General features: G+C 45.9%; 1 protein-coding gene and 26 non-coding genes across 28 annotated transcripts; 8 read left to right on the top strand and 19 right to left on the bottom strand.

The window, feature by feature from the left end:
• Window positions 1–17,076: 17,076 nt before the first annotated feature.
• Window positions 17,077–17,148, bottom strand: TRNAQ-CUG (transfer RNA glutamine (anticodon CUG)). Its single transcript has one exon. It is a non-coding gene; the product is annotated as a tRNA-Gln (tRNA).
• Window positions 17,149–18,935: 1,787 nt separating this feature from the next.
• On the bottom strand, window positions 18,936–19,025 carry TRNAY-GUA (transfer RNA tyrosine (anticodon GUA)). The gene is given in 2 exon segments: window positions 18,936–18,971; window positions 18,989–19,025. It is a non-coding gene; the product is annotated as a tRNA-Tyr (tRNA).
• A 6,335-nt stretch (window positions 19,026–25,360) lies between these two features.
• Window positions 25,361–25,434, bottom strand: TRNAN-GUU (transfer RNA asparagine (anticodon GUU)). Its single transcript has one exon. It is a non-coding gene; the product is annotated as a tRNA-Asn (tRNA).
• Window positions 25,435–26,265: 831 nt separating this feature from the next.
• On the top strand, window positions 26,266–26,337 carry TRNAG-UCC (transfer RNA glycine (anticodon UCC)). The gene has a single exon. It is a non-coding gene; the product is annotated as a tRNA-Gly (tRNA).
• A 2,183-nt stretch (window positions 26,338–28,520) lies between these two features.
• TRNAL-UAA (transfer RNA leucine (anticodon UAA)) lies at window positions 28,521–28,603 on the bottom strand. The gene has a single exon. It is a non-coding gene; the product is annotated as a tRNA-Leu (tRNA).
• Window positions 28,604–32,982: 4,379 nt separating this feature from the next.
• On the bottom strand, window positions 32,983–33,054 carry TRNAQ-CUG (transfer RNA glutamine (anticodon CUG)). Its single transcript has one exon. It is a non-coding gene; the product is annotated as a tRNA-Gln (tRNA).
• Window positions 33,055–33,663: 609 nt separating this feature from the next.
• TRNAG-UCC (transfer RNA glycine (anticodon UCC)) lies at window positions 33,664–33,735 on the top strand. The gene has a single exon. It is a non-coding gene; the product is annotated as a tRNA-Gly (tRNA).
• Window positions 33,736–34,083: 348 nt separating this feature from the next.
• TRNAY-GUA (transfer RNA tyrosine (anticodon GUA)) lies at window positions 34,084–34,173 on the bottom strand. The gene is given in 2 exon segments: window positions 34,084–34,119; window positions 34,137–34,173. It is a non-coding gene; the product is annotated as a tRNA-Tyr (tRNA).
• Window positions 34,174–35,005: 832 nt separating this feature from the next.
• Window positions 35,006–35,077, bottom strand: TRNAQ-CUG (transfer RNA glutamine (anticodon CUG)). The gene has a single exon. It is a non-coding gene; the product is annotated as a tRNA-Gln (tRNA).
• A 452-nt stretch (window positions 35,078–35,529) lies between these two features.
• TRNAG-UCC (transfer RNA glycine (anticodon UCC)) lies at window positions 35,530–35,601 on the top strand. Its single transcript has one exon. It is a non-coding gene; the product is annotated as a tRNA-Gly (tRNA).
• A 355-nt stretch (window positions 35,602–35,956) lies between these two features.
• On the bottom strand, window positions 35,957–36,046 carry TRNAY-GUA (transfer RNA tyrosine (anticodon GUA)). Its single transcript is given in 2 exon segments — window positions 35,957–35,992; window positions 36,010–36,046. It is a non-coding gene; the product is annotated as a tRNA-Tyr (tRNA).
• Window positions 36,047–36,653: 607 nt separating this feature from the next.
• On the bottom strand, window positions 36,654–36,727 carry TRNAN-GUU (transfer RNA asparagine (anticodon GUU)). Its single transcript has one exon. It is a non-coding gene; the product is annotated as a tRNA-Asn (tRNA).
• Window positions 36,728–36,977: 250 nt separating this feature from the next.
• Window positions 36,978–37,049, top strand: TRNAM-CAU (transfer RNA methionine (anticodon CAU)). The gene has a single exon. It is a non-coding gene; the product is annotated as a tRNA-Met (tRNA).
• Window positions 37,050–40,390: 3,341 nt separating this feature from the next.
• On the bottom strand, window positions 40,391–40,462 carry TRNAQ-CUG (transfer RNA glutamine (anticodon CUG)). Its single transcript has one exon. It is a non-coding gene; the product is annotated as a tRNA-Gln (tRNA).
• A 454-nt stretch (window positions 40,463–40,916) lies between these two features.
• TRNAG-UCC (transfer RNA glycine (anticodon UCC)) lies at window positions 40,917–40,988 on the top strand. Its single transcript has one exon. It is a non-coding gene; the product is annotated as a tRNA-Gly (tRNA).
• Window positions 40,989–41,339: 351 nt separating this feature from the next.
• Window positions 41,340–41,429, bottom strand: TRNAY-GUA (transfer RNA tyrosine (anticodon GUA)). The gene is given in 2 exon segments: window positions 41,340–41,375; window positions 41,393–41,429. It is a non-coding gene; the product is annotated as a tRNA-Tyr (tRNA).
• An 836-nt stretch (window positions 41,430–42,265) lies between these two features.
• TRNAQ-CUG (transfer RNA glutamine (anticodon CUG)) lies at window positions 42,266–42,337 on the bottom strand. Its single transcript has one exon. It is a non-coding gene; the product is annotated as a tRNA-Gln (tRNA).
• Window positions 42,338–44,006: 1,669 nt separating this feature from the next.
• On the bottom strand, window positions 44,007–44,096 carry TRNAY-GUA (transfer RNA tyrosine (anticodon GUA)). The gene is given in 2 exon segments: window positions 44,007–44,042; window positions 44,060–44,096. It is a non-coding gene; the product is annotated as a tRNA-Tyr (tRNA).
• Window positions 44,097–50,945: 6,849 nt separating this feature from the next.
• Window positions 50,946–51,019, bottom strand: TRNAN-GUU (transfer RNA asparagine (anticodon GUU)). Its single transcript has one exon. It is a non-coding gene; the product is annotated as a tRNA-Asn (tRNA).
• Window positions 51,020–51,269: 250 nt separating this feature from the next.
• Window positions 51,270–51,341, top strand: TRNAM-CAU (transfer RNA methionine (anticodon CAU)). The gene has a single exon. It is a non-coding gene; the product is annotated as a tRNA-Met (tRNA).
• Window positions 51,342–54,657: 3,316 nt separating this feature from the next.
• On the bottom strand, window positions 54,658–54,729 carry TRNAQ-CUG (transfer RNA glutamine (anticodon CUG)). Its single transcript has one exon. It is a non-coding gene; the product is annotated as a tRNA-Gln (tRNA).
• Window positions 54,730–55,161: 432 nt separating this feature from the next.
• On the top strand, window positions 55,162–55,233 carry TRNAG-UCC (transfer RNA glycine (anticodon UCC)). Its single transcript has one exon. It is a non-coding gene; the product is annotated as a tRNA-Gly (tRNA).
• A 1,927-nt stretch (window positions 55,234–57,160) lies between these two features.
• Window positions 57,161–57,250, bottom strand: TRNAY-GUA (transfer RNA tyrosine (anticodon GUA)). Its single transcript is given in 2 exon segments — window positions 57,161–57,196; window positions 57,214–57,250. It is a non-coding gene; the product is annotated as a tRNA-Tyr (tRNA).
• A 2,368-nt stretch (window positions 57,251–59,618) lies between these two features.
• Window positions 59,619–59,692, bottom strand: TRNAN-GUU (transfer RNA asparagine (anticodon GUU)). Its single transcript has one exon. It is a non-coding gene; the product is annotated as a tRNA-Asn (tRNA).
• A 252-nt stretch (window positions 59,693–59,944) lies between these two features.
• On the top strand, window positions 59,945–60,016 carry TRNAM-CAU (transfer RNA methionine (anticodon CAU)). Its single transcript has one exon. It is a non-coding gene; the product is annotated as a tRNA-Met (tRNA).
• Window positions 60,017–67,193: 7,177 nt separating this feature from the next.
• TRNAY-GUA (transfer RNA tyrosine (anticodon GUA)) lies at window positions 67,194–67,283 on the bottom strand. Its single transcript is given in 2 exon segments — window positions 67,194–67,229; window positions 67,247–67,283. It is a non-coding gene; the product is annotated as a tRNA-Tyr (tRNA).
• A 22,207-nt stretch (window positions 67,284–89,490) lies between these two features.
• Window positions 89,491–141,459, bottom strand: TMEM214 (transmembrane protein 214). Of its 2 annotated transcripts, XR_011031298.1 has the most exons (18): window positions 141,278–141,459; window positions 137,000–137,220; window positions 128,712–128,862; window positions 127,572–127,706; window positions 123,186–123,271; window positions 119,665–119,770; window positions 119,502–119,583; window positions 113,686–113,787; window positions 110,973–111,114; window positions 108,634–108,725; window positions 107,610–107,658; window positions 104,512–104,622; window positions 104,285–104,402; window positions 102,767–102,863; window positions 97,983–98,151; window positions 95,600–95,751; window positions 94,272–94,421; window positions 91,139–91,225 (listed from the first exon to the last, which is right to left on the bottom strand). XR_011031298.1 is itself a non-coding variant. In XM_068279914.1 (17 exons), the coding sequence occupies exons 1-17, from the start codon at window positions 141,405–141,407 to the stop codon at window positions 91,099–91,101; spliced, it is 2,070 nt and encodes a 689-aa protein (XP_068136015.1). In that variant the 5' UTR covers window positions 141,408–141,457; the 3' UTR covers window positions 89,491–91,098. The 2 variants fall into 2 exon arrangements, 1 of the variants encoding a protein (XP_068136015.1); XM_068279914.1 differs by lacking the exon at window positions 94,272–94,421 and having other exon boundaries at window positions 89,491–91,225; window positions 141,278–141,457.
• Window positions 141,460–143,164: the final 1,705 nt, after the last annotated feature.

Below are 143,164 nucleotides of genomic sequence, written 5' to 3'. Positions count from 1 at the left end.
AAGTGCCAGACAGGAATTGTACGAAGCGCAGAACGCAATCGCAAGAGAGGCGATTGCGAATGAGATTGAGCAAAAGGGATAGGTTGTATGTATGTGCGCCAATCCAGTCGCCACTCCGCGACCGCGCACACACAACAGCAGATACGAAATAGGAACGCGATCGCGAGAGGTGCGATCGCGAGACGTGACACAAGGCAGAACAGAATAGAATACGAGGGTAGCAAAGGCACAGCAAATACAATAAGGAGATACGGAAAATAACAACCGCTAGCTAACCGCGAACACCGCACTCATTCGCAACAGTGCACGCGGTTATGCGCGATCTCCACGTGATAAGCACAATAGAGACAAGCACGCCTAACTAACCATAAACAGACAAACATGAAACAGGGGACGCGAGCGCTTGCTTAACGGTTACCTCACCGAGCCTGTAGCAAGCGCAGCGGACAAGACAGACACACGAAAAACAAGAACTAGGCAGGAAGGATCCACCGCTCTTCCGCCAGAGCAAGTGTGATCCAAGCAGGAACACAGATCAGAAAGATCCACAGCCGCTAACGCTAGCGGCTAGTGCGATCTCAGCAAGACAGAACGATTCGCTATCAACCGCCGTTGGTGACAGCGCAATCGCGACCGACAAGACAGAACAGAAGGATCCCCAGCGCTCGCACAAAGTAGCTAGCGCGATCCCAGGAAACAGAACAGAAGGATCCCCAGCGCTAGCACAAAGTAGCTAGCGCGATCCCAGGAAACAGAACAGAAGGATCCCCAGCGCTAGCACAAAGTAGCTAGCGCGATCCCAGGAAACAGAACAGAAGGATCCCCAGCGCTAGCACAAAGTAGCTAGCGCGATCCCAGGAAACAGAACAGAAGAGATAGCTGGCAGCAACCGCTGCACCAGCTATACTCCAAGAACATAGATCAGAACCATTTCCTGTCAACCACCATAGGGACAGGACAATGGCAAACAGGCAAGACAAGACAGAACAGGCAATACAGATAATACAACCTGACTGGGCTAGAAGGGGAGCCTAAAGCAACCCCCAGGAATTAACTATACTAGATAGCAATGGCTGACACTCCAGCAGTGTCCATCAGGAACTGAGCATGGAAGGGAAATGACCAGCCAAGCATTGTGGGAAAGACATAGTACTTATAGTACACGCCTCCAATGAATGTGGCCAGGCAATTTGCATGACAACGTATGCAAATTCCTCTGCAAGCACAAGCTGCAAAACTGACAGAAACTCTTCTTTCCAGAGTCCTGCAGCATGCAAACTTACACAATGGTCAAAGGGCTGCCTGTCTGCACAGGCAGCTGAGCAAATCATCACAGTACCCCCCCCTCCAGGGTCGAATTCCAGACGACCCCCAAAACTGCTATTAGCAACAGACTCAAACTGAAGACTCATGAAGGTCGGGGCAGCCCGACAAGGTCCAATTCCAGAGTCAGTCCACCCGAAACCGACCTCATCGGAAACAGAAGCCACCGAAACATGCCCATCAGTACTACCAGTCTCAGTATAACACCCATCAGGACTGTGAACGCCAGAGAAGAAGCCATCGACACCCTCCAGACAATACCCACCACCTTCCACGGAGCGTCCGAAAATACCAAACCTGCCACAATACCTGTTTGAAGTGTCCCTTACAACACAAAAGCCACCGTTGATCTTATCCAGTGTACCAAGCAAAATTTCTCCCGGAATGTCCCAGAACCTTTTGAAGCTCCACAGAGATCCCAAGAGGGCAGAACAATCACCAGGCTCACATGGAGAATTACCAAGAACCCCCATGGAACCAATGACAATTCCGGATTCAGAATTACTAGGACACCCATCAAGATCAAGACTTTTAGGGACCACTTCTGGGCATGCAAGCAGGCAGGCCATATCAGAGCATGTCTCCACCGAGGAAGCATCTGAGTACGCTGGTAACCGAGACACACTTGGGCTTTCTGGGTCACAGAGCACACTGGGGTACACCAGCACAGGAGAACCCTCAGGACATGTCGGGGAACTGCCAACCTCAGAGTCCAGCACGACAAGACCAAAACCAGTACCGGACAGAGAATCATCATGAGTGGAGGTCACAGGCACTGGACTTCCAAAAGAAGACTCGGATACAAATTCAGAAATTTCTGTGACAATAATATCATCTTTGACTACATATGAGTGAAGCTCCATCAGAGCTGAAAAGGTAGCCAGCAAGGCAGCAATGCCTACGGAAGAGGGTAACCCCTCAGAAGAACTTGGGGGGCAGGAGACATCTCCTACAAGTTCTGCACCCTTTGGGAGGAACTCGGAGACCTCCGGAACATCCAACAAGACCTCAGGAGCATCATTTTTCAAGTTTTCTAAAAAGGATTCTGAACTATCCATGTTACAGGGCAAAACTGGAACTTTATTTTGTGGACAGGGCAGATGTCCCAGGAATGGTTCCACCATAACCTGAGACTGGATCTCATCATCATGAGGGGAATGTACAGGTATATTTACTGGAACACACACTGACTCCCTAACTTCATTCTCACTGTACCCAGAATTCTGTGTGGCAGTCAAACTAGCTTGTAACTCCAAAACTGCAGAAAAACAAGTAAAAATAGCAGCAATACCTAGACGAGCCTCTAGGGGCAGGGCAGGAGATATTGTACAAGGCAATGTTGACTCATCCAGAGTACAGGGTGGAGAGTCAAAACTTCCCTCAGAGCAAGAAAGGGACTCACAAATGTCAGTGTGATTGGACATCATATTGTTATTCATGGTACAGGGCAGGTTCAGAGAAAGCGTCTCTGAATAAGGCAAAGAGGGTTCAGCATCAGATTCGCAAAACCGAAGCGCTGTCTCACTCTTAGATTCGGCTAACAATGTCGAATCCGAGGAATCAGAACGCAAAACCTGCAAATCAAAATTCACTTTAGGTTGTGAAACTGACGCTTCTATAGCGCAAACCTCCGCGATCTGCGGAGCAGACTGCAAGGCATCTAGGACCGAAACGCTGGAGCAACTGTCCCCAGGCAACGGGCCCTTACAGGTGTGAACAGGGTGAGACAGAGACTCATCTGCAGAAGAAATAGTGACATCAACAGGACAAGCTTTATTAGGCATATTAATTTTACTTTTGACGCTGCACAGTCGAGAAACTTTCCCCATAGCAGGGTCACAGACGGAAGATCTCAAAGATCTGTTTCTAAATGACAAAGGATCCCACACATCCTTGAGGAAACCGTCAGACTCATGCCGATCACAATCTGCAGGAACATCCGAGAAACAGGCATCAGATCGCACAGATTCAAACTGCACACTGTCAGGAGCGAATCCTTCAGGATTCGCACAGGAATCAACCACAGCGGCACACTCATTCATTTCAGATTGCACAAAGTCAAGACTCACATGCTTTACCCCAGAAAGGCAGGAACAATCATCCGACAACGATGTCTCTTTATTGGAATCAATTGGTTGGTGTGTGTGCAACTCATCCAAAATCGTTTGCCATACATAGATCACCAGATCCACATCATCCTTGTCACATTCATCGGAATCAATCAGAAGGTACATAGAGTCAAGACAAGCATTCAAGACATCTTCGCTTTTTGCGATGTAAAAATCGCAAAAGGCTTTCCAATCAAAATCGAATTCCTCCAGCAAGGCCCCAATATCCCAGGAAGCAAATGGGGGTTCAAACAGGCCAGTATCCAAATAATCTCCATAGGGGTGGAGTTCAGGAACAAGAACAGATTTTTTAACTGCTTTAATGTAGTGTGCGATCCTACCTATAGCAGGATCCACATAAGCTTTGGATTGGGGCAGAAAACCTGGAAACTGATCAGCAGATGCATTATAAACATCATTATCATACTGCATGGTTTTGCCCATTTCAGACTTGACAGAAATAACCTCTCTATCTGTGGTTGCCATGGGCAACGGATCTTTCCGCTGGGAAGCCTTCCTAGATCTTTTACGTTTAGACTAAAGGCTCATACACACATCAGACTATAGTCTTTTGAAAATGAAAGATCACAGACCAATCTTACCACCCTTCATGTAGTATGAGAGCCATACTCTACACAGTCTTTTCTATGGAGCTGAACTCCACATCAGAAAAAAATCTTTGCAAGATGCTGCACACACAGATGCTGTACAGACACAAAAGATCAGTATCTGCAAAAGATCTGTTCCTGCCAAACATCCATTCCTGCAAATTGCAATGATAGTCTATGAGATCTGCAGATCATCATACACACATGATTTAACTGACATTCATCTGCAGATCAAGCAATCATCCGCAGATCTGAAAATCCATCCTGGTGGATCTGATCTGCAGATGAATGTCAGTTAAATCATGTGTGTATGATGATCTGCAGATCTCATAGACTATCATTGCAATTTGCAGGAATGGATTTTTGGCAGGAACAGATCTTTTGCAGATACTGATCTTTTGTGTCTGTACAGCATCTGTGTGTGCAGCATCTTGCAATGATTTTTTTCTGATGGGGAGTTCAGCTCCATAGAAAAGACTGTGAAGGTATGGCTCTCATACTACATGGAAGGGGGTAAAATTGGTCTGTGATCTTTCATTTTCAAAAGACCATGGTCTGATGTGTGTATGTGGCCTTAGAGGCTTTGGATGGCTGCTTTATGGATGAAAGAGTAGATGGAACAGCTGATTGAGCTGCTGACAACAACTCATTAAGGGGGTATGGTAATTGAGGTAATCTCAGCCAATTGTGAATTAAAAAGGCCAAGAATTCCAGGGGTCTTTGACTCAGGGTGGTATGATCTAACACATCATAACCCCACATTGACATTTCGCCCCCCAACAGAATGTAGACCATTTGCGGGGCCCAGGTAGACACTGGGGTGCATTGGAATTCATGGTTCGCTAACAGTTTCGTACACTCAGACAAAAATTCGTCTGCTGATTCAGGTTCAAGTTTTTTAAATCTCTTAAAGGTACAAGAGCCATATTCGACAAAATCGTACAAATCGGAAATTCCGTCTACACTGGGGTTTTGGGTTGGGCTGGTCATTCTGTCACGATTGTGGAACTTTCCCCGTGATCAACGCACAACGCGTGCGCTGACACGGCGGAGATCCTCCACAAGCGTATAATTTGCAGGAACCCAGCAAAAGGTGCTATGCACCTGTAGAGGGAAATTCCTGTCGGCAGATGGCGCTGGGGAGTGCAGAGGAACCAATCCTCTGTACCTCCACAAGTGCCAGACAGGAATTGTACGAAGCGCAGAACGCAATCGCAAGAGAGGCGATTGCGAATGAGATTGAGCAAAAGGGATAGGTTGTATGTATGTGCGCCAATCCAGTCGCCACTCCGCGACCGCGCACACACAACAGCAGATACGAAATAGGAACGCGATCGCGAGAGGTGCGATCGCGAGACGTGACACAAGGCAGAACAGAATAGAATACGAGGGTAGCAAAGGCACAGCAAATACAATAAGGAGATACGGAAAATAACAACCGCTAGCTAACCGCGAACACCGCACTCATTCGCAACAGTGCACGCGGTTATGCGCGATCTCCACGTGATAAGCACAATAGAGACAAGCACGCCTAACTAACCATAAACAGACAAACATGAAACAGGGGACGCGAGCGCTTGCTTAACGGTTACCTCACCGAGCCTGTAGCAAGCGCAGCGGACAAGACAGACACACGAAAAACAAGAACTAGGCAGGAAGGATCCACCGCTCTTCCGCCAGAGCAAGTGTGATCCAAGCAGGAACACAGATCAGAAAGATCCACAGCCGCTAACGCTAGCGGCTAGTGCGATCTCAGCAAGACAGAACGATTCGCTATCAACCGCCGTTGGTGACAGCGCAATCGCGACCGACAAGACAGAACAGAAGGATCCCCAGCGCTCGCACAAAGTAGCTAGCGCGATCCCAGGAAACAGAACAGAAGGATCCCCAGCGCTAGCACAAAGTAGCTAGCGCGATCCCAGGAAACAGAACAGAAGGATCCCCAGCGCTAGCACAAAGTAGCTAGCGCGATCCCAGGAACCAGAACAGAAGAGATAGCTGGCAGCAACCGCTGCACCAGCTATACTCCAAGAACATAGATCAGAACCATTTCCTGTCAACCACCATAGGGACAGGACAATGGCAAACAGGCAAGACAAGACAGAACAGGCAATACAGATAATACAACCTGACTGGGCTAGAAGGGGAGCCTAAAGCAACCCCCAGGAATTAACTACCGTATATACTCGCATATAAGCCGACCCGCATATAAGCCGACCCCCAACTTTTCCCTGAAAAACCAGGGGAAAATGATTGACCCCCATATAAGCCGAGGGTAGGAAATGCTGGCCGCCTTATTCCCCGAGTGTGTCCCAGTATAGCTAGTAAAGTGTCCAGTATGGGTAGGTAGTGCCCCAGTATAGCTAGTATAGTGCCCAGTATAGCTAGTATAGTGCTCAGTATAGCTAGTATAGTGCTCAGTATAGCTAGTAAAGTGCCCCAGTTTAGCTAGTATACTGCCCAGTACAGCTAGTATAGTGCTCAGTATAGCTAGTAAAGTGCCCCAGTTTAGCTAGTATAGTGCTCAGTATAGTGCTCAGTATAGCTAGTATAGTGCTCAGTATAGCTAGTATAGTGCTCAGTATAGCTAGTATAGTGCCCCAGTTTAGCTAGTATAGTGCTCAGTATAGCTAGTATAGTGCTCAGTATAGCTAGTAAAGTGCCCCAGTATAGCTAGTATAGTGCTCAGTATAGCTAGTAAAGTGCCCCAGTATAGCTAGTATAGTGCTCAGTATAGCTAGTATAGTGCCCCAGTATAGCTAGTATAGTGCTCAGTATAGCTAGTATAGTGCCCCAGTTTAGCTAGTATAGTGCCCCAGTTTAGCTAGTATAGTGGCCCAGTTTAGCTAGTATAGTGCTCAGTATAGCTAGTATAGTGCCCCAGTTTAGCTAGTATAGTGCTCAGTATAGCTAGTATAGTGCTCAGTATAGCTAGTATAGTGCTCAGTATAGCTAGTATAGTGCCCCAGTTTAGCTAGTATAGTGCCCCAGTTTAGCTAGTATAGTGCTCAGTATAGCGCTCAGTATAGCGCCCCAGTTTAGCTAGTATAGCGCTCAGTAAAGCTAGTTACGTGCCCCAGTTTAGCCAGTACAGTCCCCGCTATTACCTGGCTGCATCTTCTATTTTAGTCTCCGTTCTTGTAAACATTCAGAGCAGCGCGCCCGGCGCTGCTACTGTGACGAGCGGCGAGCCAGGAAAGAGCGGTTCCCATAGTAACAGGACGCTCTTTCCTGCCTCGTCACAGTAGCAGCGCCGGGCGCGCTGCTCTGAATGTTTACAAGCACGGAGACTGAAATAGAAGATGCGGACAGGTAATAGCAGCGGCGGCGGCCATGGGGGGAGCGGGGGACCCGCGGACCAGCGGAGGGGGGGACCCGCGGACCACCATGACTCGCATACAAGCCGAACCCCCAACTTTTGGCCCCCTTTTTGGGGGTCAAAAATTCGGCTTGTATGCGAGTATATACGGTATACTAGATAGCAATGGCTGACACTCCAGCAGTGTCCATCAGGAACTGAGCATGGAAGGGAAATGACCAGCCAAGCATTGTGGGAAAGACATAGTACTTATAGTACACGCCTCCAATGAATGTGGCCAGGCAATTTGCATGACAACGTATGCAAATTCCTCTGCAAGCACAAGCTGCAAAACTGACAGAAACTCTTCTTTCCAGAGTCCTGCAGCATGCAAACTTACACAATGGTCAAAGGGCTGCCTGTCTGCACAGGCAGCTGAGCAAATCATCACAATTTCCAAACGATATTGTAATGATTGGTGTCACCTAGAACAGATTTTCTGATTATTGGTGATCTGCAGTATCACCAATAATACAGATGTTATACCTGATTATGTGGTGATCTGCAGAATCACCAATAATGCAAGTATAGCACGGCACAGGACACCCAGGTGTAATATAGTGTTTGGTGCAACAGTAAATATAGATGGAGATACCCACTATCCTAGAGGAGCTGGTAAAGGGGGTATCTCTAATCAACACAGTAATCAGTATTCCAGCAAGCTGGAGACTCAGAGGAGTAATGATAGGTTCACCCGAGGAGCGGGTGATGCACAGTTAGACAATGTAGCGAGATCAGTCGAGGAACGAGTGATTCAGACTGTACTGCAACAGGTGATCCCCTGAGGGGCAGGAGACGCAGACAGCATATAATGATAGCTAGTCACCTGAGGAGCAGGCGATTAAGACTGTACTGCAGCTATCAACCTGAGGAGCAGGTGATTCAGACTACACTGCAGCTATCTACCTGAGGAGCAGGTGATTCAGACTATACTGCAGCTATCAACCTGAGGAGCAGGTGATTCAGACTATACTGCAGCTATCAAACTGAGGAGCAGGTGATTCAGACTATACTGCAGCTATCTACCTGAGGAGCAGGTGATTCAGACTATACTGCAGCTATCAACCTGAGGAGCAGGTGATACTAAACTGAGAGTCCCTCACCAGGACTAAGCTCACTGGTGAGGGCAGAAGAGTCAGACAAGCAGGTTCGGCAACACATGGACAGATACGGTACAAAGGTAGAAGACAGAATCAGTGTGAGGGATAAGCTAAGTCGGCAAGTGGATCAGATAGGCAAAGGCACAGGATCACAAGACAGAAGAGTAGTCAAGGCTAGCAGAGGGTCATAACAAATAATACAATTCAATTAGTACTTTAAGCTATCAACAGAATCTGGCTAAGTGTGGATCCCCAGCTCCTGCTGGTTCTAGTACACTTTCGGATCTGACTATGGGTCTGAGTGCTAACATGTAGCATATGCAACAGCAGACGAGAAACAACTGACAGGCATGTTCTATATATACTGGGAGCGCTCCTAAGCACCACCCCAGTCACTCAGCCAATCAGGATCAGTGCTGGAGTCAGCTGACAACTGATCAGCTGACTCCCCTTCTGCTTGCATAAAGATCCTGTCTGTGCGCGCGCGCGTGTGTAGACCTCAGTCTATGTGCGACTGAAGGAGCAGGCAAAGTTCCACCATGCGACCATGCGGCGAAAGCCGCTGGCTGAGACGCGGAGACAGCCGCCATGCCACTCGCCGCTGCGGCGGCTTCCTCCTCATTCCCCACAAGCTCAGGCATAATTCCATCATGTATCCGCGTGGCGGAAACCGCCGCCTGAGACGCGGAGATAGCCGACATGCCACTCTCTGATGTGGCGACATCTCCGTAATCCCTTACAGATATATTGTCACCATACTTTGTACTAGGGACATAATTAAAATCTTGTGATAACCAGGACAAATAGGCAGATACAATGTGTGGGTTTTATGTACAGTGTTTATATTAAAACTATAGGGGGTTAAATTGGAAAAATAGTGTATTTTTTCATTTTTTCCTTGTTTTTCCCTTTTAAATGCATAGAAAATAAAGTAATTACTGAAAACAAATATCAACCCCAAAAAGCCCAATTTGTGGTGAAAAAAACAAGATATAGATCATTTCATTGTGATTAGTAGTGATTAAGCTATTGGCAAATGAAAGGGATGAGCACTGAAAAGTGAAAATCTCTCTTGTCCGTTAGGGTAAAAACCACCTTGGGGTGAAGTGGTTAACCACTTCACCACTGAGGGGTTTTACCCCTTGAACACCAGAGCAATTTTCACCTTTCAGCGCTCCTTCCATTCATTCGTCTATAACTTTATTATTACTTATCGCAATGAAATGAACTATATCTTGTTTTTTTCGCCACCAATTAGGCTTTCTTTAGGTGGGACATTATGCCAAGAATTATTTTATTCTAAATGTGTTTTAATGGGAAAATAGGAAAAAATGTGGGAAAAAATTATTATTTTTCAGTTTTCGGCTATTTTAGTTTTTAAATATTGCATGCTACTGTGATTAAAACCCATGAAATGTATTTGCCCGTTTGTCCCGGTTATAAAACCATTTAAATTATGTCCCTATCACAATGTTTGGCGACAATATTTTATTTGGAAATAAAGGTGCATTTTTTTCAGTTTTGCATCCATCCCTAATTACAAGCCCGCAGTTTATAAAGTAACAGTGTTATACCCTCTTGACATAAATATTTAAAAAGTTCAGTCCCTAAGGTAACTATTTTTTTTTTTTTATTGTGTTTTTTTTTATTACAAAAAAAAAATAAAATTGGGGAGTGTGGGAGGTAATCAGTGTATTGTGTAAATGTAATGTGTTTGTATATGTAAAATGCTTTAGGGTGTAGTTTTACTATTTGGCCACAAGATGGCCACAGTGTGTTTGTTTACATGCGACCTGTAAGCGTCCGGAAGGACGCTTACAGGAAGCAGTAGGAGGAGGAGGCTGAGAAGATCACAATGATCGTGCTGTTTCTAGTAGAAGCAGCGGATCATTGCGGGGGCTTAGATCAATGAACGGGAATGGATTTTCCCATTCATTGATCTCCGGGCGAGCGGGCGGCAGCGTGCACGAGTGTCGGGAGCGCACGCATGAGCAGCGGGAGCGCGGACAGCGGCGGTAGCGCGGAAGGTACGGATTTCTCCGTCCCTGGTTTTTTAGGGGGGAAAAAAGGGACGGAGAAATTCGTACCGCGGGGGGTTAAGTGGTTAATGCTTGCCTGCGCCCATCTCTGCAGGGAGGAAGGAGGGGACACCTGGCATTTGGTGGGTGGGGGGTGTCTTAAAGGGGCCCACGCGCAGCTCTTTTCTTTTAATATATCCATGCAACATTTCCATTTTTGCACTTTTTCTTCTAACGTACAGTTGACTTTTTATTTTTAGCTAATTATGAAGTGTTTCTGAAAGCAATCTTAGTCAGAATCGAACCGGCGACCTAAGTCTTCTCTTCTCTATGGTAAGAGGCATAGCGGAAAATTGTATACTTACCTATCGGTAATTTTCCTTTCCTGATGAATCCATGGCAGCACATTGGGTAGTGGCTCCGCCCCCCTACCCCACAGGACCAGTCAGTATTTAAGTAGAGATTAGAGGAGGTGCTCGCTGTCTTTGTAACTATGACCCTCACCGAATAGTCGGGTGGGATCCATGTGCTGCCATGGATGCATCAGGAAAGGAAAATTACCGATAGGTAAGTATACAATTTTCCGCTTTCCTTATGCCTCCATGACAGCACATTGGGATCTAACTATTATAAAATAAGGGAGGGAGACTAAATATGCTGCAAAACAAAAGAAAATTTATTCTTGATTTAATACAGAGGAGATTACTGCTCTCCCAAACTCTACAGGTGTAGTCACAGAAACATCAACTTTATAATGAGAAATAAATGTGTCTATTGTAGACCAGTTTGCCGCCTGGCAGATCTTTTCCGCTGATATATTACTGTAGGCTGCCCACGAGGACGAGATTCCCCTGGTTGAGTGCGCCCCTATCGTGTCAGGAGGTTGCAAACCTACAGCCCTGTATGCTGCTTGAATCGATTTGACTAACCATGAGGCGATGGTTCTTGATGAAGCACTTTGACCTTTCCTGTACCCAGATGGCACTATGAAGAGGTGATCCGATTTCCTGAAGGATTCAGTGACTTCTAGGTAGGCTTTCAAGGTTCGTGAGATGCAGAACAGGATCGGAGTCCTGATGGAATGCTGGTAATGACCAGTCTTGGTTAATGTGGTATGATTTAACCACCTTTGGAAGAAAGGAATCTACTGGTCTCAGCTGGACTCTGTCATGGAAAAAGGTTAAGTGCGGTTCTTTGCATCCTAACGCACTGAGTTCTGAAACCCTACGGGCAGAAGTTATTGCCACTAGAAATGTAGTCTTCAGGGTCAGATTCCATAATGAACAAGATTGTAATGGTTCGAAGGGAGCTCCTGATAGGAAGTTTAATACCAAAGGAAGATCCCATTTAGCGTACGTTGGTTTCCTTGGTGGTCTGATCTTTATTAATGCCAACATGAATTGTTTGATTAGAGGATGTAAGGCCCATCGGACATCAGATAGGGCAGAGATGGCCGAGATTTGCACTTTGATGGCATTGTAGCTTAGGCCCTTTTCTATCCCTGTTTGTAGGAAGGCTAATACGTTCTGAGGCAAAGGCTGATTAGGATTAAAGGATGATTCTGCGGCGAAGGATGTGAATTTTTCCCAAATTTTGTAGTATGTCTTGTTAGTAGAGGGCTTCCTTGCTTGAAGCAGAGTATCTATCACGCCTGCTGAGCATCCCAGTTGTTCCAGCTTCCCCCTTTCAATAGCCATGCCGCTAAATTCAATCGGCTCGGGTTCGGGTGTAAGATCGGTCCCTGAGCCAACAAGTCTCTCCTCATTGGAAGCATTATTGGATCCGCTACTGTTAAGGTCAAGAGTAGAGGGTACCATGGTCGTCGAGGCCATTTCGGTATTATGGCTATGATGGATACAGATTCTTGTTGTATTCTCCTGAGCAGGTTGTAAATCATAGGAGTTGGGGGAAATGCATAACCTTTCACAAAGTTCCATGGAGCGGTTATCGCATCCACTGCCTCCGCTTGACTGAATGGATATCTCGCCATGAATCTGTTGCATTTTGCATTGTGGTTTGAAGCCATCAGATCTACATCCGGCTGACCCCAGTGACTGCAGATTAGGTTGAATGTCTCTTGATGCAGGGCCCACTCGTTGTTGTCTAGGGAGTTGCGACTCAGGTAGTCCGCCTGTGTGTTCAGTGTCCCCGGAATATAAACTGCTTTGAGGGATAAGAGATTTTCTTCTGCTATTTGGAAAATCTGATTCGCAATTTCTAGAAGGTGGTGGCTCCTTGTTCCTCCCTGTCTCTGGATATATGCCACTGCAGTCTTGTTGTCGATCCGAAGGAGGCAGTTTTTGTTTGTAATCTGTTTCAAGAAGTGAAGGAGTGCGTGGTAGACTGCTTGAAGTTCTAACGAGTTTGAGGATTGGCCTGTAGAATCCTTTTTCCAGAATCCCTGGGCTACTAGATGTTGACATGTGGCACCCCAACCTCTCTTGCTTGCATCCGTGGTTATGATAACAGGAGGATCCGGTGTTAACTGAACTTGGCGGTAGATCTTCTGTTCTAGAAGCCACCAAGAAAGACTGTCCGTCATTGTCTTGTGAAGAGTAATTCGTTGGTTTAAGCTCACTCTGTCCCATTGATCGAGGAATCCGATCTGAAAGTCCCGAATATGCCAGTGGGCCCAAGGCAGCATAAGAATGGTCGAAGAGAGCGTGCCCAGAAGTCTGAGGCAATGTCGGGCGGAAGCCGAGGATGAGCTTTTCATAATCCTGACTCTCTGTTGAATGATAGGGACTTTCTCCAGCGGAATCGATATTTGATTCAGGTCTGTCTGGAAGCGTGCCCCGAGGAAGACAAGGTCCTGGGTTGGTACCAGCTGACTTTTTTCCGGGTTGACTAGCCAACCGAATTCCTGTAGAGTTTCCAACAAGACCTGTCTGTGGTGTAGGAGTATCTTTCGGCTGGTTCCCAGAAGTAGAATGTCGTCCAAGTAGTGAAAAAACTCTCAGTCCTTGGACTCTGAGTAAAGCGATGATGGAGACTAGGACTTTTGTAAATGTCCGGGGAGCAGTTGAAATTCCAAAGGGGAGGCAAGTGAACTGATAGTGGTCTTCCCCTATAGCAAACCTCAGAAACTTCTGATAGTCTTCTTGTATCGGTATGTGGAGATAAGCGTCCTGCAGATCTGCTGACAGCATCCAATCGTTTCTGAGTATGGACTGGCTTATAGACTGGAGTGATTCAATCTTGAAGGTCTCTAGGTATATGTGTTGATTTAATTTCTTCAAGTCGAGTACAGGCCGAAGTTTTCCCGACTTCTTTTTTACAAGGAAAAGAGGGGAGTAGAACCCCTCGCTCCTTTGCCACAAAGGAACCTGTTTTTGTATTAGCTCTTGCACGTAAGAGAATAAGATGTTCCTCTTGTCTGGTGCCACCGGGATCTTCGTTGGGATAAAACGGAATTCTGGAGTGTGTTTGAATGTCCAGAAATGGCCTGTGGAAATGGTTCTGTTGACCCAGTGAGAGTCGATCTTGTCCTGCCAGACCTGGTGGAAGGCTCTCAGTTCTGGCACCTACAGGCACACCCTGGACTTGGACACCGTCAAAAGGACTTCTTCTGGGTGGTGGGTGTTTCAGAGGCTTTTTGCTTAGTGTTCTTGCGTAAAGCCCCCTGTGTGCTGTGCCAGTCCTTTCTCACATTCTTGCCAGGACGGTAAGCTCTTGCATTCCTGTATCTGCTTTGTTGCTGTGACGTGGGAAAACTTTGTTTGGCGGACCTTCTGTCTTGAGGCAAGAGACCAGATTTTCCTCCTGTGACTCTTGATATTGCCGCGTCCATCTTTTCCCCGAAAAGGGCCTTCCCATCAAACGGTATCTTGCACCAGGCTTGTCTGGAATTGATATCGGCCGACCAAGATCTCAGCCAGAGAGCTCTCTTGGCTGTGACAGAATAAAGCATGGCACGAGCTGTTCCTCTCACAATATCAAAGGAGGCCTCACCAATGAAATCGGCCGAGAGTTTGAGATCCTCTAGTGCTGATATTATTGAGTCTTTATCGGCATCTGTTTTGACAGCAGTTTCGATATTTTCAGTCCAGGATCTTACTGCTTTTCCCACTGCTGCTAATGTAATGGCAGGCTTGCATGCTCCTCCAGCAGAGGTGTAAATCTTCTTCAGATCGAGGTCGGCCTTTCTTAATAAGACGTCCTTAAAAGAAATACAGTCCTCCAGAGGAAGCGTCATGTGTTTAGCAAGTCTGGTTATGGAGGCGTCCACTATGGGGGAGTTTTCCAATGATTTGGTTTCTTCCGCTGGTAAAGGATATAACTTTGATAGTCGATTGGCCAATGGAGGTTTCTTCTCCAGTCTTTGCCATTCGTCTTTGATTACTTCTTCTATTTCAATTAAATACGGAAAGGTATCCTTTGTTTTTTTAAGATGAGTGTAATAGCGTTTCTTCTCCTTTCTTTTGGTAGTACTGTCTTCCATTTCTTCATCCGACTCCCATTCAAGGGCCTCCCTAACGGACCTAATGAAGGGAGGTATGAGGGCAAAATCAAAGCCACCTGCTGTTATGTTTTCTGCCGCTGGATCACTGGCTGATGTATGTGGTTGTGGTTGATCTGAAGATCGGGAAGAAGGGAGATTGGAGATGTATGTTTCCATAGACTCCTGAACTGCTTTCTTTATTAATGCCGAAACGTCCACTGATGATTGTTCTGATTCCTCAGATTTCTGTAGGAAACAAGCTTTACACACTAGTTTTCCAGGCATCACCGGATCTCCGCAGGCCCAGCAATTTTTGTGCTTCGGGTAATAATCTGGTGAATGACGTCTAGGAGGAGGACTTCGCCTTCTCCGCTAGGAATAATAATCATCATAATAATCGTGATAATCCCTTCTGGGTGGCGAACGGCTTCTTGAATGATATCTTGCATATGCAGGTGAATACTGTCGTGGAGGAGTTGATTTCCTTATTGTTTTCCTCGGACTTGATTCCTTTTGTCTTCTCGGGCTGGAATAAAACAGCCAAAAAGGTATTGTAAGATAATGCACTCCCAAATGTGCAGGTAACCTACCTGAAGTGCACCTACCTATCTATGGTTTGCTGGTCTCTGAGAGGCGCATCTGTGTCCGGAGAGGAAGAGGAAGAGAAGTAGCTGAAATATAGAAATGAGCAGTATAAGTAAAAGGCAAGGGACACTGCAAAATCCTAAAGCCTGTCAGCAAGCCCATGCTATTCCACAAAGCAGCAGGATACAGTTTGCAAAGCCCAGAAAGGAAATAACACTTACTCTTCTGCCACAATGGAGGTCTCTGCTCCTAGAGCAGAATGATGTGGGTCCATCCCGTCTGCCACCGCCAGCCAGGAGCTCAGTGTGCTGAGAACGCCGCCGCTGCCGCCATCGCCAGTTTTAAATGTACTTCCTGGAAGGGCGGCAGCCGGAGGGCAGAGGAGGAGTAAGTCGCGTCACCGCTCTGATCGAGCGGTGACGTCAGTGGGCGAGAGCGAGAGGACGCCGCTGCGCCTAACCACGCCCCTCATGCGTTCCAGGAAGAAGCTCGGAACGCATGGCGCACGGAAGACAGCTGAGACTTAGGAAGGGGACACGCGCCGAAGCAGACTCATTTAGAGCCACAAGCAGGCACAGGTAATAGCCGCCAAAACAGTTTGTAAGACATTTAAAGTCCTCAGGCAAGAAGTAGCCATAATTTAGAGCTTTCTAGTGCCTAACAGCATACTATACCATAGCCAAGCCCCCAAGACCAGCAGAACGGGGCATCCACCTTAGTCCTAATTTATAGAACATCACAGGGGATCTTCACACAGGGAGGCAATGTGTGGGGACTGCAAGAAACAGTCAGGTAGGTGCAAAAAGAAAAAAAAAATTTCTGCAGGATTGCAGCCTCTGGTCCTATGAGGTGAGGACAGGAAAAAAGGCAGCGAGCACCTCCTCTAATCTCTACTTAAATACTGACTGGTCCTGTTGGGTAGGGGGGCGGAGCCACTACCCAATGTGCTGCCATGGAGGCATAAGGAAAAATGGTTAAAGTAGCACATTTTTATTCAGAAACGTAAAAGCACATACAGAACAGCTGTATCGGCAACAACCTGCCGTTTTAGGCTCAGTGCCCCTTTTCAAGCTTATGCAGCTAATGTAGAACCACATTTGTGGTGCTGACCGTTTTGGACTATGCCTAGATATACCATAAACATTGGCCTCAATTCACTAAGATCATGCTAGAGATAATAAGGCAAGAGAAAACTTACCTCCACACGTGAGAGAGTTATCTTACCTCTTCATTCCTTAAGTTACCTCTCCCGTAGTTAATTTACCTCCTCTGTAGTTAATTTACCTCCTCTGTAGTTAATTTACCTCCTCTGCAGTTATTTTCACATGCAGCTAATTAACAGCCTGTCTTTAACTCTGGAGTTATTTTAAGGATTGGAGAGTTAATTTAAAGACAGAAGAGTTAACTTTAGGCTTGCCTGAGGTAAAATGTTTCCTGAATACTACATGCCTTATCACCATGGTAACAACTCTAGAAGAGTTATTAAAGACAGGAGATAAGTTTAGTGAATTGAGGCCATAGTCAAAAAAATACCAAGGTCCCACCGAGATTTGAACTCGGATCGCTGGATTCAGAGTCCAGAGTGCTAACCATTACACCATGGAACCACCTGATGCTTTCTACTATCATACCTGTTAGTCTCACAGTGCCCAGTAGGAGTCAGTCAAACCTAGTTTAAAATGATGACTCCTGTAGGTGATTTTTTGTGAGTATTTTTTTTACATCTTGCAATCAATCAGATAAATTGATTCTACTCTCTGGAACTTTGAGGAACCGTAAACAAGGTTTTATATTGGGACAGACTGATTTGAAATAACCATCATCATCACCACATTAATTATCATATGTATGGTGAAGACCCTGAGATCAATTCTTCCCACTTGTCTTTTCTTTTAATATTTTCATGTCACATTTTCATTTTTGCAGTCTTTCTTCTAACATACAGGTGACCTATTTTTTTTTTTGTTTTTAGCTTATTTTAGATTGTTTCCAAAAGCGTCCTTAGAGCTGGAATTGAACCGGACACCTAAGTGTCCTTTGCTGTATCTCAATAGCCATCTGGTGTGGGTGGTATAGTGGTGAGCATAGCTGCCTTCCAAGTAGTTGACCTGGGTTTGAATCCCGGCCAACGCAATAACATTTTCTGCCTTTTTAAGGTCACTTAGAACTGAATCAGTCAGCAAGCAGGTGGAGTGGGGGTGTGGCCAATATACAGCAAGATGCTTCTCCTACACACACAGTGCAACCTGCTAGGCCTCTTCTCAATGTGTGTGATGTGGGGGGAAAAGTATATATGTGATCTCTACACATTTGAATTGAATGTCAATCTCAGAAAGTATTAACCAGTTCACCCCCAAGCGTTTTTACCCTAACGGACCAGAGCAATTTTCACCTGTCAGTGCTCCTCCTTTTTATTCCCTAATAACTTTATTACTACTTATCGCAAGAAAATGATCTATACCTCATTTTTCGCCACCAATTAGGCTTTCTGTGGGTAGTACATTTTGCTAAGAATTTTTTTATTCTAAATGCATTTTATGGGAAAAATACAGAAATAATGGAAAAAAAATCATTATTTCTCAGTTTTTAGCCAATATAGTTTTAAAATTAAACATTCTCCTGTGGATAAAACCAACACTTTTTATTTGCCCAGTTGTTCCGATTATTAAACCGTTTAAATTATGTCCCTATCACAATGTATGGCGACAATATATTATTTTAAAATATAGGTGTTATTTTTCAGTTTTTTTGTTTTTTTTTGTTTTTTGTTTTAGCTATAAATGTATATGTAATAAATGTAATAAAATTAATTTTCCCTCAGTCATCTATTTATTTATTTATTTTAAGCTGATTTTTTTACAAGTGTTTTTTTTTTTTTTTAGGGGATAGGGGGGGTGGAAGTGTAATTTATTTATTTTATTAATATTGTATATTTTACATAGTATGTTTGTGCTTGCGTGTAATATACTTTTTGGCCACAAGATGGCGCTAGTGAACACTTTCCCGTTAAGGAAGTGATCATTTTTTTTTTGTACACTTTATTAAACTTAAACAGTTTCCTGTTTTATGAATGGAGGTGGCCGCTGTTCGCGGTCACGTCCATTAACTTCAGGCATTGCGATTGGGTAGAGGACACGTGCGGAGCAGCGGCGGAAATGCGCGACGTATTAAAACGTCATGTTTCCATTAATAGGCTAAAGCATGACGATTTAATACGTTACATTGTCAGTAAATGGTTAATAAATTATTCACAAAACACTTCTGGTACTTTTCTATTTTACAATGTACTGTATAATGCATCAGTCATTATTGAAAATTCATAAATACCACATTCATGGAAATCCATAAATACTGTGAAAGCAACTTTTCATTAAATTATAAAGATATAAAACTGTCCTTCGAGCCGGAATCGAACCAGCGACCTAAGGATGTCTGATAGATGTTGCACTACAGTCCTCCGCTCTACCAGCTGAGCTATCGAAGGAGTTAGTGCATATTGGCCATCCACTAAGAAGACAATGTGGTGTGCAAGGTGTATATCACATATGCACAGTGCTCTGTAGCTGTACCCTGTCTGAGCGTATTACTCTGTGATAGACACATGTAGCTTGGGGGACAAATACAACCAAGCAAGCCCTTAGAACATGGTGATATACACTCACCTAAAGGATAATTAGGAACACCATACTAATACAGTGTTTGACCCCCTTTCGCCTTCAGAACTGCCTTAATTCTACGTGGCATTGATTCAATAAAGTGCTGAAAGCATCCTTAAGAAATGTTGGCCCATATTGATAGGAAAGCATCTTGCAGTTGATGGAGATTTGTGGGATGCACTTCCAGGGCACGAAGCTCCCGTTCCATCACATCCCAAAGATGCTCTATTGGGTTGAGATCTGGTGACTGTGGGGGCCATTTTAGTACAGTGAACTCATTGTCATGTTCAAGAAACCAATTTAAAATGATTCGAGCTTTGTGACATGGTACATTATCCTGCTGGAAGTCGCCATCAGAGGATGCGTACATGGTGATCATGAAGGGATGGACATGGTCAGAAACAATGCTCAGGTAGCCCGTGGCATTTAAGCGATGTCCAATTGGCACTAAGGGGCCTAAAGTGTGCCAAGAAAACCTCTCCCACACCATTACACCACCAGCCTGCACAGTGGTAACAAGGCATGATGGATCCATGTTCTCATTCTGTTTACGCCAAATTCTGACTCTATCGAGTCTCATCAGACCGGGCAACATTTTTCCAGTCTTCAACTGTCCAATGTTGGTGAGCTCGTGCAAATTGTAGCCTCTTTTTCCTATTTTTAGTGGAGATGAGTACCCTCAAGGTTGTGCGTGGCTTCACAAATGCTTTGCTGCATACCTCGGTTGTAACGAGTAGGTATTTCAGTCAACGTTGCTCTTCTATCAGCTTGAATCAGTCAGCCCATTCTTCTCTGAAGACTAGCATCAACAAGGCATTTTTGGACACAGGACTGCCGCATACTGGATATTTTTCCCTTTTCACACCATTCTTTGTAAACTCTAGAAATGGTTGTGCGTGAAAATCCAAGTAACTGAGCAGATTGTGAAATACTCAGACCGGCCTGTCTGGCACCAACAACCATGCCACCCTCAAAATTTCCTAAATCACCTTTCTTTCCCATTCTGACATTCAGTGTGGAGTTCAGGAGATTGTCTTGACCAGGACCACACCCCTAAATGCATTGAAGCAGCTGCCATGTGATTGGCTGGTTAGATAATTGCATTAATGAGACATTGAACAGGTGTTCCTAATAATCTTTTAGGCGAGTGTATATAGGAAGGACTCATGAAGGAATGCATGTCATGCGTGTGTGTTATCTTTTTGATTTTGAACACTCTCCTTTACTTTTCCCCATTTTTAAGCAGCTGGAATGAAATTGAAATAGTTATAATTAGTGACCTTGTAATTTCCCCAGAAATACCACCAGCATCCTCCAAAACCTAATTAATAGGGCCCAGCAAAGGTTATTGCCACATCAAATCAGCATACCACTCACTAGAAGCCCAAACGCGTCTCTCTTCCACATTAAATGGGCGGAGGGAGCCCTCCCCCTATTTCCGGCAATTTGCCCTATTGAAAATTGGCCGATACAAACTTACACGTATGAACTTGTGCACAGTTGTGCACGTGTACGCGTTACGTCGCTCAAAGGCGGAAGTTCAGGAGCCACTTCTGCAAGAAGCCCACCCACTATCTCAGCTTGCCTGAACCCCTGTGCTGAAGGTGGCCAGAACCTCCAGAAAAGCAAGCAGATGTAAAATACGAAACCCCAGCCTGTCAGTGCTCAAATGAATGCCCTATGAAAGTGCAAACACAAAGAAACAGGTAACTGGGCACATAAAACAGACCAGACTGCAGAGGTGTCAACAGCACTTAAAGCGGTCCTGAACTCGTAAGTCCTCCTCTCTGCTCTAAAAGATACACAACAGCATAATAACTTTTAAACAAGACAAATAACATTTATATTGCGCTTTTCTACTGGCAGACTCACAAAAAAACATTTCTTTGTTACAGCTGACACAAATTTTAAAATACATCTGCACTGTTTCTACTTCCTGATTCATGGAAGCAGACGTATTGTTAACCTCCACTGCTTTCACATGAGCTTATCTGCCATCTCTGTCGTGGCAGTCATGTGACACAGGGGAGAGATCAGATTGCACCTTGAGATTTAGACACAAATGAGGGGGAATTAGACAGGCTAAACTCCCTAAATACATACAGGGTGCATTTCTCTAGGTTTTCCTTCTGTCCTGTGCAAGAGTTCAGGTCCACTTTAATTAAATGCCTAGCGTGGCCACAGGTTTTTTAAAGGTGTACACCGTGTCTACCCCAGAGAGTGTGAGAGCGGGTTCCATGCCTCTTAGGAGCATTTAGTTACCTTAAAGAGACACTGAAGCGAAAAAAAAAATTATGATATTATGATTTGTATGTGTAGTACATGTGTAGTGTAAGAAATAAAACATTAAGATCAGATACATCAGTCTAATTGTTTCCAGTACAGGAAGAGTTAAGAAACTCCAGTTGTTATCTCTATGCAAAAAAGCCATTAAGCTCTACGACTTTCAAAGTCATGGAGAGAGCTGTTATCTGCCTTTTATTATCTCAACTGTAAGGACTCTTATTCACTATGAAATGCGATCGCGATTGCGATCACGATTCCGATCGCGATAGCAATCGCGTTTCAATTTCCACCATGCGATTGCGATTGCGATTGAGCTACTATACTCATTATAGTACAGCTCAATCGCATACAAAACACGGCAGAACGACGATTGCGATTTGATCAAAATTGCATCGCAATCGGATCGCACTAATGGAAATTGCTGCTGCAGTTTCCATTAGTTTAATGTACCTTGCGATTTGCGATCAGAATCAAATCGCAAATCGCAGGCTAGTGGAAAAAGGCCCTAAGTAAACAAATGTCTTTTTCTCTGCCAGAGGAGAGGTCATTAGTTCACAGACTGCTCTGAAAGAATCATTTTGAATGCTGAGTGTTCTGTAATCTGCACATATTAGAGAATGATGCAATGTTAGAAAAAAACTATATACCTGAAAATAAATATATGAGAATATTTTCTTTGCAGCTAATCTTCTAGTAATTATTCATAGTACACAACCAATTCATTATATCATATTTTTTTTTTTCGCTTCAGTGTCTCTTTAAGCACGGACCACAGCAGGGAGCCCACACTGCTGGTGCCCACCAAGGTGGAGGTAACGTTAAAGGGATACACATCAAGGAATCCTGTAGCTGGAGGCAAGGTAAAAAAAATGGCTGTATAGCATGGGGTTGCCCTTTTTAACTTATTGGGTCATCTGATGGGGCAAAGAGGGGACACCGCCCATTAGTATGCCAACATGGAGTCACCAGGGAAATAGTATTTTTCCCCAGTTGCATGTATTAGAAACTTTAGCTCCATATTAGAGAACAGTGTACACCATATACCGTAGTTAGTATACTGACTGAAAAAAAATCAGTTCAGCTGTGCTTTAAAATCACTTCGGGTGTCCTTTAATGCTACTTGAACAGACAAGTTATAACACCAACGGATTTCATGTGTGAATTGCCCATAATGACTTATTTTATAGGCATTTATAAAGATATCCTGAAAAGATCTAACAAAGGTCCCACCAAGATTTGAACTCGGATTACTGGATTCAGAGTCCAGAGTGCTAACCATTACACCATGGAATCACATGGTATAAGCTACATGTGTTGACACATTCAATGTTAGTCTTTGGTAAGGCTGGCATGTTTGAATATTTGCATCGTGTCGCACTGCATTATAGGCATTGCACATGTGCAAATATGTTATAAAAAGGCGGAGCTTTATACTCGTAAATGTGTGACAAATGGCGCACATCCATGCCACCGCAACCACATTAATTGCTACTTTGCGTTGCATTTTATCTGCATTGTGTAGCAAAGCAATGTGCGTTTCCACTGTGAACCTAGCCTTAGGCTGGATTCACAGTGGTCAGTTGCATAAAGTACGCGTTAAAATGACTGTGAACTGCAATGGAGACCTGCCATAGACTTTAATACAAAGCCTGAATGCAGCGAGTAAGAATACACAATCAGTTTCAATGCAGTACTGTGAACAGTTCCATAGAATTGTATGGGCAGTGGGTTGACATGTAGAATTATTCTGCAACGCAACTGAGCACTGAACTTGACTGTAAAACAAAACTCCATGAGACTTCTGGTTCCGGCACCTGGATGTAAGCGGGGAGAGGACAGAGCTCCGCAGTCCGTGACCGCTATACACGGCCAACTCAGCAGCTAAAGTGCCCCCATTGCCGCCAAACAACTACCGGAAACCCCCAGAACCCTCTTTGCAGAGCTCTTATATGGATCGCTACGTGATGAGATTTGGCCGCAAACGCCTGGCTGATGAGGAGGGAGAGGACGGCATGATAGCGCACGCCAACAGCCCGCACCATGAGACTGCCAGCCGCTATTCATCAAGCTGGCAGTGATTTGCAGCAGCAGGACTGGGACACCGAGAAGCCAGGCAACTTGCTGGAAATCTACCTATAAACTTAATGGGGTGGGCAGTCTTAATTAAGTCAGTTGTGTGTGGTCCAGTATTAGTCATGGAGAGAATCCGAAGACATAACAACAAAAGTGTAACGATTGGTGTCAACAAAACAGATTTTCTGATTATTGGTGATCTGCAGTATCACCAATAATACAGATGCTATACCTGATTATGTGGTGTTCTGCAGAATCACCAATAATGCTAGTATAGCCAGACACAGGACACCCAATGTGAGATAGTGTTTGGTGCAATAGTAATGAGAAGGGGAGATCTCCCGAGGAGCAGGTGACTCAGACAGTACTGCAGCCAATGATCACCTGAGGAGCAGGTGATTCAGACTGTACTGCAACCAGTGGACACCTGAGGAGCAGGGACCACTGACTGTGCTGCAAGGATGATCACCTGAGGAGCAGGTGCTTAAGACTATACTGCAGCCAGTGGACACCTGAGGAGCAGGGACCACTGACTGTGCTGCAAAGGATGATCACCTGAGGAGCAGGCGATTAAGACTATACTGCAGCCAGTGGACACCTGAGGAGCAGGGACCACTGACTGTGCTGTAAGGATGATCACCTGAGGAGCAGGCGATTAAGACAGTGCTGCAAAGGCTGATCACCTGAGGAGCAGGTGATTAAGACTATACTGCAGCTAAGCTTCACCTGAGGAGTAGGTGAAGGCTACTACAGATCCATCACCAGTGGCTAGGTCCACTGGTGAGGACGGGAAGGTCAGACAAGCAGAGTAGGCAACATACGGACAGATAAAGTACAAAGACAGAAGGCTGATTCAGTGTTAAGTTCAGGCAGAGTCGGCAACAGGAATCAGATGAGCAGAGGTACAGAATCAGCAAGCAGGAGAGTAGTCAAAGGAAGCAGAAGGTCATAGCAGATAATACAATGCAATTAGTACTTTAAGCTATCAACAGAATCTGGCTAAGTGTGGCTCCCCAGCTCCAGCTGGTTCTAGCACACTTTGGGATCTGACTACGGTCTGAGCGCTAACACGTTAGCATTTGCAACAGCAGACACGGTGCAACTGACAGACTAGTACTATATATACAGAGATGCCCTGCAGCGCCGCCCCCATCACTCAGCCAATCCAAAGTACCGTTGGAGTCAGCTGACTTGGCAGATCAGCTGACTCCCCTTCTATTCGCATAAAGGTCCTGTCGCCTAGCGCGCGCGCGTGTAGCCCTCAATCTATGTGCAATAGAAGGATCAGGCAGAGCAGCAGCATGTTACTTGCCGGCAGAGGCCGCCGGCTGATACGCGGAGATAGCCGCCATGTCGCTTGCCTCTGCGGCGGTATCTCTGCTATCTATTACAGGCCTTTAACTCCTTCCTTTGGAAAGGAAAACAGGCTAAGATTGTTTTACATAAATAATGTTTACTGAGGGAATGTTGTGGATTTGAGTATTCCTGACATTAGATGCTATAATTTATGCTGCATGATTAGACATACCCAGGACTGGATAAATAGTTCCGGTATTTTCTCTAACTTTACTTTGGAAGCATCCTATGCTGATCCCTGGACCCTCCTGTGCCTATAGCACAGTCCTATATCCTCCCTTTCATTACGGCTAAAATATAGTAGATTAACGAGAAATACAGTAATAACTTGGAGGGAAGTCTGAAGTAAATTTAAAATATGTTCCCAAGTAACTAAAGGTATGTTCGATCTGAAGCTGGTGGTACACAGGGTTCTTTTCAGACAACTGTTGAATGCAAAAAGCAAAACCGTCCCTGGGTGGGCTTGAACCACCAACCTTTCGGTTAACAGCCGAACGTGCTAACCGATTGCGCCACAGAGACCATGCATAGCTCAGCTGCTAAATGATTTTATGGGGCTGCATGTGTGTTCTGTGGAGGAAGGAAATGAGGCTGCTCAAAGAAGTGTAGCTGCACTTTGAAACAAACCTATATACATCAATTTTCTACTTGTATTGCTATGATCCTTTAATGACAAAGGCCTGAAAGGAGTAGGCAACTCCAGGGGAAAGCTGACATATTGATTTTCCTGTACGTCTAAGCAGTCTAACTCAAAGTAGCATACATTAAAGCAGCTTCTTTAAGAAAGCAGAGTGGCGCAGCGGAAGTGTGCTGGGCCCATAACCCAGAGGTCGATGGATCGAAACCATCCTCTGCTAGAATTTTTTCTTTGTTTTTAATTTGTGCACCTCCTTATCAAATAGGCAAAACGATTGCCATAACCCTATAAGAGAAAATGTAATTAGGACCCTGCTGTGACATAGATAGTAGAGTAGCTATTTCATCTCCTGGGCTTTTCTTGTAGTTTAAGAGATGGGTTGGGTGAACTGTGAAACTACACTTTCAAAAAAAGAAAAAAGAAAAGAAAGAAAAACAGAGAATGTTCCCCATACTGTAGCAGTGGATTTGGTAAAGCCACAAGTAAGCTTTAGATTAGAAGGAATAGCCACCCAGCTTTTCATACTTCCCACCCTTGCACTGGAAGTTTTCAGATTTCAAATTGCATCATCCATCATGATCATTCTGAAGTCTTTCATTGCAGTCTGTAAGCTGTATCACCATGCGTCCCACTGCTCTCATCTAGCAAACATACAAGCTCTGCTTTCTCTTGGGTATATCGGCACAGTACAAGCAAGGCAAGCATCAGCATGCCAAGCGTTGGTGGTATAGTGGTGAGCATAGCTGCCTTCCAAGCAGTTGACCCGGGTTCGATTCCCGGCCAACGCAGCATTGTTTTCCGCCTTTTAAAAAGAATGCTTTTCTGCATGGATGTTGCAGCAGAAAATAAATCAAAGACTACACATCTAAGGCACAGCGGCGAGGTAAATATTTACCTACCTTGATCCTGCGCAGGCGCACTTCGTTATGGCTAAGGCGAGTATAGCTGATCCTGATCGTATCCACTCTAGTAGAGCGGATCGATCGTGCTTGCTGCGCCTGTACAGTATGCCAGCCTTTGCCGAGAAAGTTTTGGGGGAGCCATCACTGAATCCCTGAGGCTACAGAGGAAAGGGAAGCTTCATTGGGACCCTGTGGCTTCCCCCTCCCAAGGTAAGTATCTCCCAGAGGGAGATTTTTTTTTGTTACAGGTGTACTCTAAAGTGGTAGGAAACACTGAATTTAAAATCATAAAAAAATCAATTCGGCAGTGATTATTACATGTATATAAGTCAGTTCCCCGCCAATAAATATGAATTGCACATCCATGAGTATGTACGTGATGAGCCTGCAGTCCCTTATGGACCTATGCCAAGGAGGAGGAAGTTGTTTCTGCAATTGGGATTTTTCTGCGTTTTACTGTAATTGTGATTTTGGAGCTCAAAATGGACGCTCACCCAGCATAAAATATAAAGAAAAGGAAAGTGTTGACCATGGTGCTGGGCTCCAATCACAGGAAAAGGTACAGTACCTGTACATTTATTGTGCAGGTGCCAAATTATTTTTTTTATTCATCATAGAGTTTAATCACGCTTTCATGTTAAAAAATTACCTCTCCAGTTCAGTCTGCTGCCAGCTATGATAGCTGATGCAATTCTGAGTTGTGGAGGAGCACCAAAGTAGGAGTGGCGATGTGCCAGGACCCCAGCCCGTGTCCCTGGGCCTCTCAGACATTCAAAACACAGATGGGTCAGCACTACTAAGAAGTATAAATATAGCTCTTTTATTCCATTACACAGAGGTTACAGTAACAGACCGCTGTTTCAAGCAGAAATGCCCTTTTTTACTGCTGCCCGAAACAGCAGTCTGTCACTGTAACCTCTGTGTAATGGAATAAAAGAGCTAGAGTTATAGGTCTTGGTGGTGCTGACCCATCTGTGTTTGATGATAATCATAATGTGCTGAATAAAATTTGGCAACATTTTCTGTAATTTTCATAATTACGAATACGATTGTAAGTGGAAAATTATAATTGTAAAAAATATCACGAAATTTCACGTAATTACAACTATATACAATTTTTTTTGTAATTATGATAATTTTCATAATTACTACTATTTTCACGGCAATGTTTTCATAATTATGATAATTTTATGATCGTTAGTGGCCACCTTTAAGGTGGCCACTAACGGTCAAATTTCTAGCGAAAAATCATTTGAGCAATCAGAAATTCTGATCGGAATGGTTGTAAATAATCTCCGTTGATGGGCACAATCAATTACGAACAATTATAAAAATTATTAAGTTTTAGTCTAACCAAAATTTTGATTTTCTTCTTGGTTGTGATAGATAGGAAGCAAAAATGGGTTCGTTGATGGTGTAGTGAAAGTGGATCCAAGATAAACTTTTACTCATTGCATAATTGTGTTCCTTTCATATAGTTTATAGGGCATTCCTCAAGCCAAATACTTTTTTTGTTTTGTTTTAATACTCTAATTCCCTATAAACTAAACAAGCCTCCCCCACAGCTCCTTTTGTGCCTTGGCACTGTAGCAAGGGCTTATGGGAGCTCAATCTGGGCAGGAGGAGGAGGAGGTTACTAGCCATTAATTTCAGAGGCAGAGTAGGGAAGAGGAGAGAGGACTGAATTTACACACAGGCAAGCTGATAGCATCTCCAGCCCTCAGCCTGTGACAATGTGACAAATAGAACATGGCTGCCCTCATTGTATCACAGGAATACATAATCATAAACTTTTGAAGCTGTTTGCAGCTAGATATGCTTCGTAAACTATCTAAACTTTAGATAAGATATATAGACAAGTTACTTGTTATAGTTAGTTTTTTATCTTGGATCCGCTTGAACGATTTCACTTCCATTCAGAATTCCTGATCGTTTGAACGATTTTTTGCTTGAAATTGGATTGTTAGTGGCCACCATTAGAGGTATACGCTGCAATGAGTATACCAATAGTTTTGTGTAGGACAGCAAACAGAAAGCATTGTTTGACCTTATGTGACATCAAGAAAATTTACCAGGAGTGGGGTTCGAACCCACGCGGATATATATCCATTGGATCTTAAGTCCAACGCCTTAACCACTCGGCCATCCTGGTTGTTGTTGAGCAGAACTGCACTGGACTTATATGGTAGCTCTGCCTTTGGATGAGTAGACATTGGACAGTAAGGATCTCCTGTATCCTCGCTGTATCCTCCAGTTAGGGCTTATTCACATCTATCGAAATTGCTTACACCAGCGATTTTCAATTTTTGGGGCATTTCCCTTCCCGGTGCTTACCTGAGTGGTTTGATTTTGTATAAAGAGCTTTTGTAAGCGCTTTTGCAGAGCGATTCCTATTTTTCACTTCCTGACGTCAGTCAGGAGGTGAACTCTTTTACCCGGAAATGAATAAATACAATGTATTTATGAAACCGCTGGGGAAATCGCTATACAAAGAGCTTTTTCAAGAGCTTTGCGATTTCCCTATACCTTCCATTGAGGCAAATCGCCCCAAAAAGGGTACAGGCAGCGCTTTGCTGAGCGGATCGGAAACAAACTGCTCAGATGTGAACACTCTCATATGGAATCATTGCACATTCGCTTTTAGGGCGATTTTGAAAATTGCCGGCACTTAAAAAAAACACAGGTGTGAACAAGCTCTGACCCGACATTTCCAGCCCTCTGTTTACAAGCTGGTGATGGCTCAGATAGCCTGATGCTCCTTTTCATTTGGAGAAAGCATCTAAGATGGATATTTCACTTTCAACACCTGTCTAGTCGCCCCATCCCCAGGCCAAAAAATTGGTCTGCTCCTTAGGCCCGGTTCACATTAGCGTTCCAGGTCCAGCTTCCCCGGACCCGGAACGCTCTGTACAGAGCGGATGGTGAACGGATACATTGTTAATCAATGTATCCATTCACACTTGTGCACCGTCCGGATCCGATCCGGGAACGCAGCTCCGGGACGGTCCGGCTTTTTTTCCAACATGCGCTATTTTTCAGTCCGTCCCGGTGCGGCTGCGGACCCGGGCCGGATCCTGACCCGAACATGCTGGCAATGCTGTGCAATGGGAAACGGATGTCTCCCATCACACTGGCAATAGGACCGGATGCTTCCAGCACCGGTCCTATGCCACTTGGGGGGCCCGGACTACACGCCGGTATCCCCCATGCTTGCGGTGCCTTTCTGGCACTGCAAAGTATCTAGTTCCGGTTACTTTATTGTAGCCGGAACTGATACAATCCGGATCTGCAACTTGTGCCGCCTTGTGGCCACCGCATAGACCCGTACGGTCTCTTTGCGGCCCACGGATCCGGACCCCCGGACACTTGCGGACTCGAAACGCAAGTGTGAATGGGGCCTTACTGTTAACAGATTGAAATTCCTATTCCATATGAAAAGCTCTGGCTTGGTAAAAGAGCTCTCCATTGGGTCAAGGGGGCTTGATTAAAGTTGGCTCATGGGGCACCCTGACTCCACCACCCAAACAGAAAAAAAATAGCATGTGACCCTAAAATTGTTCACCATTTTCAAATCCCTTTTCTGTTGTTTTAGCCTCTGATTTGTGAAGTATGTTTGTTTTTATGTGGAAACGAGCTTTTTCTCAATGTTCAGATTTCTAGCACACTGCATAAGGATTTTGTAAGGATTCCTCCTGTAGCGTGTTCTGTCCATTGCAGGTGGAGCCGCAAATGGACAGTTCTGGCTTATTATGCTTGCATTCGGTTGTGCATTCGCAGTGAGTCACATTGTCATTTGCAATCGCTCTGCAGTTTTGGGCAGCTCAGGATGCTGTCATCATTCCACCAATGGCTTACTACAGCTGAGCTGCAGCCAGATTGCCCTGGATTTCCTGCATGCATGTTGTTGCATTGTACTGCATGCATTTGTTATTCTAGTCTTTCAGCTAGCAAATGGCAACCACGCCAGCTCAGGATTGAACGATTACCATTCAGCTGTGTGAACTCCTATGCAGCATAACCATGGGGGGCAGAGAGTGGTATAGGAGTGACTCGCACGTGGCTGAGAAAAGTGGGGGGAACAAAGCGCGTGGCTGAAATGACCCGCTATGTGGATCGCTGGGCAAACCGCTGAGAGATGGGAGGGGCTCTGAGAGATGGGAGGGGCTGCTGTACATATGCTGGGTTTTCGGTGGAGGCAGCTGTTATAGGCCTGCTGTTTGAGTTGTAGTTCTGGGCCAGCTTTGCAGCTTTAGTCCTGGTGATTGTTTTGATTCACAGCTTGTGGCCACTATCCATTATAATGTAAACTAAAGCACCGCTTACAGGGTAAAAAAAATGAATGAAAAACCCCAAACACCTCTCATTCTTATGCTGGGAATACACGTTTCGTTTTTGCCTTCGTTTAAACCTTCGTTTCGATTGTGCCTTTTGTCCTTTTCGATCCCGAAATAATCGACCGTACGGTTAATATCACCACCCACGTTTTTTTTTTTTTTCCGATTCTGATGGTTTCGTTTTTCCAATGATCGAAGGCTGCAAAGAAACGAAACGTAGTACAGGGACGGACGGCATAAACGAATATATAATCGATCTGAACAGCCATCAAGCATACCAATGGCTCGATTAGATGGATAAAGAGAGATAATATCAAACATGTTCGATCACTAGTCGTTCGTTTTTGGGGTCTATTAATCGAAACTATAATGAGATTATGACTATTTTCACATACGTTTTCAACACTCGATTCGTTTACCGAACGAATCGAAGGCTAAAACGAAGGCAAAAACGAAACATGTATTCCCAGCATTACATCCACCTCTTTTTGCTTAACAAAGGAGCAGAGAGGCCTGGATGCACCTTATTCAACAAGTACAGATGAGGCATGGGAAAGAAATAACAAAATGCATGAACTAAAAGCACATACACTCTTTTCTTTACCGTTTGTTTACCCTTTAAAGCTAATGGCAATAAAAAACAAACAACCATATACTTACCTATGGAGAGGGAAGCCTGTGGGTCCTATAGAGCCTTCTCGCTCCTTTCATGCTCTGTACTGCGCCTATGTGAGCGCATGAGAGAGAAGACTTCCGAAGCCTCCTCTAGTGGCAGAAAGCAGTATTTGACCCATTTGGTTGAATACTGCTCCCGGAAAGCCAGCACTGGAACAGGGACCGAGAGAGGAGCGGGAAGGCCCTATAGGGCCCAGAGCCTCCCTCTCCTTAGGTAAGTATCTTGTTCATTTTTTATTAAGCGGTTCCCATTTACTTCAAAGTGTACCTAACAGTAATGGGATAAAAGCCCCCTGTTGTCCATCTGCTCCCTCGATGTTCTCCTGGTCCCCTCCGTCAGTGTTAGTCACGTAAAGTCTGTGACTCGGTTTAGTCTAGGACTATTGTGCATGCGCAGTCCAGGCCTTGCGCACCCCAGTCGCGTTCTTGTTGTCGGGAGTGTTCTGTTCATGCACAGTTCATTAAGACTATAACTGCACTTGTGCAGAATGCTCCCAGCAACAGGAGTGTTATGGAGGTGCATGGCCTGGAACAGTGCATGCACCGTGGCCCACAGGATTGCGGACTTCACAGCAGCACAACGCAGTGTCTCAGGTTTACTTTATGTAACTGTAAAGCAAACTTATACAGTAAAATCCCTTTATAGTAAACTCCAAGGGACCAGGAAAAGTACTATATAATGTACTATATAAACTCTTCCACAGTGGGGTGTTGCAGTGACGTAATGGCCACATTGTAATGCGGAACTTCACATTGTAAGTGTGGCTGGAGCTGTCTAATGTGGTGCTGCATCCCAACGCACTGTATACAGCGCGTTACCAGAAAATGCATATGCTAACAGTGAAGCATTTTTTTCATTAACTGTATGCTTCACTGTATGCAGCTTTTCCATTCCCTTGAGTTCCTGCTTTTGCAGGAAACACATTGCCCACAGAAAACCTAGCCTTAAAGTGAATATGAAGTGAAAATAAACATATGATATAATGAATTTTATGTGTAGCACAGCTAAGAAATACAACATTAGTGGCACAGATATGAATCTCGTACTGTTTCCAGTACAGCAAGAGTTAAGAAAGTTCAGTTGTTATCTATGCAAAAGAGCTTCTCTGAGCTCTCTGGCCAACTTGGTCAATTTTCTGAAGCACTTATAGATCAGAGAAACAGTGACACACAACTTCAGATAAGCTTTTACTGCAGGAAAGTTCAAAGGGTCATTAGCTCTGCTCTGTTTCCTAGTTTAAAATGCAGTGTACAGGGTGGGCCATTTATATGGATACACCTTATCTATGCATACACCCCATATACCACTCCATATAAATCTGATAACTATTTGTCACTGGTACACTTTAAAGTAGCACAGAAACGTAAAAGCACATACAGAACAGCTGTATCGGCAACAGCCTGCCGTTTTGGGCTCAGTGCCCTTTTTCAAGCTTATGCAGCTAATGTAGAACCACATTTGTGGTGCTGACCGTTTTGGACTATGCCTAGATATACCATAAATATAGTCTAAAAAATACCAAGGTCCCACCGAGATTTGAACTCGGATCGCTGGATTCAGAGTCCAGAGTGCTAACCATTACACCATGGAACCACCTGATACTCTAAAATATCATACCTGTTAGTCTCACAATGCCCAGTAGGAGTCAGTCAAACAGTTTAAAATGATGACTCCTGTAGGTGATATTTTGTGAGTATGATTTTTTTACATCTTGCAATCAATCAGATAAATTATACAATACAATAACATTTCTATAGCGCTTTTCTCCCATAGGACTCAAAGCGCTTAGGCTCTCTCAGATTCAGTAGTTAGTAGGATGAAGTATTCACACAACAAAAGTTATATTTCTGCAAATTCCAGACTGTTTTAATTCTACTCTCTGGAACTTTGAGGAACAGTAAACAAGGTTTTGTTCATATTGGGACAGACTGATTTGAAATACCCATCATCACCACATTAATTATCATATGTATGGTGAAGACCCTGAGATCAATTCTTCCCACTTGTCTTTTCTTTTAATATTTTCATGTCACATTTTCATTTTTGCAGTTTTTCTTCCAACATACAGTTGACCTCTTTTTTTTTTTTTTTTTTTTTTTTTTTTTTTTTATAGCTAATTATAGATTGTTTCCAAAAGCGTCCTTAGAGCTGGAAATGAACCGGACACCCAAGTGTCCTTTGCTGTATCTCAGAAGACATCTGGCGTTGGTGGTATAGTGGTGAGCATAGCTGCCTTCCAAGCAGTTGACCCGGGTTCGATTCCCGGCCAACGCAATAATGTTTTATGCCTTTTTAGGATCCAGTCGCTGTCAACAAGCAGGTGGGGTGTGGTGAGGTCAATTAATGGGGGGGGAGGGTTTGCTTCTCACACACACAGTGCAACCTGCTAGGCCTCTTCCCACTGTGTGTGCTGTGATGTGGGGGAAAAGTATATACGTGATCTCTACTAATTTGAATTGAATTTCAGACTCAGAATTCTCAAAACACGTCTGGTACTTTTCTACTTCACAATGTACTGTATAACGCATCAGTCATTATTGAAAATTCATAAATCCCTCGTTCATGGAAATCCATAACTACTGTGAAAGCAACTTTTCATCAAATTGTAAAGCTATAAAATTGTCCTTCGAGCCGGAATCGAACCAGCGACCTAAGGATGTCTGATAGATGTTCCACTACAGTCCTCCGCTCTACCAGCTGAGCTATCGAAGGAGTTAGTTCAAATTTGGCATCCACTATGTACACAATGCTGTATGCAAGGTGTATGTTACATGCAAAAAGGCATTCGAGATGGAAGGCAAATAAAAATAAAGGACAAAGAAGACACAGAGACTACCATTTTCACAGTGAACATATATCATACTGGCAGTGAAGCATTTTTTCATTAACTGTATGCTTCACTGTATGCAGCTTTTCCATTCCCTTGAGTTCCTGCTTTTGCAGGGAACACATTGCCCATAGAAAACCTAGCCTTAAAGCGAATATGAAGTGAAAATAAACATGATATAATGAATTTTATGTGTAGCACAGCTAAGAAATACAACATTAGTGGCACAGATATGAAACTCGTACTGTTTCCAGTACAGCAAGAGTTAAGAAAGTTCAGTTATCCATGCAAAAGAGCTTCTCTGAGCTCTCTGGCCAACTTGGTCAATTTTCTGAAGCACTTTAAGATCAGAGAAACAGTGACACACAACTTCAGATAAGCTTTTACTGCAGGAAAGTTCAAAGGGTCATTAGCTCTGCTCTGTTTCATAGTTTAAAATGCAGTGTACAGGGTGGGCCATTTATATGGATACACCTTATCTATGCATACACCCCATATACCACTCCATATAAATCTGATAACTATTTGTCACTGGTACACTTTAAAGTAGCACAGAAACGTAAAAGCACATACAGAACAGCTGTATCGGCAACAGCCTGCCGTTTTGGGCTCAGTGCCCTTTTTCAAGCTTATGCAGCTAATGTAGAACCACATTTGTGGTGCTGACCGTTTTGGACTATGCCTAGATATACCATAAATATAGTCTAAAAAATACCAAGGTCCCACCGAGATTTGAACTCGGATCGCTGGATTCAGAGTCCAGAGTGCTAACCATTACACCATGGAACCACCTGATACTCTATAATATCATACCTGTTAGTCTCACAGTGCCCAGTAGGAGTCAGTCAAGCCTAGTTTAAAATGATGACTCCTGTAGGTGATATTTTGTGAGTATGTTGTTTTTTACATCTTGCAATCAATCAGATAAATTAATTCTACTCTCTGGAACTTTGAGGAACAGTAAACAAGGTTTTGTTCATATTGGGACAGACTGATTTGAAATACCCCTCATCACCACATTAATTATCATATGTATGGTAAAGACCCTGAGCTCAATTCTTCCCACTTGTCTTTTCTTTTAATATTTTCATGTCACATTTTCATTTTTGCAGTTTTTCTTCCAACATACAGTTGACCTTTTTTTTTTTTTAGCTAATTATAGATTGTTTCCAAAAGCGTCCTTAGAACTGGAATTGAATCGGACACCTAAGTGTCCTTTGCTGTATCTCAAAAGACATCTGGCGTTGGTGGTATAGTGGTGAGCATAGCTGCCTTCCAAGCAGTTGACCCGGGTTCGATTCCCGGCCAACGCAATAATGTTTTATGCCTTTTTAGGATCCAGTTGCTGTCAACAAGCAGATGGGGTGTGGTGAGGTCAATTAATGGGGGGGGGGGGGGGGGGGTTTGCTTCTCACACACACAGTGCAACCTGCTAGGCCTCTTCCCACTGTGTGTGCTGTGATGTGGGGGAAAAGTATATACGTGATCTCTACAAATTTGAATTGAATTTCAGACTCAGAATTCTCAAAACACGTCTGGTACTTTTCTACTTCACAATGTACTGTATAACGCATCAGTCATTATTGAAAATTCATAAATACCTCGTTCATGGAAATCCATAACTACTGTGAAAGCAACTTTTCATCAAATTGTAAAGCTATAAAATTGTCCTTCGAGCCGGAATTGAACCAGCGACCTAAGGATGTCTGATAGATGTTCCACTACAGTCCTCCGCTCTACCAGCTGAGCTATCGAAGGAGTTAGTCTAAGTTTGGCATCCACTATGTTCACAATGCTCTACGCAAGGTGTATGTTACATGCAAAAAGGCATTCGAGATGGAAGGCAAATCAAAATAAAGGACAAGGAAGACACAGAGACTACCATTTTCACAGTGAACATATATCATACTGGCAGTGTCTTGATCCAAGGTACAGAACATTACCTAAATACATTTGATAAGCTTTAACCTGATATCCAAAAACAAGCAATGAACTTTAAAGAAAATCAGCCAAACTCTGCTAACAGGAACACCAGTTGTAAATCACCTGTAGAGGCAATTCCCAGAGAAAAGTCTGCACCATGCCAGATGACATCCATTCCCACCCCTCACCAGACATCCTCAGAGAAAGCTTATCTCAATTAGAGAGAGACTTTCACCGCTTCAAAGAAGGACTGAATAAAACAGTTGAATCATGTATCATTAACCATTTGAAAGAGGAGCTGAAATACCTCAAAATCTCAATGGAAAAGTTACAATTAGAAAACACTGAGCTCAGACAGGAAATGGCAACTCTAAAAGCAAACAAACAACCTCAACTGGAACTGGGTTCTCTTCGGACAACTGCTGAACACAAAAAGCAAAGCCGTCCCTGGGTGGGCTTGAACCACCAACCTTTCGGTTAACAGCCGAACGCGCTAACCGATTGCGCCACAGAGACCTTATGCAATTCTTCTGCTAAGCAATTTTATAGGGCTGCATGTGTCCTGTGGAGGGAGGAAATGATGCTGTTCGCAGAAGTGTAACTCCACTTTAAAACAAAACTGTATATATTTATGTTCTACTTGTATTGCTATGATCCTTTCATGACAGAGGCTAGGAAGGAGGCAATTCCAGGGGAAAAGCTGGTATGCCCATTTTTCCAAATGTCTAAGCAGTTTTTTCTTACAATGAAGAAAACACTATATGGAAGCAGAGTGGCGCAGCGGAAGCGTGCTGGGCCCATAACCCAGAGGTCGATGGATCGAAACCATCCTCTGCTAATTTTTTTTTTTTTTATTATTAAACCTCCCTTTATTCAAACAAAGAATCAGCGCCAGGAGAATCAAGTAATCAATTGCTGCTGAGGAAAGACAAACTCCAAAAGTCCACACAAATAAAACTATTCACCAAGCGCAGATGATAAGTGAATCCACTGTTTCACAATCAGTTATATTTTACCCAAATGGTCATCCTGCTCTTATATCCAAGTTGTAGACCATCACCCAAAGGATTAGAGGGAGCTTACCAGCTGCTGACAACCCCCGTTATAAGGTTGAATGTCTCGCATTTAGTGGTAAAAAGGGACCAAGAAACACTCAAGATGCAACTTCCAGCAATCGTTATTTCAGTTCATGCATACCATCCGGAAGGCCAAAATCGACATTTACAATAGAACACCGCAGCTGAGCCCGGGCCACAACGGATGGAGCCAGAGGCAGGACAGGGAGGTTTAAGAACCGTGATTTGTGGAAGAAGAACAAAACAAACGACGAAGTCGAGGCTCAGCTGCTGAGTGCACTGCAGTGCTGACTGTCTGACTCTGGTGAAGACAGAGTGGCTGGCGGGCGGCTAGCAGGTGGTGGAGCAGGGTGTGGCCATTCAATGAGGAGGTGCTTCTCCTACACAGTGTGCACCTGCTAGGCCTCTCTCCACTGCGAGTGTTGTGATGGAGGGAAAAGTATATATGTGAGCTGTGTAAATGTGAATTAAATTCAGAAAGTATTACTAAATTACTCACAACAATCTGGTACCTTTGTACTTTACAAGGTACGTTATAATGCATCAGTCACTATTAAAAATACATAACCTAATATTTTTTTGTAATCCATAACCAGTGGCATAGCGAAGAAGCTGTGGGCTCCAGTGCAAGTTCTACAATGGGGCCCCCAAGCACTCTATACATAACAATTGATACGGTGCACCAAAATCACACCAAGGACAACACAGTGTCAGAGGTACAAGAATGTGATTGGGGACAGTTTGTTAATGATTACTACTATTCAAAGCATCTACAGAAGTGAATATTATCAGCACAGGACCAAGAAAGAGCTAATACTGTGGTTAAGGGAGGGCCCCAATGCACCCCCTATTGCTACACCACCACTGTCCTTAACCAGTTAATAAAATCAACTTTTCATTAATTTGTAAAGCCATAAAACTGTCCTTCGAGCCAGAAATGAACCAGCTGTGCAGGCTGTACAGATGCTTCACTTGCCTACAGGCTAGCAACATGTTTTGTTCCTATGCATAACCATGGAGGGCAGAGAGTGGTACAGGAGTGACTCGCATGTGGGTGAGAAAAGTGGAGGGAACAAAGCGCTTGGCTGAAATGATCCACTATGTGAATCGCTGGGCAAACCACTGAGAGATGGGAAGGGCTCTGAGAGATGGGAGGGGCTGCTGTACATATGCTGGGTTTTCGGCAGTTGTTATAGGCCTGCTGTTTGAGTTGTAGTTCTGGGCCAGCTTTGCAGCTTCAGTCCTGACGATTGTTTTGATTCACAGCTTGTGGCCACTATCCACTATAATGTAAACTAAAGCACCGCTTACAGAGTAAAAAAAATTGAATGAAAAACCCCAAACACCTCTCATTCTTACAGCCACCTCTTTTTGCTTAACAAAGGAGCAGAGAGGCCTGGATGCACCTTATTCAACAAGTACAGATGAGGCTTGGGAAAGAAATAACAAAATGCATGAACTAAAAGCACATACACTTTTTTTTTTTACCTTTTTTTTACCCTTTAAAGCTAATGGCAATCAAAAGAAAAAAAAAACCCAAAAAACAAACAACCATATACTTACCTATGGAGAGGGAAGCCTGTGGGTCCTATAGAGCCTTCTCGCTCCTTTCATGCTCTGTACTGCGCCTATGTGAGCGCATGAGAGAGAAGACTTCCGAAGCCTCCTCTAGTGGCAGAAAGCAGTATTTGACCCATTTGGTTGAATACTGCTCCCGGAAAGCCAGCACTGGAACAGGGACCGAGAGAGGAGCGGGAATGCCCTATAGGGCCCAGAGCCTCCCTCTCCTTAGGTAAGTATCTTGTTCATTTTTTATTAAGCGGTTCCCATTTACTTCAAAGTGTACCTAACAGTAATGGGATAAAAGCCCCCTGTTGTCCATCTGCTCCCTCGATGTTCTCCTGGTCCCCTCTGTCAGTGTTAGTCACGTAAAGTCTGTGACTCGGTTCAGTCTAGGACTACTGTGCATGCGCAGTCCAGGCCTTGTGCACCCCGGTCGCGTTCTTGTTGTCGGGAGTGTTCTGTGCATGCACAGTTCATTAAGACTATAACTGCACTTGTGCAGAATGTTCCCAGCAACAGGAGTGTGATGAAGGCGCATGGCCTGGAGCAGTGCATACACCGTGGCCCACAGGATTGCAGACTTCACAGCAGCACAACGCAGTGTCTCAGGTTTACTTTATGTAACTGTAAAGCAAACTTATACAGTAGAATCCCTTTATAGTAAACTCCAAGGGACCAGGAAAAGTACTATATAGTGTACTATATAAACTCTTCTACAGTGGGGTGTTGCAGTGACGTAATGGCCACATTGTAATGCGGAACTTCACATTGTAAGTGTGGCTGGAGCTGTCTAATGTCGTGCTGCATCCCAACACACTGTATACAGCGCGTTACCAGAAAATGCATATGCTAACAGTGAAGCATATTAACTGTATGCTTCACTGTATGCAGCTTTTCCATTCCCTTGAGTTCCTGCTTTTGCAGGGAACACATTGCCCATAGAAAACCTAGCCTTAAAGCGAATATGAAGTGAAAATAAACATATGATATAATGAATTTTATGTGTAGCACAGCTAAGAAATACAACATTAGTGGCACAGATATGAATCTCGTACTGTTTCCAGTACAGCAAGATTTAAGAAAGTTCAGTTGTTATCTATGCAAAAGAGCTTCTCTGAGCTCTCTGGCCAACTTGGTCAATTTTTTGAAGCACTTTAAGATCAGAGAAACAGTGAGACACAGCTTCAGATAAGCTTTTACTGCAGGAAAGTTCAAAGGGTCATTAGCTCTGCTCTGTTTCATAGTTTAAAATGCAGTGTACAGGGTGGGCCATTTATATGGATACACCTTATCTATGCATACACCCCATATACCACTCCATATATATCTGATAACTATTTGTCACTGGTACACTTTAAAGTAGCACATTTTTATTCAGAAACGTAAAAGCACATACAGAACAGCTGTATCGGCAACAGCCTGCCGTTTTGGGCGCAGTGCCCTTTTTCAAGCTTATGCAGCTAATGTAGAACCACATTTGTGGTGCTGACCGTTTTGGACTATGCCTAGATATACCATAAATATAGTCTAAAAAACACCAAGGTCCCACCGAGATATGAACTCGGATCGCTGGATTCAGAGTCCAGAGTGCTAACCATTACACCATGGAACCACCTGATACTCTATAATATCATACCTGTTAGTCTCACAGTGCCCAGTAGGAGTCAGTCAAGCCTAGTTTAAAATGATGACTCCTGTAGGTGATATTTTGTGAGTATGTTGTTTTTTTACATCTTGCAATCAATCAGATAAATTAATTCTACTCTCTGGAACTTTGAGGAACAGTAAACAAGGTTTTGTTCATATTGGGACAGACTGATTTGAAATACCCCTCATCACCACATTAATTATCATATGTATGGTAAAGACCCTGAGATCAATTCTTCCCACTTGTCTTTTCTTTTAATATTTTCATGTCACATTTTCATTTTTGCCGTTTTTCTTCCAACATACAGTTGACCTCTTTTTTTTTTATAGCTAATTATAGATTGTTTCCAAAAGCGTCCTTAGAGCTGGAAATGAACCGGACACCCAAGTGTCCTTTGCTGTATCTCAGAAGACATCTGGCGTTGGTGGTATAGTGGTGAGCATAGCTGCCTTCCAAGCAGTTGACCCGGGTTCGATTCCCGGCCAACGCAATAATGTTTTATGCCTTTTTAGGATCCAGTTGCTGTCAACAAGCAGGTGGGGTGTGGTGAGGTCAATTAATGGGGGGGGGGGGGGGTTTGCTTCTCCCACACACAGTGCAACCTGCTAGGCCTCTTCCCACTGTGTGTGCTGTGATGTGGGGGAAAAGTATATACGTGATCTCTACAAATTTGAATTGAATTTCAGACTCAGAATTCTCAAAACACATCTGGTACTTTTCTACTTCACAATGTACTGTATAACGCATCAGTCATTATTGAAAATTCATAAATCCCTCGTTCATGGAAATCCATAACTACTGTGAAAGCAACTTTTCATCAAATTGTAAAGCTATAAAATTGTCCTTCGAGCCGGAATCGAACCAGCGACCTAAGGATGTCTGATAGATGTTCCACTACAGTCCTCCGCTCTACCAGCTGAGCTATCGAAGGAGTTAGTTCAAATTTGGCATCCACTATGTACACAATGCTGTATGCAAGGTGTATGTTACATGCAAAAAGGCATTCGAGATGGAAGGCAAATAAAAATAAAGGACAAAGAAGACACAGAGACTACCATTTTCACAGTGAACATATATCATACTGGCAGTGAAGCATTTTTTCGTTAACTGTATGCTTCACTGTATGCAGCTTTTCCATTCCCTTGAGTTCCTGCTTTTGCAGGGAACACATTTCCCACAGAAAACCTAGCCTTAAAGCGAATATGAAGTGAAAATAAACATATGATATAATGAATTTTATGTGTAGCACAGCTAAGAAAATACAACATTAGTAGCACAGATATGAATCTCGTACTGTTTCCAGTACAGGAAGAGTTAAGAAACTTCAGTTGCTATCTATGCAAAAGAGCTTCTCTGAGCTCTCTGACCAACTTGGTCCATTTTCTGAAGCACTTATAGATCAGAGAAACAGTGAGACACAGCTTCAGATAAGCTTTTACTGCAGGAAAGTTCAAAGGGTCATTAGCTCTGCTCTGTTTCATAGTTTAAAATGCAGTGTACAGGGTGGGCCATTTATATGGATACACCTTATCTATGCATACACCCCATATACCACTCCATATATATCTGATAACTATTTGTCACTGGTACACTTTAAAGTAGCACATTGTTATTCAGAAACGTAAAAGCACATACAGAACAACTGCCTGCCGTTTTGGGCTCAGTGCCCTTTTTCAAGCTTATGCAGCTAATGTAGAACCGCATTTGTGGTGCTGACCGTTTTGGACTATGCCTAGATATACCATACACATAGTCTAAAAAATACCAAGGTCCCACCGAGATTTGAACTCGGATCGCTGGATTCAGAGTCCAGAGTGCTAACCATTACACCATGGAACCACCTGATACTCTACAACCTAGTTTCTCAACATGCGGTACGCGTACCCCAGGGGGTACTTCTGATGGTTCCAGGGGGTACTCGGGCTTGATATACTTGACCAAGAGTAACAAATTTAGAGTTTTAGAAAATTATAAATCCTATATAAACACCAAAGTAGTATTTTTTCTAATTTAAAGAGACACTGAAGCGAAAAAAAAATTATGATATTATGATTTGTATGTGTAGTACAGCTAAGAAAAAAAACATTAAGATCAGATACATCAGTCTAATTGTTTCCAGTACAGGAAGAGTTAAGAAACTCCAGTTGTTATCTCTATACAAAAAAGCCATTATCTCTACGACTTTCAAAAGTCGTGGAGAGGGCTGTTATCTGACTTTTATTATCTCAACTGTTAGTTAACTATTTACTTTTCCTCTGGCAGAGGAGAGTTCATTAGTTTACAGACTGCTCTGAAATCATCATTTTGAATGCTGAGTGTTGTGTAATCTGCACATATTATAGAATGATGCTATGTTAGAAAAAACACTATATACCTGAAAATAAAAATATGAGAATATTTTCTTTGCAGCTAATCTTCTAGTAATTATTCATAGTACACAACCAATTCATTATATCATATATTTTTTTTCGCTTCAGTGTCTCTTTAAAAGCAACAGTAAATGCTTGGAAATTGTTTAGAACCAATTATCATGTACTACGATTAAATATGTATTTGTTAAGGGGTACTTGTGATAATATTTACTATCCCAGGGGGTACTTGGTGAGTACAGGGTTTTATAAGGGGTACATACCAATAAATGTTGAGAAACACTGCTCTACAATATCATACCTGTTAGTCTCACAGTGCCCAGTAGGAGTCAGTCAAACTTAGTTTAAAATGATGACTCCTGTAGGTGATTTTTTGTGAGTGTTGTTTTTTTACATCTTGCAATCAATCAGATAAATTAATTCTACTCTCTGGAACTTTGAGGAACAGTAAACAAGGTTTTGTTCATATTGGGACAGACAGATTTGAAATACCCATCATCACCACATTAATTATCATATGTATGGTGAAGACCCTGAGCTCAATTCTTCCCACTTGTCTTTTCTTTTAATATTTTCATGTCACATTTTCATTTTTGCAGTTTTTCTTCCAACATACAGTTGACCTTTTTTTTTAGCTAATTATGGATTGTCTCCAAAAACATCCTTAGAACTGGAATTGAATCGGGCACCTAAGTGTCCCTTGCTGTATCTCAAAAGACATCTGGTGTTGGTGGTATAGTGGTGAGCATAGCTGCCTTCCAAGTAGTTGACCTGGGTTCGATTCCCGGCCAACGCAATAATGTTTTATGCCTTTTTAGGGTCCAGTTGCTGTCAACAAGCAGGTGGGGTGTGGTCCATCAATGGGGGGAGGGGGGTTGCTTCTCCCACACACAGTGCAACCTGCTAGGTCTCTTCCCACTGTGTGTGCTGTGATGTGGGGGAAAAGTATATACGTGATCTCTACAAATTTGAATTGAATTTCAGACTCAGAATTCGCAAAACACTTCTGGTACTTTTCTACTTTACAATGTACTGTATAACGCATCAGTCATTATTGAAAATTCATAAATACCTCATTCATGGAAATCAAAAACTACTGTGAAAGCAACTTTTCATCAAATTGTAAAGCTATAAAATTGTCCTTCGAGCCGGAATCGAACCAGCGACCTAAGGATGTCTGATAGATGTTCCACTACAGTCCTCCGCTCTACCAGCTGAGCTATCGAAGGAGTTAGTCCAAAGTTGGAATCCACTATGTACACAATGCTGTACGCAAGGTGTATGTTACATGCAAAAAGGCATTTGAGATGGAAGGCAAATCAAAATAAAGGACAAGGAAGACAGAGACTACCATTTTCACAGTGAACATATATCATGCTGGCAGTGTCTTGATCCAAGGTACAGAACATTACCTAAATACATTTGAAAAGCTTTATCCTGATATCCAAAAACAAGCAATGAACTTTAAAGAGTAACTGTCAGGCTGCAAAAGCTAATTTAAACCTCTATTCTCCTGTGTTAAACAGTTTAGAAGGAAGCCAAAAAGGCAATACTGAAGTTAAAAATCTCTCTTACTTTTGATGTGTGCTGAACAGCAAGGATGTTATTCCCAAGCTCTTAAGAGGCCGAGAGGCCGCATACCATACTGCAAAGCATTCTGGGGCTGCTTCTTCCCACCTTGGGTCCTCCCCTCTGCTGCTAGTGAGAAGTTACAGGCTCATGTTACAACAGCTTGTAAAGCAGTCCAGCTCACAGCACTGAAAAGCAGGGAGGACATGACGACACATTTCCTCGAAAGAAATGGCGGCATACTGATGGGTTAGCCCCGCCCCTGACCCCGATTGGACAGTTCATAATATAAATTAAAAGAGCCTGCCCCCCCCCTGCCATTCTCTTTTTTTTCTGTCCTCGAATGGACAGTTCGTTTTTTTTTTTGTTTTTTTTTGATGTATTTTAATTTTTATTGCGCCTGTTTTTTTGTTTTGTTTATAAAGTTACCTTTTCTGGGCGTAAGAACGGGTCTTCACTCACCCGTTCGGGGGCGGGCATTGCGGCCTCTAAATGGGGCTTAGATATGCGCCACATTTCCCCCTCTGGTAGCTGCCTCTGTGCTGGTGGCGGCGGCGGCGCGGAGTTTGCTAGCCGCCGCTATTGTGGCTGTTCCGGCTTCCAGCTTCCTCTCTGGTCTCTGGTCGCACGGCACAGCGAAGTCTCGCGTGAAGCGAGACTTCATTGGATAAGAGTCAACGCGGAAGTCAACAGAGCGGCAGTCGTGGTCTGGACCTCAGAGCGGGTGCAGCGCTGCTTGGAGCTGCGGTATCGCTCTCATCTGTATCTTATCCTCAGACTGGTGGTCAAGCTTGGAGGAATAGAGGTATTTTTTGGCTCAAAACCAGGTAATATGGAAACTAATTGTTTTTATATATCTTAACTCATGATAGTTTATTGTATATGTTTAGATGGATCAGGATCCCGTTGAGATAGCTTCTGGGTCTCAGGACAGGTAATAGGGAGGTTTCCCTGCATGTCACAAATGGTTTTGGAACACTGTGGTGTTTTACTAATTTTAAATACCAGCACAGGGTATTTTGGTAAAAAATAAGAGTGATGTTTCTCCTTTTTTAAAATCGGACTTTTTTCTTAGTGGAAACATATCTTTTTGTGTCTCCGCAGTCCGAGAAAAGGAGAGAAGAGGCGTGAGGTGTCTAAAAGTCACCAGTCCTCAAGGGGAACAAGATCTCGGTCAAGATCAAGAGAGAGATCCAAGAGGAATACTTCTTACGATGCAAGTTCATCGAGAAGGAAGTCCCCTCAGAGCAAGTCTGAGAAAAGCCACAGGGATGACAGGAAGTCCCCTACTAAGCGATCGTCAAAAAGACGTTCTCCAAGTAGGAAGCGTTCTACAAATCGCTACTACACCAGTGATCATTACAGATCCTACAGGAGCCGCTCTCCACGATACGGTTACAGGTCCGAGAGAGGGAGATCTCCTCACAGGAGACGTTCTCCAGGCTATGACTACCATAGCTACAGGCACAAGAGACGTTCCTATGCATCTTATAGTAGGAGCAGATCTCCTAGACCGTAACCTAGGGAACAAAGATACACCCAACCGGATAAAAACCTATGTTGGTCCTGTGGTCAGCCTCCCTTGCCAGACAAAATGGTCTGTGAAACCTGCTTTAGTGAGCTGGGGAGGGATAAAGACTCTGAAAATCAACAAGTCATGTCCTTCGTCCAGCAGGCCGTGCAAGAGACCTTTGAGAAGATGGCGGTTAACCAGCCTCCTCCTTCAGCCTCTCAGATGCCTGCTGAGGAGGCCTCTTCCTCTCAGAGTCAGACTCCTATGGGCTTTGACTTTGCCCTTGTGCCAGCTTTTGTGTCTGCAATAAAGGCCGCTATAGGCTGGGAGGAAGATTCGGAGACTCCACAGGAGCCAGACAAATATTATCCGCATCTGGATAAGCAGCCCATTAATTTCCCTCTTATGAAAGTTATTAAGGAGATATTCATCAAGGAATGGAGTAAGGTTGAGCAGAAAACATCATTATCTAATAGGTTTGCAAAACTGTATCCATTGGGGAGTGAGGATGCGAAAATTATGGACTCTGCACCTATAGTAGATGCCTCAATCATGAGACTGGCCCGTCACGTCACTCTGCCAATGGATGACGCAGTCTCCTTTAGTAATCCACTTGATAGGAAAATAGATACCGATATCAAGAAAGCTTTTTTACACTCAGGGGCAGCATGTAGGCCGGCCGTGGCCCTCACCTCTCTTGCTAAGGCCATTAAAGTTTGGGTAGATAACATTGAGACAGCCCTCAGTTCAGGGACTGATAGGAATGAGATCATCAAAGCCCTGGATGAACTTAAATTGGCAAGTGATTTTGTGGGAGAGGCGGCGATAGATACAATAAGATCTGCCTCCAGAGCAATGCTATGTAATGTGATGGCAAAGAGAGCTCTTTGGCTTAAACCTTGGTCAGCCGACCAGTCCTCCAGGAACAACTGGTGCAGGATTCCGTTCGACGGCAAACATCTCTTTGGTCCAGAGATGGATAGTGCAATTGCCAAGGTTACAGGAGGAAGATCGGGGCTGTTACCACAAGATAGAAAGCCAAAGCAGTCTCGACAACAGTCAAATACAAGGCAAGCCTCTTCCAGATTTCAGCAGGCTCGTTCCTATAAGCCCGGCAGGAAGTTTAATAAAGACTGGAAGGGTACTCAGGCGTCCTTTCTTAGATCCGGAAAATCCAAAACGACTTCCGGACCTCCGCAAAATGCAAAGCAGTTCTGAAGGTGCGTCCACTCAGACGGCTCAGGTGGGGGCAAGGCTACGCACCTTCTGAACCGTCTGGGTGGAGTCAATCGAAGATTCCTGGGTTCACAGAACTATTCGCAAAGGGCATTCATGGAAATTCAGCAGGCCTATGCTCAAGACAAGATTTGTTCAGACAAACTTACCCCAGGGCAGACAGAAAAGGCAGTTCCTGTTGGAATATGTGAACTCCCTAGCCGAAAGCAATGCCATAATTCCAGTGCCTCATCAAAAAGAATTTACAGGAATTTATTCTCCCTTATTCTTGGTCAAGAAGTCGTCAGGAGGATGGCGACCGGTCTTAGACCTCAAGTTCCTGAACAGCCACATAAAGCTCCGTCATTTCAGGATGGAGTCGTTACAGACGATAATAAAGGTCATCAGACAAAACGATTGGATGACAACACTGGACCTCTCGGACGCTTATCTGCATATCCCAATCAAACAAAGCTTCCAGAAATATCTTAGGTTTTCAGTGGACGGGAAGCATTGGCAATTTCAGAGTCTACCGTTCGGCCTCTCAACCGCTCCCAGAACTTTCACGAAGGTTCTTCTTCCAGTAGTTGCCTCTCTAAGGAGGAGGGGCCTAAGGATCTTCCACTATCTGGATGACATACTGTTAGTCAGTCAAGACCGGGAAGTTCTGTTGAATCATCAGAGACTGTTGCTGTCAGAACTGCAAAGACTAGGATGGCTAATAAACTTTGCAAAAAGTCAGTTAGTGCCATCACAGGACATGGTCTTCCTGGGGGCCAGGTTTATAACAACACAAAACAAAGTTTGTCTTCCCGACCAGAAAGTTATAGCAATACAGCAAAAAGTTGCAGCAGTGATATGCAGCAATCACATATCAGCAAGAACGTGTCTGAGTTTGCTGGGGACTTTGTCCTCAGCAATCCCAATGGTCAGGTGGGCGCACTGGAATTTGCAAACTCTGCAAATATTCTTCCTCAGTCGCTGGAACAAGAGAAACCTGTCACAGAAACTCCGGGTCCCTGTCAAGGTCAAGGTTTCACTACAGTGGTGGATGCAGGAGAAGAACTTAAGATCTTGTCATCAGATTCAGCCTCCGCTACCAGTGGTGATTACGACAGACGCAAGTCAAGCAGGTTGGGGAGCCCATTGTCAGAGCTCTCAGGTACAGCAGAGATGGAGGCTTCCGTGTGCACAAGTCCCCTCCAATATCTTGGAACTCAGAGCAGCCTTTCTGGCGTTAAAGGCTTTCCAACACCTGATAAGGGGGAAGGCGGTATTACTTCAAATAGACAATGTTTCAGCAGTCGCCTACATAAGGAGGCAGGGGGGTACGAGAAGCCAGTCTCTCCTCGAAGAATCCTCTCACATAATGAGATGGGCTCAAAGACACCTGGATCATCTTTCAGCTATTCACCTTCCAGGTCCTCAGAATCAGTTAGCGGACCAGCTAAGCAGACAGTTTGCCAGTCCGCACGAGTGGACATTGAACAACGAGGTATTCAGCATGATCATGCAAAGATGGGGTATTCCCCAGATAGACCTATGTGCTTCAGCAGGGAATTCGAAATTGCCGAGATTCTTCTCCCGATATTTCCATCCGACAGCAGAGGGCACGGACTGTCTGACGACACAATGGGACTTTCAACTGGGATATGCGTTCCCTCCATTTCCACTAATCCTGAGGCTACTACAGAGGCTCTTGCTGGAACCATGCAGGATCATCCTTATTGTGCCATACTGGCCTCGGAGACCTTGGTTCACTCTCTTGTTAGAGTTGAGTCTGGAGCAACCGATCAATCTTCCTCAAATTCCGGATCTTCTCTGCCAGGGTCCTCTGCTATACCCGAATGTCAACAATCTCAATTTAACGGCCTGGAAATTGAGAGGCAAAAGTTCTTAGCATTGGGATGCTCTGACAAAGTCACTTCTACACTACTGAAAGCCAGGAAAGTTTCTACAAATTCAACATATCATAGAATTTGGGGAAAATTTGAGAACTTTGCGAGAATTAATAAATTTGAATTTCTTCAGCCGAAAGTTCAGAATATACTGGCATTCCTTCAAACAGGGGTAGACTTGCAGTTAAGTCTTTCAGCCATAAAAGTTCAGGTATCAGCCCTATCAGCATTAACCAATCATAAATGGGCAGAAAATCCTCTGGTCATCCAGTTTGTGCAGGCGGTGCAAAAATTAAGGCCACCTAGAAAGCCATTCTTCCCGCAGTGGGATCTCTGTGTGGTTCTGGAGGTATTATCAGAGGATCCTTTTCATCCGATAGAAAGTGCTTCTCTTTTGAATCTGACGTTGAAGACTGTCTTTTTGATTGCAATTGCTTCTGCAAAAAGGGTATCTGATCTGCAGGCACTAAGTTGTGCGGAAAATGTCCTGCAATTCTTTCCTGACAGGGTGGTGCTTAGACCAGTACTTCAGCACATTCCAAAGGTCTCATCTGCATTTCATATCAATCAGGAGTTAACTTTGCCAACATTCTTGTCAGAACAGGAGCATCATCCTTTAGACGTAGGCAGGAGTATTAGAGCTTATTTAGACGCTACAGGCTCCTTCAGGTCATCTGACCATTTGTTCGTGAACATTGTGGGCCCTAATAGGGGTAAACCTGTTACATCAAGGACTTTGGCCAACTGGCTAGTGAAAGTAATACAACTCTCTTATAAATTGAAAGGTTTACAGATACCTTCAGAGATCCGTGCTCACTCTACAAGGGGCATGGCAGCCTCCTGGGCATGCTTTGCTAAAGTCTCTATGGACACTATTTGCAAGGCAGCAAGCTGGTCCTCACAGCATACTTTCTTGAAGCATTATCATGTTAATCCAGCAGCACTAACCTCATTGAAATTTGGTGAAGCAGTTTTGTCTACTGTTAAAAAATAAAATGTTTGTTTATGCATTTTCCCTCCCTCTCTGACTGATTTTGTATATCCCATCAGTATGCCGCCATTTCTTTCCAGGAAACAGGAAAATTGAATACTTACCTTCCGGTAATTTTCCTTTCCTGGAACAGAAGATGGCGGCATACGAACCCACCCTCTCGTCCATTCGAGGACTGATTTTCATGAGAATGGCAGGGGGGGGCGGGCTCTTTTAATTTATATTATGAACTGTCCAATCGGGGTCAGGGGCGGGGCTAACCCATCAGTATGCCGCCATCTTCTGTTCCAGGAAAGGAAAATTACCGGAAAGTAAGTATTCAATTTTCCTGTTTGGCTTCATAGGAGACAGACAAACATGGAACCTGCCATGAGCTGTCAGGAGCATCATTCTCTGCAAATACTATATAAAAATTCTGTGAAATCCAAACGTGGACAGTGAAATGCATTTGTAATGTAAGTACAGCCAATCTTTAGCTACTGATATGTGTTTTTTTTTCTCTGAGACCTTATACCTAACAGCTCCTCTTTAAAGAAAATCAGCCAAACTCTGCTAACAGGAACACCAGTTGTAAATCACCTGTAGAGGCAATTCCCAGAGAAAAGTCTGCACCATGCCAGATGACATCCCACCCCTCACCAGACATCCTCAGAGAAAGCTTATCTCAATTAGAGAGAGACTTTCGCCGCTTCAAAGAAGGACTGGATAAAATAGTTGAGTCATGTATCATTAACCATTTGAAAGAGGAGCTGAAATACCTCAAAATCTCAATGGAAAAGTTACAATTAGAAAACACTGAGCTCAGACAGGAAATGGCAACTCTAAAAGCAAACAAACAACCTCAACTGGAACTGGGTCTCTTCGGACAACTGCTGAACACAAAAAGCAAAGCCGTCCCTGGGTGGGCTTGAACCACCAACCTTTCGGTTAACAGCCGAACGCGCTAACCGATTGCGCCACAGAGACCTTATGCAATTTTTCTGCTAAGCAATTTTATAGGGCTGCATGTGTCCTGTGGAGGGAGGAAATGATGCTGTTCGCAGAAGTGTAACTCCACTTTAAAACAAAACTGTATATATTTATGTTCTACTTGTATTGCTATTATCCTTTCATGACAGAGGCTAGGAAGGAGGCAATTCCAGGGGAAAAGCTGGTATGCCCATTTTTCCAAATGTCTAAGCAGTTTTTTCCTACAATGAAGAAAACACTATATGGAAGCAGAGTGGCGCAGCGGAAGCGTGCTGGGCCCATAACCCAGAGGTCGATGGATCGAAACCATCCTCTGCTAATTTTTTTTTTTTTATTATTATTAAACCTCCCTTTATTCAAACAAAGAATCAGCGCCAGGAGAATCAAGTAATCAATTGCTGCTGAGGAAAGACAAACTCCAAAAGTCCACACAAATAAAACTATTCACCAAGCGCAGATGATAAGTGAATCCACTGTTTCACAATCAGTTATATTTCACCCAAATGGTCATCCTACTCTTATATCCAAGTTGTAGACCATCACCCAAAGGATTAGAGGGAGCTTACCAGCTGCTGACAACCCCCGTTATAAGGTTGAATGTCTCGCATTTAGTGGTAAAAAGGGACCAAGAAACACTCAAGATGCAACTTCCAGCAATCGTTATTTCAGTTCATGCATACCATCCGGAAGGCCAAAATCGACATTTACAATAGAACACCGCAGCTGAGCCCGGGCCACAACGGATGGAGCCAGAGGCAGGACAGGGAGGTTTAAGAACCGTGATTTGTGGAAGAAGAACAAAACAAACGACGAAGTCGAGGCTGAGCTGCTGAGTGCACTGCAGTGCTGACGGTCTGACTCTGGTGAAGACAGAGTGGCTGGCGGGCGGCTAGCAGGTGGTGGAGCAGGGTGTGGCCATTCAATGAGGAGGTGCTTCTCCTACACAGTGTGCACCTGCTAGGCCTCTCTCCACTGCGAGTGTTGTGATGGAGGGAAAAGTATATTTGTGAGCTGTGTAAATTTGAATTAAATTCAGAAAGTATTACTAAATTACTCACAACAATCTGGTACCTTTGTACTTTACAAGGTACGTTATAATGCATCAGTCACTACTAAAAATACATAACCTAACATTTTTTTGTAATCCATAACCAGTGGCATAGCGAAGAAGCTGTGGGCTCCAGTGCAAGTTTTACAATGGGGCCCCCATGCACTCTATACATAACAATTGATACGGCGCACCAAAATCACACCAAGGACAACACAGTGTCAGAGGTACAAGAATGTGATGGGGGACAGTTTGGTAATGATTACTACTATTCAAAGCATCTACAGAAGTGATTATTATCAGCACAGGACCAAGAAAGAGCTAATATTGTGGTTAAGGGAGGGCCCCAATGCGGTCGCAACCCCTGCACCCCCCATTGCTACACCACTGTCCTTAACCAGTTAGTGAAATCAACTTTTCATTCATTTGTAAAGCCATAAAACTGTCCTTCGAGCCAGAAATGAACCAGCTGTACAGATGCTTTACTTGCCTACAGGCTAGCAACATGTTTTGTTCCTATGCATAACCATGGGGGGCAGAGAGTGGTACAGGAGTGACTCTGGCTGAGAAAAGTGGGGGGAACAAAGCGCGTGGCTGAAATGACCCGCTATGTGGATCGCTGGGCAAACCGCTGAGAGATGGGAGGGGCTCTGAGAGATGGGAGGGGCTGCTGTACATATGCTGGGTTTTTGGTAGAGGCAGCTGTTATAGGCCTGCTGTTTGAGTTGTAGTTCTGGGCCAGCTTTGCAGCTTTAGTCCTGACGATTGTTTTGATTCACAGCTTGTGGCCACTATCCATTATAATGTAAACTAAAGCACTGCTTACAGGTAAAAAAAATTGAATGAAAAACCCCAAACACCTCTCATTCTTACAGCCACAAAGGAGCAGGGAGGCCTGGATGCACCTTATTCAACTAGTACAGATGAGGCATGGGAAAAAATAACAAAATGCATGAACTAAAAGCACATACACTATTTTCTTTACCATTTTTTTACCCTTTAAAGCTAATGGCAATAAAAAAAAAAAAAAAAAACAAACAACCATATACTTACCTATGGAGAGGGAAGCCTGTGGGTCCTATAGAGCCTTCTCGCTCCTTTCATGCTCTGTACTGCGCCTATGTGAGCGCATGAGAGAGAAGACTTCTGAAGCCTCCTCTAGTGGCAGAAAGCAGTATTTGACCCATTTGGTTGAATACTGCTCCTGGAAAGCCAGCACTGGAACAGGTACCGAGAGAGGAGCGGGAATGCCCTATAGGGCCCAGAGCCTCCCTCTCCTTAGGTAAGTATCTTGTTCATTTTTTACTAAGCGGTTCCCATTTACTTCAAAGTGTACATAACACAAATGGGATAAAAGCCCCCTGTAGTCCATCTGCTCCCTCGATGTTCTCCTGGTCCCCTCCGTCAGTGTTAGTCACGTAAAGTCTGTGACTCGGTTCAGTCTAGGACTATTGTGCATGCGCAGTCCAGGCCTTGCGCACCCCGGTCGCGTTCTTGTTGTCGGGAGTGTTCTGTGCATGCAAAGTTCATTAAGACTATAACTGCACTTGTGCAGAATGCTCCCAGCAACAGGAGTGTGATGGAGGTGCATGGCCTGGAACAGTGCATGCACAGCGGCCCGCAGGATGGCGGACTTCACAGCAGCACAACGCAGTGTCTCAGGTTTACTTTATGTAACTGTAAAGCAAACTTATACAGTAGAATCCCTTCATAGTAAACTCCAAGGGACCAGGAAAAGTACTATATAATGTACTATATAAACTCTTCCACAGTGGGGGGTTGCAGTGACGTAATGGCCACATTGTAATGCGGAACTTCACATTGTAAGTGTGGCTGGAGCTGTCTAATGTGGTGCTGCATCCCAACGCACTGTATACAGCGCGTTACCAGAAAATGCATATGCTAACAGTGAAGCATATTTTTCATTAACTGTATGCTTCACTGTATGCAGCTTTTCCATTCCCTTGAGTTCCTGCTTTTGCAGGGAACACATTGCCCACAGAAAACCTAGCCTTAAAGTGAATATGAAGTGAAAATAAACATATGATATAATGAATTTTATGTGTAGCACAGCTAAGAAATACAACATTAGTGGCACAGATATGAATCGCGTACTGTTTCCAGTACAGCAAGAGTTAAGAAAGTTCAGTTATCTAAGGAAAAGAGCTTCTCTGAGCTCTCTGGCCAACTTGGTCAATTTTCTGAAGCACTTTAAGATCAGAGAAACAGTGAGACACAGCTTCAGATAAGCTTTTACTGCAGGAAAGTTCAAAGGGTCATTAGCTCTGCTCTGTTTCATAGTTTAAAATGCAGTGTACAGGGTGGGCCATTTATATGGATACACCTTATCTATGCATACACCCCATATACCACTCCATATATATCTGATAACTATTTGGCACTGGTACACTTTAAAGTAGCACAGAAACGTAAAAGCACATACAGAACAACTGCACCAGCAACAGCCTGCCATTTTGGGCGCAGTGTCCTTTTTCAAGCTTATGCAGCTAATGTAGAACCACATTTGTGGTGCTGACCGTTTTGGACTATGCCTAGATATACCATAAATATAGTCTAAAAAATACCAAGGTCCCACCGAGATTTGAACTCGGATCGCTGGATTCAGAGTCCAGAGTGCTAACCATTACACCATGGAACCACCTGATGCTCTCCATTATCATACCTGTTAGTCTCACAGTGCCCAGTAGGAGTCAGTCAAGCCTAGTTTAAAATGATGACTCCTGTAGGTGATATTTTGTGAGTATGTTGTTTTTTACATCTTGCAATCAATCAGATAAATTGATTCTACTCTCTGGAACTTTGAGGAACAGTAAACAAGGTTTTGTTCATATTGGGACAGACTGATTTGAAATACCCATCATCATTACCACATTAATTATCATATGTATGGTGAAGACCCTGAGCTCAATTCTTCCCACTTGTCTTTTCTTTTAATATTTTCATGTCACATTTTCATTTTTGCAGTTTTTCTTCCAACATACAGTTGACCTTTTTTTTTAGCCAATTATAGATTGATTCCAAAAGCATCCTTAGAACTAGGTGTCCTTTGCTGTATCTCAAAAGACATCTGGCATTGGTGGTATAGTGGTGAGCATAGCTGCCTTCCAAGCAGTTGACCCGGGTTCGATTCCCGGCCAATGCAATAATGTTTTATGCATTTTTAGGGTCCAGTTGCTGTCAACAAGCAGGTGGGGTGTGGTCCATCAATGGGGGGGGGGGGGGGGGGGTTGCTTCTCTCACACATAGTGCAACCTGCTAGGCCTCTTCCCACTGTGTGTGCTGTGATGTGGGGGAAAAGTATATACGTAATCTAGGCTGACCAGGCGTCCTCTTTTGCCCGGACAGGTCCACTTTTTCTGACCTGTCCGGGCCGTCAGGGCGGGGTTTTGAAATGTCCGGGTAGGTAGTGAAGAGAGCCGTTTAGGAGCTGAACAGGAGCCGGCTCTTTGGAGTGAGTTGCTCCACCAGCTGCTCTATGAGTACTCCATGCGCCCCCTCCTACTCTTGTTTATTGGCATAGCAGGAGCGTCTGTGTTGCCTTAGAAACAAGGCTCTCTTCCTGTTTCCTGTGGCCACGCTGTGAAACACGCTCTGTCCCTTTCCTTCTCCCCTCCAGCCAGCCAGTCTGCTCCAGCGTGCAGGGACACTTCACCCTCCTCAAAGCTGCTTAGCACAGCGTGGTGTGACATCCAGCCAATTGGTCCCTGGTGAGCTGTCTCTCATTGCGCTCTGCCTTTACTCCTTTCTCTGCACAGACACTCGCACACTGCTCATCGGACATCACCTCTACCCCAGCAGTCCCCCTACCCCCCTCCCTCCTTTCATGCTGCTGCCTTAACCCTTGGAGCTCTGTTTTCTTACCATGCTACACTTAATTTGCAACATCAGGGTTTTTCTCTTGTGTTTTTAAAAGGTGGTCACTCACTTAGGTTTACACTTTTCTTACTATCTCCTGCAGTTTATTTGGCATATTAATATTTAGTATTTATAAAGCACCAACATCTTCCAACCACAGCGCTGTACACAGTATATTGTCTTGTCATTTAGCTGTCCCTCGGTGAAGCTCACAATCTAATCCCCACCATAGGCATATGTCTCGTGTAATGTATATATCATAGTCTAGGGCAATTTTGGGGGAAGCCAATTAACTTATCTGTATGTTTTTGGGATGTGGAGGAAACCGGAGTGCCTGAAGGAAACCCACACAGACATGGGGAGAACATACAACCTACATGCAAATAGTGCCCTGGCTGTGATTGGAACCAGGGACCCAGCACTGGAAGGCGAGAGTGCTATCCACTACACCACCATGTAGAAAAAGGGGGTGTGGTCTGTGTTAATGGCCAGAGTTTAGGGCGCCAGAGCTTATGTGCCTATAGGCTCCTGAGCTGTAAACCCGGCCCTGAGGATGGCTCAGGACGGCTGATTCATTGAACGGCTCGCAATCCAGCTCATGATCAGTAGCTCATGACTCAGAACCGAGAGCCCACAGCATCCCCGGCATGCAGATCACGCATCAGACGTGACACAGATGGCACACACAGGCAGGAGTAAAGTAATGCAGGGCAACAAGTAACAGCAAGCGGCAAGAGAACGACAGGTAGACAGGACAAGGCAGAGCACCGAGCAAGCAACAAGCGGGCGGCAAGCAGAGCGGAACACCAAGGCAGAGCACCAAGCGGGTGGCAAGTGGCAGCCGGGGCGCCCTTCCGAAACGTCTCACAGGTACGGCTCACGCACACGCCAGCACTCCCACACTCCTGTGAACCTGCGACCTCCAAGCACACTGCTAAGGTCTTGTATATTTGGCCCCACCCATGACCACGCCCACATGCTGTTGTGATTGTCCTCTTTTTTGGAAATCAAAAGATGGTCACCCTAACGTAATCTCTACAAATTTTAATTGAATTTCAGACTCAGAATTCGCAAAACACTTCTGGTACTTTTCTACTTTACAATGTACTGTATAACGCATCAGTCATTATTGAAAATTCATAAATACCTCGTTCATGGAAATCCATAACTACTGTGAAAGAAACTTTTCATCAAATTGTAAAGCTATAAAATTGTCCTTCGAGCCGGAATCGAACCAGCGACCTAAGGATGTCTGATGGATGTTCCACTACAGTCCTCCGCTCTACCAGCTGAGCTATCGAAGGAGTTAGTCCAAATTTGGCATCCACTATGTACACAATGCTCTACGCAAGGTGTATGTTACATGCAAAGGGGCAATCGAGATGGAAGGCAAATCAAAATAAAGGACAAGGAAGACACAGAGACTACCATTTTCACAGTGAACATATATCATACTGGCAGTGTCTTGATCCAAGGTACAGAACATTACCTAAATACATTTGAAAAGCTTTATCCTGATATCCAAAAACAAGCAATGAACTTTAAAGAGTAACTGTCAGGCTGCAAAAGCTAATTTAAACCTCTAGTCTCCTGTGTTAAACAGTTTAGAAGGAAGCCAAAAAGGCAATACTGAAGTTAAAAATCTCTCTTACTTTTGATGTGTGCTGAACAGCAAGGATGTTATTCCCAAGCTCTTAAAAGGCAGAATACCATACTGCAAAGCATTCTGGGGCTGCTTCTTCCCACCTTGGGTCCTCCCCTCTGCTGCTAGTGAGAAGTTACAGGCTCATGTTACAACAGCTTGTAAAGCAGTCCAGCTCACAGCACTGAAAAGCAGGGAGGACATGACGACACATTTGGCTTCATAGGAGACAGACAAACATGGAACCTGCCATGAGCTGTCAGGAGCATCATTCTCTGCAAATACTATATAAAAATTATGTGAAATCCAAACGTGGACAGTGAAATGCATTTGTAATGTAAGTACAGCCAATCTTTAGCTACTGATATGTGTTTTTTTTTCTCTGAGACCTTATACCTAACAGCTCTTCTTTAAAGAAAATCAGCCAAACTCTGCTAACAGGAACACCAGTTGTAAATCACCTGTAGAGGCAATTCCCAGAGAAAAGTCTGCACCATGCCAGATGACATCCCACCCCTCTCCAGACATCCTCAGAGAAAGCTTATCTCAATTAGAGAGAGACTTTCAACGCTTCAAAGAAGGACTGAATAAAACAGTTGAGTCATGTATCATTAACCATTTGAAAGAGGAGCTGAAATACCTCAAAATCTCAATGGAAAAGTTACAATTAGAAAACACTGAGCTCAGACAGGAAATGGCAACTCTAAAGGTGGCCATACACTGGTCGATGTGCCATTAGATCGACCAGCTGACAGATCCCTATCTGATCGAATCTGATCAGATAGGGATCGTATGGCTGCCTTTACTGCAAACAGATTGTGAATCGATTTCAGCCTGAAACCGATCACAATCTGTTCAGCTGCTCTTGCCGCCTGTCCCCCCCCCCCCCCCCCCCCCGTATACATTACCTGAGGCTGGCTCCCGGGCGTCTTCTCCGCACTGCACCGCACCGCTGTTCTTGCTCCATCCCGGCGCTTCCTGTGTTACTCCGTGACCAGGAAGTTCAAATAGAGCGCCCTCTATTTCAACTTCCTGGTCACCGGAGTGACACAGGAAGTATAAGCGTACACTGGGAGATGCGGAAATGCGGTGCAGCGAGGAGAAGAGGACCCCGGAGCCAGCTTCAGGTAATGTATACATGCTCGGATCGGGCCCGAATCGTACGCCGCAAGCGACGCGCTCCTACCGCCGGGCGATCGAGGGTAATTTCCCGCACGGCGCGATCGACGGTCCGATCCGATTTCGGGAGGGAATCGGATCGGCGGGTGCGTTTAGCGCAAGCGATTGGCAGCAGATCCGATCCCAGGATCGGATCTGCTGTCGAAACGGCCGTGAATCGAGCCAGTGTATGGCCTGCTTAAAGGTGGGTACACACGTCAGATAAAAGTCTTTAGAAAATGAAAGATTACAGACCAATTTTACCCCCTTCCATGTAGTATGAGAGCCATACCTACACAGTCTATTCTATGGAGTTGAACTCCCCATCAGATAAAAATCTTTGCAAGATCCTGCACACAAAGATGCTGTACACATGCAACAGATCAGTATTTGCAAAAGATCAGTTCCTGCAAAATGCATTCATGGTCTATGATATCTGCAGATCTCATACACACCTTGTTTAATAGACCATCATCTGCAGATCAGACAATTATCTGCAGATCTGAAGATCCAACCTGGTGGATCTGATCTGCAGATAATGGTCCGTTAAACAAGGTGTGTATGAGATCTGCAGATATCATAGACTTTGAATGCATTTTGCAGGAATGGATCTTTTGCAGGAACTGATCTTTTGCAGATACTGATCTGTTGCATGTGTACAGAATCTTTATGTGCAGCATCTTGCAAAGATTTTTATCTGATGGGGAGTTCAGCTCCATAGAATAGACTGTGTAGAGTATGGCTCTCATATTGGTCTGTGATCTTTCATTTTCCAAAGACTTTTATCTGACGTGTGTACCCACCTTTAAAGCAAACAACCTCAACTGGAACTGGGTTCTCTTCGGACAACTGTTGAACACAAAAATCAAAGCCGTCCCTGGGTGGGCTTGAACCACCAACCTTTCGGTTAACAGCCGAACGCACTAACCGATTGCGCCACAGAGACCTTTTGCAGTTCTTTTGCTAAGCAATTTTATAGGGCTGCATGTGTGTCCTGTGGAGGGAGGAAATTATGCTGTTCGAAGAAGTGTAACTCCACTTTGAAACAAAACTGTATATATCTATGTTCTACTTGTATTGCTGTGATCCTTTCATGACAGAGGCTATGAAGGAGGCAATTCCAGGGGAAAAGCTGGTAAGCCCATTTTTCCTTATGTCTAAGCAGTTTTTCCCTACAATGAAGCACACACTATATGGAAGCAGAGTGGCGCAGCGGAAGCGTGCTGGGCCCATAACCCAGAGGTCGATGGATCGAAACCATCCTCTGCTATTTTTTTTTTAAATTTATTATTAAACCTCTCTTTATTCAAACAAAGAATCAGCGCCAGGAGAATCTAGTAATGAATCGCTGCTGAGGAAAGACAAAATCCAAAAGTCCAATAATACTATTCACCAAGTCAGCGCAGATGATAAGTGAATCCACTGTTTCACAATCAGTTATATTTCACCCAAGTGGTCATCCGGCTCTTATATCCAAGTGGTAGATCATCACCCAAAAGATTAGAGGGAGCTTACCAGCTGCCGACAACCCACATTATACGGTTATATGTCTCACATTTAGTGGTAAAAAGGGACCAAGAAACGCCCAAGATCCAACTTCCAGCAATCCTTATTTCAGTCCATGCATACCATCCGGAGTCCAAAATCGACAAAACATGCAAATAAACCGCAGATCTAAGTGTAACCCGTTTATTGATAAGACATAGCATATGATCATAAAAAGGAAATTAAAAATCAATAAAATTGACATATGGGGCCCAAGCAATGGGAACCCCGGATAAATTATGCGCTTGTATGCTGGTCCACAACCAGCAAGACCGTATAAAAGGTGCCGCCTGTCTCTTTCCCGACCGGTTTTGCGGTCTTGCATCATCAGGGTATCAAGAGTGCAGGAGGCTGGCACCAAATTTATAAACTACTGAATGAAAAGAAGGGGTTGGATCCGGGGAGTGCTTAACTATAAGCCACACCCATATCAGTCTCATTGGTTATTTCAGAGGAAGAGGATATAGCCCTAAATCAATCCTATTGGTTATGTGAAAGAGGAAGAGGAAATACCTCAAGCTCATAAGCAATAGCTCAAAACAATAACATATTCAGGTGATATGTAACCTAAACCTATTAGTAATCCATATAGGAAGTTACTTGAAGTGTAATCAATATAATCTTCAGTATCTGCAATAAACTTTATAACAAATAAAATATAAGGTTGTGTGTTTCATAAACATCAATCCCTGTGGACTTTCCAACCAATGTAATAGAGGGATACAAATATTATCCAGCAGGAGTAAGAACGCCACTCGCAAACCATGAGGGCGACAGTGGAACGCAGACAGTGCGTCACTTCCCATATGTCACGGCGCGACGCGTAAAAACATGCGTATTGGTAAAGAGCGCATGCGTCAAAAACTGTCAGATTAACCTAATACATGTGTGCAAATATTTGCATACTCGCAGACCACGAGGACAACAGTGGAACACAAACGACGCTACTTCCAGGATCACGTCCCGTACATCCTGGAGCGACGCGTAAAGACATACGTATTGGTTAAGAGCGCATGCATAAAAACAGCCCAATTAACCCAATAAAAGCGTGCAAATATTTGCATAAGCAGCATACACCTGCACGCACGTACATTCTCTGCCTCAGCCATATTAAAGGATACCCGAAGTAACATGTGACATGATGAGATAGACATGTGCATGCACACAAATAACTATGCTGTGTTCATTTTTTCTTTCTCTGTCTGAAAGAGTTAAATATCAGGTATGTGAGTCCTGACTCAGACAGGAAGTGACTACAATGTGACCCTGACTGAGAAGAAATTCCAACTATAAAACACTTTCCTAGCAGAAAATGGCTTCTGAGAGCAAGAAAGAGATACAAAGGGGAATTTCTGATCAGTGAGGGTCACACTGTAGTCATTTCCTGTCTGAGTCGGGACTGAGTCAGCAACTTACATACCTGATATTTAACTCTTTCAGGCATAGAAAGAAAAAAAGGAACACAGCATAGTTATTTGTGTGCTAGGCACTGTACATACACATGTCTATCTCATGTCACATGTCACTTCGGGTATCCTTTAAGGGAGCATACGTAAACAGTGCCACAGGAATCAATACATAATCAACACATAAGAATAACGAGCATTGTCCCATACGCAAATGCACATAACATTGCACTAGCAGCAATGTACCAACGCATGGGACAAATACGTACTTTAAAATCAAGAAAAAAGAAGACTAAACATACTTAAAGGAATACTGTAGGGGGGTCGGGAGAAATGAGTTGAACTTACCCGGGGCTTCTAATGGTCCCCCGCAGACATCCTATGCCCACGCAGCCGCTCACCGATGCTCTGGCCCCGCCTCTGGTTCACTTCTAGAATTTCAGACTTTTAAGTCTGAAAACCACTGCGCCTGCGTTGCCGTGTCTTCGCTCCCGCCGACGTCACCAGGAGTGTACTGCGCAGGCACAGACCATACTGGGCCTGCGCGGTACGCTCCTGGTGACATCAGTGGGTCGGGTGCGGGATTGGCATGCAATTTCCCGACAACCAACGAAATCATCCGCCGCCTCGCCCCCCCCCCCCTCCAATGCCCGCTGTGCCAAAATGTATACATTACCTGTCCACGGCCTCCACTTGTCCCCCGTCCGCATTGTTCTCTTCCGCATACTTGCATGCCCCACATGGTTTCCTGGTAAGGGCGCGTGTGCGACGTCACACACGAGCCCTTACCAGCATGGGAGAAGCAGAGGCTGCGGACAGATAATGTATACACTTTGGCACAGCGGCGGGGCAGCGCACAGGGCCGATTCCGGATCAATTTCAGCATGAAATTGATCGGGAATCGGCCTGCGTTGTATAGACAGCCAGGGGCGTATCTGGGTAATATAGAGCCTATGGCCAGAGCCGGCCTTTGGGAGTGGCAAGTGGGGCAATCGCCCCAGGCCCCGCATCTGAGGAGGCCCCGCACCCTCTGCAGTGCTGGGGAGAGCGGGCATAGTTGTTAAAACTCACGTGTCTCCGATGCTCTCACAGCTACCATCTATTTCCTCTCCCAGCATCTGTGTATTGGTAACAGCGCCCCCTATGATGACGTGACCGCATGTCACCACAGGGGGGCACTGTTACCAATACACAGATGCTGGGAGAGGAAATAGATGGTACCTGCCTGCCTGTGAGAGCATCGGAGACACATGAGTTTTAACAACTATGCCCGCTCTCCCCAGCACTGCAGCCACCTTGCTATCTAACCTGTACTGCGGGGCACCTACCTATATAATCTATACTGCGGGGCATCTACCTATATAACCTATACTGCAGGCACCTATCTAATCTATACAGCAGGCTGGCACCTATCTAACCTATACTGCAGGCTGGCACCTATCTAACCTATACTGCAGGCTGGCACCTATCTAACCTATACTGCAGGCACCTATCTAACCTATACTGCAGGCACCTATCTAACCTATACTGCAGGCTGGCACCTATCTAATCTATACTGCAGCCACCTTCCTATCTAACCTATACTGCAGGCACCTACCTATCTAATCTATACTGCAGGCTGGCACCTATCTAATCTATACTGCAGGCTGGCACCTATCTAATCTATACTGCAGGCACCTATCTAACCTATACTGCAGGCACCTATCTAACCTATGCTGCAGCCACCTTCCTATCTAATCTATACTGCAGGCACCTATCTAATCTATACTGCAGGCTGGCACCTATCTAATCTATACTGCAGGCTGGCACCTATCTAATCTATACTGCAGGCACCTATCTAACCTATGCTGCAGGCTGGCACCTATCTAATCTATACTGCAGGCACCTATCTAACCTATACTGCAGGCACCTATCTAACCTATGCTGCAGCCACCTTCCTATCTAATCTATACTGCAGGCACCTACCTATCTAATCTATACTGCAGGGCATCTACCTATCTAATCTATACTGCAGGGCATCTACCTATATAATCTATACTGCAGGCACCTATCTAATCTGAACTGCAGGCTGGCACCTATCTAATCTATACAGCAGGCTGGCACCTATCTAACCTATACTGCAGGCTGGCACCTATCTAACCTATACTGCAGGCTGGCACCTATCTAATCTATACTGCAGGCTCCTATCTAACCTATACTGCAGGCTGGCACCTATCTAATCTATACTGCAGGCTGGCACCTATCTAATCTATACTGCAGGCTGGCACCTATCTAATCTATACAGCAGGCTGGCACCTATCTAATCTATACTGCAGGCTGGCACCTATCTAATCTATACTGCAGGCTGGCACCTATCTAACCTATACTGCAGGCACCTATCTAACCTATACTGCAGGCTCCTATCTAACCTATACTGCAGGCTGGCACCTATCTAATCTATACTGCAGGCTGGCACCTATCTAATCTATACAGCAGGCTGGCACCTATCTAATCTATACTGCAGGCTGGCACCTATCTAATCTATACTGCAGGCTGGCACCTATCTAATCTATACAGCAGGCTGGCACCTATCTAATCTATACTGCAGGCTGGCACCTATCTAATCTATACTGCAGGCTGGCACCTATCTAACCTATACTGCAGGCACCTATATTGCAGGCTGGCCCCTATCTAATGTATACTGCAGGCTGGCACCTATCTAACCTATACTGCAGGCACCTATCTAACCTATACTGCAGGCTGGCACCTATCTAATTATACTGCAGGCACCTATCTAACCTATACTGCAGGCACCTATCTAACCTATACTGCAGGCTGGCACCTATCTAATTATACTGCAGGCACCTATCTAACCTATACTGCAGGCTGGCACCTATCTAACCTATACTGCAGACACCTATCTAACCTATACTGCAGGCTGGCACCTATCTAATCTATACTGCAGGCTGGCACCTATCTAACATACTGCAGGCACCTATCTAACCTATACTGCAGGCAGGCACCTATCTAATCTATACTGCAGGCTGGCACCTATCTAACCTATAGTGCAGGCTGGCACCTATCTAACCTATAGTGCAGGCTGGCACCTATCTAACCTATAGTGCAGGCTGGCACCTATCTAACCTATAGTGCAGGCACCTATCTAACCTATACTGCAGGCACCTATCTAACCTATACTGCAGGCACCTATCTAATCTATACTGCAGGCACCTTCCTATCTAATCTGTACTGCAGGGCACCTACCTACCTATCTAATCTGTACTGCAGGGCACCTACCTGTCTAATCTATACTGCAGGGCACCTATCTAATCTATACGGCAGGCACCTATCTAATATATACTGCGGGGTACCTACCTAACTAATCTATACTGCAGGCAGTAGCACCGTCCTATCTAATCTATACTGCAGGGTACCTACCTGTCTAATCTATACTGCAGGCACCTACCTGTCTAATCTATACTGCGGGGCACCTACCTATCTAACCTATACTGGAGGCACCTACCTATCTAACCTATACAGAGTGTGTGCTTCCACAACGTGTGTATCCACAGCATATATCTCTAGGCCCCACATATGACACTTGCCCCAGGCCCCGCGTACTCTAAGGCCACCTCTGCCTATGGCAAACACTAAAATTGCACCCCCACCCTCAGTCAGAGCCCCCTACCCTTCTGAAAACAGCTTCCTTTCTCGCATACATGTGTTGCCTGTGGTTTTTTGGCTTGGGATATTGCTGAAGTTACTTCTTTGGAACTATCTCTTCTATTTCCCTCTCTGTACTCTTTTCTTCTAACACTAAGCAAAGTGCGCCCTGCATACATAAGTTAGGTAGCCATTTTCCCTCAGATGACAGAATTAATCTGGTATGAGGTCTGAGTGATGGGGAGGCATGGGGGCAGGCATGGCGGTGCAGCACAGGGACAAGCGTGGCGCCCTTGGTGCTGTGGCGCCCATGGCATGAGCCATGCCTGCACCTCTCTAGGTACGCCTCTGTGGACAGCTTGACAGATCTCTCTCTTATCAGATTCGAAAAGAGAGAGATTTGTCTCTTGGTCGAATCTGCCCATCATCACTAGATGAATGGCTACCATTAGAAAATTAGCGGAAAAGGCTGCATGGCCACCTACCTTTCTATCCTTGCACTGGAAGTTTCCAGACTTAAAATAGCTATCCTTTCCAGTGATGATCGTAAATAGCCAGTTATGATTATGTGAAATTTTGCGTAATTTTTCTCAATTACGTTTATACGTAATTAAAAGTTAATTCAATTTACTTTGTATAATAATTTGTAATTACGCATTAATTTACACTGAATTTTTGCATAATTTTGTGGCGGTGAATAGCAAAGCCCCCATACATGCTATTGCTACCAAAATTGCTACATATGTTAACCACTTCTATACCATGAAATGTTGTGCTGATCGGTGCTGTGTGGGCTCTCCAGCCCACAGCACAGATCAGGTTGCAGCCAGGCCGATCAGACTTCCCCCCCTTTTTTCCCCACTAGGGGGATGTCCTGCTGGGGGGGTCTGATCGCCGCCAGCTGCTTGCGCTTGCGGGGGGGGGGCTCTTCAAAGCCCCCCTCCGCAGCGCTTCCTGGCCTCCTTCCCCTTCCCTCCCTCTCCCTCCCCCTGTGAGCGGCGCAGGACGGATTTCCGTCCTGCGCCTGATGGGATAGGCTTTAGCCTATCAGGTGCCGGCGATCCCCGGCCAATCAGAGGCCGGGGATCACCGATCTCCTCTACGGTGCTGCTGCGCAGCAGCGCCGTATACATGTAAACACCGGGGAAGATCTTCCCCGTGTGTTTACATTTACCCTGCGAGCCGCCGATCGGCTCGCAGGGTGTTCACGGAGACACCCTCCGTGAGCTGACATGGAACGGCCGCTCATACGAGCGGCCGTTTCCATGGAATACACTTCAGGATTCAGGGGCGTACATATACGCACCGAGAATCCGGAAGTAGTTAAAGAGAATAGTGGGTACAAGTAAAACAAATAAAACAAAAAAAAAAAATTATCAAAAAGACCTTGCAGATTTTGACAAAATCAATTAAACCATTTTTCTTTGTATATTTAAAATCGATGTTCTCAAAAACTACAAGGTCTTTTGAACAATTTTTCTAACTTATACCCACTATTCTTCTTAACATATGTAGCAATTCTGGTAGCAATAGCTTGTAAGGGTGCTTTGATATTTACAGCCACATTTGGCACAAAATTACAAGTAAATTCATGCATACAGATGCTTACAATATCATACAAAATTAGTTACACTTTTCCCTGAAATTTGGCATTAGGTTGCATAATTTTGCATAGGTGTAATTTCTGCTCATAACTAATTTCCTGTGTGCGTTATACCAACATCATCCAGGTGGGTACATGATCTTTTAGAATTCTTTCATTGCAGTGTGTAGGCAGTATATCACCATGTGGAAAAACAGTTTTAACAATTCATAACCAGTTAAAACCCAAAACCAATTTTTAAACAAAAAATGTCCTTCGAGCCGGAATCGAACCAGCGACCTAAGGATCTCTGCTAGTAATGCCACTACAGTCCTCCGCTCTACCAGCTGAGCTATCGAAGGAGTTGATCTTTAAGTGGAATCTGAAACATACACAATCCTATCAAGCAAATCGTATATCATACATGCATACAAAAATGCATAATGAAAGGTTACCTGAATGGATAACTGGATGTATACATTTCCTGCAGATTTATGTGGAATTAAGAGAAGAGATCGTAATTGAGATTCCAAAACCAGGTATTTCCAGTTTACATGCAAACTGAATGCTGCTTGAGAACAAGCCAGTCAGGACAAAACCTCTATGAATTTGACATTCATAGACTATGGCCTCGATTCATAAAAGTGCCTGCGAGCGGGGAAAGTCGAGCGGGGAAACACCGCTGTCGGTATTTCCGCCTTCAGGGAGGTAATTCATAAAAATTTTGCTACTTGTGACAGGCGTGCGGAGATATTCCGCTGTAGGCAGGCGTTAGGCTGTCGGGAGACATGCGGAAACAGGAGAAGCAGGCGGAGTCCCTCTGTGCGGTGTTCTCTCTGCAGCTGCTTGGGAGGTCTGTCCCATTCACTGCACTGTATTCCGCACGCTTCTCGCCACATCAGAGGTAGCGGTAATACCCGTCCGCATACCGCTACCTCTAATCTTTATGAATTGACATTTGTTACTTTCACTGTGATAATCACCGCGCAAGGCGGTGATTGATCACTCTGCTCGTGGATGTCGGCTTTTCATGCGGAAAAAGCCTTTATGAATACAGATTTGGCTGTGTGGTCGGTAAAAGTGAGCAGTTTTCAGCATTTCCTCATGCGGAAATGCTTTATGAATCGAGGCCTATGTCTTGACTGGCTGGTTTTCAGCTCGGCCATGAATTTTTATATTATGGGTGTTTATTTCCCATAGATGTAAGAACAACAGGAACTACTACCTGGAAGAAGTAACCAAAACTGTACTGAAAAGATTAAAGGTCCCACGAGATTTGAACTCGGATCGCTGGATTCAGAGTCCAAAGTGCTAACCATTACACCATGGAACCACTTGCTGCTCTTGTCTTTCATACCTATAGATGTCACATTTGCCAGATAGTCGCTAACTAAACTGAGCACTGTTTTTATTCAAAAAGAATTTTAAAAAAATATCATCCAATCTTGATTAACCAATGTTACGACTTCTATGTACTATGAGGGTCATCAGATTTTTTTTTTTTTTTTTTAATACTTTGAACAGAGTCTGTAAGTAAGCTCTCATACTACATGGAAGAGATAGAATTGGCCAATCAAGATTGGATTACTTAATTGTGTTTAGAAACCCTTGGAGAAACAGGAGATTAGTGAGAAGTCACACAATTTCACACGTCATGATGTAGCACCTGATTGTAACCAGCAGATCAGAGCCTTGAAAGTCTATCATCTCAGAGTGATCACATGCTCCACATTAGTTCAGAAGGTAATTAGGATTCTGAATCTTTAGCAGGGGCTTTGTTAGGCCTAGTGCACACCAGAGCGTTTCGGCTGCAGTTTGCGATCCGCTAGGGCAGGGGTCTGCAACCTTTAAGAATGAAAGAGCCACTTGGACCCGTTTCCGAAAAGAGAAAAAAAACTGGGAGCCGCAAAACCATTATAAAACAGATATGACCCCAATATGCACAAATCGTTAGCAGATATGTCCCCAATATGCACAAATCGTTAGCAGATATGACCCCAATATGCACAAATCGTTAGCAGATATGTCCCCAATATGCAGATATAACCCCAATAAGCACAAATTGTTAGCAGATATGTCCCCAATATGCACAAATCGTTAGCAGATATGTCCCCAATATGCACAAATCGTTAGCAGATATGTCCCCAATATGCAGATATAACCCCAAATCGTTAGCAGATATGCCCCCAATATGCACAAATCGTTATCAGATATGTCCCCAATATGCACAAATCGTTAGCAGATATGACCCCAATATGCAGATATGACCCCAATATGCACAAATCGTTAGCAGATATGTCCCCAATATGCAGATATAACCCCAAATCGTTAGCAGATATGCCCCCAATATGCACAAATCGTTATCAGATATGTCCCCAATATGCACAAATCGTTAGCAGATATGACCCCAATATGCAGATATGACCCCAATATGCACAAATCGTTAGCAGATATGTCCCCAATATGCAGATATAACCCCAATAAGCACAAATCGTTAGCAGATATGTCCCCAATATGCACAAATCGTTAGCAGATATGTCCCCAATATGCACAAATCGTTAGCAGATATGTCCCCAATATGCAGATATAACCCCAATAAGCACAAATCGTTAGCAGATATGTCCCCAATATGCACAAATCGTTATCAGATATGTCCCCAATATGCACAAATCGTTAGCAGATATGTCCCCAATATGCAGATATAACCCCAATAAGCACAAATCGTTAGCAGATATGTCCCCAATATGCACAAATCGTTATCAGATATGTCCCCAATATGCACAAATCGTTAGCAGATATGTCCCCAATATGCAGAAATGACCCCCAATATGCACAAATCGTTATCAGATATGTCCCCAATATGCACAAATCGTTAGCAGATATGTCCCCAATATGCAGAAATGACCCCCAATATGCACAAATCATTAGCAAATATGACCCCAATATGCACAAATCCTTCAGCAGAAATGACCCCAATATGCACAAATCCTTCAGCAGAAATGACCCCAATATGCACAAATCCTTCAGCAGAAATGACCCCAATATGCACAAATCCTTCAGCAGAAATGACCCCAATATGCACAAATCCTTCAGCAGAAATGACCCCAATATGCACAAATCCTTCAGCAGATCTGAAAAGAAAACCCCATTTACTCACCTAGTAAGAAGACCTCCTGTCACGATCTCCTCCTGTCCTGACCTCCGGTCCCGACCTCCTTGTGGCGCGCAACTCCGTCGGCTCCTCTTCCTTCCCGACGTCACGTCCTGCCTTCACTACACTGCAGGGCTACGGGAAAATGGCCGCCCGAAGCCCTGCACTGGTCTGGCGGCCTCTCTGATAGGCTGCCGGCCAGCGGCCGCACACGTGACGTCACACGCGCAAACGTCACACGCGCGCCGCAACCACTGACACCCACTACCGGTGTAGTGTCAGAATGGGCAGCCCTGCAGCACCGGAGCCGGGACTGAGCCGCGGCAAAGGGGAAAAAGAGCCGCTTGCGGCTCCGGAGCCGCGGGTTGCCGACCCCTGCGCTAGGGTAATGTATTTCAATGGGCTGGTGCACACCAGAGCGGGAGGCGTTTTGCAGAAACTCATACTCCCGGGCTGCTGCAGATTTTGGATTGCGGATGCGTTTCTGCCTCAATGTTAAGTATAGGAAAACCACAAACCACTCTGAAAAACGGCACTTCAGAGCGGTTTGCCAGGCGTTTTTTGTTACAGTAGCTGTTCAGTAACAGCTTTACTGTAACAATACATGAAATCTACTATACCAAAAACGCTTCACAAAACCGCAAAACGCTAGCTGAAACGCTACAGAAAAAGAAGAAAAAGCGTTTCAAAATCTGCTAGCATTTTGCAGATCTGCTAGCGGTTTTTGTTGTGGACCAGGCCATAGAGGACAACTATCACAAATTTTTTTTAAATTTTAAAGTGCACATGTATGCATATGTATAAATTACAATTACTCCTGAGTAAAATACACTATAAATGACTTGTCTTTACTTTTCAGTAAAATTCTGACATTGACAGGTTTTGAACTAGTCCATCTCCTCATAGGAGATTCAAAGTTTTCTTTATTTTTAAAACCTTTTGCTAAATGGCAGTTGCTCAGTCCAACTTCCAAAATAGCATGCAAGTGAGTGGGGCAGCCAGCCGACATCTTTAGGCCTCATTTCCATGAGCAGTCGATAGGCAGTGAAAAGCCTCTCTTAGGCCCCATTCACACTTGCAAATCGTAAAACACTAGTGCTTTTGCTAGCATTTTGCCTTGGCGATTTTTTTTGCAATTAATGCGAAAATCGCCATTCACACTTGGGGCGATTTTCCGCAATCGCGATTAGCACTAAACGTGATCGCCTGAAAATGGTACAGGGTACAAATTTGCATTTGGCAATTTGCGTTAATCGCCGGTGATTAACGCAAATCGCCCAAATGAGAACGGGCCCACAGGTTATTATTACACTAGCACTTTAAAAAGCACTAGCACTTCAGCATTTTGACGAAATCGCTGTCAAAACGCTCAAGTGTGAATGGGGCCTTAGAGCTCAACACATTTTTTTTCTGGGCGCTTGCGATTGTTTAACACTTTCCGAGCGCTTTTTTTTTTTTTTTAAATCACACCCATTCACTTTCATTAAAATTGTAGTGAAAAAAAAAAATCACATTCGATTGCGGCAATTTTTACAACGATTTTAATGAAGGTTAATGGGATCGATTTTTAGAAAGCGCTAATCATAAGCACTTGGAAAAGCACTTATAGTGTGGCTGAGCCCTTAGGACTGGTGCACACTACGAGAGCTTTTTAAACACCAGAGATTTTTACCACTTCAGCCCACAGGGTTGTTTATTTTTTGCATCTGAGCAACTTTTACCTCCTATTCATTTGCCAATAACTATCTCTACTGAACACAATGAATTGATCTATATCTTGTTTTTTCCGCCACCAATTAGGCTTTCTTTGGGTGATACATTTTGCTAAGAATTATTTTATTGGAAATCTATTTTAACAGGAATATTAACCACTTTACCACCGCAGGTGTGTATATCTCCGTCCCTTTGCACAACCTTTAACCACTAGGGACGGAGATATACGCAGCTCCTGCGCTCGTGCTCGCCCGGAGATCAATGAACGGGAATAACCATTCCCGTTCATTGATCTAAGCCCCCAGCAATGATCGTCTGCTTCTATAAGAAGCAGCGCGAACATTGTGAAAAAAAAAAAAAAAAGTTTCCCAGCCTCCCTGAACTTCCTGCAAGCGTACTTCCTACGCTTGCAGGACACATTCACAAAAAGTTACTGTGGCCATCTTGTGGCGAAATAGTAAAATTACACCCAAAAGCATTGTTTATATACAAATACATATTTTTACACTATAAATTAACTCATTACCTCCCACACTCCCCAATTTTTTTTTTGTAATAAAAAAAAAAATACAATAAAAAAAAAAAAATACATAGTGATGGACGCAAATTGAAAAAAATGCACCTCTATTTCCAAATAAAATATCGGCACCATACATTGTGATAGGGACATAATTTAAATGGTGTAATAACCAGGACAAATGGGCAAATAAATTTCATGGGTTTTAATCATAGTAGCATGCATTATTTAAAAACTATAATGGCTGAAAACGGAAAAAATGATTTTTTCCCAAAATGTTTCCTATTTTCCGATTAAAACGCATTTAGAATAAAAGAATTCTTGGCATAATGTCCCACCTAAAGAAAGCTTAATTGGTGGTGAAAAAAAACAAGATATAGTTCATTTCGTTGCGATAAGTAATAATAAAGTTATAGATGAATGAATGGAAGGAGTGCTAAAGGTGAAAATTGCTCTGGTGCTCAAGGGGTAAAACCCCACAGTGGTCAAGTGGTTAAGAAAGAAATTGGAAAAAAATAATGATTTCTCAGTTTTTAGCCATTATAGTTTGAAATTAATACATGCTACCGTAATTAAAACCCATGTATTTTATTTGCCCATTTGTCCCGCTTATTACACCATTTAAATTATGTCCCTATCACAATGTATGGCGCCGATATTTTATTTGTAAATAAAGGTGCATTTTTTTCAATGTGCGTCTATTAGTGTTGGGCGAACATCTAGATGTTCGGGTTCGGGCCGAACAGGCCGAACATGGCCGCGATGTTCGGGTGTTCGACCCGAACTCCGAACATAATGGAAGTCAATGGGGACCCGAACTTTTGTGGTTTGTAAAGCCTCCTTACATGCTACATACCCCAAATTTGCAGGGTATGTGCACCTTGGGAGTGGGTACAAGAGGAAAAAAAAATTAGCAAAAAGAGCTTATAGTTTTTGAGAAAATCGATTTTAAAGTTTCAAAGGGAAAACTGTCTTTTAAATGCGGGAAATGTCTGTTTTCTTTGCACAGGTAACATGTTTTTTGTCGGCATGCAGTCATAAATGTAATACATATAAGAGGTTCCAGGAAAAGGGACCGGTAACGCTAACCCAGCAGCAGCACACGTGATGGAACAGGAGGAGGGTGGCGCAGGAGGAGAAGAAGGCCACGCTTTGTGAGACACAACAACCCCGGCCTTGCATGAGGGCAAGAAGCGTGCGGATAGCAGGCTTTGTACCGCCATGCAGTCATAAATGTAATAAAGATAAGTGGTTCAATAAACAGGGACCACGCGGCAACGCTAACCCAGCAGCAGCAGACGTGATGGAACAGGAGCAGGCGCAGGAGGAGAAGGCCACGCTTTGTGAGACACAACAACCCAGGCCTTGCATGAGGGCAAGAAGCGTGCGGATAGCAGGCTTTGTACGGCCATGCAGTCATAAATGTAATAAAGATAAGTGGTTCAATAAACAGGGACCACGCGGCAACGCTAACCCAGCAGCAGCAGACGTGATGGAACAGGAGGAGGCGCAGGAGGAGAAGGCCACGCTTTGTGAGACACAACAACCCAGGCCTTGCATGAGGGCAAGAAGCGTGCGGATAGCATGCTTTGTACCGCCATGCAGTCATAAATGTAATAAAGATAAGTGGTTCAATAAACAGGGACCACGCGGCAACGCTAACCCAGCAGCAGCAGACGTGATGGAACAGGAGCAGGCGCAGGAGGAGAAGGCCACGCTTTGTGAGACACAACAACCCAGGCCTTGCATGTGGACAAAAAGCGTGCGGATATAGCAGCAATGCTTTTTGCCGCCATGCAGTCATAAATGTAATACAGATGAGAGGTTCAATAAACAGGGCCCGGAAACGCAACACCATCCCAGATGTTCATTGGTCATGTTACTTGGTTGGGGTCCTGGAGTGTTGCGTAGTCATTTCCAATCCAGGATTGATTCATTTTAATTTGAGTCAGACGGTCTGCATTGTCTGTAGAGAGGCGGATACGCCGATCTGTGACGATGCCTCCGGCAGCACTGAAACAGCGTTCCGACATAACGCTGGCTGCCGGGCAAGCCAGCACCTCTATTGCGTACATTGCCAGTTCGTGCCAGGTGTCTAGCTTCGATACCCAATAGTTGAAGGGTGCAGATGGATGGTTCGACACAGCTACGCCATCTGACATGTAGTCCTTGACCATCTTCTCCAGGCGATCGGTGTTGGAGGTGGATCTGCACGCTTGCTGTTCAGTGGGCTGCGGCTGCATGGGTGTCAGAAAATTTTCCCACTCCAAGGACACTGCCGATACCATTCCCTTTTGGGTACTAGCTGCGGCTTGCGTTGTTTGCTGCCCTCCTGGTCGTCCTGGGTTTGCGGAAGTCAGTCTGTCTGCGTACAACTGGCTAGAGGAGGGGGAGGATGTCAATCTCCTCTCTAAAGTCTCCACAAGGGCCTGCTGGTATTCTTCCATTTTGACCTGTCTGACTCTTTCTTCAAGCAGTTTTGGAACATTGTGTTTGTACCGTGGATCCAGAAGGGTATAAACCCAGTAATTGGTGTTGTCCAGAATGCGCACAATGCGTGGGTCACGTTCAATGCAGTCTAGCATGAATTGAGCCATGTGTGCCAGAGTCCTACCAGAATCCTCATCATCCTCTTGTGAGCGTTGTGATAGTTGTTGTGATGCATCATAGTCGTCACCTTCCTCCTGGTCTGCTTCTGCTGACCATTCGCGTTGAATTGTGGAAGTCCAACGTGCACCGCTCTGGCCCTCGTCAGTGGTGGCATGAAATTCCTGCTCCAACTCCAGCTGTTCCTCCTCCTCTTCTTCGTCATAGCTGCTGGGGCCAGCGTTCCCTGAGGCGGATGGCCTGATGTTGGTACCATCACGCTGATCGTTTTCTCCTTCAGATTCCCCCAGTTGCATCATGACAGCTGTTTCCTTGATTTTTAACATCGACCTCTTCAGTAAACACAGCAGTGGTATGGTAATGCTGACTGAAGAGTTGTCACTGCTCACAAGCAACGTGGATTGCTCAAAATTTTGGAGGACTTGGCAGAGGTCCAACATGTTGGCCCAATCGGATCCACAGAAGCTTGGCAGCTGGCCGGATGCGCCTCGGTACTGCGCCGTCATGTACTGGACCACTGCACTCTTCTGCTCGCAAAAGCGGGCTAGCATGTGCAGCGTAGAATTCCAGCGCGTAGGGACATCACACAGCAAGCGATGGTGGGGGAGATTGAAGCGCTCCTGCATCTTGGCGAGTGCCCCCGAAGCAGTACTGGAATTTCTACAATGTTTGGACACTCGACGCACCTTCAACAGCAGATCGGGCACGCCTGGGTATGTCCTCAGGAACCGCTGAACTACTAGGTTCATCACGTGCGCCAGGCAAGGGATGTGTGTCAGCTTAGCCAACCTTAAAGCGCGAATGAGATTACTCCCATTATCACACACAACCATGCCCGGTTTCAGGTCCAGCGGTGCCAGCCACAAATCCGTCTGTTCCTTTATTCCCCTCCAAATTTCCTCCCCTGTGTGCTGCTTATCCCCAAGGCAGATTAGCTTCAGCAACGCTTGCTGACGCATGCCAACAGCTGTGCTGCACTGCTTCCACGATCCTACTGCTGCTGGGTTAGCGTTTCCGGATGAGGTACAGCTTTGAGATGCGTTGGAGGAGAAGGAGTCAGAGAGGTAGGTGCTGCTGTTATCCAGTGGGAGGGACGGCGGTGCAGCTGTTTGTGGCGTGGGCAACACCCGTGCCGTAGCAGGTGAGGAATCGCTGCCAGGCTCCACAAGGTTCACCCAGTGCGCGGTAAGGGAGATGTATCTACCCTGGCCGAACGCACTCGTCCAGGTGTCAGTGGTGAGGTGAACCTTGCAGGCAACGGCATTCTTCAAGCTTCGGGTTATTTTGCTGACCACGTGCTCATGCAACTCAGGCACTGCAGAGCGTGCAAAGTGGTAGCGGCTGGGAACCACGTAACGTGGGATGGCCACTGACATCATGCCCTTGAAGCTGTTTGTCTCCACCAATCGATATGGCAGCATTTCGCAGGCCAGAAGCTTGGCTATGCTGGCTGTTACTGCCACGGCCCGGGGGTCATTTGCTGGCAATTTCCTCTTGCGCTCAAACATCTCCGACACAGACAACTGAACCGTAGCGCTGCACACGGAAGGGCTGTTGGTTGTTGTGTTTGATGAACACTGGGAGACCTCAAGAGCACTACTCCGGAAAGTGACAGTGTCAGCGTCGTCTGATGTTTGTGAATGTTGTGAACCACGCAATGGCTGGGCTACTGCTGCTGCTGAGGCGGGTCTGGTGAACCCAAGGGAGGCAGTGTTGTTTCTGGTACCCTGTCCTGACGCGTTTGCCCAAAGAGTGGGATGTTTGGATAGCATGTGACGGCTCATGCTGGTGGTGGAGAGGTTGTTAATATTTTTCCCCCTGCTCAGGCGGGTCTTGCACACCTTGCAAATCGCCATGGTAACATCCTCAGTGCAGTCTTCAAAGAAAGCCCAGACTTTGGAGCACCTGCCTCCTTGCTGGCGATTTCTGTTTGCTCCTCTTTTGCCTCTCACTTGAACTTCCACGCTTGTGGTGCCTGAAATTGCGCGCCGCCTACCTTGTGGCACAAGGCGAACTCGTGCAGCAGTGTGTTCTTCAACAGACTCATCTGTGCTGCTGCTACGACGGCGATGTTCTCGTTCACAAACAAAATCTGGGTCTCTGTCCACATTGTCCATACCCTCCTCTTCCATCTCCTCAAACTCGTCATATGTCATTGTGGGCCACCGCCGTGGAGTAGAGCTCCCCACAACAACCTCTGCGCAGCACACTCCAACGTCGTCTTCCAGATCTTGTCGGCCGACCTCCTGCAATTGCAACCCCTCCTGCCCAAATTGCTCTGGGATTTGGGTTTCCGAGTCCTCTTCGGACTCGCCTCGTATTTCAGTGCGCGGTACATTTCCCACAGTTAACGGTTGTGAATCCAGGCACAACATTTCTGGCTGTTCCTCCATTGACCTTTGAAAGGTGGAAGTTTGTTGGGCTGGGAATAGCTCCTGCGAATACCCCATTGTGTCCTGAGGTAATTCATCGGACTGGTTATCTGGCAGTTGTGTGCGTGGTGTCGCTGCCGGTTGTGTCAGCTTTGTGCCCACTGGCTCCTTGTAACTGGCTGAGGACTCGGACCTCGTGCGTGATGTGCTGGTGCTGCTTAACCCACTGCTGGACGCTTGAGAGGTCATCCAAGTAATTATCTGGTCCTGTTCTTTTGGATTTGTGAGGGTTGTTGTCCTGGACAACATGGGTGGTATTGAGTGGGTTTTCTTGGGTGCTCCCCTGTGGCCTGTACGTGAACCGTCAGGGGAAACACCTCTTCCCTTGCCCCTCCCTCTTTCACCGGATTTCTTCCTCATTTCACTTATCCTTACAGTACACGCTGACTGGCAGCAGTACAGTGGCAGTACAGAAATGCTATACAGTACCACTATTCCCAGCAGCGACACAGAGCACAATGCTATACAGTGACGGGTGAGCGGTGTACCACTATTCCCAGCAGACACAGAACAGTGAACAGAATGCTATATAGTGTGGCTGAGCGAGCGGTGTACCACTATTCCCAGCAGACACAGAACAGTGAACAGAATGCTATATAGTGTGGCTGAACGAGCGGTGTACTACTGTTCCCAGCAGACACAGAACAGTACACAGAATGCTATATAGTGTGGCTGAGCGAGCGGTGTACCACTATTCCCAGCAGACACAGAACAGTGAACAGAATGCTATATAGTGTGGCTGAACGAGCGGTGTACTACTGTTCCCAGCAGACACAGAACAGTACACAGAATGCTATATAGTGTGGCTGAACGAGCGGTGTACTACTGTTCCCAGCAGACACAGAACAGTGAACAGAATGCTATATAGTGTGGCTGAGCGAGCGGTGTACCACTATTCCCAGCAGACACAGAACAGTGAACAGAATGCTATATAGTGTGGCTGAACGAGCGGTGTACTACTGTTCCCAGCAGACACAGAACAGTACACAGAATGCTATATAGTGTGGCTGAACGAGCGGTGTACTACTGTTCCCAGCAGACACAGAACAGTACACAGAATGCTATATAGTGTGGCTGAACGAGCGGTGTACCACTGTTCCCAGCAGACACAGAACAGTGAACAGAATGCTATATAGTGTGGCTGAGCGAGCGGTGTACCACTATTCCCAGCAGACACAGAACAGTGAACAGAATGCTATATAGTGTGGCTGAGCGAGCGGTGTACCACTATTCCCAGCAGACACAGAACAGTGAACAGAATGCTATATAGTGTGGATGAGCGAGCGGTGTACCACTATTCCCAGCAGACACAGAACAGTAAACAGAATGCTATATAGTGTGGCTGAGCGAGCGGTGTACCACTATTCCCAGCAGACACAGAACAGTGAACAGAATGCTATATAGTGTGGCTGAGCGAGCGGTGTACCACTATTCCCAGCAGACACAGAACAGTGAACAGAATGCTATATAGTGTGGCTGAGCGAGCGGTGTACCACTATTCCCAGCAGACACAGAACAGTGAACAGAATGCTATATAGTGTGGCTGAGCGAGCGGTGTACCACTATTCCCAGCAGACACAGAACAGTGAACAGAATGCTATATAGTGTGGCTGAGCGAGCGGTGTACCACTATTCCCAGCAGACACAGAACAGTGAACAGAATGCTATATAGTGTGGCTGAGCGAGCGGTGTACCACTATTCCCAGCAGACACAGAACAGTGAACAGAATGCTATATAGTGTGGCTGAGCGAGCGGTGTACTACTGTTCCCAGCAGACACAGAACAGTACACAGAATGCTATATAGTGTGGCTGAACGAGCGGTGTACTACTGTTCCCAGCAGACACAGAACAGTACACAGAATGCTATATAGTGTGGCTGAACGAGCGGTGTACCACTATTCCAAGCAGACACAGAACAGTGAACAGAATGCTATATAGTGTGGCTGAGCGAGCGGTGTACCACTATTCCCAGCAGACACAGAGTGGCAGTAAACAGAATGCTATATAGTGTGGCTGAGCGAGGTACACAGAGTGGCAGTAAACAGAATGCTATATAGTGTGGCTGTGCAAGCGGTGTACTACTATTCCCAGCAGACACAGAGTGGCAGTAAACAGAATGCTATATAGTGTGGCTGAGCGAGGTACACAGAGTGGCAGTAAACAGAATGCTGAGCGAGCGGTGTACTACTATTCCCAGCAGCGACACACAATGACTGGGGGGGACCCTGGCTAGCGTGGCTGGAGCGCGAACTACCCTGCCTGCCTACCCAAAGCTAAACCCACAGACAAATGGCGGAGATATGACGTGGTTCGGGTATTTATTTACCCGAACCACGTGACAGTTCGGCCAATCAGAGCGCGTTCGGGTCCGAACCACGTGACCCGTTCGGCCAATCACAGCGCTAGCCGAACGTTCGGGGAACGTTCGGCCATGCGCTCTTAGTTCGGCCATATGGCCGAACGGTTTGGCCGAGCACCGTCAGGTGTTCGGCCGAACTCGAACATCACCCGAACAGGGTGATGTTCTGCAGAACCCGAACAGTGGCGAACACTGTTCGCCCAACACTAGCGTCTATCACCATTTACAAGCCAATAGATGAAAAAAAAATTTTAATTGTAATTTTTTTAATAAAATTTTTTATTTGGGTAATTTTTGGTGTGGGATGTAAACAGCTAATTTTAAATGTAAAAAAAATGCATTTATTTAATACAAAAATGAATGTGGGTGTAGTTTTACTATTTGCCCACAAGATGGCCACAGTCAAAATGTCCTGGAAGCATACGATCTTGCTTCCAGGAAGCATTAGGACGACAGGAAACTTTTTATAACTCAGAAAAGCCGCAGCCTCTGATAAGAGGCTGTCAGTTTTTCTGCAGGGGACTTCGATCAATGAATGGGAGCTATAATCCCATTCATTGATCGCTGGGATAACGGCTGGTGGCGGGAGTGCGCGTAGCCTATCTGGACGAGAATGTTCATCCAGATAGGCTTAATTGGTTAAAAGCTCTTGCTAATGCAATGCTATAGGTGATTTTTACAAAATCACATCGCTCCAGTGTGAACATACACATAGGAGAACATTAGCAAGAGCTTTTAAAATCACAAAGCGCTTAGAAAAGCTCTTGTAGTGTGAAGGAGCCCTAGGGCTTCTTTTCCACAGACTGGTGATAGGCAGTGAAATTCCTCTCAAACTCTCACAACTGCTCACTGCTGCCTGGAAACTGCTCACTGCTGCCTGGTAACTGCTTGCTGAGCACAAAGTTCAACTGCCCGTGGCAATGAGCCCCTTATAAAGATCTTTTCCCTGGAGCACTTTTGTACGACTAGGTTTCCAGTGTTGTGAATGTGATTACCGTCAGATTTCCCGCACACAATTGTGGATGAGATTTGGCAGCCTATTAAAGTCAATAGGGAACATTCAAATTTGTGTGCGGGGAAAAATCTTATAGCATCTCGAGTAGGCCTGAACGATTTATCGTTTTTAGACCGAAATCGCGATCACGGAAATGACGATTCCGTGATCGCGAACGTGGCGATTTCTCACGATTTCCCCCCCTGCTGTGCAGCAGTGTACCATTTCAGGCCGGCAGTCTATCTCCTGCTTGCCGCTCCGTAGCGGCGACTTAGCGGCTCTCACTATCTCCTTCCTTGCGGCCACCTCCACCGCCTACGTCATCACCCTCCGCCTTGCCAAGCACGTCATTGGCTGGGAGGGCGGGCGGCCGCAGCAGGCTCTCTCTCTTTCGCTCCGCCCAGCCTAATACTTCATCAGCTGGTCGGGCGGCAAACTCCGCCCACAGGCTCTCGCTCTGTTTCCCTCCGCCTAGCCTAGCGCGTTATCAGCTGGGCGGGCGGCAGTACTGTCAGGCAAGAGTTTGTACATCAGTTAGATCATGCTGACACCCTGTATGTGCCTCATCCACTCTGTGTGTATGCAAGATGATGTGTGCTCGGCAGTGTGGGCACTGTGCATTTGAGCTGAGGTGACTGAGCTGGACTGTGTATACAGTAAAGTATATCACTGCCCAGCTCAGTCACCTCAGCTCAAATGCACAGTGCCCACACTGCCCAGCACACATCATCTTGCATACACACATATATATATATATTTGTGGTTCTGTTGTGTTAGGGCCTGCCGCCTGTAGTCTTGCGGCAATCACGTTGTGATCACGCGTTCCCTAATCTCCACCTTTTTTCCTCTAGTCTCTCACCTTAAATTCACATAATGCAGTAAGGTTTACAAACATGACAGACAATGACATTATACTACCAATTTGATAGTATGATGTTCTTTTCTGTCACTGCATGTTTGTAAATGTTACTGTGTACATTGTGAATTTAGTGCTAAAGCTGGATTTGAAGAAAATCGTGAATCGAATCGAAATCGCAATTTTTGACAGAAATCGTGCGATTCAATCTTTTCCTAAAATCGTTCAGGCCTAATCTCGAGTCACCTGTCCGAATCCCATATCCATGCACAGCTCAGCTACAGGGATTCAGCTGCGAGACATCACAGCTGTGCGGCATCGCGACTTGCAATAAGCATGCCAAGCCTAGTGGAGATGTAGCCGATAGAATAAAGGAAATACTGAGAAACCCCCATGAGTAGACTGACTAGTCCAACACCTGTGAAGTAATTTATAATGCATTTTTATCAGGGCAAAATGTCCTTATAAATTTGTGGTTTACATTTTACAATTTTTCATGTTAAGTGGTCCTTTAAAGGGGAACTTCAGCCTAAACAAACATACTGTCATCCAGTTACATTAGTTATGTTAATTAGAATAGATAGGTAATATTATCTCTTACCCACCCCGTTTTAAAAAAAACAGGCAAATGTTTGTGATTCATGGGGGCTGCCATCTTTGTCATGGGGGCAGCCATCTTTTTGGTTGAAAGGAGGTGACAAGGAGCAGGAGACACAGTTCCAACTGTCCTTTGTCCTGATAACCCCTCCCAGCTGCACACGCTAGGCTTCAAATGTCAAATTCAAAATGTAAAAAAAAAAAATTGCACCAAAACAGCAGGACGAGAACAAAATCAGAAATCCCATCATGCTTTGCACAGCATCAGGGGAAAAAAAGCCCAGGCAGTTTTCTTCTGTGCAGCTAAAAATGAGGCTTGTATAAGAGAAACAAAGTTCTGATGCTGTGAAACTGTTAAACACCAGGCCTTTTCAGTTCTGCTGAGTCGATTTTTAGTCTGGAGATTCACTTTAAGGCATTCACAGAATTTGCAGAAGATTCGACCATCAGATAGATTTCTGTTGGATGCCTGTCAAGTCGAATCTGACAGAAATCTATCTGATGTGTGCTACACACTAGGAACAGATTTACAATAGATTTCAGAATGAAATCTATTGGGAACGGATCTAAATGCATTATTGGACCATTACACCCAATGCAACTCTATGGGTCATCGATCTGCTGCCAGCAGCAGATCCACCTAGATTTTCCATCCCGTCAGACTGACCAAATCGAAATCAGCCACAAATCGATCAGCAAATCGATTGTGCATTGATTTGTGGCCAGTCAGTTAAATCGAATCAATCAATGGCTGAAATCGATCAGTGTATGGGCCCCTTTTCTACAGGCAGTTGAACTGTGTGCTTAGCAAGCAGTTACCAGGCAGCAGTAAGCAGATACCAGGCAGTTTCGAGAGGCATTTCACTGCCTATCAACAGTCCATGGAAAAGAGGCCTCACTGTGCAGTCTGGACCCTTATTCATCAAGGCAGGACATTGAGTCCCCGTGGCGAGAGGACATGGACAAGTCATGGTGAAAGGAAACTTCCAGCAATGGTTCTCCACTTGGTTAAGGGCCCTTTCACACGGGCAGTTGATTTTGCAGTTGCCAGGCAGCAGCAAGCAGTTGTGAGAGGTCGGGGGGTATTTCACTGCTTATCAACTGTCTGTGTGAAAGTGCCCTCAGAATTTTAACTCTGCATTTAATATACAAAAAACTGTTGACAATGTTGAAGCCTATGAGGAAGCAGCCTGATGAATCATGAAGCATGCATCAGGTATACATGGATAGTCCATTATGTGAATTCATATGTGGACTTTGCAGTATACTGTACAACTTATTGATGGACCCATCATTTGTGCTTGTGCTATATGTATGCATGGTTTTATGCATTGTATACTTAAAAGGACAACCGAGGTGACATGATGAGATAGACATGGGTATGTACAGTGCCCAGCACACAAACAACTAGTCTGTGATCCTTTTTTTCTTTCTCTGCCTGAAAGAGTTAAATATCAGGTATGTAACAGCCATAAAACACTTTCCTGTCAGTAAATGGCTTCTGAGAGCAGGAAAGAGATAAAAGGGTTAATAATTCATAAATTTGAGCTCTAGCATACTTCAATGAAGGCGTCATTGAGCATAGACAATAAAACCGTAAAAACTTAAAACTAGATTTAAACATAAAATAAAAGCGTGGGATATCGGGGGGGAGAGAGATTGCAGTGGGCTCACGAGTACTTCAAATGAGGCTTAATTGGCGCAGGTGTGCAGCAGGGATACAAGGTTTTTTTTTTACCAATAATTCTGCCATCAGCCCTGCGTTCCAAGCAGCTTGCACGTGTCCTATTGGTCGCGTTGCAAGCCTCACTATGGTGCACTTCCTCCTTCCGGCTTGAAAGAGGAAGTACGCCGTGGTGAGGCTTGCAACTCGACCAATAGGACACGTGCAAGCTGTTTAGAGTGCAGGCAGGACAGTGGAAACCATGGGTAAATGTCCTCTTGTAATCCAGCCACTCAGCTACGGCAATTAAGGCTAATTTGAATCACGAGTAAGCACTCTGATTACTCGTGAGCCCACCGATACCCGGGGGAGAGGGGGGGGGGGGTAGCGGACACATTGACATTTAGGGAAGCAGCGGCCAGGAGTTGCGTCACTTGTCCCTAAATCGCATGATGTTACCGCCACACGCCCGATACCCACATCAGCCAGAGATATTCCAGCGTGCTCTATCGATACATTCAACAGATTCCAGCCTGCTTGTTGTGGCACAGATTTTTATCCAATTCGAAGCGAATGGTCGATTGGCCGCAAAATCGATAGATCTATGGCCTCCTTTATCCCCTGGCTGTGGCAAACATTGTGACAGTAGCACTGAATACAAAGCCAACAGCACAGGGTTCTCATCTAAATGACTAAGTGAGCTGCTCTGCCTCCAATACTTTTCACACCTATAATTAACCCTTTCCACTCATATGTCCTGCATAGCGGGACATCGCAAATTTCTTGTTGCACTCGTATGTCCCGCTATGCAGGACATAATTTCAGCGGCGGTTTGCAGGCACATCTGCGGGGAGCAAAGTCCGATCTCTCTCACCTTGTATAGTGGGCATGTAAGAGTACATGCCCACACAGGTGGTACCCCCTTGCCCCAAACCAGAAGTGCGCGATCAGCACTACCAGGAAGTGACCAATGCATTGAATTTTCCTTGCATTTTCCTTGCTGATTCCTTTCTGCAGATTCCATGCAGATTCAATTGCAAAAGTTGCATAGAGGAGCAATGGCATCCTATGCAATGGACGTGGAGGAGCGTCTAAATAGTAGCCAGCATTTCATTGCTCTAATTCTCAGTTGAAATACCAAACATTGCATCGTGTGTAGTGACATGAAGACACCGGGTGGCAGGCATAAAACCACCTATTATTGCGAAACTTGCTCACGCAAGCCAGGATTACACCCAGGAAATTGCTGTAAAATTTACCATACCTTGGCTTTCTTCTCTGCTACCAGCCAATAAAAGTTGCCAACCTGTCCAAATAAGGTATCAAATTAAACGTTATAATGTGTTCTTTAAAATAAGATATACCATGTTACTATGTTATGTTCCATGTTAAAATGAGAGAGAGAGAGAGAGAGAGAGAGAGAGAGAGAGAGAATGCATTTCTGTAAAAAACAAACAAAAACTCAGAGCAGAAACGACTCCCTTTAGGAAAAAACTCAGAGTGGAAAGGGTTAAATAGGATCTGGAGTATCTCAGCTATGGCAGTTGCCAGCACTACTGACTCTGCCCAGTAACTTGGGGGTACTGTCATTACATGGATGACCTAATTTTGGGGCTAAACAAAATAGGCTAACCGGATAACAAGGTGATAGGTGAGAGAATTTCTTTCATACCACTGCTAATTTTAAACTTGTTTTGGTCCTGAAGGAATGAAACAAATTACCAACTTAAAGGGAACCTAAACAGAGGGATATGGATATTTCCTGTTAAACAATACTAGTTGCCTGACTCTCCTGCTGATCTCTTTGGCTGCAGTAGTGGTTTAGTCACACACCTGAAACAAGCATACAGCTAATCCAGTGTGACTTCAGTCAGAGCACCTGATCTGCATGCTTGTTCAGGGGCTGTGGCTAAAAGTATTAGAGACACAGGATCAGCAGGAGAGTCAGGCAACTGGTATTATTTTAACAGGAAAAATCCATATCCTTCTCCGTTTAGGTTCCCTTTAAAGGGACTCAGAGCTCTAGAAAATAAAAATGTATACATACCTGGGGCTTCCTCCAGCCCCATACGCTCGTATTGCTCCCACGCCGCCGTCCTCCGATGTCTGCAGCTCTGGTACAGAGTCCCCACACTTCCGTTAATCGGCTCCAGTCTAAGCAGGAGAGGTGCGCTCTTTGCGCATCTCTCCAGCAAATGCTGGAGAGATACATCGAGGGCGCACTTCTCATACATCAGACTGGCTCCGACTGACGGAAGTGCGGGCAGGGGTGCAGTTAAGGTTTTAGTGGCCCTAAGCAGTCCATAACTTGAAGCCCCCATCCACGGAAAAAAAAAATGGATAGCCACACCTCAAAACAGGTGTGGCCAAAACATGATGTGGGTGGAGCCAAATACTAGCAGTTTCTAGGCTAAATTGTACCCAGGGTGAGGGCGTAAAATGCACCCCCATCGTGGAGACATGTATAGGTGCCCACAGTATAGGTAGCCCATATAGTTGCCCCCAGCATAGGTTAGATAGGTATATGTCCCCCAGCATAGGTTAGATAGGTATATGTCCGCCAGCATAGGTTAGATAGGTATACAGTGGAGGAAATAATTATTTGACCCCTCACTGATTTTGTAAGTTTGTCCAATGACAAAGAAATGAAAATTCTCAGAACAGTATCATTTCAATGGTAGGTTTATTTTTACAGTGGCAGATAGCACATCAAAAGGAAAATCGAAAAAATAACCTCAAATAAAAGATAGCAACTGATTTGCATTTCATTGAGTGAAATAAGTTTTTGAACCCCTACCAACCATTAAGAGTTCTGGCTCCCACAGAGTGGTTAGACACTTCTACTCAATTAGTCACCCTCATTAAGAACACCTGTCTTAACTAGTCACCTGTATAAAAAACACCTGTCCACAGAATCAATCAATCAAGCAGACTCCAAACTCTCCAACATGGCAAAGACCAAAGAGCTGTCCAAGGATGTCAGAGACAAAATTGTAGACCTGCACAAGGCTGGAATGGGCTACAAAACCATTAGCAAGAAGCTGGGAGAGAAGGTGACAACTGTTGGTGCGATTGTTCGAAAATGGAAGGAGCACAAAATGACCATCAATCGACCTCGCTCTGGGGCTCCACGCAAGAGCTCGCCTCGTGGGGTGTCAATGGTTCTGAGAAAGGTGAAAAAGCATCCTAGAACTACACGGGAGGAGTTAGTAAATGACCTCAAATTAGCAGGGACCACAGTCACCAAGAAAACCACTGGAAACACATTACACCGCAATGGATTAAAATCCTGCAGGGCTCGCAAGGTCCCCCTGCTCAAGAAGGCACATGTGCAGGCCCGTCTGAAGTTTGCCAATGAACACCTGAATGATTCTGTGAGTGACTGGGAGAAGGTGCTGTGGTCTGATGACACCAAAATAGATTTAAATTTGGCATTAACTCAACTCGCTGTGTTTGGAGGAAGAAAAATGCTGCCTATGACCCCCAAAACACCATCCCCACCGTCAAGCATGGGGGTGGAAACATTTTGCTTTGGGGGCGTTTTTCTGCTAAGGGCACAGGACAACTTCATCGCATTAACGGGAAAATGGACGGAGCCATGTATCGTGAAATCCTGAACGACAACCTCCTTCCCTCTGCCAGGAAACTGAAAATGGGTCGTGGATGGGTGTTCCAGCACGACAATGACCCAAAACATACAGCAAAGGCAACAAAGGAGTGGCTCAAGAAGAAGCACATTAAGGTCATGGAGTGGCCTAGTCAGTCTCCGGACCTTAATCCAATAGAAAACCTATGGAGGGAGCTCAAGTTCAGAGTTGCACAGAGACAGCCTCGAAACCTTAGGTATTTAGAGATGATCTGCAAAGAGGAGTGGACCAACATTCCTCCTAAAATGTGTGCAAACTTGGTCATCAATTACAAGAAACGTTTGACCTCTGTGCTTGCAAAGAAGGGTTTTTCCACTAAGTATTAAGTCTTTTATTGTTAGAGGGTTCAAAAACTTATTTCACTCAATGAAATGCAAATCAGTTGCTATCTTTTATTTAAAGAAAACCTGAACTGAAAATCAAAAGTCAAAATAACCATACACAGGTCATACTTACCTCCCGTGTAGTCTACTCCTCAATCTCTTTCTCCTCTCCTGCATCCTGTTTGTCCACTGTGATCAAGGGAATTTTCTGTCCTCCATTTTGAAAATGACCATTACCCCATAACAGCTTTCTGGTCAGCACACTGTTAAACTGTCATATCGCCCACTTGAGCTATAGGAAAACAGACATTACTTGGCACATCAGTTGTCCACTCAGCTATAACTGACAGCAACTGATATATTTCAATTCTGACAAAATGTTGTCAGAACTCAAAGCGATTACTGTCAGAAGAAAATGGTGAGCTTCTGAGAGGAACTAATAGCAAGGTAACTATGTAATGTTCATTTGAAGTTACCTCATGTGTTTATTTTAAATAATTTTACTCAGTACAGGTTCTCTTTAAGGTTATTTTTTCGATTTTCCTTTTGATGTGCTATCTGCCACTGTTAAAATAAACCTACCATTGAAATGATACTGTTCTGAGACTTTTCATTTCTTTGTCATTGGACAAACTTACAAAATCAGTGAGGGGTCAAATTATTATTTCCTCCACTGTATGTTCCCCAGCACAGGTTAGATAGGTATATGTTCCCCAGCACAGGTTAGATAGGTATATGTCCCCCAGCATAGGTTAGATAGGTATATGTCCCCCAGCATAGGTTAGATAGGTATATGCCCCCAGCATAGGTTAGATAGGTATATGCCCCCAGCATAGGTTAGATAGGTATATGCCCCCAGCATAGGTTAGATAGGTATATGCCCCCAGCATAGGTTAGATAGGTATATGCCCCCAGCATAGGTTAGATAGGTATATGCCCCCAGCATAGGTTAGATAGGTATATGCCCCCAGCATAGGTTAGATAGGTATATGCCCCCAGCATAGGTTAGATAGGTATATGCCCCCAGCATAGGTTAGATAGGTATATGCCCCCCGCATAGGTTAGATAGGTATATGCCCCCAGCATAGGTTAGATAGGTATATGCCCCCAGCATAGGTTAGATAGGTATATGCCCCCAGCATAGGTTAGATAGGTATATGCCCCCAGCATAGGTTAGATAGGTATATGCTTCCAGTAGAGGGTGGGCGCAGTGGCGGGGGGAGTGGGGAGAAAGAAGTTACCACTTATCTGCCTGGATCCTGCACACAGCTTCTATCTTCAGCCTCTCATCGCACGTCACATCGGTAAGAGCTCCCCATGTGATGACATGCGGTTACATCATCACAGGGGGCGCTGGTACCATAGCGACAGACGCCGGGACAGGAAGTAGATAGAAGCTGTCAGGATCGAGGAAGGTAAGTGGGAACTTCTCTCTCCCCGCACGCCCGCCACCAGCAGCAGCAGAGCGATGCCCCCGCAGTGTGGGGCCCCAAGCGGGGGCTTGGCTTGCTTGTATGCTGGTGGGGACCCACTACCGGAGATGCAGACATCGGAGGACGGCAGCATGGGAGCGATCCAAGCATATGGGGCTGGAGGAAGCCCCAGGTATGTATAAATCTTTATTTTCTAGAGCTCTGGTACACTTTAGAAGCAATCCAACAACCCCGAACCCAGCACACACTGCCAAAACACAGACTTGGGTGTCACATTCTGAAATACTGTTGAATTTATTGGACTAAGTTCGACAGGAAGTCACAGAGGAAAATAAGCCATGACATCACAGGTTCCCCAACAATAACAGTTGTGGTGGACTTTTGTTTGGGAAAAACCAAAGACATCCGAGGGTTAAATGAAAAAATGTACTCTGGTAAAAGCATCACACTTGTCTCTAGACATGATGGAAAAACAAGTCAACAGGCTTACCCATGAAGAGATAGGAGTTGCGCAATTCACATTTTACTGACACCCCAGTGCATGTTCACTTGCCCTTAAAGTGGGATAAAACTGACATAATATTCAATAAAAATATTTTTTCCTACTTTGTATTATCCATAAAGTTACCATATTTGCTTTCGTGCACAAGTAATATTGCCTGCTTACAAATTACAAGTACAGTTTATCTGCTCTAAAAGCTGCCATTGCATTTTATTGCATAGCTGCTGTATTTATATAGTAAAACCCATCCAGGTATTTCTCAGCTGTCTCTGCTTTTACTATGTGTGGCAGCTCAGTTCCAGCACGCTGCTAAACGTTCACATTCCTTTGTGAGCTACAATTAGTAAACAAAAGATAAGATGTCACATGTGTGGATGCAGCCAGAAGCTGCCCACTGAAATAGAAAGTGCTGTGTTAACTGTTTGAATGCTGTTCTGCTACTTTTTTTTTGTAGTAATCGGTTTTATGCTGTAAATAATCTTTTAGAGCAAAGGAGAAATGCTGAGTTTCATACAGCTTTAATGTAAAGCAGCTAAACCTAGATATTGCTAGAGGGCGCTGTTAGAATTCAGGAGACCGGCTTTATATTCAGCTGATTAAACTGCCTGTCTTCCTTTTCACTAGTGCCCTCTACAGGTGCCTAGGTTCACTTGCTCTACAGGAAATATGTAGACAAGCATCAGGAAACCGTTGGCCAAGAGTTGGGAGTCTCCGAGTCCTCTTCACAGGCAAGATTTTCTATGCCCATTTCTTCCACAGAAACCAATGCATCTAAATATACTTTCAGCAAAGTGCACTTGCACTTTTAAATGTTGTGTGAAAATAGAAAAGAATTGACTTTATTTGACTAAAAACAAAGATGAGTTCTGTCTGTGCAGAGAGGATGACAGAACGAGAGCAACAATGACATCTTAAGACCGGCTTGCACACGAAGATCAGGACAACTCACTGAAGACAAGATGATCAGGGTCTTCTGGAGACGAGTCACATAAAAAAAAAAAAAAATATATTTACGATTGAGTCCACAGGAAAATGTTGAAGATTGTGCCGCAAAGGATGAAAGACAACCAAAACATCCACAGAGACCAGAAGAATGATAAGGACCTCTGGAAGAACCTTCTGAAGACCCAAGAGGAGGACATCAACCAAGTTTAGACCCCATTCCTTCAACAGATCTTAGATTGGGAGGTAGGGAAAAGCAGCAATCTCCTGAAGGGAATCAGGAATACGAGTCATGGAGAAGGCTTGACGTTTTCTCATCCCAGACCGTTCACGGTGGTCCCGTTGCAGCCGTTCCTCTTGCCACCCATAAGTTACAAAATTTGGATAAAAGTTAATTGAAGTCGTCGTGTATCAGTTCCCTTTGTTCCACCACCGCACTCTAGTGACTCGACATCATAGCAACAGCCCAGTCTTTGACAGCCAGAGTGGTGTTCTGAACAAATGTCCAAGAAGATTGGGTAATGCTGGTCAGGTGGTCCCTTGTGCAGTCCCACGTTACCTCTCCACTAGGAAGAAATTAAAGACAACATTTAGCAACAAATAATGGAATGAAAAGGATTGCATCACAATGGCCTCAATTCACTAAGATCATGCTGGAGATAATAAGGAAAGAGAAAACTTACCACCACACATCGATCTTGCCTTATTAAAGCGTAGAGATACGTTTTCACAGTGAGAGAGTTATCTTATCACTTCAGTCCTTAAGTTACCTCCTCTGTAGTTATTTTCACATGCAGTTAATTAACAGCCTGTCTTTAAAAGGTGCCTACACACGTCTGATTTTTCCAAACTACCGGTCATTCGGACAACAAATCGGGCGTGTGTACAAACGGTCGTTCAGCTGATAAGGATCGTTTGTACACGCACGATTTGACGTCCAAACGACCGGTCATTTGGAAAAATAAGACATGTCTATGTACCTTAACTTTAGAATTCTGGAGTTATTTTAAGGATTGAAGAGTTAACTTTAGAGATCTCTCCTTAACTTAACCAATTCAGCCTTCAGTGTTGTTTCTCCTTATGCATCCGTGCAACTTCCATCTCCCATTCATTCGCCAATAATTGTATCACTACTTATCACAATGAAATTATCTATATCTTGTTTTCTCCGCCACCATTTAGGCTTTGAGTGGTACATTTTGCTAAGAATTATTTTATTATAAATCCATTTTAGCAGGAATATTGAGAAAAAAAATGGAAAAATTCATTTATCTCTCAGTTTTCAGCCATTATAGTTTTAAAATAATGCATGCTATCGTAATTAAAACCCATGTATTTTATTTCCCCATTTGTCCCGGTTATTACACCAATTAAATTATGTCCCTATTACAATGTATGGTGCCGATATTTTATTTGGAAATAAAGGTGCATTTTTTTTCAGTTTTGCGTCCATCACTTATTACAATCCCATAATTTAAAAGAGAACAGTAATATACTTTACTAAATGCATATTAAAAAAGTTCAGTCCCTAAGGTAATTATTTATGTAATGTTTTATTGTATATTTTTATTATTATTTATTTTTTTACAAAAATGTATGTGTACCTATTGGGGAGTGTGGGAAGTAAGGGATCAATTTTAAAAGTAAAAAAAAATGTCATCTGGAAATTTTTATTTACAGATGTAATTTTACTATTTGCCACAAGATGCCCTCGCAACTCACTTCTGCATGCGGAAATTTAGCGGTCGGGACAGAAGGGGATTTGTGAAAGACGGAACAGTCTCGTTGACGGTGTCAGTCTTTCATACAAGGACTTAGATCAATGAATGGGAACTGTGTTCCCATTCATTGATCTCCGGGCTAACGGGGGCGGCGGGAGCACGCGCACCAGGGCTGGGCAGCAGTGCATGCTATCTGGACGGATATATCCATCCAGATAGACTTAAGTGGTTAAACACAGAAGAGTTAACTTAAGGTTTGCCTGAGGTAAAATGTTTCCTGAATACTAAATGCCTCATCACCATGGTGAGAACTCTAGAAACGTTATTTAAGACAAGAGATAACCTTAGTGAATTGAGGCCATGTAATAAAGCCACCAGCATTCTGTAGTATTGACCAGCATAATCAATTAATAGTTTTATTGGGTACATAACAAGACCTTTTTCAAGCTAAATTCTGCACACAACAGACCTTCACCCCCACAGGTTTAAATATGAAACCAAAAAAATATATAATTTTAAAGTGTGAGAAAGCTCACCCAGAAATTGCAGACCTGATGGGTCCTGCACACTTTAGTAAATGAACTTCATCTTAACCAAGGTGATACCTATATAACGTCACCACATCACGTTACATTATTCCTAATTTTCATGGTCTCAGATGTTCACCATTCAGGTTCCTACTCTTGGGTAACCCTGGGACACTAGAGTGATTTTGGGCACGTTGTTGAAGCTCCGACAATCAGCGGCGCTTTGCTAGTGTAAGTCCATGGTGTTGAGCACACTAGAGCACTTGCGATTTTGGAAATCGCAAAACGCAGGACATGCAGCATTTTGTGAGCATTTGGGCTCCAATGCATAGTAGGAGTTAGCTTAATTGCCAGAAAACATCTCAAATCGCTACCAAAATGCTGACAGGAAGCGGTAGTGTTTGCGCTTTGTGATTTCTTGTGTGTCCCAGGCCATAGAGGCCAAACAATCAATATACGATCACTTGCAGGCATGTAGGACACAATAGAGGATAATTTGAGTAATCCACAAAAAATTCCATAAGGTCCGCACACTCTAAATTACCAAGTCCTGTTTTTTCAAACAGGTGACAAACCATTCCACAAACCAACAGGTACAGGCACCAAGGAGAGGAGGTGATCAAAAGCAATTCCTGCTACAGAGAGAAGCATTTTGGATTTATACCCTTAATACAGTAGCACCAGGTGGCTTGAATACGAACAACAGCCTCACCTGCTTTCTGAAACAGAGGTGATCATTCTTTCTGTGACTACCAGCTTTTGGTTTGTGGAATGGTTTGTCACATGTTTGAATAAACAGGACTTGGTACTTTAGAGTGTGCGGACCTCCTGGAATTGGTGTGCGACTCCTCTCCCTGTGCACTTGATAATTTGAGTAATGCTGGGCATACACGGCTCGATACTTCTTATCAATCGAGCCGCTGATGGCTCGATTGATAATTTCCGACAGGTCCAATTGCCCGCCGGATCGATTCCCCGCTCGATACCGGCGGGCAGAAAAGAAAAACGAAGCGATGATTAGGAAGCGCCCGCGGGGATGAGCGGGAATAGATCCGAGCGGTGACGCGCCGGCATCGAGCCGTCGGCTTGATACCGGCGCACAAACGAGCTGTGTATGCCCAGCATTAGACTACATCTGGCTACAAACCGCTTTCAAACACAGTGCTCTTCAAATTGACCAGATACTCTTTAAGGGCTCAAAGCAGTATATGGACATTTTATCTGGGCAAAGAGGCAAATACTTTTTTGAAAACTGCACTTACACTTTAGCCTAACTTCATCAACAAAATGTTTTCTAAGGTTTGTGTAGGAGCTACTTTTCCTATGTGTAAAATCACATTCCAGAAAAAGCAATTTTAATGTACCTGGCCTGAAACACTTTCACCAACCACTTCCTGCAACACAGACTTCAAAAAAGATATGCACTGCAATATTCTTGGGAGGTAGTCTGTGACCCGCCCCCTCTCAGTCTGATTCAAGCTCAGCAGCAGCAATAGTCTTCAGTTAAACTGCTTCTGAACAAATAAAAAACAGTATTTGTAGCTGCAGATGCTTCAACGGACACAACGATGGTAACACTTTATTGCAGAGCCTTCCTGGTTACCTCTCCATGTTCCAGCGCTATCCCCCTCCCGGTAGAGTTCTTTAACCTCCCTGGCGGTACGCAGTTTCAAATGCTGCGTCTGCGAGAGGATTTTTTTTGAAAGATAAAATTTGATTTAAATGCTTAAGCTAGCATTTTGCTAGCTAACTGTGGCCCCCAAGTCCCCGGGCACTGCTCTGATCCCCCCGATCGCCGCCGGCAAGATTTACCCATCCGCAATCCCCCGAGAGCCACATCTTCACCATTTAGCTTAAGTCGTCGTTATGGCGACGATCGGACATGACATCAACGTCATGCACAGTCCCGATCCTCCCCATAGCGAAGCCTGGAGCCGATTGGGAGGCTGCGCCATCGCAGGATCCCTGGGGGGGTACGTATAACGGCGGCAATCGGGGGTGAGAGCAGAGGGACTTGGGGGGGAGGGGAGGCACATCGTTAGCTAGCAGAGTGCTAGCTTAAGTATATGATTCAAATTATATTAAAAAAAAAAAAAAAACTCTGGGGGCCATGTGATCCTCTCGTAGGTCGGGCTTACCGCCAGGGAGGTTAACCCAAGGCCGAATATGTTTTTGTCTCTCTTGGGCAGGCTTCAGAAGTCCAGAAGACAGGCGCAAATTTTGAGCTGGAGAAAAGCGGTGGAATGACAGGAAAGCAGATGTCCTCTTTTACTGTCTTACACTGCCCCCTAGTGACAAGTGGCTAAGGATTATCAATGAGATGCAAATATTTACTTTCATGCAGATTTATATGCAAATATAGGTAGCTTTAAAAAGGACCAATTTAAACCTGGGTGGGACTTGATTGGTCCATTTTCATACTGCCTATATTTGCATAAAAATTTACATACATTTGCTTGAACTCAGAAATATTTGCATCTCATTGATCATCGCTACAAGTGGCCATAAATACACATTACAGCAATACTAATTAGAAGCAGGGAAATGTAACAAATAAGAAATAAAAAAAAAATGTGCTAAAACAAATTGGCCTGGAGCAAGCCTCTACATAAATTGGCTGCTAAAGGGTTAAAGCACGGACATGATCGCCTTCTTTATTGAATAATAAATTCCATACTGTAAGTACACTTACTTGCAGGAGTCCACATACCGCTGCCACACTCGCTGTAGTGCTGCCACACAATACACGACAGCAGGCACTACGTAATTGTGATACAGATGGAGGAGCAGATCTCGAAGGTACTCTATGAAGTGGAGCACTGACTCTGGGATTTGGGCATGTACCTGCAAAGACAAAATAATAAGCATCATGATGGGTTTATATAGCACAGATATCTTCCACAGCACTTTATATAGTCGTGCCAGTGACTGGCCTCAGAGGAGCTCACACTCTAATCCCCACCATAGTCATAGCCTAATGTCCTACCATATTATTATGTATTTATATAGCACTGACATCTTCTGCAGCACTTTACAGAGTACATAGTCATGTTACTGACTGTCCTCAGAGGAGCTCACACTCTAATCCTACCATACTCAGTCTAATGTCCTACCATATTATTATTATTATTTATTATGTATTTACATAGCACTGACATCTTCTGCAGCACTGTACATAGTCATGTCACGGACTGTCCTCAGAGGAGCTCTAATCCTACCATAGTCACAGCCTAATGTCCTACCATAGGAGGGGTTTCCGGAATATACACGATGATCTGAGCTCTCCTTACCCACTGGATGAACCTCTGAGGTGGCAGACTGTCCTGAATATACACAATGATGACCTGAGCTCTCCCCTTACCCACTGGATGGACCCCTGAGGTGGCAGACTGTCCTGAATATACACAATGATGACCTGAGCACTCCTTACCCATTGGATGAATCCCTGAGGTGGCAGACTGTCCTGAATATACACAATGATGACCCGAGCACTCCTTACCCACTGGATGAATCCCTGAGGTGGCAGACTGTCCTGAATATACACAATGATGACCTGAGCACTCCTTACCCATTGGATGAATCCCTGAGGTGGCAGACTGTCCTGAATATACACAATGATGACCTGAGCACTCCTTACCCACTGGATGAACCCCTGAGGTGGGAGACTGTCCTGAATATACACGATGACCCGAGCACTCCTTACCCACTGGATGAATCCCTGAGGTGGCAAGACTGTCCTGAATATACACAATGATGACCTGAGCACTCCTTACCCACTGGATGAACCCCTGAGGTGGGAGACTGTCCTGAATATACACGATGACCTGAGCACTCCTTACCCACTGGATGAACCCCTGAGGTGGCAGACTGTCCTGAATATACACAATGATGACCTGAGCTCTCCTTACCCACTGGATGAACCCCTGAGGTGGCAGACTGTCCTGAATATACACAATGATGACCTGAGCTCTCCTCACCCACTGGATGAACCCCTGAGGTGGCAGACTGTCCTGAATATACACAATGATGACCTGAGCACTCCTTACCCATTGGATGAATCCCTGAGGTGGCAGACTGTCCTGAATATACACGATGACCCGAGCACTCCTTACCCACTGGATGAATCCCTGAGGTGGCAGACTGTCCTGAATATACACAATGATGACCTGAGCACTCCTTACCCACTGGATGAACCCCTGAGGTGGGAGACTGTCCTGAATATACACGATGACCCGAGCACTCCTTACCCACTGGATGAACCCTTGAGGTGGCAGACTGTCCTGAATATACACAATGATGACCTGAGCTCTCCTTACCCACTGGATGAACCACTGAGGTGGCAGACTGTCCTGAATATACACAATGATGACCTGAGCTCTCCTCACCCACTGGATGAACCCCTGAGGTGGCAGACTGCCCTGAATATACACAATGATGACCTAAGCACTCCTTACCCACTGGATGAACCCCTGAGGTGGCAGACTGTCCTGAATATACACAATGATGACCTGAGCTCTCCTTACCCATTGGATGAACCCCTGAGGTGGCAGACTGTCCTGAATATACACAATGATGACCTGAGCACTCCTTACCCACTGGATGAACCCCTGAGGTGGCAGACTGTCCTGAATATACACAATGATGACCTAAGCACTCCTTACCCACTGGATGAACCCCTGAGGTGGCAGACTGTCCTGAATATACACAATGATGACCTGAGCTCTCCTTACCCACTGGATGAACCCCTGAGGTGGCAGACTGTCCTGAATATACACAATGATGACCTAAGCACTCCTTACCCACTGGATGAACCCCTGAGGTGGCAGACTGTCCTGAATATACACAATGATGACCTGAGCTCTCCTCACCCACTGGATGAACCCCTGAGGTGGCAGACTGTCCTGAATATACACAATGATGACCTGAGCTCTCCTCACCCACTGGATGAACCCCTGAGGTGGCAGACTGTCCTGAATATACACAATGATGACCTGAGCTCTCCTCACCCACTGGATGAACCCCTGAGGTGGCAGACTGTCCTGAATATACACAATGATGACCTAAGCACTCCTTACCCACTGGATGAATCCCGGAAGATTGTCTTTTAAGTATGTGAGGAATATTGAACACTTGTCCACTGTGTACAGCGCTCCATCTCGGCTCTTCTCCCATAGCGTCTCCAGTCCTGGACCCAATACGTCCACCGCCTGGGCGTAATACACCGGCACGTTCCTCTCCAGCCAGCTAAGCAATGACAATACTATGGCAATTACTATGAGAGCAATTTATTTATTATGTAACAAGTATTTACAGTGCCAGGGAAAAAAAGGAAAACATCTTTCTTAGAGGGACTCCTTGGCTTATAATGTCTCGTGCTGCCCAGGACTGGAGTCGGTACAAAACTCATCCAGCCCAGACTCCTCAGTTTAGGATTCCACCGATCAAAGACTCCTCTAATTTACAACTAACAAGCTTGCTCACTGAAAGCATGCATTTCATCGCTGCCCAAACTTCGGACTTTTAAAGCTATATTAAGATGGCATCTGCTTTTGGGAACAAAAAGTTCCTGGCCAGGAAGCTGACACTCTAACCTGTCAGCCATTCCGGCCTGTTATTGCCAACGTGAATGTCCCAGCAAGTCCTCTGCATAATCAGATTTACCGGAGCCCCATATCTGCTATTTTAGGTATACAATCACAATCAGATATGTATATTTGATTTTAGAACTACGGTGACCGCTTTATTGCAGCAGCACAACTTGTTTTTTGATTGGCTTATTTCATTTTAAGAAAACCTGTAACAAGTCGGCTGCACAGTAGAGCGGACCCAACTGGGATCTGCTATTTCCGCCTGATCCCGGGCAGTGAGTCGCTACTGCACCTGTGCTGGAGCAGGGAAGGTAAATATTGTAGACGCTACTGTGCCACAGCTTGACAAATTGTTGTCTGTGGTTTTCAGGGGGCTCGATCAATGCCACCGTGGGACAGAGGACGACAGGGGAAGCCATCTGTTCTTAAAGTGACCCTTAAGCCAAAAAAAAATGAGTTTTACTTACCTGGGGCTTCCAATAGCCCCTTGCAGCTGTCCGGTGCCCTCGCCGTGTCCCTCCGATCCTCCTGTCCCCGCCGGCGGACACTTGCAGTTTCGCCGTCAGCCGACGACAGGCTGGGAACGCGAGTGATGCTATAGCAGCATAGAGGGAGCTATTGTGGCTGAGAACGCAAAGAATCACTAGTGTTCCCAGCCTGTCGGCGGCTGACTGCGAAACCGGAAGTGGCCGCCGGCGGGGACAGGAGGGACACGGCGAGGGCACCGGACAGCTGCAGGGGGCTATTGGAAGCCCCAGGTGAGTAAAAAAAAACTTTTTTTTGGCTTAAGGGTCACTAAGTCGGAACACTGTGCCATCTCTGTCCCCTGTACCTCCTCTGTGCCCCCTGTCACCTTTGCCCCCTGTACCTGCTTATACAAGTTTAAAAGCCTTTTTTTTTTAAATCGATTTTCTCAAAAACTACAAGTCCAATCTGAAATTTTTTTTTGGCTTTTTCCCATGGAAACACAGAATCCATGCCATTTGTATCGGCGGGATGTTCAAAAGTCGGGCGTTCGTAAGTTGGGGACTACCTGTATAGCTGTCTGCTCCAACAGCTTTCAAGTCTTATTCTTACTCTTATTCTTTGAAAGAGACACTGAAGTCTCCATAAAACTCAGTTTTTATTGCAGATCATTGTTTAGCATGAATGCCCTTTCTAAAAAGCCGCATCCCCGCGGCTGATCTCGCAAATAAAACCCCTGAACTCCCCCGGGGGAGATTTGGGCAGCGCTTCCTGCTAGAAGCAGAGCTTTGAGCTGTAGCTCTGGCTCTACTTGCGTCATTCCCAGCCTAATCCCGCCCCTCTCCGTCTTCTTTCACTGAACTCCCGCCCCAGAGGAGAGGAGGCGATCAGAGCAGATTGACGCGCATGGTTGACGCGTATGGAGGCAGAGCTACAGCCAAAAGCTCTGCCTCCCCAGTCAGCAGAATCAACGACCTGGAAAGTCGTGGATTTTTGCCCCGGGAGTTTTAATTGCGAGATCAGATACAGGCATTTTAGGAAGGGCATTCATGCTAAACATTAATCTGCAATAAAAACAGAGTTTCATGGAGGCTTCAGTGTCTCTTTAAGTTAGCCAATAAATAGTATCCTAACTCAAAACTTCTTGCTTTTATTTCATTTTGTGGACTAAGCACTGCTGCTATAACTGTATACACAAGTTCTATGATGACTCATTTGAGAAATAGAACATTATCATATTTTCTCTTTTAATTCGTTTTTAGTAGGAATCGGAGTCTGAATCGGTGCATTTCTTTCCCAGACTCTAGGTACCGAAAACAATGCTCCTAGACTCCACAGCCTTGGTGCTGGCAACACCAAATCCTAAAGAGGGAGTGTCAGGAATATAGCAGCTAGTTATGATGTTGGGATAATATGCAGAACACAGAAGCCATATTTTCCCATTCTGCTGCCGGTATATGTGTATGTCGGCTAGCCAGTCTGGCTTTGAAGGTATTGGCAGCTAGCTTCATGGAAACTATTAAGGTGTGTGTGTGTGTGTGTGTGTGTGGTGTGTGTGTGGTGTGTGTGTGTGTGGTGTGTGTGTGTGTGTGGTGTGTGTGTGTGTGGTGTGTGTGTGTGTGGTGTGTGTGTGTGTGGTGTGTGTGTGTGTGGTGGTGTGTGTGTGTGGTGGTGTGTGTGTGTGGTGGTGTGTGTGGTGTGTGTGGTGTGTGTGGTGTGTGTGGTGTGTGTGGTGTGTGTGGTGTGTGTGGTGTGTGTGGTGTGTGTGGTGTGTGTGTGTGTGTGGTGTGTGGGGTGTGGTGTGGTGTGGTGTGGTGTGTGAATAGACCTACATTTGCATTGAATTCCTCTGGACAGCCAGGAACAGGTAATGAGGTAACGATTCCCTTTTGTCTGGCATCCTGCCAAGGTGGTGCATTGCTTTGATCGTTGTATTAATGTAAACAGCTGCCTGTCGGTCAAAACACTATCAGACTAAGTGAGTCTGCCAAGTTTCAAAGTGGACAGGAATGTTTGAAATTTACATATGACAGCCTGATGGAATGTTGAAAAGCCTCACTTCACAATCTTTTGATGTATAGACTTTTACCTGTGGAAATTGGGGTTATGGAAGTGTTCTGAAATCTCTGAAAAGATCAAACACTAAAACAGGAAAGCTTTGAAGGTCGCATATCACAGGAAGGATATGACAATCTGAGAGATTGCATTAGTTTTGGACTTGTACCCTCAGGCCACAAATGGGCCTATAAGAACCTGCACAGGTCCTTCACAACTTGTAGCTCTCTGGAGGTAGCAACAACGCTAGGGCTTCCCCAACTACTGTTTGGAAAAACGGCGTTCTCCCGCCAACAATGCCCAGATCGATACGCTGGTAACGTTCTTTTTTATCCCCTTATATTTTATGCAACTGTCCTTGTGTATAACTGTTTCTTAACTCGGTAATTTTTACTTTGTATTTGTAATCTTTTGTATATATTTTCTGGATTGTTCCATTTTTTTCTCTGGAATATTAAATAGTTATTTAATAAGTTTGACTTCTGCTGTACTAAGCTAACACTCATAGCCTAGAAGAGACTGAAGTGTAACTGTGTATAAGTCCATGCCTGACTGTATGATTGAGCAACCCTACCGTATAAGATTGTAATTGCATTGTGTGTATGGGGCACTTCTGCGCTCGTCAGCAGAGTGGGAAGCCCCGGAGTGGCTAACAGTATCGTTCGGTACGACTGTTAGTGGTTTTGCTTCACTACAGTGTAAGATTGCAATTGTGCGTGGGTTTGGGGCGTTTGTCATGCGTTGGCCTAAAGCGCGCAGCTGACCCAACGTACGAAAACGCCAGTGCGAGTAACTCGACAGCAGAGTGAAAGTGTCTAGCAACAGCTAGTGGTGGCAGTGAGTTGCTGAGGGGTCACAGCCTTGTTTTAGCTTGACTAAGGCTGCTTCCCCTCTCGATCTGGTCAAACCCGCAGTCGGGAACCGTATACGCAGGCGTGCCGCGGGCCGGTTCCTGACAGGGAGAGGTGAGGGAACCGCATGCAGTAGAGAGACCTAGATTTCCCTGGTGGGTACAACGTGCAAGGATCCTCTGTAGAGACAGGGGAGTAAAGCAGGAACACGCCACACTCCTGCACTCCCAAAAATACAAAGAAGTGTTGATGGGGAATGGTCTGCTTTCTCAGATAGCTGAAAACTATATGTAAGCTAAGGGGTTGAATTCAAAGATAATCAGTAAGAAAAATATCCCCCCCCCCCCCCCAGGGGATACTTACCTCAGGAGGGGCAAGCTTCTGGATCCTAATGAGGCTTCTGGCCTCTGTCACTTGGTTCCAGGTCTGACACCCCCGAAAAAGAAGCCAATAAAGATGTCAGCTGTGGCGCAGTGGTGAATGCAATACTTACCTTCCCTGGCTCCAGCGCAGCCGCATCTTACCCATTTGGCTCAGGTAGAAATAGCCGATCCCGATCGGGTCCACTCTCCTGCGCAGGCACGAGTCGATCTGGCTCGGCTATTTATGTCTCAGCCTGATCAGAAAGCGGCTACTGCACTGGATCGCGGTAGGTAAATATTTTCCTCTCCGGTGTTCGGGGGCTGCCAGTGCTTAGGAGGACGGGGGAAGCCTCATTAGTATCCAGAGGCTTTTCCCTCCCGAAGGCAAGTATCCCCCTGGGAGGGGGTTCATACAGGTTTTTTTTTACCCTTTCTGATCTGTGTTTGAGTTGGGGGGGGGTGGAGATTCCCTCCATGTGGGTATGTCAGAGGATGTTGGGAGGATAGTAATATACACTGGATGCACAGCTTGTCTCACCTGTGTCCATGCTGAGAGTAGTGCGTCACTTTGGTCCAGGCTTGCTGCGATGCTGACAAGACTCCTGTCTGCTGCAGTATTCTTGCAGATGAGGAAGCTGCAGTTATAAGGAAGACAGGTGTGAGCAAGGCCAAGCTTAAAGGGGAACTATGGGGCAAGAAGAAGAAAAAAAAGCTCCCAACACCAAATCTGCTTTTGAACACAGCTGACCTTCATCAGCTAAATGATGGGGGATGCGACGGGGAACTGCTATCAGCCTTCCGTGTCTGACACAGCTGATTTATTACTCAGCTCACACACTGCAGACTTCTCACATGTAATTAAATAAACAGGCTGTAAATGTTGTGAAGCTGGCAGGAATAGAACCTGTTTATTCACTTTGCAGCTGTGAGAAGCCAGAGACATGGAAGGCTGATCGCAGGAGAGAGCAGATAACAGCCAGCCACATCGCTACCCTGTCAGGAAGAGCTGATGTAATGATGCAGGTCAGCTGCGTACAAGAGCAGATTTGGTGATTTGGTCTCCCTACTGATGCGGAGGATAATAAACCCATCATTTTCGCTATTCTGCCCCTTTAAAGCCTCAAAATTCAAGAGTATCAACCACAAGTAGGTGCATCATATGCCCTTCATTAACACATAACCCACAAACGACTTCAGACATAAGGCCCCAAGGCGTAACCTGAACAAGGCAATCCCCCTGTAAAACTCCCACCCCTCCAGTGAAATAGTGTGCGTTCTGATTACCACCACCCCTATACCTACCTACCTATACTGAAGGCATCTATACCTACCTACCTATGCTAAAGCAAAGACCCTGGGCCAGCTAAGCCCCCAGCCCAGCCTAGCAAAGCAGAGCCCCCAGCAAAGCAGAACCCCCAAGCAAAGCAGAACCCCCGGGCCCCAGCAAATCAAAGCCCCTGGGCCTAAGCCCAGCAAACCATGCCCCTAGATCAGCAAAGCCCCAAGGCCCAAGCCCAGCAAAGCACTGCCCGCAGCAAAGCAAACCCCTCAGCCTAGCAAAGCCCCCAGCAAAGCAAAGCCTCCGGGCCCCAGCCCAGCAAAGTGTACAGCCAAGCAAAGCTCCCAGCTCAACAAAGCCCCAGCACCCAGCAAAGCCAGGCCGGCACAGCATCACCACCAGCCAGGCAGCCCAGCATTACCACCAGCAAGCCCAGCATAACTGCCAGCTGAGTACAGCACACAGGCCAGCTAGCGAAAGACAAGACAGAAAACAAGTGAGGGGCTTATTTATGTGAAATACTGCCTACTGAATATATTTAAGTTACAGCACTGCTATGTTCATGTATATTTGGCCCCATCTATGACCACACCCATTTTTTACATGACCACGCCCCCTTTTCTGCCGCGGCGCACAATTCTTCCTTCTTGGTGCCCAGGATCTCCCAGTAACCTAGAAACGCCCCTGACCACCACTAAGTCGTCCATGAGAAAGACTCCTCACACTTCCTGTGATTTGCAATGTTGGAAGCTCAATCTAAAAACCATCAGAACTGACCTTGGAAGGAGCCGCTTGTACGGATATCATGGATGACAAAACCGGAGAGGAAAACCAGCGCTATGAGGACAAACCGGAACCAGGGAAACCCTCGTCCTTTCATCTTCTGCAGCAGAGCCTGAGAGGAACAAAAAGTCTAAGTATTTATCGTCCTCCCTTCACCGATTAGCTACAACTACCACTTGTCAGCCCGTCATATGAGATTCAGTGTGAGCCGGTTTGGTTACCTGGCAGGCCGATTCGCACACTTCAATGTCCTTTGAATGTGACGGCTTGGCTGAGAACTCTTCATTCGTCACGCAGAATGACTGGACCGTCTCACGAACCGCCTTCCTCATCTGAAAAACACAGTAACTGTATGGTGACTCTACAGCAGGAGGCAAAGGGCAGGAAAAAGCCTGACAACGGATTACTGGTCATAGCAGAACTCAGGACAATGTTAAAGAGGAACTCCAGCCTAAACATACACTGGCATTAAGTTAGTTATGTTAATTAAAATAGATAGGTAACATAATCTCTTACCCACCCTGTTTTAAAAGAACAGGCAAATGTTTGATTTCATGGGGGCAGCCATTTTTTTGGTTGAAAGGAGGTGACAGGGAGCATGAGACAGTTCCAACTGTCCTGAGCACCTCTCCCAGTTGCTAGGCAACGTGAACAACACAGGAAATCCCATCATGCTCTGCACAGCATCAGGGAAAAAAAGCCTAGGCTTTATTTCTTTGATGGGTGGAGCTTAGCTAAAAATGCAGCTAAAAATTAGGCTTTGGTAAAAAAAAAAAAAAAAGTTCTGATGCTGTGAAACTGATAAACACCAAGCCTTTTCAGTGCTGCTGAGTAGATTTTTAGCCTGGAGGTTCACTTTAAACCAGACCTGAACTCAGAACTTCCTCTCTGCTCTAAAAGATAAGCAACAGCATAATAACCAATACTGAAAAACATTTCCTTGTTAAAGCTGATACAAATCCTGCAATAAGTCTGCAGTGTGTCTACTTCCTGCTTTCACAGAAGCAGACATACGGTTAACATTCTGTGTTTACATATCAGCTGAAATGCTGAGGCAGCTGACACGGGGATTAGCCACAGATTAGGGGGGAATTAGGCTCAACTTTCTAAATACATACAGGGTGCATTTCTCTGTTTTCCTTCTGTCCTTTGCAAGAGTTCAGGTCCACTTTAACAGCTGTAATTCATTGTCTCCTAAAGTGCAAATAAAGGGATGATATACATTATATCTACATGGCAACTCTAATCCTAAATAGGACTTTCCTAGAATCCCAAAATTAGAATTTGTTTTTAAAGATTAAAAATCTAGGTTTGGAGTTTTGACTGCCTCCATGTAGAGGGGAGGCTCTAGAAGCCCTCTCTGTGTCACTTCTTTCCCAGCCATGTGTTTGGGACTCCTGGGCAGGCTTGAAACAGACAGCTGGGAGCTAAAATTGCACTAGCTCATCACAGTGTTCTCCCCAGAAATTCTTTCCGGCTGTGTGGCATTTATTTAATTCTAACGTCTCATTAATTGCTGCAATTAACATTTCAGCATCTTCAATGCGGAATTTAAACCTTGAAGAAGCTTCCGCCTCTAAACCCCTAGTATCAGATTCATCTGAACTATTTTCAACTTCTATTTGTTCCTGACTATCCTTATCTGGTAAAGTAGTCACAGAAACAACCTGAGCAGAAGATGTACCTGCCTCTGTCAGGGAAAATTTAAAAGAAGCTAAAGAAGCATTAATTTCCTCTCTAAAGGCCTGCAAAGTGTCCTGAATAGAGGAACCAGGCTGTTCTCCCAACACCTTTTCCATACATAACTGACATAAGGTCTTAGTATATGGCAAAGGAATTTTTATATTACAAACAGGGCATCTTTTGTATGAAGTAGGAGGCTTTCTTTCTGAAGACTCTCCAGATTTTGCCTGCAACATAAACACATCACATGCAATAATAATGAACACCCTGTCCATAAGAAAACATTCTTAATCATAACTGAGTATATATACCACCTCTATCTAAATATATATACCTCAATATACATATACTGTACCTCTATGAACATAAGGTATATACTGCACCAGAAAGAGAATATCCTCCATATCTCACCTTCTGGGTGGCTGAGGTGCTGTCCGTTTTATCTGATGTTGACATGCTTCTGTTCAACACAAAAAGCCGTCTCTAATGAAGGCACCATATCAGCCTGCGCTCACCCCTTAAGTATTTCCTGTCTGACGTCAGAAGCAGGCGGGGATTGAAGAACCATAGAGACGCTAGTACAAAGAGCGTCTTCCGGCCTACCCGCCGGAAGTTACGCAATGCAGAAGCCCTATGCGACTTGGCGGTCGCATGGACTGCACGCCAACACAGCACGCGGCTGCACGCTCACCTGTATCAGCCAGGCGCGGCGGACCACAGCAGACGGCCATGAAACAGCCACTGTTGCCCGCACACCTCTTCATCCCCTGCCGCCTCCGTCACCATTAGTCCGGGGAAATAGCGCCTTCCACTCTTGCGCTCCACTAGCATTTGGAGAGAAAGGTAGGCTACCCACATGGAAATCCAGCATGGGGTAAACGGCCAGACTGCCTCAGTTCCACAGTCTCAGCCACCCAAGAGAATTTGAACCTGCAGCCCGGCACACAGAGCCAACTCCCAGGGGAGATGCTGACCTGCCTGGACGCAGGAACAAACAGCACTAAGGGTGGACGAACCATGTGATTGTTTTATAGGTGAAGTGCTGCTTGTTCCTGCATTGGGTGGAGCAACATCTCACCTTGCCCTGAAGGATTGTGGGAAAAATAGTAGCTAGGTGGCATGAAAAAGTAGCCGGGTGGGGCGAGTTGAGAGAATGCAGGAATGGTACTTAGGTGTGCAACTCTACTTACAGCATAGGAGGAGGTGAGCCGATGACAGCCGGGTGCTCACCAAAATTAGCAGGGTGGAGCACCAGGCTAAAAGAGCCTGGGGAGAACACTGCATTACTTGCTGAAAAGAGAATTAAACAGGCTGCTCTCCATAAACACATGCAGGGTGGACAAAGGTGGATTTCCATGTTCTCTCCTGTGAAAGGTCTGCTTTAAAGCCTCCTCCATATGCAATTCTGTTCCCTTCCGCTCCCAGGAAGATTAAACCACACCCCCTTGTGTCATGATGCAGTCCACGCAGTGGTGTAGGTGGGTCAGACTGCACTGAGTGCTGTAGCCACGCCTGCCTTCTGACAGTGACAGTGATGATAGGCTATCATTCAGGAGGGAGGTAAGGCTACAGCAGGCAAAGCAGTCACAATACCCATGAGCAAAGTCTATGGACATACAAAGGGCGGGAAACATACCGTTTTAGAAGTAGTGTCCCAGGAAGCGACCAGGTGCTGCAGGAGCAGGCTGCAAAAGAGAAGTATAACATGCATTATATGCTGCACATCCTGGAGAACGGGTACCACACTAAGTATGATGGACGTAACATTATCATTTCCAGGCTTCTCTAGATGAAGAGAATGTCACAAGATTCTGCGGGTTTACGTATGGCGGCTCTGCTGACAACTCATTCGCTTTCACTGAAGCCACCTCTGATTACAGCTCGACAAGGGTGGTCTTTTGCCACCAAACGTATTTGTAATTAACTATTTAGAACATATGTAAGATACATCAATCCTGAACTACTCCCTCATCAGAAATACATGACAGATGGTGTCCCCTGAAGAGATGCGAGAATCCTGTTTACCCATTATTCCCCCGTAAGGGAGATTTCTAAAACAGTACGCCATTTAGGGGCCGGGGGTTAGAGGGAACACCGGTGACAGTGAGTACCTACAGAGGGGTGGGGGCTGCTCGTGTATACCCCGTGCCTGTGAAGGTTGCCGTTACTATACCACAGCTGGCTGCACTTAATCGCACTCCTAGCCACAAAGCATGCTGGGAGATGCCGCAATACATGCCAGGAGCTGTACTCACATCTACATATTACAGCTCGCGGCATGCATCTCCCAGCATGCTTTGCAGGTGGATTCTTTGAAGTGCAGCCAGCTGTGGTCAATAATGGCGACCTTCACAGAGATGGGGATACACGAGCAGACCAACACGAGTAGATACACACTGTCCCTCCCTCTAACCTCCCGGCCAAATGACTGGTCTGGACAGCTGCACCAATTTTCTTTGCAATGGTCCTGATAACTCTGCTTGTGTCTCCTCATCTGACCTGCATCCTTTGAGATGAGATGTACTGCTGGCCTCATGCATGAAATGTGACAGGATTCCCTCCTAGCCTCCTCCAGGCATCACTCAGATCTCTTCTCTATGATGATATATGGGAGAGACGGGTGACGAGCAGAGAAACAGAGACGGCTCCTCAGGCATTACCTGGACTGTGGGAGATGTTTGGTATAAAGCTGTCGCCAGACACTGAAGCTGAGCGGATCCAAATTCAGACATTCGTACAGACTGTGCAGGAGCTGCAGGAAGAGAAGGTCCATTACTCAACTGCAACGCAGCTCACACACCAAGTCACCAGACACTAGTTAATACAACATACATAAAAAATACATTTCTGGCATATTCCACAGCGCTGTACAGAGATCACTGATCCATTCCCATCAGTCTCTGCACCAGAGGAGCTCACACTCTAATGTCCTCACCACAGTCACATACTATTATTATTATACATTTATATAGCTCTGACATATTCCACAGCGTTGTACAGAGATCACTGATCCATTCCCATCAGTCTCTGCACCAGAGGAGCTTACACTCTAATGCCCTCACCACAGTCACACACTATTATTATTATACATTTATATAGCTCTGGCATATACCACAGTGTTGTACAGAGGTCACTGATCCATTCCCATCAGTCTCTGCACCAGAGGAGCTTACACTCTAATGTCCTCACCACAGCCACACACTATTATTATTATTATACATTTATATAGCTCTGACATATACCACAGCACTGTACAGAGATCACTGATCCATTCCCATCAGCCTCTGCACCACAGGAGCTTACACTCTAATGTCCTCACCACAGTCACACACTATTATACATTTATATAGCTCTGACATATACCACAGCGCTGTACAGAGATCACTGATCCATTCCCATCAGTCTCTGCACCAGAGGAGCTTACACTCTAATGTCCTCACCACAGCCACACACTATTATTATTATACATTTATATAGCTCTGACATATTCCACAGCGTTGTACAGAGATCACTGATCCATTCCCATCAGTCTCTGCACCAGAGGAGCTTACACTCCAATGTCCTCACCACAGTCACACACTATTATTATTATACATTTATATAGCTCTGACATATTCCACAGCGTTGTACAGAGATCACTGATCCATTCCCATCAGTCTCTGCACCAGAGGAGCTTACACTCCAATGTCCTCACCACAGTCACACACTATTATTATACATGTATATAGCTCTGACATACACCACAGCGCTGTACAGAGATCACTGACCCATTCCCATCAGTCTCTGCACCAGAGGAGCTTACACTCTAATGTCCTCCCCACAGTCACACACTATTATTATACATGTATATAGCTCTGACATACACCACAGCGCTGTACAGAGATCACTGACCCATTCCCATCAGTCTCTGCACCAGAGGAGCTTACACTCCAATGTCCTCACCACAGTCACACACTATTATTATACATTTATATAGCTCTGACATATACCACAGCGCTGTACAGAGATCACTGACCCATTCCCATCAGTCTCTGCACCAGAGGAGCTTACACTCTAATGTCCTCACCACAGTCACACACTATTATTATTATACATTTATATAGCTCTGACATATTCCACAGCGTTGTACAGAGATCACTGACCCATCCCCATCAGTCTCTGCACCAGAGGAGCTTACACTCCAATGTCCTCACCACAGTCACACACTATTATTATTATACATTTATATAGCTCTGACATATTCCACAGCGCTGTACAGAGATCACTGAACCAGCACAGGGATGTGTGTCTTGTGGAGGGCGGGATTGTTCCTCACCTCTTTCCTCATGGCGGGAGGGCAGAGTACTGGGGGGCGGGGCTTTGCCTCACCTCTTTCCTCATGGCGGGAGGGCAGCAGACTGGGGGGGGGGGGGGGGGGCGGGGTTGTTCCTCACCCCTTTCCTCATGGCGGGAGGGCAGGGGACTGGAGGGGCGGGGCTGTGCCTCACCTCTTTCCTCATGGCGGGAGGGCAGGGGACTGGGCTGTGCCTCACCTCTTTCCTCATGGCGGGAGGGCAGGGTACTGAGGGGGCGGGGTGGTTCCTCACCTCTTTCCTCATGGCGGGAGGGCAGGGGACTGGGGGAGCGGGGCCGTGCCTCACCTCTTTCCTCATGGCGGGAGGGCAGGGGACTGGGCTGTGCCTCACCTCTTTCCTCATGGCGGGAGGGCAGGGGACTGGGCTGTGCCTCACCTCTTTCCTCATGGCGGGAGGGCAGGGTACTGAGGGGGCGGGGTGGTTCCTCACCTCTTTCCTCATGGCGGGAGGGCAGGGGACTGGGGGAGCGGGGCTGTGCCTCACCTCTTTCCTCATGGCGGGAGGGCAGGGTACTGAGGGGGCGGGGTGGTTCCTCACCTCTTTCCTCATGGCGGGAGGGCAGGGGACTGGGGGAGCGGGGCTGTGCCTCACCTCTTTCCTCATGGCGGGAGGGCAGGGGACTGGGGGGCGGGGTTGTTCCTCACCTCTTTCCTCATGGCGGGAGGGCAGTTCGGAGTCGCTCTGGACAGGAAGGAGGGGAAGTAGGTGTGTAACGTGCTCTCCGGCGTCGCTCCAAATGCCAGGACCTTGAGCCGGGGGTAGAGATCTCGCAGCTGCTCCTGTTGGCTGTAACCACACTGCATTAATTTGATATTAACCTGTCTGTATTCACTATGGCAATAACAATGGAGGAACAGCTGCTCCCTGAGCATATGGAGGTGGTGACATGAAACAATTCTTTCATCAGGTTACAGAAGAACGTGTATAACTTAAAGAGAAACTCCGACCAAGAATTTAACTTAATCCCAATCAGTAGCTGATACCCCCTTTTACATGAGAAATATATTCATTTTCACAAACAGACCATCAGGGGGCGCTGTATGACTGATATTGTGGTGAAACCCCTCCCACAAGAAGCTCTGAGTACCGAGGTACTTCTGGCAGTTTCCAGTCTGTGGACCTTGTTGCATTGTGGGAAATAGCTGTTTACAGCTGTCTCCAACTGCCAAAACAGCATACAGCAGCTACATCACCTGCCAGCAGTAAAAATGTCACCATGTGATAAATGTCAGAATATAAATCAGGGATTTAAAAAAGATTTTACAATGGGCAAACACTGACTAAATCATTTATACATAATTATTGTAAAAATGAAGCACTTTTTTTATTACATTATTTTCACTGAAGTTCCTCTTTAACAACTTGGGCCAGATTTTTGTGCGTAACGTCTCTGAACAAGAGCGTTAGAGTAAATGTGCCACGTCCTTCTACAAAATGAAGATAGGCCTGCACTGCTCAGAGTATACTTACTAACGTGTTTCCCCAAAAATAAGACAGTGTCATTAATTTTTGCACCAAAAGTTGTGTTAGGGCTTATTTTCAGGGGATGTCTTATATTTCTATGAACACACAACTTCCTGTGCTGTGTCCTCCTGCCTTCCCCACTGTGCTGCCTCTTCCTCTGCTGGATACACCTCTTGTGTGCCCCTGTGCAGGGACGGATCTGGAGGGGGGGGGAGGGGGGGGCAGGCGGGTATCTTGCCCCAGGCGCAGTTTGTTGAATTCTTAAAAAGGCGGCAAAATTTGGATGGGGAATGGCAGTTTAGGCGCCAAAACCTGACCTTGCCCCAGGCGCAACTTGGTCTAGATCCGTCCCTGCCCCTGTGTATCCCTTGTACCTTTAGTGTCCTTTAGGTGCCCCCTCTATCCCTCCATCTTCATGTGTGTCCCCCTATGTCATCCGCTGTCCATCATGTTCTCCTGATGTCCCCAATGTCTTCTGCTGTCCCCTTGCATCCTCCACTTTCTTCAGCTCCATACAGCGGTGTCCCCAAGCTTCAGCCTATGGGAAAGAAGTACAGCAACCTGTGTTTGTACTGGAGCCGATAGTCTCGCAGACAGGACCATGGCTCTGTTATTGGGCCAGTAGTATCGAGCGCAGTTATTGGCTCAACGACAGAGTCCTGGTAATGCCTACAAGACCATGGGCTCCAGTAATAACACAAGTTGCCATCCTTTTCCCCTTACTGCCGCTAGGGCTTACTTTCAGGGTAGGGCTTATATTTTAAGCATTCTTAAAATTCCTGCTAGGGAATTTCTTAATTTCAGGGAAGTAGGGTATATACTAGGGATGGTCACATTGGAAGCTCTGAAGGATCACATAAAATGGTGAGGAGGGCCACATTCGGCCTTGTGTTTGACACCTGTGCCATAGAGCCTTCCTGGTCCATCCTGACGTTCCTGGTTAAATAGAACCCGAGGTGGCTTCTAAGAATCCTAATAGCAGACAGAGGCTGGCTGTGTATATAATCACCAGCCTCTGTTGCTATATATCATCCCTCCAGTGCCCCCCTGCGCTCTGCCCCCCGTAAATCACAGCCGCACTGTCGACACGCAGCGTGTCACCAGCCGACTGTTTACAATTGCCTATCAATCTCCGCCGCCTCCTCCATAGCTCCGGTACCCGCCCACGTCCCTTCCCTCCCCACTGATTGGAGGGAAGGGACCGGAGCCAAACAGGAAATCCCGTTCGGATCGGGATTTCCTGTTTGCTCTGATCGCCGGAGGCGATCGGAAGGGGAGGGGGGGATGCCGCTGCACAGCGGCTATCATGTAGCTAGCACTAGGCTAGCTACATTTAAAAAAAAAAATATATAAGTGCTGCGCTGCCCCCTGGCAGTTTTAATAGACCGCCAGGAAGGTTAAACAGCACTCCTTGCTTCAGTGGGCAGCTTCTGACCTCATCCTAAGAGGTGATCACATTTTCTTTAGTTTACATTCCTTTGTCTGCTACATTCTTAGCTGTGCTGAAAGGTGATCACTAGATAGATCTTAATATATAAATACAGCAGCTATGCAATAAAATGCAATGGCAGCTTTCAGAGCAGATAAACTGTACTTTGGGAACTTTGTAATTTGTAAACAGACAATATTACTTGTGCACAAAAGCAAATATGATAACTGCATAGGTAATAAAAAGTAGGAAAGTGTTTCATCCCACTTTAACTTCCATTGAAACCCACTTGAAGCAATTATATAAGAATCGCGTTAGAAAGATCTTCCCACCTGTTTAAAGCTGTCGCTCTCCAGCTGTAAACAAGCTCTGCATAAAAGATTTAACTTCTAACTTTTCATTTTTTGTTTCCTTGATAGATCGTACTTTGTTCATTGAAAAAAACATTATCCAGTAATCCTTACCTGGGAGTGAGCGAGTTGTTGGGCATAAAAGCAAAGTCGAGAAGAGGGAAGAAGTCCTTGGGGCCGATCATGCCGAAGCCTTTGGTCAGGTTAGAATGTATCCTACAAGACAAAAAACGAGAGAGTGTCACCGAGAGCCCCTCAGAGCCAAACAGCAAATCAGACCGTTCTGTGGGATGGCTTTGTGGCATGGGTCACCTCTGGTACACAAATTAACCACTTAAACCCATCTAACGACCAGGCCATTTCTCACTAAATTGGCTACTGCAGCTTTAAAGGAGTACTGTAGGGGGGGGGGGGGGGGGTCGGGAGAAAATGAGTTGAACTTACCCGGGGCTTCTAATGGTCCCCCGCAGACATCCTGTGCCCGCGCAGCCACTCACCGATGCTCTGGCCCCACCTCCGGTTCACTTCTGGAATTTTAGACTTTAAAGTCTGAAAACCACTGCGCCTGCATTGCCGTGTCTTCGATCCCGCTGATGTCACCAGGAGCGTACTACGCAGACCAAAGACCATACTGGGCTTGTGCAATACTCTCCTGGTGACATCAGCGGGAGTGAGGACACAGCAACGCAGGCACAGTGGTTTTCAGACTTAAAAGTCTGAAATTCCAGAAGTGAACCGGAGGCGGGGCCGGAGCATCGGTGAGTGGCTGCGCGGGCACAGGATGTCTGCGGGGGACCATTAGAAGCCCCGGGTAAGTTCAACTCATTTCCCCCCGACCCCCCCCTACAGTGTCCCTTTAAGGCCTCACTGCAGGGCCGTCCAACTCAGCACACAAGTGATTCCCCCCACCAACAGAGCTCTCTTTTGGTGGGGTCTGATCGCTCCCCAGTTTATTTTTTTTATAAATATGTATTGTATTATTTTTGTAAATAAATATGTCTATTTTTTTTCTTTTTATACAAACCTCCCCCTCCCTCGCCAGCCAATTAGCGCGATCAGCTGTCATAGGCTTCAGCCTATGACAGCCGATCACCTCCGGGCCCACAGAGGGGTCAGCCGTGTCACACAGCTGTCCCCAGTACAGAGCTGCATTACATCGCAGCGTTGTACAGCAATAAAAGACGGTGGTTTCGCAATCTAACAGTCTCCCAGCGGCGATCGCCTGCAAATCAGAGCGAGAATGTGCGCACGCTCGCAAACAACGCCCCAAGAACCTTATGCTGATCGGCGTTAGGCGCTCCTGGGGCTGCCGCTGCGTCCGTGCCCATCGGCGTGACACAGTCGGCAAGAAGTTAACAAGAAACTCTGAAGACTACAAGTTCCACCATGGACTGTCTCAGCATTGGACGAATAGTGGTCATTTTCAGCACAAATTTGCATGTCAGAATGATCAGAAGTTAAACACCTAAAAAGATGGAAGCAGAGCAAGTTGAGCTTCCCAGTATATCAGTGAAAATGCACAGCCAGTTTATGCAGACTTAGGGCCGGTTTACACTCGGAATTACAAATCGCAATCAAGATTTTGCCGCAATTTGCGTTAGGATTCCCATTCAACTGAAACCCTGCATGCAGCGTGTTTGTGATTAATGAAAATCGCCAACGCTGCAGTGAGAAGGATCCCATAAGGAAACATTAGCTGCAGCGCTTTGCTGATAACCGATGATGAGCAAATCACTGAAAAGTGCCTAAGAGTGAACCAGCCCTTACCACCTCAGTGACGCTAGCTGCTCTCACCAACTGGTCCTCGAGTTCAGAGGAGTTTCCCTGTCCAGCCGCATGACCAACCCTATTATTTTCCCGTGCACAAGTACCTTGATTACAGTAAGTTCCATTTAAAGACAGTACCCTTCTTACGCCAGACTGTCACTGCAGTGGGCTACAGTCTTCTCAGAGATGCCAGTCTGTGTCTAACAACATTCCTTACAGTCTAAACAGAAAGACGATGCAATCCGAGCAGCAACCACCAAGATTGAAACCACCAATCTCAACTCAGCTGCTTCCGTTCATGTGATCAGAATGGTTGCAATATAATTACAAGGAGACACAAGCAAGTCTTAAAGGGAACCTGATGTGAGGGATATGGAGGCTGCCATAATCATTTCTTTTTAACAATACCAGTTGCCTGGCAGTCCCCCGATCCTGCATCTCTAATACTTGTAGCCATAGACCCTGAACAAGCATGCAGCACATCAGGTACTCTGACTCACCTGACTCAGGTTTTACTGCATTAGCCATATGCTTGTTCCAGGGTTTTGACTCAGACACTACTTATGCCAGAAGATCAACAAGACTGCCAGGCAACTAGGAAAAAAAATATGGCAGCCTCCATTTCCCTCTCACCTCAGGTTCCCTTTAAGCCTTAGGGCTGGTTCACACGGATGGCTCTGTGGCAGTAAATTACGGCTTCAGTCCTCGTTTAAATGCCATACATTCAGATGAGTAGACAGCCGTCAGTACGTTCGCTTACCGGTGTCTGTGCAAACGCCATGTTTTGATCTCGATTTTCACCTTCGTCTGCACAACGCTTGTCTGTCCTGGAAGCAACATGTAGCTTCCAGGATCATTCACTGCTATGCTTTCGTGTCCTCGGGAACGCCGACAAATGCTTTTCTTCAAGCTTGCAGAGAAGCATTTGTAGTGAGACACCAGGCTGCCAGGTCCAGCTTTCTGTCTGACCCACCCCTTATACACATGCTGAACGGTACTGGGCTAAGTCAACTGGTCAGACACACCCCTTATACACATGCTGAACGGTACTGGGCTAAGGCAACTGGTCAGACACACCCCTTATACACATGCTGAACGGTACTGGGCTAAGGCAACTGATCAGACACACCCCTTATGCACATGCTGAACGGTACTGGGCTAAGGCAACTGGTCAGACACATCTCTTATACACATGCTGAACGGTACTGGGCTAAGGCAACTGGTCAGACACACCCCTTATACACATGCTGAACGGTACTGGGCTAAGGCAACTGGTCAGACACATCTCTTATACACATGCTGAACGGTACTGGGCTAAGGCAACTGGTCAGATACACCCCTTATACACATGCTGAACGGTACTGGGCTAAGGCAACTGGTCAGACACTCTCCCCCCCGATAGTCCAGAGGCTTCCCCAGTCTTCTGATGCCCCTCTATTCCTGCGTTGGGACCCTTTTTACAATATTCACCTTTAGTGTTGATTACCGCTCGCAGCCACGCTCCCCGCCATGTACAAGTGCGCCCACACGCCACAGATGCACAGCATGGTCCGCGCCTGCACAGTACCACTCCAAGTATAAGCCGAAGTATCTTTGCTTGCATTTAAAGCATACAGGGATGTTTTGTTAGAGCATTTTCATAGGTAAAAAGACTATGCGATGGCAAGGTGCAGACAGGATTACCCCACCAACTGACTCAACGCTATAACTGAATATACAGAAAATGGCTGCTGAGCAGGGAGTGACAGTTGGGATAACCTAACTAACTAAATCTAGCAGGGGAACTGGAATATACTAATGTAGTAAAAATATAAACTAGTCTACCCAAGCCCGTTTAAAAACGGGCTCTAGGTAGGGAAATTACCGTCTCCCGCCCTGCGCGAGCACCCGGCCACCCTGCTCCCAGGCCCGACCTCCCGTCCCAACGGCTGTCTGTACTGCGCACATGCGCAGTACAAAAAAAGCTTCAGACGGACAGACAGGGAAAGTGGATGACACAGGGACAGTTACGTTTTATTGTATAGGATGTTTAATACATAAAGAGGTACTGTTGTGACAGCAAATACTGTGCAGGTGCAGAACGGTCCCAGCAATGGGAGCACGGAGGGGGTGTGCGCGTGGCCTGACAGTGGCGACTGGCTCCAAATGGCTGAATTACTGGGCAGCTTGCCAAAGGATCCAGGCGGTCTGAAAGGACGGCGAGGGACTGAGGATTATTTTTCATCTCAGGTTTACTTTAAAGTGAACCTTAACCTTCTTGGCGGTAACCCCGAACTTAGTTCGGGGTAAGCCGCCGGAGGGTGCCGCTCAGGCCCTGCTGGGCCGATTTGTTTAATTTTTTTTTTGCTGGACGCAGCTAGCACTTTGCTAGCTGCGCCAGCACCCTGATCGCCGCCGCCGCCGCGCGCTTGATCGCCGCTATACGGTGCGGCGCGCGCCCCCCCCCCCCCCAGACCCCGTGCGCTGCCTGGCCAATCAGTGCCAGGCAGCGCCGAGGGGTGGCCCGGGACTCCCAATGACGACCAGACGTCAGTGACGTCATTCCGCCCCGTCGCCATGGCGACGGGGGAAGCCCTCCAGGAAATCCCGTTCTTTGAACGGGATTTCCTGATCGGAGATCGCCGAAGGCGATCGAAGAGGGCGGGGGGATGCCGCTGAGCAGCGGCTATCATGTAGCGAGCCCTGGGCTCGCTACATGATATAGAAAAAAAAAATTAAAAAAAAGCTGCCGCGCTGCCTCCTGGCGTATTTTTTTATACCGCCAGGAGGGTTAAGAGTAAAAAATAAATTGAGTTTTACTCACCTGGGGCTTACCTCAGCCCCCTGCAGCTGATCGGTGCCCACAACGAGTCGCTCTGATGCTCCGGATCCCGCTGGCGGCCACTTCCGGTTTCGCCGTCAGGCTGGGGAACGCGGCTGATACCATGCGTTCCCAGCCAAAATAGCACCCCTATGCGGCCATATGGCCGCATAAAGGTGCTATTTTGTCTGGGAACGCGTAGAAACGGCCACCTTCCCAGCCTGACGGGTCCTGACTGCAGAACCGGAAGTGGCCGCCAGCGGGACCCGGAGCATCAGAGCGACTCGTCGTGGGCACCGATCAGCTGCAGGGGGCTGAGGTAAGCCCCAGGTGAGTAAAACTCAATTTATTTTTTACTCTTAAGGTTCACTTTAAGGGCTTGACCTCTGACAGCCACCAGGGTTCAAATCCAGTGATTTGTTTATACAGAGGTGCCAAAAAGTATAAAATATATTAAAAGCAGTTTAAAACACAGGGTACTGGTGGACGTACCTCCCCATAGATGGCACAACAATAATGTATCTTTAAAACGTATTCAACATTTATTTTTTACTCCAATAAAATCTGCAACGTGTTTCGCGGGTCTCTCGCCTGCTTCCTCAGGCAAAGTACAAGGAGCAGCTGAATGAGTGTCAGGGCGGGTATAGCGCCTCTTCAGGCTGATTGCTTGGGCAAGACTCCCTAACACCGCAGGGTGGCCTGTGTGCGCTCTAGTGGCTACAGCTCTCAAGTGCTTTGAGTCCAACAGGAGAAAAGCGATCTACAAATGTTACTTTTATCTGATGAGACTTGGGCTAGGATTGCAAAAACATCCCGCCTAGTAGCAGACATCGGTTACATAAAAATCCAAGCTGCTTATTTAGTATCATTTGATTTCCAGCCTGACACTGTCTTAGTAAATCAGACTATCTGACCCCCAACGGTACTGCTGTACCCTCTGTAGAAACTCACACCCCTCTGCTTTATACTGCACACCACTCAAGACTCACAATAGGAGGCGGTTCAGGTAGGAGATGGCATAGGGCAAGAGAGACCTGATCTCCGGCACTGGAAGCATGAGGCCCACCCACACTGACGTTGCCCCTCCCCCGTGTACCACCCCCCCAGGACTCACAGTAGGAGGCGGTTCAGGTAGGAGATTGGTGTAGGGAGAGACTTAATCCCCAGCATTGGCAGCATGAGGCCCAGCCACATTGACATTGCCCCTCCCCCTGTGTGCCACACCCCCAGGACTCACAGTAACAGGCGGTTCAGGTAGGAGATGGCGTAGGGTGAGAGAGACCTGATCTCCGGCACTGGAAGCATGAGGCCCACCCACACTGACGTTGCCCCTCCCCCTGTGTACCACACCCCCAGGACTCACAGTAACAGGCGGTTCAGGTAGGAGATGGCGTAGGGTGAGAGAGACTTGATCCCCAGCACTGGCAGCATAAGGCCCAGCCACACTGAAAAACAAAAATATATCCTGTGTAAAAAGGAAGCTTGATCTCAGGAGCACTTTAATGCCAAACTGACAGCAGACCCACCTTTAAGCCCTTCTGTCAGATCCACGAATCCAGTCTGCCCCACGGCCCACATGATGGTCAGACACTTCAGTGGTTTGCTCTGCTGATCGCGGAGCATATCCAGATACTGCAGGGGAGAGACGCACAATCATCAGAACAGCAGAGAGAGCAAACCTCTGGGGGGCAGCATACAGGAACAGGGAATGTGTGCTTTAGAAATACTGACTAACTGTCACTAGGCTACAAATCCTCAGAGTGTGCTTTATCACAATAAAAAAAAAAAGCTATATTCACAAAGATGTGGTGCTGCGGGTTACTTTGTTTATGGTTTCTAAACATATGACTTTTCAGCGATGTTTAGTGGCATAGCAATAGGGGATGCAGAGGTTGCGACCGCACCGGATGCACCTGCACCAGAGGGGCACACTACCCTCTTTCCCTGAAAATAAGCCCTAGCTGGAATTTTGAGCATGCTTGAAATATAAGCCCTACCCCGAAAATAAGCCCTAGCGGAAGCTAAAGAGGAGGAAGAGGCAGCCAGTAAGTGGGGTCAGTGTGGTGCAGTGCCAATCGGGCACTGATCCTGCCATTTCAGCACACAGCAAGGTTATCAGGTAGGCCTCTTCCTTCATCCATCTTGTTAGCTTTGCATTGGTGCTATGCTGGTAATGAACACTTCTATATGTGTATTGCATAGTGCTAATCCTTAAACTGCTTCCTTAGGCCAGAAACACACTAGCAGCGTTTTCTAAGTGCTAGTGATTTGAAAAAGCTCTTGCTAATGCAATGCTATGGGGGATATTTATAAAACCACATCATTCCAGTGGAATCAAACCCATAGCATTACATTAGCAAGAGATTTCAAATCGCAAAGCGATCAGAAAAATCGCTCCTAGTGAGTTTTTGGCCTTACTCTGATTGCACCTCTCTGATGCTGCAGCTGTCCTTGATAGGATTTGGGGTTCCATGTAAAAAAAAAAAAATAAAAAAAAAAAATAAATAAAAATAAACTGGCACTGAGGCCCCACGCTCCTTAGTTACGCCACTGACGATGTTGCTATTGATACAACTTAGTTTTTCATTACTTATAAGAGGTTTTTTTCTGGACAAGCTAGGCTTTCTGGGTGATATTTTATTCCAAAGTGTACTCTATTCTATCGGCATTTAACAGGAGAATAGACCTAAATGCAGGAATACACTTTCATTTTCCACCCTTCCTAATTTTCACTGCTATAAAACCACTCAATACATAGCCTTTGTCTCTCCCTGGGTTACAATGACATCACACATGCCTTATTTCAGTACTAGTGAGACATGAAGCTGTGCATTATCCACAGCCGGCGCATATATAGTGATCCGATGCAATCGCTAGGGTGACAGTTAAGATGCCCCGATGCGGTATACATGCATCGCTATGTATCAGCCCGACTGTCGCCCTAGCAATTGCATATGATTACTATGGGCTGCAGTCATTAAAGGACCTCTGTCGCGGAAATCTTAAAATACATGTAAACACATACAAATAAGTACGTTCTTCCAGAGTAAAATGAGCCATAAATTACTTTTCTCCTATGTTGCTGTCACTTATAGTAAGTAGTAGAAATCTGACAGGACCGGTTGGACTAGTCCATCTTCTCATGGGAGGGGGGGGGGGAATTCTCAGGGTTTTCTTTATTTTAAAAGCACTTAGTGAATGGCAGTTACTCCATCCAACAGCTAAAGAAGTGTGCATGAATGGGGAAGCTGGCCAGCATCTTTGTATTAATCATTTTCAGGGAGTCTTTATAGACAAAGGCCATACTGAGAATCCCCATGAAGAAATGGACTAACCCAAAACCTGTCAGTAATGTCAGATTTCTACTACCTACTGTAAGTGACAGCAACATAGGAGAAAAGTCATTTATGGCTCATTTTATTTTGGAAGAAAATTTGTATGTGTATCGCCAGGGAGCAGGAACCAGTGGCTGAGAGCGGACCTGTGGTGAGGAACATAGTGCCTAGCAGGGGCTGGAGGAAGCCCTGGTAAGTGGTCCTCTGGGTAGCATTACTTGCTTGAGGAGTCCTTTAACCCTCCTGTCGTTCTATTAAAATCGCCACGGTGGCGGCACAGTTTTCTTTTTAAAATCATGTAGCTAGCCTAGCACTAGCTACATGATAGCTGCTGTGCAGCGGCATCCCCCCACCCCTTCAGATCGGCAAACAGGAAATCCCGTTCAGAACGGGATTTCCTGTTTGGCTTCCCCCGTCGCCACAGCGATGATCGGGATGACGTCATCCACGTCATGGCGTCAGTGGGAGTTCCGATCCACCCCATAGCACAGCCTGGCGGTGATTGGCCAGGCTGTGCAAGGGGTCTCGGGGGGGGGGGGGGGGGCTGAGCAATCCACCGCGGCGGGTGGTTAAAGTGGATCCGTGGTGAACTTTTACTCATTGTGTTCCTTTCCTATTGTTTATAGGGCATTCCTCAAGCCAAATACTTTTTTGTTTTTGTTTTAATACTCTAATTCCCTACTAACTAAATAAACCACGCCCACAGGTTTTCAGAGAGCATTGGCAGTAGCAAGGGCTCATGGGAGCTCAGTCTGGGCAGGAGAAGGGGGAGGTGTTACTAGCCATTGATTTCAGAGGCAGAGGGGAGGAGGGGGATTAGGTTTCTTTCACAGGCGGAGTGCTCAAGCTGCAGATAAGACTGCCTCTGTGTAATGTTTACAAACATGGCTGCTGTCATTGTATCACAGGAAGAAATCATAAACTCTAAACTTTTGCAGCTAGATATGCTGTGTAAACCATCTAAACTTTAGATATAACATATATAGACAAGTTACTTGTTATAGTTAGTTTTTCATCTCAGATCCGCTTTAAATGGGAGACAAAAGGGCTGCACATGTTAACAGGTAATAGTTTACACTACCTAGGCTCAATGTAATGTCTTCTACATCATATTATGTATACTCTGGACCCCCATTAGTTTGAAGTATGTTGACCCAGCCCTTGACCGAAAAAGTTTGGGGACCCCTGCTTTAGAGAGACACCCTGTGCAGATCTGGCAACTTTCTCAAGCCCACAGATCAGTGCTACAGTCAGCGCTTCTTCACAAATGGCAGCAGAAGCAGCGTCCAAAAGGCACAGCACAGGCCCGCTGTAAAGCCTCAGGCTGGTTTAATTAATCTGATTGGTTAGGAGATTTTTGTCCGTCAGTGGTCCCAAATCACTCCGATCACTCACATGAATTATCGTTTGCAAATGTTTGTTCGGCAAATTGTATTGTTAGTGACCACCTTTACAGACCTGCCATTGGTAAGATACTGAAAACATGGTCTTACTAATGCCTGTCTCACACAATGCCATTTTCTGACAGATTTAGTGCCAGATCGATTTCCAACATGTCATCAGATTTTCGGTTGATTTTCTGTTCACTTCCATGGAAAATCAGAAATCAGATTGGAAATGTTAGAAATAATCGATCTGGCAGTAAATCTCATTGTGTGTAGCAGGCATCACATTCTACTGTGTGTGTCGTAAGGAAGTCGCTGGAGATTTACCTTCTTCAGGCTGAGGGTCACAGTCTTGGGCTTGTCCAGCAGGACTGCCTGAATACAGAGCCGGTAGCCATGGACAGAATCAGTACCTGAATAAAGAGCAGAAACCGCGTTCCAGTCAGTGTAACGCTCCCTGCACACTGTAAATCCAATTTGCGATTCTGATTTTCCCTGGATGCCATCAAAAGAAAAACCACAGACAAAACAATCCAGCATGCAGGACTGATCAAAAATCGGAATCGCATGTGAAAATCCATTAAAAAAAAATCAAAAACTGAACCGCATGTAATGTGCAGGGAGCCTCACTATTACAGAAATGCATTCACATTTTCAATTGAAGGGGATAAACACCTGGTCATTGTGACCAACAATCTGGTTCATTCTGCTGCCAACAAAAAATAAATAATGAATATTTAAAGAAAACATGTAACAAAAAAAAAAAAAAAAAAAAAAACAAACCTCCCCTGGGGGGTACTCACCTGGGGTGGGGGAAGCCTACGGATCTTATTGAGGCTTCCCTCGTCCTCTTCGGTCCCACGGCGGCGGCGATAAAGCTCCCCGAACAGCAGAGATGTAAATATTTACCTTCCCGGCTCCAGCGCAGGATCGGCTCTCCGCTTGGAGATAGGCGGAAATATCCGATCGCTGTCGGGCCGCTCTACTGCGCAAGCCTCCTACGCCTGTGCAGTAGAGCGGACCCGACAGAGATCAGCTATTTCCGCCTATCTCCGTGGGAAGAGCCGCAACAGGCTTGTTGGGGGAGGATTACCGGACACTTCGGGGGAGCCAGCGCTGGACTGCCTGCAGCTACAGGAGAGGGGGAAGCATCATTGGGACCCTGAGGCTTCCCCCTCCAGAGGTAAGTACCCACCAGGGAACTTTTTTTTGTTATAGGTTATCTTTAAACTTTTCATTTCTTCGTTATGATAAAACGAATTTGCTTCTGTTCACTAGGAGAGCCTGGGCTGCCCTCCACTAGCTGGCTGACTGCCTTACTTGCATACAGATAACACTACTCTATCAACTTTTTAAATGCAGAACAAACATTAAAAATACAAAGTGTACGCAGGCAGGTTCTTGGTAGGTGTAGCACTATATACACCCATGTGGATCTCATCATCAGTTCATGTATGCTTTACGTCAGCCAGCCCAGAATGCATTAGCTCCGTTTTGACTTGAAGTTTGGAGGAATGTATTTTTACCATTTAGACTTGGCCCCTGCGCTTTTTGCTGTCTCGGTGGCCTGGGAAACATTACAGTTCATTTCCATGACTTTCAACATGAGACAGGTAAACATACAGTGAAGCTTGTGAGTAACAAGCGCCACCTTGTGGCAAGTTGGAAATACAACATGTGCTAACAGTTGTGGCTGAAGAGTCATTTTAATACAATAATAAATGTGGGTTCAATTTACTAAGTAACCTTGTCTGCAGGTACCGCGACTCAAAACAAAGAAATAAGCAGAGTCCTCAGTCTACCACAGAGCAGCAATACACAGACTCACATGGAAACAAATGATTTATGTAAGTCATTAAAGGGACACTGCGCAGAAGCCATGCATGTGCAGATAAGCATTGCTCACGGCTATTTAGTAAAGGGGACACTGACCGCCACACTAGGTAAGCTCCCTGTGTGGCCGCTATAAGTTACATGGCAACAAGCGACTCTGAACTTAAGTCGCGCTGTGCTTCACATAACACTTCTTTATTACAGCTGATAGAAACACTGCAGATTTATTATGCAGGAGAACAGAGGCGCCAAAAGGATAAAAGGAAGCTAAATGAGCTTAAAAACCAAATTCTTGGTAAATAGAGGAGGTAGTGGTGGACTTACCTCCTCCAAGTAGACACACAACCACTGTAGTAAAGACAGTCAATATATTTTATTTATGAACTCCAAATATGCAACGCGTTTCGCAGGTTTGATCCCGCTTCATCAGGCAATAACAACGGAGCAATAGCATATGTGGTCAGTAGAAGAGCCAGGCACCTCTGTGAAGAGGCACCCAGAGGTGCCTGGCTCTTCTACTGACCACATATGCTATTGCTCCGTTGTTATTGCCTGATGAAGCGGGATCAAACCTGCGAAACGCGTTGCATATTTGGAGTTCATAAATAAAATATATTGACTGTGTTTACTACAGTCGTTGTGTGTCTACTTGGAGGAGGTAAGTCCACCACTACCTCCTCTATTTACCAAGAATTTGGTTTTTAAGCTCATTTAGCTTCCTTTTATCCTCTTGGCGCCTCTGTTCTCCTGCATAATATGGCGTCCACCCTGGGTGGAGGGTTGAACCCCCTTTTTCTCATCTACAGAGAGCGACTTCTTATTCCTGAGTGGGGTCAGGAAAATCTCCCCACCTGCCTTTACAGTGGTTGCCTAATGGTAACCCTGGTTTGTGAGTATTAATATTTACTATCTAGTAACCATTTACCAGTACATATTACACTATTGGGGCTCTTGGTGTTCCTTGTTTTTAACTGCAGATTTATTGTAGGATTTTTACTTCCTGCATTTAAAGAGACACTGAAGCGAAAAAAAAATATGATGATATGATTTGTATGTGTAGTACAGCTAAGAAATAAAACATTAAGATCAGATACATCAGTCTAATTGTTTCCAGTACAGGAAGAGTTGAGAAACTCCAGTTGTTATCTCTATGCAAACAAGCCATTAAGCTCTCCGACTAAGTTAGTCATGGAGAGGGCTGTTATCTGACTTTTATTATCTCAACTGTAAGTGAACGGTTTACTTTTCCTCTGCTAGAGGAGAGGTCATTACTTCACAGACTGCTCTGAAAGACTCATTTTGAATGCTGAGTGTTGTGTAATCTGCACATATTATAGAATAATGTAATGTTAGAAAAAACACTATATACCTGAAAATAAAAGTATGAGAATATTTTCTTTGCTGCTAATCTTCTAGTAATTATTCATAGTACACAACCAATTCACTATATCATATTTTTTTTTTCGCTTCAGTGTCTCTTTAAGGAAGCAGACAGTGTTACCATCCTGTGAATTCAAATGAGCTTATCTGCCGTGGCAGCCAGCGGATACGGGGAAAAATCTAATTACAATTTGTAATTAGTCACAGATGAGGGGGAATTAGATAATCTGAACTCTCTAAATACATACAAGGTACATTTCTCTCTGTCCTGTGCTAGTGCAGTCCTGTGCTTAACCTGAGGAAGTGGCTGAATCCCGAGAAACGCATCATTTGTATTAGTGACCAATATTTACTCTGCGTTTCCACTTGTGCGGTGCGAATCACAGCGGTAAAAATTCACATGCGGATGTATGCGAATTTTCATGCGAATTCGCATCAATGACGCTGTATGCGAATTTAAACATGGCAGTGCCTGTGGCTCTTCTATGGATTACATGCGAATTCGCATGAAAATTTGCATACACCCGCATAGCGGTATGCGAATTCTGATGGCTCTGCCACGCAAATTTTTCCTGCGGACGAAAACGCTCAGAAATCCTGACAAGTGGAAACCGTCCCATCCACTTGTATTGGCTATGCGAATTTGCATGCGGCAAACGCATGCGAATTTTCGATAGTGGAAATGGGCCCTCACTCTAAATTTACTCCTTAATGTCTTGCATTGGTTGAAATCTACAGCCTGCAGGTGGCTGTGCAGCTCTCACAGGATGTAGATTTTAACTTGTCCGCCGCGCGCTCCCGCCGCTACCAATGATCGCAGTGCTTTGCACCCTACGCAGACCCCTCTCTCTGCAGTCCCTATGACGGCAGAGTTCTGTGAGCCAGTCAGGATCCAATGAAAGAGTGTCCTGACCGGCGCACAGAGCTCTGCCGTCATAGCAACGGCAGGGAGAGGGGCCTGCGGCAAAGGGAGAGTATTGTGACCGGCGAGTATGTGCAGCGATTCATCGAAAGGCGCCATTTTGTGGTACCAGTAGTTTTTGGTCCTTAAGGGGCCCGAGACGACGAGTATGCAAGGGGTTAACTTCTACATTGAAGTAAGATTGTTCCTTACTAACACCAACATGGTCTGACACTCACACTGGGGCACCTCCCTTCACCCAGTATAGTCTAGTTCCCCTCTTAGGTGTCTTCCCGGCAACCAATATCCAGTGGTTCTAGTGGACGTTTTCAATTAGGGTGTGACAAGTCTGGATGAGGACTTTCCATTCAGGTGGAGGCATTTTTCCACATGCTCTAAACAGGGATTGCCTAAAAGCAACTCGTGTTTGTAAGTTGTATATGTTGTGGAATAATTTCCCCTTTTTGGGAAAATACTCCACTACTGGCGCTCCTGGTCTGTTTCTCTTTCCGGTTACCGGAGTTCCACCTTAAACTCGTCAGACCGGACACCCCCCACGCTACAACAAGCAAGTCATCCGCTTATCAGCCCATGGTTACCTGAGGCTTTATCCAGCTCCTGCAGCATGGACAGTAAGCAGTGATCCACCAGCAGCTCCAGCATGGAGGAAGCCTTGGCCAGCACCGATCTGATGACCGATTTCAGCTCCTTGCTCACCAGACAGTACGGGTAATCTGCATGGAAACACCATAGTCATTATACAACATGTACAGGTACAGTATACAAAGAAAAAAAAACAAAAATATGCCACCTAACAGAAAACAGAGTGTCGCTGGACGCAATTTTTTGTGATGACTTTGGGTGGTAGTTTGCCAGCGATGCCTGTACAGACGTGTGCTGGGTTCTGTGTAAGGGCTCTTTGAGGGTCCTTTTACATTGGTGTGCTGTGGTAAAGGTGTGGTTTGGAACAATCGCACAGCAACCTCACACTTCACGTTATAGCTGCAGTGCGACCGAAGAAAAAAATATTAACACGCAATTTCCGGGAGTCGCAGGGTAACACTGCAGCTTGTGCTTTGCATTTCTGGCACCGCAGCACTTCTGTCGCGTTGCCCTACAGGCAGTGTGCTGGCGGAAATAGCCGAGCCTGACTGGGTCATCTCTCCTGCGCAGACAGCTCGCACCTGCGCAGAAGAGTGGACCTGAGCAGAGAGGCACTACTGCACAAGAGTGCAGGTGGACAATTGCTAACAAGGAGATCTTCGACTGGTGGAGCTGTGACGTGTGACATAACAGCGGCACTACTCCCCGTGCGACTGGTGGAGCTGTGACATGCAAAAGCACTAGACACCATGTGACTGGTGGAGCTGTGACCTGTGACGGAGGGGCGGGACCCACTCACCGTGCGACTGGTGGAGCTGTGACGTGTGACGGAGGGGCGGGACCACTCACCGTGCGACTGGTGGAGCGGTGACGTGTGACAGAGGGGCAGGACCACTCACCGTGCGGGCTGTGACATGTGACGGAGGGGCAGCACCACTCACCGTGCGACTGGCGGAGCTGTGACGTGTGACGGAGGGGCAGCACCACTCACCGTGCGACTGGTGGAGCTGTGACGTGCGACGGAGGGGCGGCACTACACCATGCAACTGGTGGAGCTGTGACGTGTGACAGAGCGGCGGCACCACTCACTGTGACTGGTGGAGCTGTGGCTTGTGGCGAGGGGCAGCACCACTTACCGTGCGACTGGTGGAGCGTCAGCGGCTCGTTCTTCACAGTCTGCAGTTTGAAGTTCAGATAGCCGGCCAAGTCCTTCAACCAGATCTGCGGGTTCTCCGGAAACATGTTCTGACTCTTCTCCATCTCTCGCTGCAGCTCACCAACATCCAGCTATAGGACAAGACAACCACAGCCATCATTAGCGTGCAGAGCCAGGCACAGGACAGCAAGCCTGAGTGGTGGTCTACAAGGAATGCAATACACGCGGGGCTGTAAGAGTTATACTCACAAAGGTGGGTTGCAAAAACCTGCAACCACCATTTAAGCCTACTGGAAATTAACCGTCCCTGCTCGGTATTCCAAGTCCGCTGGCAGGCTCTGGTCGGTCGCACTTCTTAGATTTTACTGCATACACTAGTGCTTGCAGCGCAAGGCCCCAAAGGGTTAGACTATTCTAAATACTGTGTTGGAGGCACCCTGAATCTAATAACAGGTCAGTATATCTAGGAGTATATAGATCTCACCTCTTTAAAGGGAACCAGAGGTGAGAGGTATGTGGAGGTTGCCATATTTATTTCCTTTTAAGCAATACCAGTTGCCTGGCAGCCCTGCTGATCCTGTGTCTCTAATACTTTAAGCCATAGACCCTGAACAAGCACGCAGCAGATCAGGTACTCTGACTCAGCTGACTGGATTAGCCATATGCTTGTTCAAGGGTTTTGACTCAGATGCTACTTATGCCAGAGGATCAGTAGGACAGCCAGGCAACTGGTATTGTTTACAAGGACATAAATATGGCACCCTTCATACCCCTCTCACCTCTGGTTCCCTTTAAGGATAAACCACAAAGGTAAGTATACTTTTTATTCATGCACATAAGACAACACGTTTCACGGGTGCTGCCCTGCTTCCTCGGGTTAATATAAAAAGTGCCTTGGTAGCAGTAAAACACGGACGTAAGCGCCTCTCTAAACTGAGGACCCGAGGAAGCGGGCCAACACCCATGAAACGCGTTGCCTTATGTGCATGAATAAAAAGTATACTTACCTTTGTGGTGGTAAGATCTACACAATCTCCTGAACTCCAATCTGATTGTCAGAATGGGAAAGAAAGGTGATTTAAGCAATTTTGAGCATGGCATGGTGTTGGTGCCAGACGGGCCGGGTCTGAGTATTTCACAATCTGCTCAGTTACTGAGATTTTCACGCAAAACAACCATTTCTAAGGTTTACAAAGAATATTGTGTGAAAAGGGAAAAACATCCCGTATGCGGCAGTCCGGTGGGCGAAAATGCCTTGTTGATGCTAAAGGTCAGAGGAGAATGGGCTGACTGATTCAAGCAGATAGAAGAGCAACGTTGACTGAAATAACCACTCGTTACAACCGAGGTATGCAGCAAAGCATTTGTGAAGCAACAACACGCACAACCTTGATGCGGATGGGCTACAACAGCAGAAGACCCCTCCGGGTACCACTCATCTCCTCTACAAATAGGAAAAAGAGGCTACAATTTGCATGAGCTCAACAAAATTGGACAGCTGAAGACTGGAAAAATGTTGCCTGGTCTGATGAGTGTCGATAGAGTCAGAATTTGGCATAAACAGAATGAAATCATGGATCCATCATGCCTTGTTACCATTGTGCAGGCTGGTGATGGTGGTGTAATAGTGTGGGGGATGTTTTCTTGGCACACTTTAGGCCCCTTAGTGCCAATTGGGCATCGTTTAAATGCCACAGGCTACCTAAGCATCGTTTCTGACCATGTCCATCCCTTCATGACCACCATGTACCCATCCTGTGATGTCTACTTCTAGCAGGATAATGCACCATGTCACAAAACTCGAATCATTTCAAATTGGTTTCTTGAACATGACATTGAGTTCACTGTACTAAAATGGCCCCCACAGTCACCAGATCTCAACCCAATACAGCATCTTTGGGATATGATGGAACGGGAGCTTCGTGCCCTGGATGTGCATCCCACAGATCTCCATCAACTGCAAGATGCTATCCTATCAATATGGGCCAACATTACTAAAGAATGCTTTCAGCACCTTGTTGAATCAATGCCACGTAGAATTAAGGTGGAAGGGGGTCAAAAACCGTATTCGTATGGTGTTCCTAATAATCCTTTAGGTGAGTGTATATACTCCTAGATATACTAAGCTATTATTAGATCTGAGGGAATTAAGATTTCCCAGGAATAAAAGCTTTGCTCCAGGATCCTGTTTATTAATGAATCTAGTGTGTGACAACATTTCCAATGCATAAAGCTGTATGCACTATACAATCAACTCTGATTACTTGGCAGCAAATAAAAAAAGTAAGAGTGTGTGTGTGTGTGTGTGTGTGTGTGTGTGTGTGTGTGTGTGTGTGTGTGTGTGTGTGTGTGTGTGTGTGTGTGTGTGTGTGTGTGTGTGTGTGTGTGTGTGTGTGTGTGTGTGTGTGTGTGTGTGTGTGTGTGTGTGTGTGTGTGTGTGTGTGTGTGTGTGTGTGTGTGTGTGTGTGTGTGTGTGTGTGTGTGTGTGTGTGTGTGTGTGTGTCCACTCCCCCAGTGCTGCTTAGCCTAGGCCGTTTAGCTATGCGGAATTCTCCACTCAGAGCATTCTGGGAGACAAGGCATTATTTTTACTGGCTTAAGAATTTTCAGAAATAATTGTTTCTGCTGCACTGGACAGGACTAAAGAGGTCACACCAGTGATAAATATAATGTAAATCAAGGTGAGGAAAGATTTTACAATCTGCAAACACTGACTTATGCCTTAATTCACGGAGCATTATCAAACGTTTATCAAACATTTTATCAAACGTTTGATAATTTACCTCATGGGTAAAATCTCATTTTAAATTCACTAAGGTGTTATATATTTATCGAATGTTTTACCGATAAAACGTTCAACAAATATATAACACCTTAGTGAATTCAAAATGAGATTTTACCCATGAGGTAAATTATCAAACGTTTGATAAAGTGTTTGATAAACGTTTGATAATGCTCCGTGAATTGAGGCCACTATCTATAAATTAATAATGTAAGAAAAATAAGCAATTTTATTTTACGTTAGTTTCACTACAGTTCCTCTAAAGTAAGAGGGATATGGAGGTTACCATATTTATTTTCTTTTAAACATTGCACATCATCTGGCTGTCCTGCCTCTAATCTGGACACGCGAGGTCCCCTTCGTAGCAGTTGCTGTCGCGGTCAGTGTGAATGTAAGCGGCGCGGCAGCGCAGTAGCCACCAACCTCGCCGGGTTGGCAGCTGCTACGGAGGTGACCCCGGGTGACCTGCTGAAACCGGAGCTGCAGCAAGAGACACATAAGCTTCCAGGGGCTAGAGCATACACGCCAAACTCCGGCCAGTGGGCCAAATCATATTTGTCCCTCAGGAGGTTTCCCCACTTTGCATTATGTTTGGCCCACTCTAGACCACCAGAGAAGCTATATTGGAGGTGAAGCCCTAGATCACCAGGGAAGCCATATGGGGAGGATGAAAGCACTAGACACCAGGGAACTGTGTAGGAGAGGGAAGGGGGCAACAAGACACTAGGAAACTGTATAGATGAGGGAAGGAGGACAACTAAACATCAGGGATCTGTATAGATGAGGGAGGGAAGACCACTAGACACCAGGGAACTGTATAGATGAGGGAGAGAGGACCACTAGACACCAGGGAACTGTATAGATGAGGGAGGGAGGACCACTAGACACCAGGGAACTGTATAGATGAGGGAGGGAGGACCACTAGACACCAGGGAACTGTATAGAGGAGGGAGGACCACTAGACACCAGGGAACTGTATAGATGAGGGAGGGAGGACCACTAGACACCAGGGAACTGTATAGATGAGGGACGGAGGACCACTAAACATCAGGGAACTGTATAGAGGAGGGAGGGAGGACCACTAGACACCAGGGAACTGTATAGATGAGGGAGGGAGGACCACTAGACACCAGGGAACTGTATAGAGGAGGGAGGGAGGACCACTAGACGCCAGGGAACTGTATAGGGGAGGGAGGAGGACCACTAGACACCAGGGAACTGTATAGATGAGGGAGGGAGGACCACTAGACACCAGGGAACTGTATAGATGAGGGAGGGAGGACCACTAGACACCAGGGAACTGTATAGATGAGGGAGGACCGACCACTAGACACTAGGGAACTGTATAGATGAGGGAGGGATGACCACTAGACACCAGGGAACTGTATAGAGGAGGGAGGGAGGACCACTAGACACCAGGGAACTGTAAAGATAAGGGAGAGAGGACCACTAGACACCGGGGAACTGTATAGAGGAGGGAGGGAGGACCACTAGACACCAGGGAACTGTATAGATGAGGGAGAGAGGACCACTAGACACCAGGGAACTGTATAGATGAGGGAGGGAGGGAGGACCACTAGACACCAGGGAAGTGTATAGGGGAGGAAGGAGGACCACTAGACACCAGGGAACTGTATAGGGGAGGGATCAGGACCACTAGACACCAGGGAACTGTATAGATGAGGGAGGGAAGACCACTAGACACCGGGGAACTGTATAGGGGAGGGAGGACCACTAGACACCAGGGAAGTGTATAGGGGAGGAAGGAGGACCACTAGACACCAGGGAACTGTATAGGGGAGGGATCAGGACCACTAGACACCAGGGAACTGTATAGATGAGGGAGAGAGGACCACTAGACACCAGGGAACTGTATAGATGAGGGAGGGAGGACCACTAGACACCAGGGAACTGTATAGATGAGGGAGAGAGGACCACTAGACACCAGAGAACTGTATAGATGAGGGAGAGAGGACCACTAGACACCAGGGAACTGTATAGATGAGGGAGAGAGAACCACTAGACACCAGGGAACTGTATAGATGAGGGAGAGAGGACCACTAGACAGCAGGGAACTGTATAGGGGAGGGAGGGGACACTAGACACCAGGGAACTGTATAGATGAGGGAGAGAGGACCACTAGACACCAGGGAACTGTATAGATGAGGGAGAGAGGACCACTAGACAGCAGGGAACTGTATAGATGAGGGAGAGAGGACCACTAGACAGCAGGGAACTGTATAGATGAGGGAGAGAGAACCACTAGACAGCAGGGAACTGTATAGATGAGGGAGAGAGAACCACTAGACAGCAGGGAACTGTATAGATGAGGGAGAGAGGACCACTAGACACCAGGGAACTATATAGATGAGGGAGAGAGGACCACTAGACACCAGGGAACTGTATAGATGAGGGAGAGAGGACCACTAGACACCAGGGAACTGTATAGATGAGGGAGAGAGGACCACTAGACACCAGGGAACTGTATAGATGAGGGAGAGAGGACCACTAGACACCAGGGAACTGTATAGATGAGGGAGAGAGGACCACTAGACACCAGGGAACTGTATAGATGAGGGAGAGAGAACCACTAGACAGCAGGGAACTGTATAGATGAGGGAGAGAGAACCACTAGACAGCAGGGAACTGTATAGAGGGAGAGAGGACCACTAGACACCAGGGAACTGTATTGATGAGGGAGAGAGGACCACTAGACACCAGGGAACTGTATAGATGAGGGAGAGAGGACCACTAGACACCAGGGAACTGTATAGGGGAGGGATCAGGACCACTAGACACCAGGGAACTGTATAGATGAGGGAGGGAAGACCACTAGACACCAAGGAACTGTATAGAGGATGGAGGGGGGCTAATAGACACCAGGGGACTGTATAGATGAGGGAGGGAAGACCACTAGACACCAGGGAACTGTATAGAGGATGGAGGGGGGCTATTAGACACCTGGGAACTTTATAAGAGAAAGAGGCGGCCACTAGACATTGAGGTCGGCCTGCGTCGCAAAGCTCAATTTTGGCCCACTTTGTATTTGAGTTTGACACCCCCGGGCTAGAGGAAGCCCCAGGTGAGTAAATCTGGTTTTTGTTTTTTTTTACTTAATTTGCCTTAGGTTTCCTATCTGCAAGCTTTAGTTTTTTTTGAGTAAGCCCAATCAGAGTAATGCCAGGAATCAGAGCACGGCCAGGATGGAGGATGGGAGATTTCTACAGAGTCAGCACTTACTCTAGCCAGCCTCAATTAAGCAAACTGGAACAATGAATTCCCTGCACCCGTTTGGCAGCTGTGCTTGTGGGATTCCTGTACAGTTTTAAGGCTTCACGGTCGTCACTGAAGCCCCGAGCATAGCAGATTCTGGACGCTGATGAAATGAGACAACTGGATAAATCGCAGCATTTGTGCAGACAGGAAAAGCCAGTCCCAGAGTTTAAAAAGCACAGTCCATTCATTCATTTGATGGACAACCCTTGAATGACGGGTGCTGTTTAATGACTGTGTCAACCGGCCATTAGGCTAGATACACGCAATGAGATTTTCTGGCAGATTTCATGCCAGATCCACTTTTTCCAACATGTGCGATCTGATTTTCGATCGATTTTCCATAGAAGTGAATGGAAAAAATTGATTGGAAATTTTGGAAATAGTCGATCTGGCAAGAAACTGCCTGAAAATCTCATCGTGTGTACCTAGCATTAGATAGAACGTGAAATAAAAGAGAGCTTTGGGTGGAGCTGTGGACAAAAACGGAGCACAATAGCCACTAAGTTTCAATCAGGATCTGCTGGAAAATCTCTCAAGTACCCCCAGCCAAAGGTCCACCAGCAGTATACAAGGGCAGCAATGGGCAATATGGACAGTAAACACCTCCGCTTAGCGTGAAGAGATCTACACAAACTTGACGTATGAGGCTATCTGCAGTGTGATGACTGTGGGAGAGGCTGCCCGCTCGTCTACTGTTAGGATTGTACACAGAGGGTGATGAGAGTGCAGCAATGTCTGCCACTCAAAACAGTATTAGCTGGAGGCCACTAAGGCACAAGATGGTCCTCAGCCGAGGTTGCCAGTTGGGGGCATATCTGCCAAGTATCTAGTTAGTGTACAGTGTAGTGATGGGTCGTTCGCGAACGAGCCGGCTCTAAGAGCCGGCTCTTTGCTGGGAACGACAAGAGCCGGTTCTCAGTTTTAAAAGAGCCGATGCTTCAGCCGCCCCACACAACTCTGCTTTGCTCTGTGATAAAGGGCGCTGAGGCATGCTGGGAGATGTAGTCCTACTCTTTCAGCTTGTAGGAGTGTATGGGGCAGATGTATGGGGGGAGCAGAGCAGTAGCAGGAGGGATTTCCCCAGTCAGATAAGAAGTCATGGAGACGGGGCGGGGCTTTTACTCCGATTCTGAGTGGTGTCTAGTGACATTTAATGAAGAGCCGATTCAGAGCCGTAAGAGCCGGCTCTTTAATGGGAGCCGATTCAGAAGAGCCGATTCTCTGAGAAAAGCCGGAATTCCCGTCACTAGTACAGTGGCCTCTAATGCGTGGGCAAGAGATCTGCCCTACCTAATCATCGTGACCAAGCGCAGGCCGAGGACATTCCTCTCCTCACCCCGACCACTCTGCCTCTGTCCCCCAATAGCAACAGATGGTCTGTACAGCACTCGGCCCCAAACAGTCGCCTGAGGGATCCAGTCCCAATCCCCTCCAGGAGACAGCCCATGCACACAATGCTTTATAGTCACCCTCTCTATTGGTTTCTCCTGCACAGCATGCTACAAATGCTGTGCAAATTGTTTCATGGAAACAGAGGAACTGATTTTTAGAAAGACATGCAAATCTGTTAACCCCCCCCCCCCCCCCCCCCCCCCCCCCCCCAGATCTCTCTTATCTCACACGTTCTGTTAACTTTCTGAGCTTTGCAAGTTAAAGGGAACCCAAGGTGAGAGGGGTATGGAGGCTGCCATATCTTTTCCTTGTAAACGATGCCAGTTGCCTGGCAGCACTGCTGATGATCTGGAAAAACCCTGGAACAAGCATATGGCTAATCCAGTAAAGACTGAGTCAGCTGAGCCATAGCACCTGATCTGCATATGCTTGTTCGGGGTCTATGGCTAAACGTATTAGATACAGACACAGGATCAGAAGGGCTGTCAGGCAACTGGTATGGTTTAAAAGGAAACAAATATGGCAGCCTCCATATCCCTCTCACCTCGGGTTCCCTTTAATTGTCTCAGCTTTCTAAGTTAAGACTGTAAGGTGTAAAGCCTGCAGACATGAAGCAGTGCTTTGACTGATATTAGACCACATCTCTGCTGAATTCTGGGCAATAGCAAGTGATGCACAACTGTAAAAAGCTCACTATTACCCAAATCATTTTCAATCAGGGAATTATCAATGCCCTATGAGGGTGACTACACATTTCATTATGTACGGTGGCCTGTAGCAATCACTGACAGCCCCAGCCTCTCTGCAGTCATACTCACAGCTCGCAGGGCCTCCTCCAGAGTCTGGAACTTCCCCTGCACCAGTATAGAGCTTCCTCCGGGTGGATTTCTCTTAGGCTGCTTCCCAGCATTCTGCTGCGGCTGCTGCTTCTTGTTCTGCTGGGTCTCAGTGGAGCTACTGCTGGGAGGAACCTGCTCCTTGTTCTGCTTCTTCATAATCGTCTCAAAGCCCAACTCGTACACTGAGGACTTGACGGGAACTGCGAGGAAGCAGAAGAGGGCAAAGCTGTCACTTGAGCAATAGAAGGGCTTGTGAGGCAGAAAAATGCCCCCAGAAGGAGGTCATCATTTTGTCATGTCCCTTTAGCCTACATTGCATCAGACACTGGAGCAAAAGCATCTGCTACGGAAAATATATATGGCAAAGTGTCGATGGGAGGGCTTGGATAACCGCTTACAGCAAAGCCAAACGGGACAAGGGACAATCGGATATCACCAAAGACAACATTGACAGACATGTTACTCTAGAAGCTTGTTAAAGGGGATCCCCGTTCACAAGCAAAAATAAACCAATGAGATTAATTACTGCATCTATCACCCCAAAATCCTGAACAGGACTTTACTGGAAGTCTAGTCTTTTTTGTTTTTTTAAAGTGAACTTAAGGTGAGAGGGCTATGGAGGCTGCCATATTTATTTCCTTGTAAACGTTGCCAGATGCCTGGCTGTCCTGTTAATCTTCAGGCATAAATAGCGTCAGATTCAAAACTCTGGAACAAGCATATGGCTAATCCAGTAAAACTTGAGACAGCGCACCTTATCTGCTGCATGCTTGTTGAGGGTCTATGGCAGCGATGGATAACCTTGGCACTCCAGCTGTGACAATACTACAAATCCCATCATGCCTCTGCCTCCCCGAGTTATGCTTAAGGTCCATACACATGCCTGATCAAAGGCAACGACGGGTCCGTCGTCACCTCCTGCTGGGCGTGTTTTCAGCAGACAGTACAGCGTGTGTACAGTCTATCGGTGGACTGATAAGGCTGTTTCTGAGCGATCTGCTGGGCGGATCGCTCAGAAACAGCCTTATCAGTCCACCGACAGACTGTACACACGCCGGACTGTCTGCTGAAAACACGCCCAGCAGGAGGTAACGACGGACCCGTCGTTGCCTTTGATCAGGCGTGTGTATGGAACTTTAGAGCTGTCAGAGTATTGCAATGCCTCATGGGACTTGTAGTTCCACCACAGCTGGAGTGCCAAGGTTAGCCATCACTGGTCTATGGAAAAAAAGTATTTGAGACCCAGGATCAGAACTGCCAGGCAACTGGCAGCCACCATATTTCTCAACTCAGGTTCACTTCAAGATTAAGCATCTAGCGCATATTTAAAGTTTTGACTTTTACAGGTACATGACGGAACTTTCTTTCCAAACTAGATTGCAAAATGAAAATTACAATTATCTAAATGACAGTTGCACTATAAAAGAACAATGCCCTTAGTGTGTATTGTAGGAACAGATAATTCATTCAGAATAGAATGTTGTTGGGTGTCATGCTAGGGGGATGGGGTGTTTAGAGATGTGGTAGAGGGGGGTGCAGAGACATATGTTGCAGTGGTTGTGGAGGTGGTGGGGGGATATGCTGGTATATCTATTATATAAGAGGGTAGAGAGGGTAAGTAGGGCTGGCGATAGGAGGGAGGACTCATTCAGTGAAGGTGGACGGGGGTGATGAGACACCTGGTGCAGAAAGAAAAAAAAAAAAGCAGTTGCTGGGACATGCAGTGCAGTAGGGACAGAATACTGGCACTTGTACAGCAAGGAAATTCTGGCGCTAGTCTACTTTAGGGGACCCAGCTGGAAGTCTCATAGGAAAATTCTGTTAACATGATTGGGTGGACAGCACCCTTTCAAACGGCTAAGTTTCCAATAGGTTGTAGCAAACTACGCCCACATTATTTGGCCAATCACAATGCTTTGTGCTGTGAAATGGTGTTGTGATTGGACAACTGATTCCTATGAGTATTCCTGGGTAAGGATGGTAAATAATATGCAAATAATTATAGCTTGCAGTCAAGTACAAATTTAATTCAACTTGAAATTGGGCCAATCAGATACATTTTAGTTGATTCTGAATGGACCAAATCCAGACTGCATTATATATGAATAAGAGCCAGAAACAGAAGCATCTCTAACCCTAGGACAAGTGGCTCAGTGGGGAGGAAGCTGGACATGTAGCTGGGAGCATGGACAAGGCTGGAGAGGAGACTGGAAAGATGAACATGCCTGGAAGGATGAATATTGCTGGGGCATGTGGCTGGAAGCAATGCTGGGAATGCGACTGGATGGAAGGACATTGATGGGGCATGTGGCTGGAAGCAATGCTGGGAATGCGGCTGGATGGAAGGACATTGCTGGGGCATGTGGCTGGAAGCAATGCTGGGAATGCGGCTGGATGGAAGGACATTGCTGGGGCATGTGGCTGGAAGGACATTGCTGGGGCATGTGGCTTGAAGCAATGCTGGGAATGCAGCTGGATGGAAGGACATTGCTGGGGCATGTGGCTGGAAGGATGGAAAAGGCTGAAGAGGTGGCTGGCAGGATGGACATGACTGGGACATGTGGCTCAGAGGGGAGAAGACTGGATGTGGGCATGTGGTTGGAAAAATGAATATGTTGCTCAGTGGCTAGAGGGAAGGAAGGCTGGGCATGGAGGGAAGGCTGGGCATGGGGCTGGAGGGAAGGCTGGGCATGGGGCTGGAGATGAGAATGGACATGTGGATGGCAGTCTGGGGTATATGGTTAGAAGAATGGACAGGTGAGCTGGAAGGAAGGATGGACATGCCTGAGATGTGGCTGGAAGGCTGGTATATGTGGCTGGGAGGAAGGCTGGGTCATGTGGTTGGAAGCAATGCTGGGTCATGTGGATGGAGAGAAGGAAGGCTAGGCATATGTCTGTAGGGAAGGCTGGACATTGCTGGGCTATATGTCTGTAGGGAAGGCTGGGACGTGTCTGTAGGGAAGGCTGGGACATTGCTGGGGCATGTGTCTGTAGGGAAGGCACGTGTCTGTAGGGAAGGCTGGACATTGCTGGGCTATATGTCTGTAGGGAAGGCTGGGATGAAGTCTGGGACGTGTCTGTAGGGAAGGCTGGGACATTGCTGGGGCATGTGTCTGTAGGGAAGGCTGGGATGAAGGCTGGACATGTGTCTGTAGGGAAGGCTGGACATTGCTGGGCTATATGTCTGTAGGGAAGGCTGGGACGTGTCTGTAGGGAAGGCTGGGACGTGTCTGTAGGGAAGGCTGGGATGTGTCTGTAGGGAAGGCTGGACATTGCTGGGGCATGTGTCTGTAGGGAAGGCTGGACATTGCTGGGCTATATGTCTGTAGGGAAGGCTGGGACATGTGTCTGTAGGGAAGGCTGGACATTGCTGGGGCATGTGTCTGTAGGGAAGGCTGGACATGTCTGTAGGGAAGGCTGGACATTGCTGGGGCATGTGTCTGTAGGGGAGGCTGGGATGAAGGCTGGACATGTGTCTGTAGGGAAGGCTGGACATTGCTGGGCTATATGTCTGTAGGGAAGGCTGGGACATTTGTCTGTAGGGAAGGCTGGACATTGCTGGGCTATATGTCTGTAGGGAAGGCTGGACATTGCTGGGGCATGTGTCTGTAGAGAAGGCTGGGGTGAAGGCTGGACATGTGTCTGTAGGGAAGGCTGGACATTGCTGGGCTATATGTCTGTAGGAAAGGCTGGGACATTTGTCTGTAGGGAAGGCTGGACATTGCTGGGGCATGTGTCTGTAGGGAAGGCTGGACATTGCTGGGCTATATGTCTGTAGGGAAGGCTGGGACGTGTCTGTAGGGAAGGCTGGACATTGCTGGGGCATGTGTCTGTAGGGAAGGCTGGGATGAAGGCTGGACATGTCTGTAGGGAAGGCTGGACATTGCTGGGCTATATGTCTGTAGGGAAGGCTGGGACGTGTCTGTAGGGAAGGCTGGGATGAAGGCTGGACATGTGTCTGTAGGGAAGGCTGGACATTGCTGGGGCATGTGTCTGTAGGGAAGGCTGGACATTGGGCTGTAGGGAAGGCTGGACATGTGTCTGTAGGGAAGGCTGGACATTGCTGGGGCATGTGTCTGTAGGGAAGGCTGGACATTGGGCTGTAGGGAAGGCTGGGATAGGTGTCTGGCTGGGGCATATGTCTGTAGGGAAGGACAGGCATGTGCTTGGAAGGAAGGCTGGGATAGGTGTCTGGCTGGACATTGCTGGGACATGGGGCTGTGTGGAAGGCTGGATGGAAGGACAGGCATGACGTACCCCCAGCAGTGAGGGAGGCCAGGGTAGGGGCGCCGTTGCTCTCCCCCAGAGCTTTCCTCTTCTCTCCGCCCTTCTTGCTCTTCCCCACCACCTTCCACTTCCCATCCGCAGCAGCTGAGGAAGCAGCCATGTCTGTCCGTAGCAGCAATTGCTCTGCCAGTGCGGCGTCACTTCCAGCAGCTTCACTGCACTCCCCTCCACTTCCGCTGTGGCTCGTGACGCGGGGTTCTCTGATAGGCGGATGTATTCCAGGCGTGCGAGGCGCGCATGCGCAGTTCTGGCACACCGGGCTCCGCCACGTCTCCGCTGCGCTGATGACGTCAGCGCTCAGTCTGGCGCGTGTGGGGAGGCGTGGCTCGGTGACAGGAGAGGTGCTGAGCTGCAGTGACAGGCGGCGGAGGAGACCTGCTGCGCGCTAGGGCAGATGAGCTCCTCACCCATGGCCATTCATTCTACAGGGGGAGCACCTATGGGCGGGGCCACAACTGGGTCCAGCATTACACCTGAAAGAGCTAACAGCAGGCAGGTCAGATTCTAGGCACATCACGCCTCTCTGGAGGGGCTAACAGCAGGCAGGTCTAATTCTAGACTGATCACGCCTCTCTGGAGGGGCTAACAGCAGGCAGGTCTGATTCTAAGCTGATCACGCCTCTCTGGAGGGGCTAACAGCAGGCAGGTCTGATTCTAGGCCGGTCACGCCTCTCTGGAGGGGCTACCAGCAGGCAGGTGTGATTCTAGGCTCATCACGCCTTTGTGGAGGGGGTAACAGCAGGCAGGTCTGATTCTAGGCTGATCACGCCTCTCTGGAGGGGCTAACAGCAGGTAGGTCTGATTCTAGGCTGATCACGCCTCTCTGGAGGGGCTAACAGCAGGCAGGTCTGATTCTAGGCTGATCACGCCTCTCTGGAGGGGCTAACAGCAGGCAGGTCTGATTCTAGGCTGATCACGCCTCCCTGGAGGGGATCCTCAAACTAGCAAAGACTAGAAGTTGAAGTTACCTCATATGTTTATTTTAAATAATTTTACTCAGTTCAGGTTCCCTTTAAGGACCACAGGCTTAAAGAGACACTGAAGCGAGAATAAATCTCGCTTCTTGTCTCATAGTCAGCAGGGGCACGTGTGCCCCTGCTAAACTGCCGCTATCCCGCGGCTAAACGAGGGTCCCTGACCCCCCAAACCCACCCCTGCAAAATCAACGACCAACTTGGTCGTAGATTTTGCTGCTCTTGAGGCAGGGCTAACTGCTTCAGCCCTGCCTCTCAGCGCGTCTATCAGCGGCGCATCGCCGCCTCTCCCCCGCCCCTCTCAGCGAAGGAAGACTGAGAGGGGCGGGGAGAGGCGGAGATACGCGCTGACAGACGCGCGTGAGGCAGGCTGCGGCGGTTAACCTTGCCTCAATCTGTAAGAGGGGATGCGCTGCTCGGAGGGGATTTGGGGGTGAAGGGACCCCCGTTTAGCCGCGGGATAGCGGCGGTTTAGCAGGGGCTCACATGCCCCTGCTATATATGAGCTCTGAAGCGAGATTTATTCTCGCTTCAGACTCTCTTTAAACCCCCTAGTGGCCATGCCATTTTTTTACAGTTCTGCACTGCGCAGCTTTAACAGATTACTGCACAGCCATACAATTTACCTCCCACATTAATCTCTCCTTTTCTTCCCAACAATCTGGGATCTGATTGCTGCTGCTATGTGTTTTTATTTTATTTTTTTGATGAAAATACCTATTTTATTTTAATTTCCCTCCCTCCCTGTGAGATCCAGCAGCAGGATCACCTCTGATGGGCTTCAGCCTATGAGGGTGATCAGTTTGGAGGCCTCTCCTGGGGACAGGTCAGTGACAGAGGTGTCCCCCGTACATCACTGCAGTAGATCACAGCGCTGTACACA

This window comes from Hyperolius riggenbachi, chromosome 4 (assembly GCF_040937935.1).
Source record: "Hyperolius riggenbachi isolate aHypRig1 chromosome 4, aHypRig1.pri, whole genome shotgun sequence".
Lineage (NCBI taxonomy): Eukaryota > Metazoa > Chordata > Amphibia > Anura > Hyperoliidae > Hyperolius > Hyperolius riggenbachi.
Note: the sequence above shows the minus strand (reverse complement) of the source record. Positions and strands in the feature narration are given on the sequence as shown.

What these genes read in the sequence shown, in the direction of transcription:
- TMEM214 (XM_068279914.1), bottom strand. Translation starts at nt 141,407, where the DNA reads ATGGCTGCTTCCTCAGCTGCTGCGGATGGGAAGTGGAAGGTGGTGGGG. An exon ending in GGAGCTGGATAAAGCCTCAG is followed by an intron (nt 123,272 to 127,571) that starts GTAACCATGGGC and finishes CTCTTTATTCAG; the next exon opens with GTACTGATTCTGTCCATGGC. An exon ending in AAACATCTCCCACAGTCCAG is followed by an intron (nt 107,659 to 108,633) that starts GTAATGCCTGAG and finishes TCTCTTTTGCAG; the next exon opens with CCTGCTCCTGCAGCACCTGG.